The sequence below is a fragment of the Ursus arctos genome, unplaced genomic scaffold (genome assembly GCF_023065955.2).
Source record: "Ursus arctos isolate Adak ecotype North America unplaced genomic scaffold, UrsArc2.0 scaffold_8, whole genome shotgun sequence".
Lineage (NCBI taxonomy): Eukaryota > Metazoa > Chordata > Mammalia > Carnivora > Ursidae > Ursus > Ursus arctos.
In genome coordinates, this window is record NW_026623100.1 from 78,275,107 (window position 1) to 78,397,002 (window position 121,896).

The 121,896-nt window shown below is 52.2% G+C and overlaps 3 protein-coding genes and 1 long non-coding RNA gene across 4 annotated transcripts; 1 reads left to right on the plus strand and 3 right to left on the minus strand.

Moving 5' to 3' along the window:
• Nucleotides 1-41,284: 41,284 nt before the first annotated feature.
• Nucleotides 41,285-48,558, minus strand: RRM2 (ribonucleotide reductase regulatory subunit M2). Its single transcript, XM_026518773.4, has 10 exons — nucleotides 48,310-48,558; nucleotides 48,155-48,229; nucleotides 47,656-47,799; nucleotides 47,240-47,356; nucleotides 46,543-46,676; nucleotides 44,783-44,877; nucleotides 44,526-44,659; nucleotides 43,757-43,861; nucleotides 43,558-43,671; nucleotides 41,285-43,480 (listed from the first exon to the last, which is right to left on the minus strand). The coding sequence occupies exons 1-10, from the start codon at nucleotides 48,553-48,555 to the stop codon at nucleotides 43,319-43,321; spliced, it is 1,326 nt and encodes a 441-aa protein (XP_026374558.3). The 5' UTR covers nucleotides 48,556-48,558; the 3' UTR covers nucleotides 41,285-43,318.
• A 21,376-nt stretch (nucleotides 48,559-69,934) lies between these two features.
• On the minus strand, nucleotides 69,935-81,389 carry LOC130543152 (uncharacterized). The gene is made up of 2 exons (XR_008958256.1): nucleotides 78,869-81,389; nucleotides 69,935-77,410 (listed from the first exon to the last, which is right to left on the minus strand). It is a non-coding gene; the product is annotated as an uncharacterized LOC130543152 (long non-coding RNA).
• Nucleotides 78,369-99,002, plus strand: CYS1 (cystin 1). The gene is made up of 3 exons (XM_057309250.1): nucleotides 78,369-78,725; nucleotides 93,626-93,678; nucleotides 97,055-99,002. The coding sequence occupies exons 1-3, from the start codon at nucleotides 78,387-78,389 to the stop codon at nucleotides 97,167-97,169; spliced, it is 507 nt and encodes a 168-aa protein (XP_057165233.1). The 5' UTR covers nucleotides 78,369-78,386; the 3' UTR covers nucleotides 97,170-99,002.
• Nucleotides 99,003-106,266: 7,264 nt separating this feature from the next.
• On the minus strand, nucleotides 106,267-115,321 carry KLF11 (KLF transcription factor 11). Its single transcript, XM_026518713.4, has 4 exons — nucleotides 115,125-115,321; nucleotides 113,096-113,365; nucleotides 110,879-111,842; nucleotides 106,267-108,923 (listed from the first exon to the last, which is right to left on the minus strand). Exons 1-4 carry the CDS (start codon nucleotides 115,164-115,166, stop codon nucleotides 108,643-108,645), a joined length of 1,557 nt encoding a protein of 518 aa, XP_026374498.1. The 5' UTR covers nucleotides 115,167-115,321; the 3' UTR covers nucleotides 106,267-108,642.
• Between the last annotated feature and the right edge of the window lie 6,575 nt (nucleotides 115,322-121,896).

Here is a 121,896-nt window from a genome sequence, read left to right on the forward strand (position 1 = left end):
TTCTGCAGTCATACACACCCCTGTCCCTGCCAAGCTGACCTGATACTCAAGTCCTGGAACGCCATAAATCCAAAGCGTGCACCATCGTCCCCTGTTGCCCTGCGTGACACTGTCACCTTTAGCTTCCAAGCTCCAGTTCGCTCCCGCTTAATGGCGATGAGTCATTCCTCCCTCCTCCACCACGGCTCCTGGAGCCCCCTTCCCTCCCAGGCCGTGCTCCCCCCTGACCTTTCTGGCCTGCAGAATGGGTCAGGCTGGCCGCCCTCAAAAGCGGGGCTCCGGCCCACTCTGTGCCCACCTGGCAGACACCCCGAGAGTGGCCTGGCCTCCGGCAGCAGGGACCAGCCAGCGGGGTGTGGCCAGCGGGTTTTTTGGAGCCCACCAGGGCCTGGGGTGGACACTGCTGAACCCCCATCCTGTTTCCTCATCTGAGGGCAGGGGGTATCAATTGGGGGCCCTCCCTCATGGCAGTGAGGTGTGAAATGCGTTTAGCAAATCCTGGATAATAGATGGCCAACAAATACCAGGTATCCAGAGGGATTAGTGTTTCCACAGCAGGACAAAGCCTCCCACCGTGGCCAAACTGGGATCTCCTGAATTCTGACTTCTCGAACAGAAGTTTGTGGAGGACGCAGGAGGCACCTCCAAGGAGCCCCGCTGTTGGAACAAGAAACCCAGCTGCTGCCTTCCCACCTGAGCCCTGGCCCTGCTCTTCAAGGATTTGGCGTGTTTGCGTGCTGCTGGAGGACGCAAACACCAGCCCACGACACCTGCCCCAGCCCCACCCCGAGTCCAGCTGCCCCGGGGGGCCCCAGGCAGGAAGCTGCCCCGAGCTGAAGAGGCCTGGGGGAGGGCGTCAGACGTCGTGGGGTGTATGTTTGTGGCCCCCCATTCACACTTGGAAGCCCAAACCCCCAGTGTGACTGAACATGGAGACAGGCCTTTAAGGCGGTAATTAAGGTTAAATGAGGGCATATGGGTGGGCCCTGCTCTGATAGGACTAGTGTCCTTATAAGAATAGAAGGCTCCCTAAGGACACAGTGAGAAGGCCGTGTCTGCAAGCCAGGGAGAAAGGTCTCAGCAGAAACTGAATCCGCCGGCACATGACCTAGGACTTCAGCCTCCAGACCCGTGAGAGATGAATGTCTGCTGTGTATCTGGATGGCAGCCTGAGCGGAGATGCTGAGGGGGCGTCAGACTCCAAGCAGGACCGCCAGGTGGCCCTGGTCCAGCCCACTGCGCTGCTGACATCCCGGATCCAGCTCAGACTCAGCCCAGGTAGAAGGGGAACGGGCTGGGGGTGGCAGCTCAGGGGGAGAGTGGACACGGGGGGGGGAAAGAGGCACAGAGGGTATCATCCACAAATTGTCAGGGCAATGATTCGCACACTTGAGGGGACATCAGGAGCCCCTGGAGGGTATGTCAAAACACAGATGGCTGGGCCCCCAACTCTTGGAGTTTCTGACTCAGTAGGTCTCAGGTAGGTCCCAAGAATTCTCATTTCTAGCAAGTTCCCAGGTGTGGAGATGCTTCTGCTCTGGGAACCCCACTTGAAGAACCACTGAGGGAGTACTGAGTCAAATGTCCAAAGTCAGAGGCACAGAGCAGAGGGCCCCCCTTCCCTTCCTCCATCTGCAAGTGTCATCGTGGAACCAGGATAGCAATGAGGTAGGACATTTGTCAAGCCCCCTGATGTGGCAGGCCCATGCATCTGCCCACTTGATCTTCAGGACGAGCTGAGGGGTTGGGCATTACATCCCCATTTTACAGACAGACCCCAGCTCAGAGAGGTGACATGACTCACTTGGGGTCCCACAGATATGCATGGGGTCACAGCCCCCGCCCTTCCTGTTCTGGTGACCCTCCATCACAGTGACCTGGAACACAGGACAGCCCCAGGCCCTCAGATCATCCACGTCTCCCATTGTCACTGCCGAGAACGAGAGAGCAGACAGAAGCAGATACAGAGAAAGCCCTCCTCTCCGACCACTTGGGCTCCAGGATTCCTGCCTGTTCCAAATGGCTAGGATCAGAGAATCTACAGTCCCCTCCCAAACCCTCCCCGAGAACTGTCAAGGCCCAGACAAGGTAGGAAGGAAAGTGTGTGTCCCCTGCTGCAGCTGTCGGGTCGGGAAACTGGATCCCACAGACAGAGTTGAGTGCCGTGGGTTTCTATGACAACCCGGGCTGCAGTGGTCCATAATTATAATTAACTTCATAGTTGATCATTCTCCTGGACCCTTCTGGTGGGAAAGGCGGAGGCAGCGGAAGCAAGAGGGAATGATTATCTGAGCCTCTGGGTCACTCCTGCTCCGGTAGCCTTCAGGGAATGGGACTCGGGAAGAATGTGCCATGCAAGGCTGGGAGGCCCACAGGGCTGGCTGTAGGGGGACTCTGTCAGGGTCACCCAGCACTGCATTTACCTCCTCTAAGCTCCCCCTCTGATGGGGGAGGGGCCAGGGCACAGTCATGGGCACCAGAGTGCCTGTCTCCTTGTCCTGGCCCTGCCCGATCTGGGCGGTTCAGAGCACCACCTCTCTAGGACCTGAGAACACAGAGCGCAGAAGTCCGGCATCCCTGCACCCCTGTGGAGGGTGGCGGCTGGCGCAAGGTAAGGAGAGGAGTGGTGGCCGAGGCCCAGCCAGTCCCCTGACCCCATCCGGCCTCAGTCAGGGCACAGTAAGTCATAAGGAGGGCTGGTGCTCGCTGAGCACGACTGTGTGCCAGGCCCAGGCTGAGCCCCACGGACGTACCTGACCCCAGGAAAGCTCCCAACTGTCACACCCACTGGGCAGGTGAGCAACTGAGGCACAGAGGGGTAGGGGTAGGGTCCAGGATGCCCGATCTCAGCTCTGCTCCTGTGGACCCTGGTCCCGCTTTTGACTGTTGGGGTTCACTGAGGCTCTGGTTGGGGTAAAAAAGGACTCTGCTTCCAGAAATGGTTTCGAAACCACTATTATGTTCCAATCTCCCCACTTCACAGAAGAGGAAACTGATGCTCTGGGGGGTGAGATGACCCATCCTAGATCGCACAGCTCTGAGTCAATACATCAAAGGCAAGTCAATCAACATAGTCATTGATCCTAATAACTTACAGTTCTATAGTGATTCATAACAGGTGGAACTTTTTAAAGATTTTGAAGATTTCTGCCAAGTGTAGGCTAACTCTTCCGTACCTGACTGCGTAACCACATTGCAGGCATATTGAACTTGCCCTGTCCAGCTCCCCACTGCTTCAGCTGGAGGAAACTCGGAGAGAGGGGGTTCAGTGAGAGGGGAAAGTCAGCTCAGCACCGCCCGGACTGCCCACTCCCAGCAGGGGCGACCAACTGGTCAGGGTGGAGTCTACAGGTTAGAAGGGCTGCGGAGGACAGAGAGGGGAGGTGGAGGAGTGAGGGAGGCGACAAAGAAACAGAAAGGGGAGGCTGAAAAGCAGGGAAGGGGAGACATAGGGGCATGAAAATGTATATTTGCAGGAATTCTTCAACCCCAAGAATATATTCAAGGGATTCTCAAGAATGCAGTTAGGATACTTGAGAATACAGTCCTATTCACAGATGACACGAATGGCTGGACTTCCTTAACAATCCGTGTTTGGGAGAGGAGAGGAGGCACGGTGACAGAGATGAGACGGGACTGGTTATGCTTTGATCGCTGTTGAAAAGCATGTGGTGCGTTGGGCTCATCATGTTCTATTTGTGTATGTTTGAAATTTCCCATCATAAAAAAGCTTTTTAAAAGCATATGGTCAATACATTCCAGAATTCTGTAATGAATAGTTTTTTTAACACGGTTTTCTTTGTAAGAAGAGCGGATTAATGAATGAATGCCGTCAGCCTTCCTTCCACACCCCTGTCTCTCTCAACTCCCTCTGTTTCCCTCCCCACTCCTCTCTCTCTCTCTCTCTCCCTCCCTCGTCTGGAAGTCAGCACCAGCCAAGGCTAGCAGCTGCGTACTGATTCCATTCTGTCTTGCCTCCAAAACATTTGTTAAAATATTGGTACAAAGGAAAAATAATTATTAGTCAAATAAAGCATCGCAGGAACCTTCCAAATCCACCCCCCCCATCCTGCACAATTTGCTATCAATGTTAAAAGTCTGACAATTTGGCCATTTGTCCAGTGGGTTTTCTAGGCCACTCTGGGCACACTGGCCGTTCCCATGCTGTTTCTCACAGTGGAGATGGGGCTAACACCCAGCTCCCCTCTGGGGAGACCTGTGCTAGCTGGATACCCACAAAGGCTACAGAAGCAAAGTTGAGTTGGCGTTATTATTACCCAGCAAAGTCTCCTTTCCTGGCTCAGTTCCCCATCTAGAAATGAAGTGGGAGGACGAGATGATCACTAAGCCCTCCCGGCCTCAGGACGTGAAGCTGCTCAGTGCCAACCTTCTTGCAAGGGCAGTGGCATTACTGGACTGGGGTCCGTTCCGGGAGACAGACCGGGCTCGGGTCTGCTCCTCCAGCCACCCAGCTCACTGCACGAGGCCAGAGAGAGAACTGGGAGCTGGGGAAGAGGCTGCACGGACGCCTCAGCCCCGAGCCAGGCTGATGCCACAGGACCAGGTGAGCGGTGCTCACCTTCCCATATGGCCCTTCTGTCGGGGTCCCTCCTTCCCCTGTTTGATGCCAACCACAGAAGTAGCCCAACATCCCCAAGTGGGAGCCTCCCAGAGGAGATGAGCAGCTGTCCCAGTTTGCCCAGTCTGAGGGGTTCCCACAGCACTGGCCTTTCCATGCTAAAGCCAAGACAGTCCCCATCGACCTGGGCAGGCTGACCATCCTGCTCCCAGTCAAGCTGGCTGCACAAATCCTTAGCAGAGAGGAATACTGGAAGGGAAGCAAGCTGAAGTTTTGTCGTGATTACCCAGTTTGGGGACAGGAGGGGAGCAGAAGCTGTTTACAAACGGCTGGTCCCATGATGAAAACAGCAAAACGCCAGGCCTGTGCTGATCAGCGAGAACCGACTGCAAGAACATTTGCAATCCTGCTATCACTAAGCTTTGCCTCTCTTAGCCAGAAAAGGCAGCAGAGCCAACACGAAGAATCCGCTTCTGTGAGTCCATCAGCCACTGAGAAACAGAGCCCTGCTTCACGTGCGGACCAAGAAAAGTGACTAAACCGGGGAGGGCCGGGGGCCAGGCCCAGAGGGGTCTGCCTCGTTGGATGCTGCCTTCGCCCCACCAGCCTTCCAGAGGCCATGGTCTGAGGCCACGCCACCCCGCCGGCACCTGCCAGGACCTGCCAGCATTGTCGGCGTGAGAGGGTGGTGGGCACCGCCCCACTGTGGAAACAGCCTGCGTCTGAGCGGGTTATGTGGAAGCGTAGCCTTGCGTCGTGAACCAGGTAATTCGGACCACTCCCCTCACTTGTCCCTTATCACCCCTTCTTTTTCCCTAGAACACAGGAATGTGGGGGGGGTGCTCCAGTTAGGTGACGTCTGGTCAAAACGCAAGACCAAGAATGGCTAAAGCACCGACGCTCTGGATTGCTTATTTCTATGGCATCCCTGTGGTAACACTGCCCTCACCCCATCGTGGTCGTGACCTGGGGGTGGCCTCTCACTTGGCCAAGCCTACGGGGGTGGGAGGGTAGGCAACCAGGAGCCGCCCCACTGTGGGGCTGGGGGAGACCTGAACCATGATCCCGAGGGAGGGGCGGACGTGAAAATGGGTGGTTCGGTGCCCAAAAAAATCATCGAAAGCAAGCATGGGATCCAGCTTGAAATCACAATGAAAATGAGAAAACATTCTTTTTTTTTTTTAAAGATTTTATTTATTTATTCGACAGAGATAGAGACAGCCAGTGAGAGAGGGAACACAAGCAGGGGGAGTGGGAGAGGAAGAAGCAGGCTCATAGCAGAAGAGCCTGATGTGGGGCTCGATCCCAGATCGCCGGGATCACGCCCTGAGCCAAAGGCAGATGCTCAACCGCTGTGCCACCCAGGCGCCCCAGAAAATGAGAAAACATTCTGAGCAGAGTAACAAAGTCCTGCAGGGCACACGGCGTGGGGTGCAGCACAGCAGTGCTCACGGGAAAGCTGGTAGGACCCGGGGCGAGTCCCAGGCTCATGGGGGCAGAGGGCGGCCACACTTGCCTGGCCAGCGCCGAGAGATGGACACAATTCTCCCACGGCCGTGTCCCACACCGGAAACTGACACGTCGTATGTCCACTAGACTTTAATAAAACAATTAAAATTCTTAAAAAAGCAACAAACTCCGATCCATCAGGAGCAGTTACAAAAGAAACAGCAGGATAAATCTAAAGAAAGTAGAAGGAAGGACTAAAAATAGGAACACAAATAGATGAATGAAGAAATGAATGGAATCAGCAAAACCTAAAGTTGGTTTCTGGAAAAGACTGAACAAAAGGGTCAACTTCTGGAGAATGGGCAGAAGGAAAGTTCAGGAAAGCTCCTGCCGTCCTGCAGCCAGCTCGCAGCTCGGCCTCTCACCCGCGTGGTGTGTCCTTGGGGGACTTAAGCAACCTTTCTAGTCTGCTTCTCCTTCTCAAAATCAAGAAATACGATGTCCGCCCAAAGTGTACTAAGTGTCCGGCAGGGAATAGAAACCAAATGGCTCCGAGTAGTTATTGTCACCGTGCTGACGGCTGTAAATGTTCTCTCAGAGCCCCAGAGTGCTGCGGGGGCCCGGGGAGGGAGGGCCCAGGGAGGGAGGACCCATTCCCTCCTGGGAGGAATCAGGGAGGGGCGACTTCCAGGCTAAGCTTGGAGGATAAGAACCCCCAGGAAGAGTGGACAATCCAGGCTGGGAGCCTAAGGGAGCCTGGAAGCCTGAGGCCCATCCCTTCCCCATAAAACGGGGCTTGAGGGGAGAAGGGGCGAATCCTTTCTTGGCTGGCTGCCAAGCCGTGGGCTGACATTTGAGGCCAATGTGGAGAACACAAAGGGGCCTGGCTGTGGGCTTCTGCTTGGGGCTCCTGCATTATGCAGCAGGGGTAAATTATGGATAACTTGGCATTTTTTTTAACCATTTGGTTACCGATCTCTGTCCAGGATGTTGAAGACACAATGGCCTTACCCAGCCTGTCTCTCTAGCTAAGAGAATGATTTCATCACAATCCTCTCTCTAGGCTAACTGAGATGTTCTTCTCAGCTGGAAGCCAGCGAGCAAGTCTGCAACAGACCGAGTCAGCTTGTCCCAGAAGAGGGAGTCCGGTGGAGCTCTGGGCACTTTCCCAAAGGCCTCAGTCTACCCAACAGGTGATACACACCTTACATCTCCCCAGGTGAAGAGACCTTGCATCTGGGGCTGGATGCCTTAGGCTGTGAACTCATGGGGTCCTGCCTCTGGGGAGAAGGGGCTTCAACCCGGCATACCCTTTGCCCAAGCCAGCAGGCTCTGCCACCCCACAGGAGGGTCTCGGTGGGGACCCTCTCAGAGGGAGGCTGATTGGGGGTGAAGCACCTTCTTCCTCGGAGGAAATATGTCTCCAGACCCAGGTTAGACAGAGGAGGCTCTAATCCCACAAAATGAAGGATGAGAGCCCCCGAGAGGTCATGATGAAGACTTCAGGGTCATAGAAAGAGTTTGCACTGGAGCTGGTTACCAAAAGAAGAACCTATGAACTTGAGTTTCTCTAAAAATAGTCACGAAGCAATTGCCATGTGACCCAGCAAGTGAGCTCTTGTGTAAAGTTATTGCTCACACAAAAATCTATACACAGACGTTCATAGCAGCTTTACTTACTACAGGCAAAACCTACAAACACCCAGACGTCCCTGAAAGCGTGTGTGGGAAGTACACTGCGGTACGTCTGTGCCATGGGCCACCCGTCAGCAAAAAAGAAGCAAACTATCAATCCACCCCACAACCTGGGCTCCTAAAAGCTGTGCCGAATTCAAAGAGCCAATCCCGAATGATTCCATACCATTTGAGTCCATTTACGTAACACTTTTGCCATGACAAACGTATAAAGATGGAGGACAGGCTTCGCAGTGCGGGGAGGACCACCAGGGGGACCCTGTCCAGCGTTTCCTGTGGTGGGTCTCACACCTGCACAGGAGAGCAAAGTGCCCAGAACCAAGTAAACACACACACAAATGAGTTCAAATAAAACCAGGGACATCTGAGGGAGTTGGGGGGATGGCATGGGGGTCCACATACTAATGGTCCTATTAGACTAGCGTTTGCCATGATGTCTGGAGAAAACTGGGTAACGGGCACACTGGATGTCTCAGGCTTGCTTCTTACACCTGCATGTGACTCTACAATTATCTAGAAATAAAAGATTGAACTTAAAAAAATAGTTATGATATCGCTCAGTGCAGAGGGCAAACCACAAAGCCCAAAGCGCATCATTATCAGTAGTATTTTCAGACCTCAAAATGTACACCCGTGGACGAAAGCTAAACCACAGCCTACCCCACAGCCCTGCACTCCCACCCCTGAATATATTCCCAAGAGAACTGTGGGCGTGTGGCCACCAGAAAGCGTGTGGAAGGCTAATAGCAGCTTTATTCGTAATAGCCGACAGTCAGAAACAATGCAGACGTCCGTCCGTAGTAGAACTAACAGACTGTGTTATGTTCACTCAGTGGAGTCCTTAACGTGCCAATTACAAAAGCACAATCTAGGGCCCACACGCTGATGAGTCTCACGGATACGATGATGAGTGAACGAAGCCAGACAAAGACCACAGACTCTATGGTTCGTTGATACGAAGTTCAAGAACAGGCAAAACCCCTGCATAGCGACAGGTCAGAATAGCAGTGACTGATGGGGCGCCTGGGGGGCTCAGTCGTTAAGCGTCTGCCTTTGGCTCAGGTCATGATCCCAGGGTTCTGGGATCGAACCCCGCACCGGACTCCCTGCTCAGCGGGAAGCCTGCTTCTCCCTCTTCCACTCCTGCTTGTGTTCCCTCTCTCGCTGCCTCTCTCTCTGCCAAATATATAATATAAAATCTTCAAAAAAAAGAATAGCAGTGACTGAGGGAGTGGAAGGACTGCCTGCGAAGGGGGCCTCGGGGGTCCCTGAGCGCTGAATGTCCTACATCCGGATCAGGGTGGGGATACGACAGGTGTAGACAGGTGTGAAACATAATCAAACCACACACTTCAGATCTGGGCACTCTGCTGTGTGTGTTATACCTCGATATACTTTTTAAACAAGAGAAAAAGCGTGTTTGCCTAGATGAAAGACTAGAAGGCAATGCACCAGCACAGGGGGCACCTGGAGGGGCCTCCATCACCCCTCCCCTGGCTCTGGTCTCTATCTGCAGTGTGAGGGCCAGTGTGAGGGCCAGTGTGAGGGCCGATTCCGGGCAGGGCTCCCAAGGGCCCTGAGGGCCCAGGGCTGGTGGGAAGGGCTGCTCCCATCCAGCTGGGGGAGGCCTCTGCCCCAGGGCAGGGGGAGGGGGGCTTCAAAGTGGAGAGCTGCAGCTGGGCCCCTCCTGCATCAGACTGCGGGGGTGTCCAGCCTGCCCCTGGGAGGCCTGCTGACCCCAAGTGTGAGATTTTCGGCAGCATTAGCCATACCATGCACACTGGGGATGCGGTGGAGGAGAAAGGGGAGCTCAGGAAGAGGAAAGAAAGAAAAGAAGGAGCTCAAAGGAACAGGAGAAGAGAGAAGAGAAAGAAAGGGGACCACAGCCAGCACCTCCAGAGCGTGGCCCCAGCCCCACGCCTCCCAGGTAGCTGGAGGTGGATGGGCTGTTGCTACTGCTGTCCTCTTTTGCAAATGAGGAAACTGAGCACAGAGCTTGTCACTTGACTGGGGACTTAACACGAGGAAGTAACAGAGCTGCATTTGAACCCAGGCAGCCCGGCGCTGGCGAGCAGCAGGTGGAGGAAAGGGAGAGCAGAAACAGGGACTCGAGAGGGGAAAAGATGCTCAGTCTCCTGTCCGACAGGCATTTCCTGAACGGCTCCTACCTGAGGGCATGACTGTGGGCCCAGGAACAATCTGGGTGGCTCCATGGGCAGCAACCCCGGCTGTCGCCCAGGCCCAATGCTTGGTTTAAAGTGTTGCTATCGGGGCACCTGGGGGCTCAGATGGTTAAGCATCTGCCTTCAGCTCGGGTCATGATCTCAGAGTCCTGGGATCAAGCCCCACATCGGGGTCCCTGCTCGGTGGGGAGCCTGCTTCTCCCTCTCCCTCTACTGTTCCCCCTGCTTGTGCTCTCCTGCTCTGTCAAATAAATAAACATCTTTAAAATCAAATAAATAAATAAAGTGCTGCTATCACCATGTGGAAACTCTTCAGCTTTGAACGAGGGTCTCCACATTTTATTTCACAAATTATGTCTCTATTCCTGAGTGCAGAAATGAAGCAAACACCCCAAATCCCCCCCTTTGCAGGATCATGGTCTAGAGGCTGTGCCTGCAGGTCAGAAGACAGGGGGACAAGGGGCCTGACCAAAGCGGAGGAACCGAGCATCTGCTGGTATCGCAGGGAGGGTTGGGGAAAGGGCACGGATTGTCCTTTAAAGCTGGAGAAGCATAACTCAATTCTTTTTACAATTTCATTACTGGAAAAATCTATCGGCCCCAGGAGCATTCTGCTCACAAAATTGAACTAAAAACAAAAGGGCACTCACTGTGTCTTCCCTGAGCTCTGAGCTGAGCCGGATGCCCATAAATCACTGACAAGGAGAGAAAGGGGAGCCTCATTTTGCTTTGTCCTCAGCCGCCTGCCCTGGTTTCTCTAGGACTGGAGGCAGCGTAAGCGACAGGAAGACGGTGTGGGCCCAGAACCACGTGAGTGCGGGCCCTCCCCAGAGTGGTGTGAGGGAGGGATCAGCACCCCCCATTTAGAGCCGAGACACTGTAGCCTGTCCAGGCTCATGTGGTGACCAGGTCCCCCACTCCATGTATTCAGGCTACAGCCCATTTTAATCCCCGAAAGGGTATTTTTGGTCCTGGCCAATGGGGGCACCTGGGCCTGGAATGGCAGGCCCTGTTACTCCACCAGGATTTCTTCCCAAGCCATTAGACATCCCCGAAGCAGAACCCTCTCCCAGCTCCCAGTGCCCTCCTGCCCCTGACTCCATGAGGCCAGAGTTTCTGTCTGTTTTGTTTGCCACTAAGACCCTGTGTCCAGACAGCGCCTGACACACAGCGACACTCAATAATTTTTAATGAGAAAAACTATTCGAGTGATGTTGGCTCTGGGGAAGTGTCCGTGACTGGTCCGGTCTCTGCCCAGCTGACCGGCTGACCTGCCCTGTTCCACGTGCAATGACCATGTCATGCAGGGAGCTGGGACATCACTGACCCAACACCCAGGGTAGCTCCTCCGTGGCTCCTGAATCATGGCTTCTCTCAGACTCTTCCAAATTCACAGGTTATGCATAGAGCGCCTTGGAGCTGACCAGTGGCCCCCCCCCCCAGCCCCCGCTAACCCCTGCGTGTGTCCCTGATAGGCCCCTCTTCGGGGCAACTGCAAGAACACCGTGGGGGCAAGAGAGGCCTGGGGGCTGGACTGGGAGCCAGACTCAGAAGGCCTAACAGCCGTGGGGAAAGGCAGAAAAGCAGACACATCCCAGCTTCCCCACTCAGAGTTGCCTATGCCAGCAGTTCCTTTTTCTCCCTTTGGCGCATCTTCCCTATTATCCCATGAAGATCGATAGAGGGTCTTTTCTTTCTCTTTCCAAAGCTCTCTTCTGTATGATCTCATTTTATCCTTTCAAAAGCCCTGTGGGGAGACAGGACCAGGGTTACCCTTGAGGAAGCCGGGTCACGCCGCAAGTGGGCAGCGGAGGGGTTGGCCGTCAACGGCAGGTCGTGCCCCACTGCAGACTTGCCCCCTGGGGTCTGTGCAGACTCCCTGCCTGAGGTCTGTGCAGGCCCTGAACCTGTTAATGAGAGGCTCTGCATGCGTCTGCTTGGGGCAGAGGGTGCGCTGGATGACCTCCCTTCTGGTGAGGCCCAGGCCCCACCTCTCAAAGCAGCCTGCAGCCCTGAGATGCCAGCCAGCCCCAGCCTGCAGGGGCTCTACCTCTCCTGGCCTCTCACTTTGGGCTGGTTTTTCAAAACGGCCCTCCGTCTGGCATCTGATTTCTAATCAGGCGTTCATCTCCTGTGTTTTCAAGGGGCTATGGCTGGGAGGGAGCGGGGACCCAGGGCTCCTGCTCTCTCTGCTGCTACAAGGCCTATGGGAGCCTCACAGATCCTTCTAGCAGAAAGGCAGGTTGGAGGGAAGGAGCAAGAAGGGGAGAGAGAGAGACCCAGGCTTTAAGTGACCCACCTCACAGCCAGAGTCTGTGTCTGTCCCCATTATAGGCCCAAATTGACTGCAGCCACCAAGGGTAGCTGAGCTAGTCAGCTAGCCAGATGTCATCTACTTAGAATTGTTGTGCCTCTCTCTCTCATTCTGTCTCTCCCTTTGTCTGTCCGTCTGTCTCTCTCTCTCTCATGCAGACACACACCCCAGACAGGAAAACAAGACTGACAACATAGCCCGTCTAGCTCCCCACCTCCTACTCCAAGTCCCCCTCTGGTTCCCGTGCCCATGGGCTGCGCTGGGGGCTGCCAGCTCCCCCACCGGTGAGATCAAAGCCAGCGAAGGGATTATGCAGCAACCTGGCCAAGAGACCCCTTCTCAGGAGGGAGGACATCTGTTTCCATGATAACCACGCCAACTCCCAAAGCATGATATATTTATGTTCTATATCTCCAGCCACCTGCGCAGCCTCAAAAACAAATTCCCCGTTCCAGCCAAGGAGGAAATGCAACAGTTAATTGGGAAAATTGCAAATGGGTCATTCTAGGAGTTGGAAAATGTGGCAGGAGGTCCTATCAGGTGCAGGAGCTCACGGCTGGGGAGACTGGGGTGTTCCTGAGCACTCAGAGCGGGGAAGCCTGCGGAGAAAGGCAGTCCCACCCCTTCCCTCCGGAAAGTCTGAGCCTGGGCCTTAGGATGCTCCCCAGAGCTGGCCTCAAGGGCAGGAGGAGCCAGGGTAGAGCTCCCTGTGTTCCGGAGTAGAGCCGAGAGGAGGAGAGAGACAAGAGAACAGGGGCCCCTCTCTCGGGGACAGAATTTGGATTGGCATTCGGCAGGTGGGCCACCCCATCTCTATTAGCTGCATGTCAGCCAAGGCCTCGAGGACTCATGGGCAAGCCACCTTCATAGCTGTTTGAAAGGGGGGTGGCGAGGCAGGGGAGAGTGGTGTGGAGACCCACTTGGATCCCCGGAGTGGAGATGAAGATAATATTAAACTAAAGACATTTGAGAGTGAACAGGTCCAGAAAGAAGCCTTTTCTGAGCTTCCCTTCTCCGGGAGTGCAGCGGCCATAAATCCCCTCCCCGGGGAGGAAGAAGCCAGAGATCAGCCGCATACACAAACATCATCAGGACGTCTTATCTCCTATTTTGTTCCCCTAAAGGCCCATCGGTCTTTCCTTAACAAAATGGTTCTCTCTGTCCCTTCCCTCTCCCGGGTTAAGTATGTAACCCCTGCCCTGGGTATCAAGCGGCATCTTTTGTGCGCTCACGTGCACAGAATACACCTTATCTTTCCTGCTGTTACTCCATCTATTATCAGTTCCGTTCACAGGCCCCAGCCACTGGACCCAAATCCGTGGAGGAAGCGGTTTTCCTTCCAACAGTCTGATGTGTTGCTTTGAGACCCGTCTCCAAGAAAGCCCTGGAGATAATTCCTCTGGGCAAGCAGACAAGGGCTTATTAAATGCACAGAGGCAGTGGGCCACCGTGGCCTTTTCAGGGAAGAGAAATCAGAACAGCCACAATCATCCTCAATTTGGGAAACAGCAATAGGCAGGCCACAAACATTTGTCACGAGGAGCTGGTCGGGCAGGCACGGTCCGAGCACGCTGCCTATGGGGCTAGGGGGTGCTGGCCCAGATCCCACCGCTCCTGTCTCCTCTCCGCTTCACCTGAGAGCCAGCCAACCTGCCTTCTCTTGTCCTAGCCAGTGCGGCCATTCCCTGCCACCCCCCACCCCCCGCCATGAAACCCACAGCCTGGCCTGACCCACCGTGGTCTGGGGACCTGGGTTCTGAGCCCTGGGAGGACTCAGCCGCGGGCATTTCCCCCAGGAGGACCCGCCACACCCTATCACGCTCCCTGGGCCTCCTGTCCAGGCCCAGGGCAGAGAGCAGAGAGGGACAGAACCAGGAGGCAGGAAAGCCAAGGGGAAGAGGACCTTCACCATTGCTGTGTCCTTTGTCAGCAGCCAGGCGGCTTGGCACAGCCCGACGGTGTAGACGACCAGCAAGGCAGGCACTGCTCTCGTGTCCCGAGGCACCCCGTCCCCTAACAGGGACCCACCTGGACACACACCCACCGCGGGCCAGGAGGGAGCCCCGCCCTCTAGAGTGTTCCAGATCTTGCCACCAGCTGCGTAGGGTGTGGTCAAGGGCACAGAGGGCATTTACAGTTGTGGGACTGGGCCACGGGGAGGAAGTGTTTATTGGGCCCCTGCGGCCCAGGCTCACAGGGTCAGAGGTGGGCAGCTGAGCGGTGAGGTCCTGGATGGGGGGCGCAGCAGGAGCGCCCACCTGCCCCCATCATTCATTTCTCACTGGCTTGTTCCTTCGCGCCTCTATCTGTCTAACGATCATTACTGAGCGCTCACTATGGGGCAGGCAGAGCCAGACCCAAGGAAACCAAGGCAAGCAGGATGCAGGGGAGATGGAGCAGCACTGGGGCCCCTGCAACGGGGTTCAGAGCAGAGAGATGCTCCAGGGGAGGCCAGCGCGAGGCCAGAGCGCCCAGAGACGGCTCGGAGGAGGCGGCACCCGAGCCCCATCTTGAAACAGGCTGTGACTGACAGGTGTCAGTACACAGACACCAAACAGAGCTTCACATCCAGTCGCAAAGGCACGAGCGCCCATTGTTCTTGAGGGGTCTGTCACCATGCCAGCATCAGCCCCAGCAAAGCGAGGGGTATCCCAGTTCCCTCCTGGGTAAGACACTGTCCCTGCCCCAAGCCTCAGCCCTCACAGGTGGCAAAGGCCTCCCCTGGAGAGGCTGTGAGCAAACCGGCACCCTGATAACTGAGTTGACATTGTGAGATGCTGGGAGAACCACAGGGGCGCAGCATGCTCCCGTCACGGTTTGCAGACGACGACGTACAAAGCAGGGCACCCCTCCTTGCCCCCTGGGGGCCGGTGCAGGGCGGAACATGCAGGGGAAGCCCCAGGCCCCAGTGCCTCATCACGGGCCTCAGTCTCTTCAAGCTATAAAGTGGGATCACAATTACCCACCTCTGGGGGCAGTTCGGAGCATCAGACAAGACCTGGATGACGATCACCCCGCCCACTGCCACACACTGAGCAGTGAGCAGCTGCCAAGTCCCTGGCCGCCCAGACCCCAAGGGAGGCCCCAGCTGGTACGGCCGGGCGTTTGGGGAGGGCTGTTAGGATCCTGTCGGCTGACGGAGGTTTATAGGGTATCAGGAGGCTGGCATGGGGCAGTTGCGTCAGGGGCTGGGGGGCGGTGGGGAGAGCAAGGCCAAGGGGAAGGGTCGTCACCCCCACCGTAGGGCTCTGACCAGCCCCCGCTGCCCAGCTCCCGCAGCGTCTCTGCCCCCAGGCAAGCTGTCCTGTCTCTGGCTCTCACCCACCCCCCTCTGCTCTGCAAGGCCTGGTTAATTTAGAGGAGTAATTTTAATCAATTAGATGAAGTGTAAAATAACTGTTCTGCTCTGCTCAGGAAATGGGGCTTGTCGTCTTTAAGGCTTTATTGAAAAGGCATTAAGATGGAATTGTGTGTCCCCAGCAGGTGGGCAGCAGAGGCGAGCTGCTGGGGCTGGAGAGAGCTCCCAGAGCAGGGTTCCATCTGCTGCACGCCGGCCCCGCTACTCCGCGAACCCCGGGTGGAAGGACCTCCGGACCCCGTGACAACCCAGAGGACCGCTATCAGCTGCGGACCTGCGCTGCTCACTGCCCTCTCTACCTTCCAACACCGCCGACTGCCGGAAAGCGCTCCTCTACACGGACCCAGACTGCGCCTCTGCCACCCCCAGCTACGTGGGCGTGAGACGTGTGTGTGGCCCATGGTGAGCAGTCAACACGGCCTCCAACCACACACTTACTCCAATAAGTCAGATGCAGGTTTCCAGGTCTCTTCCGGGGAAGGATTCTCCTGGTATGGTCACCAGTCCTCAAAGGTCATGTTTTCAGCTCCTTCACCACCCTGATCGCCCAGGAGAGACACTGGTCCTAATAACCATGAGCCACGGGGCCACCCATTGGGAGGTCCCACATTTGGTCTCAGCCTGCTCCCACCCAGAAATTTCATCCCACAGGGTTCCGTGAGGGCCTTGCCAGGGAAGTTTCATGGTGAGCTCCAAAACGTTCTCCAAAGTGCTGAGATTAAGAGAGCTAAGAGGGTAAAGTGGACGGTCCTTTAAGTGGACAGAACACAAAGCCTTTTATTTGAAGAGCAGCCAAAGGATAAAGGAATAAAATGAAGATGCCTCCTCTTGTGGCCGTGGCAGCCCGTGGCAACCTGTCCCTGAGTGCCGGCATAGCAGCCTCATATCCCACGTGGGCCACCAGGACCAGGGGACCTAGGTCCATGCAGCAGAACTGGCTCATCTCCGGGCTGGGTTCTCTGGCCACTCCCACATCTGTCTCCTAAGTCCCCAAATCTGGAAATAGCCCTGAGGGCCGTCTCTTCTCCCTGGGGTGTGGGGGCTGGTTTCCAAAATATGTGACCATTAACGTCATCCAAGCATGGACCTGCCAGGACTGGCTGAACCCAAACTCTGATTGGCTCATTTCGGCCGCGTGGGAATAGAGTTATCACCGCAGCACATGTGGATTTTACAGGGCCTCCCTGAGCCATCAGAGTGACGATGGCGACGCTGAAGTTTACTGGGCACTTACTGAGTGCGAGCTCCTGTTCTAAGTGTCTTAACAAGCATCGTCCCCACCATGCACGGATGGAGGGAGAAAGGATCACTACTGAGAAATAAGGCAACTAGGGGTCCGCGTGTCTACCACACACACTCGGTGAGGGATGGAGCCAGGCCCAGACGTCGACGCTGCTTTAAGGGGAAAAAAACCACACTGGAATATGCTCCCCGGGCTCCATTCAGAACATGCAGGAAAAGAGCATACATACATACATACATACTCCATGTAGAAACACTGCTGTCCAAACAGTCACACACACACACACACACACACACACACACACACACACACACACTGGTCATGGGGAAAGGAACGCACAAGGACCCTTGTTTCTGATGCCGAGCAGTGATGCTGAGTGCTTGCTGCCCACTGGGCGTGACCACTGGATGCTATAACGTATCAGTTAGGAAACTGTGGCCCAGTCTAAGGAGCGTCCCTAATGTCACACAGCCAAGAAGGGGCAGAGCTGGGACTTGAACTTCCACCTGACCTGGAAGCCTGATGAGGCACCTGCATTATAATTAGAAATTCTCCTTTGGTCCCGGAGGCAAACAGGGAGGGTGGCGGGAAGTCGCCAGAGGACCAGGGTCTGTTCCGGCACCATCTGCCCTGGGCCCACAGCGCCCACCTGTCATTCCCATGATGAACGGGCTCCATCTGCTCATTTTGCACAGCATTCGTTTTGCAGACTTAGGGAAACTGAGACCCAGGGGCCAAGAGACTTGCCCAAGGTCACACAGCCGCGCCCCAGCAGCCTGAGGCGGGCACTCCCAGGCTCTCCCGGTCCTGGCCCAGCCTCTGCTCCCTCCTGGTGGAGGCTGACCCAGCCCCAGGAGGCGAGCCTGCCAGATGTGCCTCTTTCTGCTATTTCTTCTCCCAACTCTGTGCCCTTTGGTTCCCCCGGGAACAGGCTGACATTCACCACGATTAGCTCGCTTCCCCCTCTCCCCACAGCCAAGAGCTAATTGTCCTGATTTCCTTCCAAGAACGGTCTCTCTGAATAGCCTTCGCAGGCACAATTAGGCAGGTTCAGCCTGGCTTTCACACTCCAGCTCTGAAAAAATCAAATCAGCGAGGAAGCGGAGCCTCTCGGAAGTTCTCTGAGAGCTTCTTTGTGCGGGAACAAAGCACGCACATAATTACCTGCTTAGCTGATGAGCACTGGACCCCGGGGCCCTGCTTGCAGGAGAGCAGGTCCCGCTGGCCCACATCCACCAAAGCCCTACCCCTCGCCCCCGTTGGCGGCTGCTGTGGGGAGCAGCCAGCCGAGTGCACCTGTCTCCTGGGATGTGGTGTGGGGTGCCCATATCCGGAGGCCCCCTCCCTGGGCAGGCCTGGCCAGCTGCAACCACAGGACATTCGTCACTGCCTAGAGAGCCCAGTCGAGAATCAGTGAGGCGGTGGACCCCTGCAGACTAGCAAGTCCTATCCCCTCTTTCTAAAGCTGGAGCCCCACACAGCACATTCAGGCAGAACCCCAATTTGAACCTAGTCTCCCTGCAGGTGCCCTGGTCTCGGGCTGACCACTTGGCTAGCTTAAGATGCGCAGCCATTTTTGCCAGAAAAAAAGTCAGGGCTTCCAGCCAAACAAAGAAAATGGGTTTTCCCCGCTAAACTGGTACGTGCATTGAATTGTCGACACGCCAAGGAAGCTGTTGCCAGTAGCTTTCCTGGGGACAGACAGGAGCCCTTTATCTCCACATGGAGAAAGAACCGGTCCAACTCACACAGCCAGTAAACATCAGAGCTGAGACTCATCATACCCCCAGTTCCTGGGCCAGAGCTCATGAGTGGTATCAGTGGGCTCCTACCCCCCAAAACACTATCTGCAATCCTAACAAGACGGCATCCGAATTGACTCAAAGACCAGAATTTGGGAAGGGCAGCACCACATCATTCCACGGACCAACCACTTCGGGGGGGTCTAGGGCCCGAGAGAGATCACTCCAGGTGAGAGCACCCCACTGCGATCTGGCTCCTCCTCTTTGAGCTCTGTGTACCCAGACAAGTCCCTGCCCTTTTGGTGCCTCAGTCCTTCCTCTGTAAAATGGAAACGATGCTGCCCACCTCCCAGGGCCCAGAGAGTGCCTGGTCCAGGATGCCACATAGCACATGAGCACTGAAGGTCATGCTCACTGGTGTTTGGGAAATGCCTCCATTCTATACCAAGAAAGCAGCCAATAAAGGCTCTGAGCAGTCCTGCAGGAGGGAAGCCTGTTGAACTGTTTCAACCAGTGATTCCTAAACCTCCATCCTCTAGAGTTGGCTTTTTTGGTTGCATTATTAAAATCTTGCCTTGGGGGTGCCTGGGTGACTCAGTCGGTTAAGCGTCAGCCTTTGGCTCAGGTCATGATCTCGGGTCCTGGGATCGAGCCCTGGGTTGGGCTCCCTGCTCAGTGGGTGGTCTGTTTCTCCCTCTGCCTCTGCCCCCTCACCTCCAGCTTGTGCTTTCTCTCCCAAATAAAATCTTTAAAAAAGTAAAATAAAATAATAAAATAAAATCCTGCACAGCACTCGAGCCCTGCCTCTCTGTGGGGTCCTCACGGAAAGACCCTGAGTCTGACCACAGCACGACCAGCAGAGGGAGGCTGGGGCGGTGTGTGCTACTGAGTGGGGCAGGCGCCAGCTCCCGAGGGCCAGACCCAGACCCAGGAATAGACACTAGGCCAACAATGGAATTCAGGATGCAGCCCCAGTTCTGAAGGGCAGCAATCACTGCAGAGTGAAGTGTTCAAGTGGCCTCCTGGGATCCCCCGGGGGCCTGAGGAAGAGCCGCCCAGGGAACAAGTTCATTGTCTCAGCATCAGAGCAGGTGAGAAGCACTGTTCACAGCCCCTCAACCGCTTGGGCTGAACCGAGGACATCTCCACTCGCTAGGGATGTGGTTCTTGTCCTATTTGGGGCCATGGACCCCTTTGAGAATGTCACCCACCCCTACCTCACCTCTTAGGGCCAGAAGTAAATAAAAATTAGGGCCAGATTTGGCCCCCATTCGAAACTAACATCCATCCCTTGGCCCAGGAGTGTGACGTGAATGACAAATTCACAGAAGCCAAGAGACCATCCCATCCAAAGAGCTGATGCCCCAACCAGGCCCCCAGTGGCACAGCTCTTGACGGGTCACTGTTCTAACTACTAGCTGGTTCTCCAGAGGGGCTCTCCTGGGCTCCCCCAGCTTGGGCTGGCGTGGCTTCAGCATGGCCACAGCGGACTGACCCACTGACTGACCCCAGGCTCCTGGCGGAGGAGGCCTCTCCTCGGAAGCACCGAGCCCTTTCCTCCACCGGGAGCAGCCAGGCCTTGCTCAGAGCAGAGCCTCCGCCCTAACTCCAGAGTCAGACGCTAAGCTGCTTATTATTTGAATTTAAATTAGTATAATGAGTTCAAGAGGCCCTATTACTCCAGACACAGAAAATGAAATTAGTGAGCAGAGACCACTGCAATTGTATGCTAATCTCATCCTCTGGCTGAGGAAGGTCAGGGGAGGGAGGGCGCCAGATCCTGGGGCTGAGTCTAAGCCCCTGGCTCTCATCATGGTCTGGGTTACTGGCAGGAAGAGCACAGCGGTGGCCCTGGGGATGAGCCCCCACACAGCCCTCCAGCCAAGATGTGCTGGGGTTGGCAAGATACGGCTGGGACCCCTTCACTCCCACATCCCCCCAAAGACACGCAGTGTAGGTGGTGAGAACCGTGCAGTGCAATGATGTAAGTTTCACAGGTTCAAATCCTCGTTTGGCCACTTACAAGCTGTGTCATCTCATACCACAAAACGATGGGCAAAAGGGTGTGGACCCCTTTTCTCTGATGGACTCTGCTGGCTGCCTTTTTTTGCGTCACCCACTTATTCCCTCCATAAAATCAAGATAACCATCCCCATCTCAAAGGACTATGGCAAGGATTAACCATGCCAACATTTATGAAAATGACCAGCCCAGTATCTGACCCAAGGCGACAGGCAATAATGTTCTTTGCAGAAATGCATTCATTCATTCCTTTATTCTTTCACTAACTTCTGCGTTCTTTTATTTAAAATAAGAAGTCCACACACAAAAAAATAAAAAATAAAATGAAACAAAACAAAATAAAATAAAAGGGCCAGCTATAGTGCCTGAGAATTCAACAGTAAACACTGTCAGGCCGTGGCTTCGCAGTCCCTGTTAAACACAGTGTCACCGGCACGCGCCCCTCCCAGCGCCACGCCCAGTCCCACGCAGGGCAGGGTGGTCTGCAGAGTGAGGAAGAGAGCCTAGCGAGCCATCAGCCCCCTCTACCAGGATTATTCATAGTTCCCCAAATGGAAACAGCACGCATGGCAGGCAGGAGCCGAATGAATCCACCGCGGCGCATTCGTACAATAGAATACCTCTCCACCAAAAGAGAGGATGTGTCCACAGGCCTGGCGCTGAGCCCAGGGAGCTGGATTTCCCAGGATTCCCTTTGTCCCCAGTACCAACCCAGGCAAGACCACCTCGGCGACCAAGCCGGGACACAGTCAGCCCCTGGTGAGGTCTGGAGGGGCTGGGGGCTTCCTCCCTGATCTGGGAACCAAGGCCCCAAGTGCATTCCCTTTGTGGACGGGCATCGAGCTGGGCTGTATAGCACATGCATTTTTCTGTTTTATGAAATCTGGTTTTAAAAAACAATGTCTACTAGGCATCCCGGGGGGAGGGGGTCCTGTAGACAGTGGTCTGGATCACGGTGAGGGTGGGAAGAGAGGAGGCGGGGCTGAACCCTGGGGCCTGTTCCCAGGTCAGGAAGGGAAGAGCATCCAGCAGAGAAGACAGAGAAAGGGGCCTGGTGCTGCTGGTGGGAACTGCAGGCTGTGAAGGCTTCCAGGAGCATGTGCTGCGGGGACCAGAGAAGACGGAGGACCCAACACGAAGACGGAGGTCTGGCAACATGAAAGTCACTTGCTAAGAGCATTCTGGAGGTGAAGAGGAGGACAAAAGCAAACTCCTGAGAAAGGGGAGGTGAAAAAAGGCGACAAGCTCAGCTCATGCCGCCACCTCCAGGAAGCCTTCTCTATGGCCCTCTTCCTCTCAAGGCCACTTCACTTTACAGTCACTTAAAGCTGTCCCCACCATGTGAGCCTTGGGCACCTCCCCAAGGTGAGACTGACCTGTCATCCCTGCATCCTGGCCCCCTGTGGGCACTTCAGAAATCTGAGCTCCTCTCTTTCTTCTCAGATCACAGAAGAAAATTCTGAGACTTCCCCCAAACTTTGTTCTCCTGTGCAGCGAACCATTCCTCCCCAACCAATTGTTGTTTGTGTATTGCTGTGAGCAGATTATTAGTATAATGACGAGAGCTAATATTGCATTAACGCGCCTGTTAGATTATTTGTATTGTCATAGTCATTAACTTGGTGATTACAATTTTGTTTCAGTTTCAGCTAGCTCCTTATGCATTCTGTCAAAACTTCCAGAAACAACAGAGTCCAGAACCACATTTCCAAACAGACTGGATATCCCATTTACAGAATTTATGGAAATCCGGCCTGCAGTGACCACCCTCCACCCGGAGAAAAATCAAAGAGAGCCAAGTACGGACAGGTAAACACAGGGCAGGGCCAGCCTCCCCACCCTCCCACCTAGGGAGCCAGTTCTCCAGTCCCCCCAACCCCCTCTATACCCCCAGGGCCTCAGGGCAAGACCTGGGTGGGATTCATCTCTCTGCCCTCACAGGGCTCAGGGTGATGTCCTGTGCTCCGAATGGCAGACAAGCAGCGGAGATCTGCAGGAGGCAATCACCCAGCCCCTGGTAGCACAGGAGGGACGGCTTAGCTCAAGCCACACCATGACCTCGGCCCCAGCCCAGGCTGCAAGGCTGGTGAAAAGCCTGGGTTAATGGAATTCATTTGGCTTTTCATTGCTGGGCACCACAATCTTTGCACTTGAACTAAACGTGAACAGCTACATTGCTGATAGCTGAAACTGGCTTGTTGACTGCCAAAAGCCTCATGAGATAGCAATTGAGGCTTTTGGCAGTTGACCCAACTCAGAAACCTCGCTACGGTGCCAGAACCAGAGCACAGATTAGCTTACAGGGAAGACTCACATTAGCCAAGCTCACATGGCTGATGTATAAAACCAGAAGCCACATTTTTCATTGACAATGAGCAACGGAGCTGTGGCAAGGACTGGACTGTTTTCTCCCAGAGAGGGTGCCTTCATCCACCACCCTGAGCCTCTCTCTGGACAGCATCACAGGGTCTTCCTGTCCCGAGGCACCAGGCCTCTGTGTGACTCTCCTCTCCTGACTCTTGCAGTGCTGAGGCCGTCCCGGCCCCCTTGCTGCTACAGCTCAGGCTCCACCTCCCATCACTGCAGCCGAGTGCACTGCCCATTTCCTCTGGACTCCTACTGTAACCCTCACTGGGCTTTTGGGGAAATCCCAGTACAGACAATGGACTGACCTCATAAACTCGCCACATTTCAATTTTTGCTTTTTTTATTTTACTGAGTTCCAGAATTCAAACAGTCCCATTCCCATGGTCAAAGCTCAACGAATCATTACTGAGGGAATGGATGAATGAACTGGCCTGGCTTTTGCACCTCCATTCTCTCTTCCTGCAGGTAAGCACTTCCCAGGCGGCAAACAGCCCCTGGGGGGTTTACGACTCACGTATGCCTAACCCCAGAGGAAACAGTGCCCCCCCCCACCTGGGACCCCACAGCCAGCCTACCTTTTCTCGGCTCATAGCAGTTACTCCCCTCCCATTAGGTCTTATAGGCCTGGAAGCTGTTCTCTATCTAAGAAGTCTATGCATGTCTCTGTTCCATTATAAGCTGACTTGAAATTTAGCTTTGAGAGTGGTTATATTTCCAAAGTCTAGAGGGGCTCCTTGGGGTGACTTCAGGTTCTACTCACAGACCCAAGCAGACCCTGGCCAGAAATGCCCAGTCCTTAGAAGGCAGTCAGTGTGGGGTGGGAATTTTGGAATCAGACGGCCTGGTTTAGAAGATTGCCTATGTGGGGCGCCTGGGTGGCACAGCGGTTAAGCGTCTGCCTTCGGCTCAGGGCGTGATCCTGGCGTTGTGGGATCGAGCCCCACATGGGGCTCCTCCGCTGAGAGCCTGCTTCTTCCTCTCCCACTCCCCCTGCTTGTGTTCCCTCTCTCGCTGGCTGTCTCTATCTCTGTCGAATAAATAAATAAAATCTTTAAAAAAAAAAGAAGATTGCCTATGTGACTTTGGGCAAGTTGAACAACCTCTCTGAGCTCAGCCTCCTTATCCTTCAAGTGGAGTCTATGTTGTGAGAATCTGGTGGTGTAATTATACCTCTCTGGGGGCACGATGGGGGTCATATAATCCTGTATTGGCATCGCTCCCGCAGCTGGGGGGCTCTGGCTTGGGAGAGCTCTCTGCGATGTCCTTGGGGAAACCGCACACGCTGGAGAGGGCGGGAAGGAAGAGGCTGGGCCCAGTGTCTGACACACTGGTTTGGGCTGATTCCAGCCCGTGTCCTCGCCACTCCTCCAGGATGCCTTTTAGCTGACCGGCTGGATGGACGGAGGAACGGGTCCGTTCTATCTGTTGACCACAAACACAGACGCAAGAAAACCTGGCAGAAGGTCTCACGGAGCCAGAATGCAATTTAACACATGACACTCAAATAAGCAAAATATTTAGCGTATTTATTCCTCTCTAATTTATTTTACCATTTTCACAAGACTCCACCTGTTGGAGAACGTAAACTTGCGATTTAAAGAAACCCCATTGGATGGGGCCTTGTAGCCTGACCACAGTGGAGGAGCTGGAAACTCCTATTCTCCTTTCTGAAGCCAACGCAAAGACGGCCGCGTGCAAACAATGCACCATGACTCTTACCTCACGCCATATGTGAAAATTAACTAAAAAATGGATCATGAGCCTAAATGTAAGAGCTAAATCTACAAAGCTTCTAGAAGAAAACATAGGAGCAAACCCTCATGATCTTACAGTTGGGAAGGATCTCTTAGGGCACACAAAAACACTCATTATAGAAGGAAAAAGAACAGTACATTGGACTTCAGTGAAATTGAAAAACCTCTGTTTGCAAGATTTTCTGTGGAGAAAATGAAGAGGAAAGGCATAGACTGGAGAAAATATTTACAAATCATATTCATAATTCTAACAAAGGACTTGTATCCAGAATATACAAATAGTCCTTGCAACACAATCTGTTAAGACAAAGGATTTCCTGTGTGTTGTTGTGGGGGAGGAGTTCGTATTTTTTTTAAGTAGGTTCCTTGCCCAGTGTGGAGCCCAATGTGGGGCTTAAACTCCCAACCCCGAGATCAAGACCTGAGTTGAGATCAAAAGTGAGATGCTTAACCGACTGTGCCACCCAGGCGCCCCAAGACAAAGGATTTGAATACACAGTCAACCAAAGCAGATACACGCATGAAAAACAAGCATATGCAAAGATGCTCAATGTCATCAGTCATCAGTGAAATGTAAATTAAAACTCCAGGGCATACGCTGGACACCAGCTAGGATGGTTGCACATGAGGACGTGAAGCACCTAGAACTCTCCTGTGCTCTCACGTGCTCGTGGGCATGTAAAGGGACCGTTACTTGGAAAACAGTTTGGGAATTTCTTAAAAAGTTAAACATACCCCTACTCTCTCACCTGCCCTTCTGCTCATCGGTATTTACTGGAGAGGCATGAAAGCATATGTCCCTAAAAGACTTCTCCAGGAATGTTCGTAGTAACTTTACTCATAAGAACCAAAAAGGGGGAAAACTCAAGTGTCCATCAAGAGCTGAATGGGTAAGTAAACATGGCGCATCTACAATAGGGAATACGACAGGGTGATAAAAAGGGACGGACCTTGGTTTTACACGACTAGATGGATTTCAAAAGAATTCCAAGTGAAAGAAGCCAGACAAAAGAGAAAATATGCTCTAAGACTCTATTTTTTAAAAGACTTTGTATTTATTGGAGAGAGAACGAGAGAGAGCACAAGCAGGGGGGCGGAGCAGAGGGAGAGGGAGAAGCAGGCTCCCCACTGGGCAGGGAGCCCGATGAGGGGCTTGATCCCAGGACGCTGGGATCATGACCTGAGCCAAAGGCAGATGCTTAACCGACTGAGCCACCCAGGCGCCCCTATAAGACTCTATTTAGATAAAATTCTAGCAAATGCAAACTAACCTACAGCGCCAGAAAGCAGCTCGGAGGTGGCCCAGGGACAGGGTGAGGGTAAGGAGGAGCCCAAGGGAGAAACCACAAAGCGGGGAAAGCAAACCGGGAGTGACACAGACGGTCATTAGCTTGATTGTCGTGATGGTTTCGTGGGCGCGTACATATGTCAAAGCTTATGAAACAGAACGGGTTAAATATGAACCGCTTATTGTATGTCATTTATACTGTAATAAAGCTGGAAAAAAGGAAAAAGAAATCGCTCCAGAAAAACAAGGAGAAAATCCCAATAAATTACAAAAGGCAGCAACAAGGTAAAACATTCTATAATCACTGTGTAATTATATTAAGAATAAATGACCAAATCTGCAGGGGAAAGGCATCTTGAGGCAGAAGAAGCCTTTAGCTCACGAGTCAAAAAAGTGGTCCAAACCCAAGCTGCAGAAGGTCTAGAAATAATCATAATGAAAACACTGCATGTGAGATTCTAAAGGAGTCAGCTAAACAGGTCCTTAGAGGAAAATCCATACTCTTAAAAACTTACATTTAAATAAACAGACCCCCCAAAAAAGAGGAAATCAATTGGTGTCCAAAGTAGTAAGTCAGAAAAAGAACAAGATCAACCTAAGAAAAGTAGGACAGAACATGCCTAGGAGTCAAAAGTAATGGATTAGAAAGTCAGCCCCTGGGCGACTCCTCACTCTTCCCACTCAAAGTGGGTACCCTCCCCTCCTCCCCTCCACCCTCCCCTTCTGGGCTCACCAGGCACCTCTCAGGGCCTGCTCCACCCTACCGCACCCCAGCTCTCCTGCCCTCCAGCCTGGCCCACGGGGGGGGGGGCAGGTTAGGGTATGAGCACACACCTGGGGGCGGGGATGGAGGGGATGAGCACACACCTGGGGGCAGGGGTAGAGGGATGAGTGCACAAACGAGGGCAGGGGTGGGGGCAGGGATGAGCACGCACATGGGGTCGGGGGGAGGATGCACTCAGGGCTGCAAGGTGTGGGCTACCAGGCCTCCAGAAGAGGGTTCTTAGCAAGCACTGGCTGAATACAGAGGCTGGGATGGAAGGCAGACACAAAGGCCACTCACACCCCTTCCCATAGCAGTGGTCCCCACTTAGGGGCATATTAGGATTGCCCGGGAACCTAAAACATGCCCAAGGCCCAAGCCCTCCCCCAGCTACCCAGATCTCATCTGGGCATGTCTCTCAACTTTGGTCAGCTAGTTGCAAGAACCAGGAGCAACAGGGGAGAGGCACCCCAGGATGCAGGAGGGAAGGTGGTTGTGGGAGCTGGTCTGGAGTTCAAACCCCATCTCTGCCTCTTGCCGGCTATGAGGCCTCAGACCCATACCTTGACCTCCCTGAGCCTCCTCAGACACAGTCAGTGTACCTCCCAGAAGGAGATGGGGATCAGGGATAGCACACGTGACTATTCAGCTCAGCACAGGTACCTAGGAGTGTGACAAAGGAGGGCTATCATCACTGCCTACAACACCCCCACCCCACCGTCGCATTGATTCCTGCGAGCCCACTGGCCTTCCCGACCACCTGCCGCATCTGGGGATTCAAGTGTGAGCCAGGGGGAGAGGCTGGCCGTGTAGAGAGGGCTGTCTTGCTGTCTTCCCAGTCCCAGCTTCCATGAGACTATTCTGGGTCCAATTCAGAATGCCTGGCTCCTGGCTCAATGGGCTTTGTCCCAAAGATGTAATTTCTATTTTGATTCCATGTGACATTTAATGAAATGACTTTCAGACACCACGCAGCATTCCGAGTTATGAAAGCACAGCTTCTAGATCGCCAACACGACACCATCACGGGCCCCTCGGTTGCTTCAGGGGCTGCTCCACGTCTCCTGAAAGGGGTACACTGAGCCCGGGGATTCAAGGCGCTGCGCACAGCCTGGGGGGCCTAAGCGCACCCCGATGGAAGCCTCCCAGTCTGCCCCAGGCCGGGCACAGCCACCCTCGCAGCTTCCTGGCCGGACAGAGACAGCGGCAGTCTCTGCCCGGGCTTCCTCCCTCCAATCCAGTGCTGTTCAAATTGTTCAAAAACATTCAGAGAGATAGGAAATCAACGCAGAGGATTGCAAACAGCATTTTTAGAAAAACAAATGGAACAGAACAGAATAGAAAATGCTGGAATGCATTGCCCATGGCTGGAGTGACTGGTCCTGGCACCCTAGGAGGGTGCACACAGGTCTCTGTAAAATGAAAGACTTGACAGAACGCAGCTCTAATCCACTCCTTCCGACCTCTCGGAAACGCACATCTGATCTGCTTACTCCTCCCATAAAATGCACTGCGGGCTCAGGGACAGAGTTCAGATCCCTCAGTGTGACACTGAAAGCCCCCAAGACCTGGTCCCTGTCCACCCTCACTCCCCCCACACACACCCAGGAGACAGCAGGGCCAGCCGAGCCCCCTCAGTGCGCAGCTGACCAAGAGGACCGGACAGCCTGACTGAGTGAGCTGAGCATGATGTCACAGGGGCCGTCTCCTAGGTGATCCCACGCCACCTGCTGACCTCCTCTGGGCCAGGATGACTTCCTAGATTCTATAGAAGCAAAGGTATAAATATTTCTGGAAGCCTTCTGTTCAAGAGGAAGTAGAAGCCCTACAATTTCTCAACAACTTGGCTATTAAAAATAGGAATTCCACCTACGCGCTGGGACAGTTTGTCAGGGATCACTGAAGGGCCAGAGTCATGAGGTCACTCACATGTTTGGGGCCCAGGAAGCCACCCGGGCTCAAAAGCTAAACACCCCAAGAAGGCAGGCAGCTGCGCGCAGCTGTAGCCACAGCCCCAAGGCCCCCAAATCTCTAGAACCACAGGGGGGCCAAATGGTACACTGCCAGCAGCCCCATAAAACTCATTTCCCACCACACCACATAAACATCTGGACAAGCACCAGTCCCAGAGAAAATTGAAAAAGAAATAAATTGTGCATTAGCAAGAAGATGTGAGACCTCATCTCTGACCTTGGGAGCACCCAAGGAGATGCGTGGGGCGCTGGCTGCCTTCTCTGGCTTCTCTGAGTCCTCGGAAGAGAGCGCAGCACAGCCCAGAGCCAGGGACACGGGCGGAAGGAAGAGCCAGTGTGCCCTGAGGATTCCACCTTCGGTTCAGGTTCCGGGCCTGGAAGCTTTGAGGCTCAGGGTGACGGGACAGTCTCCAGAAGGTCCTTGGAAGGAGGGGCAGCGGCAGGATGGACAAAATGGTCAGTTAGCATCCGCAGCCACTCCCAGGATAGCCAGACGGGGAGAGGAGGAGCTGGGAGTGAGCCTCATGGACCAACCACCCCCTCAGGGGCCAGAGGTTCCCAAGCATCAACTCTTTTTTAAAAAATTTTATTTATTTGATACAGTGGAGGGGGGGAGCACAAGCAGGAGGAGGGGCAGAGGGAGAGGGAGGAGCAGACTTCCCGCTGAGCAGGGAGCCCAACGCAGGGCTTGATCCCAGAACCCTGGGGATCATGACCTGAGCCAAAGACAGACGCTTAACCGGCTGAGCCCCCCAGGTGCCCCAGGTATTATCCCCACTGTCCTGACCCTCCTGCTACAGATAACAGCTTCCCCTGGGGTTATTCACTTGTCCCACATTCACTCATTCATTCAGTAAACATTTATGAAGAGAATCCAGAGTGCTGTGCCCGTGTCAGGGGCTGGCTGTAGATCCTGTGGGGACAGTAGACCCCATCCCTGGCCTCAGGGGGCTCACAACCTGGGGGGTGGAGGTGGGTCAGCAAAGTGGCAGACCGGTCCAATTCTCAGAGCAGGTTCCGCTGCGGGCCACGGGAGCACGGAGAGCACCCCCAACCCAGCCCACTACGTGTGGCGGGGCAGGTAAAGTGGCCTCCAGGTTGTGCAAGTGCAGAAGGTGGACAGGCAGCAAGGTCCAGGCAAGGGCAGGGAGCCGCAGGAGCCGTGTGTCTATAGCCCCGAGGCTCAGGGAGGGTCCGGGCATGATCGGCAAGGCAAAGCCAGTGGGGCGCCTGGGCTGGGGCAGATGAGGGCTTCACCTTGAGGAGCAGGGGGGCCCCCCGAGGGCTGTAGCCACACAGGGGCACCACCTGATCTGCTTTCTGAAAGATCATTCTGGGCGCTGTGTGGATAAGGGACTAGAGGAAGACAGAGTGGGAGTGGGCAGTCTAACCAGGCGAGGTGGTCCTGGGGATCTGCAGTGGGCGGGGGCTGCCCTGGAGCGCCATCTGGGAGCGTCTCAGCAGGTGGCACTGGGGGTGAGGGGTGGGGGGGTGAGGGAGAAGGGACGGTGCGAGGCTCCCCCTCCTGACCACACGTGGAATAGCAGAGCCCACACCTGGATCTCTGACCTAGCTCCTAGAGGCCGGGGTGCCATTCGCCCAGCAGACGACCAGCATACTTGGGGTGCAGTTTGGGGCAGGGTCGGGGGGGTGCCCAAGTTGAGATGTCTAGCTGAATGTTTGCTCTGGAACTCAAAACGTAAATGGAGGAGAGTTGCAAATCCACAGACAGGTGTGAAGAGGCCCCAGGTGAAAACCCTGCAGGAGCAGAGGAGGGGGGAGCGGGGCACGGCAGAGGGCGAAGACTGGGAAGGAGCTGCTGGAGGGGTAGCTCCGGGGACCTCAGTGAGAACTGAAGGGGGGCCATGGCCACAAGAGTGCGGCACGACGGACATAAAGGTTCAGAATGACTCTGGAAGCAGCCTGCCCCCGCTGCCCAGCCTCATACCAGTTCCTCCCCTTAACTGGCTGTGTGACCTTGAACAAGCGCTCAACCTCTCTGTGCCTTTGGTCCCCCAACTGTAAAGGGATATTGTTAGGGGTGAATGAGTCAGTGTACAAAAAGGCCTTAGAAGAGCACATGGCGAGCACTACATAAATGCTGGGGGAAAGCAAAGGTCTCAGGCTCTCAGGGACGCAGGGTAGTGGTGAGACGGGGAGGAAGCCACATGGCGGGAACTAGGGACGGGGGGACATGGGTATGTGGTCATAGCTGCAGAGACGGAACAGGATGGGGAAAGGGTGTCACCTCCCAAGGATGCAACACAGGAAGGATAGAGAAGCCCAGATGTGGGGTCTGGGAAACCCTCCAAGGGGTCCCATCCCTGCCTGGTATGCTGGCAGTGCTGGCCGACTAATTATGAACGCCGACCATATCAACCCTTCTCCCTCGTCCTCTCCCCCAGAGAAAACCACTCAGGCCCAAACTGAGCTCATCCTTCCAGGACCCTTGGAGCCTCTGACTCTCTCCCACACAGGCAACCCCTGATCCGATCCTGCCAGCTGTCTTTCCAACCTAGGCAGAACTTGGCCTGCTTGCCACCTCCACTCCCGCCCCTCAACACCCCTGCAAGTCTCCATCACCTCTCACCTGGACAGCTGTGGCAGCCTCCGAGCAAGGCTCCTGCTTCCACTGGTACATGTCAACTGATACCTGACCTACACACACAAGCGTGTGCCTTTGAAAGGGTAAGGCTGATCCCAAATGTCCCATGCTTCTCATTCCACTTAGAATGAAATCCCTACCTGGGCCTACAAGGCCCCACAAGACCCACTATGCACACACAGCTCCCCCCCTTCACTCTGTTCTCACCACACAAAAACAAAAACATCCCTGCCGCAGGGCCTTTGCACTTGCAATGCCAATGCCTAAAACAAGCTTTCCTCTGCTAACCATGTGGTTTGTCCCCCACTTCCTCCTCCAGTTCCTCAGAGCTCTTCCTCGACTACCCACATGAAAGAGCATGAGCCCTTTGCCCGCCGCCTCCTCCCTACTTCCATTTCCTTCCCCTGACTTACCACACATCAGTTAGTTGGCTGGTTTCCTATGTCCCCCACCAGTGCACAATCTCCATGAGGGCCTGGGCTTCATCTGCTTTGTGCTTCATTGTCTCCCTGGCACCTGAGCAGAGCCGACACATAGTAGGGCTCTCAGTAAACACGTATAAATTAATGGCCTCTCAACCCCACGCCTCACCCCTCCTCCCAACTGTTTTCTGTTTTGTGTGTGCTACTGTTCCTGGCCCTGGAAGAACAGTACCCCCACCCACCTGTCCCCTCTTTCCTTCCCAACAAGAACAGGTAGGGGTTTCTTCCTCTGCTCTCTACGCCCTCCCCCCCGGACCTAATCACACCCTCCTCTATGTGATCTTGGGACACAGGACCCTTAATTGCATGCTGTCTTGACTCCAAGACCAGAGGGGCACTAGGCTCCCTCCGTTCAGACACAAGCACGTACCATCTATACTCCAAGAGCTGAGGTCTCTGTGGCATAACCAGGAATGCAAAAGGAGAAGATGGGTCCTGCCCACAGGGGTGGACAGCCTCCCTGGGGAGGCCACAGGAATAGAAGGGACGTCAGCCCAGCACAGCCTTACACCTGAGGTCCTGGCTCGGCCACCTGCGGACTTCACCCCTGGGCCCAGGAGACTGTCTCATAAGGAACGGAGCGGGACTTAGCTGGGTCCGCTGGGCTCCAAAGCCCGGGGTTTTCTGAACCGAAAGGGGCTTCAGAACTGGCCCCCTGGCCGGCCGTTTTGCACGTCTGGGGGGGGAACATCTGGCTCCCGGTGCCCGGTGAGCTCCCCAGCCTCCTAAGCGCCGTCCAGAGGCGACTGCAGAGGGCTGGGCGGGCGCAGGAATCACCAGCACAGCGCGGCGAGGCGCCGTGACGTCGGCGTGATTCCGCCTGCACGCCGCGGGGCACTTCCGGGGGGCACTTCCGGGGGCACCTCCAGGGCTGGCCCAATCCTCCAGACACCCGCCGTCTTCCCGGGGAGCCAGCCGCTGCCTGAGTTGCCACAACCGCTCTTCAATATTTATTACAGGAAAATTAAAACAGCAAAACAGAACAGAAAGAAAAACTGCTGTCACTTCCACCTCCCTGAGACAACTGTTTTCATTTCTGCATTTGCAATCCCGCCTGTCTTTATCCATATGTACACACATTTTTATGTCGTTGTAACCACGGTTCACGTAGAATTTATGTTCTGCTATTTTCATTTACGGGTATTCTGTGAGCGGCTCTCCATGTGGCGACATGACCTCCATTTATTTACCATTTATAACAGCGGGTGAGCACCCCGTTGTAGATATAGAGGACATAATTCGCACACCCATTCCCCTTCTGCTCAGTATTCAGATTATTTCCAGCCCTAACTCTAAGGGGAGACGGAAAGCTGAGGCCTGTCCTAAAGATTTCAAAATGAATGGGACGATGCAGCCATTCAGCGAGCACTGGTGGAGAACCTTCCACCTGCAGGGGACCCAGAGACAGCAAGTCACAGTGCCTCGCATGCACACTCCACACACGGGCACAAATACAAACCCACGGACAGCCAGTGGTCCACTCACCACCTGTCCGTGCCCCCGCACCCAGCTCCTAGCCCTTCCGTGGCTCCGCACGGCTGCCAGGTCAAGCAGAGGCTCTTCAGCATGGCGCCCTAGGTCCTGCCCAATCACCCTTCACAATCACCACCAGGTGACTCCTGCACCACTGGCCCCCATCCCCAGATACAGGGTGCCCTCTCTTGCCTCAGGGCTGTGCAAACCCAAGTCACCCTTCTTCCCCCATGTCTGACTCACCCTCCAAGGTGCCATTTGGCATCCCCTGGTCTGTGAACCTTTTCCTGCCTCCCCAGGGCCTGGTGTCCTCATCTGTACCCCACAGGACCCAGGCTGACCGTCTCAGCCCTTGGTGCCCTGCACCAGGGGTGTAAATGTGTAACAACCAGCTCTCCAGAAAGGGACCTGAATTGTAGCACTTACTAATTCCCATGGTGTAAATACTCCCACCAAAGCTGATTCCCAGCTACCAAATGCTCAGCAATACACCATTCTCTAGTTATGCCTACCATATGTTCCATAGTTATTTCTACCGTATAGACAGCCTCAGAGCACAGATGATAGTAACGTGTGGTGAGACAAGGTTTGAGTAGTTCCCATATTTCTCTTGAATATAATTTATTTAATTTTAGGCTTACATAATTTACTTTTTAATAATGGCTGTATTTAACAACCAGCTCAGTGTTATGAGCTGAACTGTGTCCCCCTAAAATTCATATGCTGAAGTCCCAACCCCCAATACCTCAGAATGTGACTGGTTTTGGAGGTAAGGTATTTAAGCAGGTAATTGAAGCGAAATAAAGTCATAAGGGTGGGCCCTGATCCTATCTGCCCAGTGGCCTTGCAAGAGATTAGGACAGAAAGACAGAGGGGCGACCCTGTGAGGACGCAGGAGGAGACCGCCATCTACAAGCCAAGGAGAGAGGCCTCAGGAGAAACCAACCCTGACCACACCTTGATCTCGGACTTCCAGCCTCCAGAGCCGTAAGGAAATAAATTTCTGTTGTTCAAGCCGCCCAGCCTGTGGTAGCAGTCCTAGCAAGCTCATATGCTCCCAAAATTCCTAAAAATTTAGTCATTTGCTCTCCTTGTGCTTCCTGGCTCCTGCCCATTATTGACCATCTACTACTTTCCCTTTTCCAGGCTTGACTGTGGACCCTCAACAGCAAGGTCACGTCTCGGGCGCCTGGGTGACTCGGTTGGTTAAGCGGCTGCCTGGCTCAGGTCATGATCTCAGGGTCCTGGGATAGAGTCTGGTGTCGGGCTCCCTGCTCAGCGGGGAGTCTGCTTCTCCCTCTGCCTCTGCCCCTCCCAACTGCTCTCATGCTCACTGGTGCGCTCTCTCTCTCAAAAAGAATAAAAATTAAAATCTTTAACAAAAAAAGAAAAAAAGAGGCAGGTCACATCTCACTCAGAAGTCACCAAACGCTTTCTGGAAAGGTCCAAATAGAAAATATTTCAGCTCTACCTAAATACGGCCAGTCACCACATTCCCACTCCGCCATGGCAGCATCAAAGCAGCCGGGACGGTACATACGCCAGTGTGCCCGTGTCCCTGGGGAAACCACCCATGAGTGCTGAAGTGTGGGTTCATGTCGTTTAAACTATTCTGCTGGTGTATCTTTAAAAATCCTTAGCTCAGAGTCCGTATGAAAACAGGCGGTGGACCAGATGTGGCTCCTGGGCCTAGTTCCGTAAGCCCCAGCCTTCCATCTGTGCCCTCCAGCCCTGGCCCCCCAGCAGAGGGCCAGGCACAGGAGGAAGAGAGAGGCTAAGTTCATGTTTGATGATCTGGGGATGAAGAAACGAAGGTCAGCTGGCCAGCTCACAGGCTCTCCAATTCAGCTGGCAAAGACCACTTCCAGGCAATCTCATGAATCTTTCTTTAATGCGGATTTTCTAATATGCAAGGGAAAAAAGAACTTTCTGAAACATAAATCAAATCTCTCCCTGCAAGATAGACCCATCACCTCTTTGTTGCCTCTAACATTCTAAATGATCTCTCAGAAATAAAAATCAAGTACTTCTTCCATTAATAACTTCTATTTATTGAGTATACGGAGACAGAACTTCTGACCAGTGGTTGCCAGGGGCTGGGAGGTGGATGAGGAATGGGGAGGGACTGCTGGTGGGTGCATGGTCTCTTTTTGAAGGTAGGAAAGTGTTCTAAAGTTATTATGGTGGTGGTCACACAACTCTGTGAGCATAGAAAAGCCAATGAAATGTGCACTCTGAATGGGTGAATTGGATGTTCTGTAATTCTATCTCAACAAAGCTGTTTAAAAAAATACCCCAGGCATTAGTCACCTGATTCTTGCAATGACAATTTTTTTAAAGATTTTATTTTTTTCAGTAATCTCTACACCCAACATGGGGCTTGAACCCACAAGCCCAAGATCACGTGTGGCAGACTCCACAGACTAAGCCAGCCAGTGCCCCTCACGGTGGCAATTTCTAAAGCCGGCCTTTTTGCCGCTGTACCCCCCGCACCAACAGAAACAGGCCCACTGCGGTGTGGAAATCCAGCTCAGCAACTGAAACTCAGATGAGCCCAAGCGAGGCCAGACCAGCCCCAGGCAGGCACCTGTTTGCACACCTTCCAAAGCAAACATATCCTGGGCCCCTGCAGGGGAGGCTGTCCCCCCAAGTGGAGGGGAGGCACCATGCAAGACCTCACACAGGCAGCTAGTCCCCAAGCTCTTTCTGGAAACAGCTGGAACCTTCCTGTTTCCCATCTTCAAGTTCAGTTATTGCTTCCCACCTCGTTGCTAAGCCTGAGAGTCCAATCAGCTGTGTGACGCATGACCCCTCCTCAGCCTTCGTAGGGCAGTGCTGGCTCCACAGCCCCACGACCTCATCTGGGTCTCAGGCAGAAGCGGGTTGGGAGTGGCTCCCTGGGTCCAAAGCCCAGGCCAGAGAGGACAGGGGAGACTCCTGCCCAGACAGGCCACCTGGCCACGGTGACAGTGGCGAGGCAGAGCAGCACAAGGGGGGCGAGGACACAATCCCCACTAAGCAGAAACAGTTTCCTCGGGACAGGGGCGGAGGCCTAGGGCGCCTGTTCTCTCATAAAGGTCTGTGGGTAATAACAAAAACGTGGCCACGCGGCCGGGACACCTGAGCTCCAGTCCCGGTTGGCCACTGTGTTTCTACCTGTGGTCCTCAGCAAGGCCCACGGCTCCCGGAGCCTCTTGGACACGTTTGTGAAATGGGGCTTGTCCGCCACGTGCCCCCACCCAGGGTGGTGGTGGGTCCAGTGAATTCAGAGCTGTGGGTTCTGTTCGGGTATGACTTGATTGCATGCGGCACACACACATCCTGACTATATTAGGACTTTATTGGCTTACTTAAGAGTGGAATTCAGGCATGGCTGGAATCAGAAAATGAACACGGTCACAAAGACCCCATCTTCTCTGAAGACCCGCAGATCAGCTCTCCTGTCCTGGGTGTGGGCTCCTCGCTCGACAGGCCTGCCTTTCTGGCTGCAAGGTAGCTGGAGCAGCCCATCCCCTCTGTACCCGAAACTCCAAAGCCAGGGGTAAAAACAGCCTCCCCCTCCCCTTCAGGCTGGGAGGAACAGAGCCCTCATTGCCTGGAGTTTGGAACAGCAGGGGCTGTGGCCAGGGGGCTTTTGACAGGGCAAAAGAGGTCAGGCGGTGGCCTCTGAAGGAAAAACAAGGCTTTCCAAGGCCCTATCAACTCCCGAAGCATCTAGTCAATGCCAGGAGAGACAACAGCTCCCCTCCCACCACCTCCACCCAATTCAGAGTGCAGAATAAAAGGCCTTCTCTGGGGCGCCTGGGGGGGCTCATCGGTTAAGCATCCAACTCTTGGTTTTGGCTCAGGTCATGATCTCAGGGTCGCGAGACTGAGCCCTATTTCAGGCTCCGTGCTCTGCTTGAAGATTCTCTCCTTCTGCCCCTCCTCTCACTCTCACACACCCTCTCTCTAATAAATAAATAAACCTTTAAAGAAAAAAAAAACCTTCTCTGGGTCACAGGCAGCCTTGGTCCTGGTCCTGTAAACTCAGGTCAGGCCGCACCCCGCAAGGCTCAGCCCGCCCCAAACTGGCCTGACATCCCCACTCAGCAAGTCTTGCCACCAGCCACCATCCAGGCCCCAACCCCTTGCCTTGTTCATCCCATTAGTGTGGCCAAATGGTGTCAGCCGCAACGTTCATGTTGCACCTGCCCAGCTCACGCTGGGCCCCAGAACCCCACGCCGGTGGTCCTGCCTGGACACAGGACCAGGCACCTTATGTCTGGTAGGAACACGAAGGAGGCAGTCGATGAATGCTGGGCTCCAGGTATGAGCTTCCAACCAACTGCATATAGATTCAGAGGACTCTCTGAATTTGGCATAAAAGCAAACACAGGGACAATGCAAAGCACTAGGGAGGATAAAAAACAGACAGTGACTTAAAGAGGATTAGATTAGAACCACAAGACATTCCCCCTTTGGCCACCATCAGACCCTGGGAGGCAAGATAAGGCAATGCCCAAAGACCCTGCAGACAGAGAAGCCATGTGGTCAAGTGCAAAGTTACACCTGCTTCTCCCCAGATCATCCCTCACATCTGAACTTCTATTTCCAGTAAGCCTTTTTGCCTTAAAGTCTTTTTTTCTTATAACACAGTGGAGCCCGGGGCTTTCCCCATCCTTCCCACCCCTTTCTATTATGTGTGTAACTTTCAGAAACAGCTTCTAGTTAGTTCTTTTCATCCAGTCTTGAGCTTATGTGATCTTAACTGGTTAGTCTACCTGCATTTATTGGGCTTATTGATCTTATCAGGCTTTCCATTTACCACTCTCTGCTTTTTCTCATCTTTTCTGCCTATTAGACCCATCACCCGTTCAATACCCTTTCTCTGCCACTGCTTTGAAAGTGACACCCTCTGGGGTGTTCTTGTCGGCAGGACTGCAGACGTCACATATTGGTGAACTCACTAGCCTGCTCTTTTTACAGCACAAGGACCTGCCCCTACGGTCTCCCTGGCTATGTTGTCCAATATTCTGGGTCTGCTTAATTTTATCAGTGCTTAGATTCACTACAGGCTGACCAATTTCTTTGCTCACTATCCTCCTTTCTTTTGGTTCCATTTTCTCCATAAAGTGTATTTTTTAGCCATTGTTTGGAAAAGGGGGTATGACTGAACCTTGTATGAAGTCTCTCTTGCTTCTGAATAAGTTTAATTATTCTCTCAGCATCTCAAGATTTGCTTCCATAACCTTTTGGCTTTGACTGTAATGCTGTTGAAAATTTCTGCCTAATAATTACGTCTTTATAGATCTACCATTCCTGTAAACTTGAATGACCTTTGTCCATATGCTCTGCTGATTCACTACAAATGAGTCTAGGTATGGATTTATTTTCATTTATCGGACTTGGGATTCCTTGCACTTTCTGATTGAGTCGCTCCTAGAACATCACCAGTCATTATCTCTTTAAACATTAGCTATATCCGGTCCCTCACGGGAAGACTTCCTCTAAAAATAACAATGCACCCCCTTCCATCCTCCGCGTCTCTCTCCCATCTACTTCGGGATAATTCCGTCAGGTCCCTTCCCATCACCAATTCACCCTCAGCTGTGTCTCCTCTTACTAAGCATCTTTTTTTTTTTTTTTAACTTCCAAAACCTCTAATTCCAGTTTCGTTATATTCCTAGATATTGTAGTTTTTTTAAAAATCTGCCCATTTCTTTAGAATACTCTGTTCTTAGGGTTTTCATTTTTTTTCCTTCTGATCCCATTATATCTATCATAACTGGAAGTTCTTGGATTTTTAAAAAAATCTTTAGAGAGTGTGTGAGGGGGAGGGGCAGAAGAAGAGAATCCCAAGCAGACTCCCCATGAAGCCGGATGAGAGGCTTGACCTCAGGACCCCAGGAGATCATGACCAGAGCTGAAATCAAGAGTCGGACGCTTAACCGACTGAGCCACCCAGGGGCCCCAGTTCTTGGACTTTCATACCCATTATTCCTACAATCACGTGGTTTCCTCTGGTGTTTCAAAATTTGCAAAGGTGAACACCATCTGTGAGAATCACATGCACCCAGATTGGGGTTACGTATGTTCCCAGACCACAAACTTGAGAAGCGCAGGCCTAGAGTTTTGATTTTTGGAGTCCAGAAAGATGAACAAGGTTACCCTCCCTGCCCTGCCAGTGGGATTATTTCCTAGCCCCATTTCACTGGGGGTCCTGGCTGGATAGCAGGTTCTGGTTCTAGCCCCTCCCCTAGTGCAGGCCAATCCCTCCCCTCCAGATCCAAGGGGTTATTTGGTCCCTCACCCCCCAGTTTCTCAAAGAGATGAGTAACAACCCCCAGGGCTGCAATGAGCCCAAGCTTTCTCAGTCCCTGTCTTTGTTCCCAGCATCTGAAAATTCCCCTTTCTTAGGAAATCAATACCCACTTAACTTTTGTGATCACTAGCAGGTGTTTGAAGCTGGGAGGGTGTTCAGGTCACCTCAGTCTGCTCCCTTGCTGGAACCACTCCTGTCCTTAGAGCCAGGCCAAGGGGACTGTGGTCCCCGAACCTTATATCCACAGTGGGTTCAGCCACTCCCATCAGAAAACATTCTGATGTGAGAATCCCCTCCCAGGAATGACAGGGGCCATCACTGATCACACGCTTTCTCAAGAACCCAGAGCACACCAGGAGGCTAGCCTCCTCTACAGAAGTGAGGGGTGTCGGGGGGTGGTGTGCTACCAGCCTTCTCTGGGTTGGAACAGCCCAAGCCATACAATCCCGTTCCCTCAAAGCCACAGCCACTCCCCGGGGAGCTGGAACCGTACTGCTATGCAGAGTTAAACCACCATCAGCATCTCCAGACCCACAATGGCAGAGCTCTTCATCCTCAGTAGCACACATCAACAGCCAGTCAGCTCCCCGGCACGATGGCCTTAACAAATACCCATCCAGTTCCAGCTGTGCAAGGAGCCCGCGCTCAGGTCAGATCACAGGCAAGCAGACAATTCTGACTCCGTGACCCAACCCCACTAAGCTGATGCACGTCCTCTAAGGGAAGTCTGGGAAGTGTGTTCTAGATCGGGCAGCTGGCATAGGTGGACGGCAGGTGAAACAGGACTGCAGGAAGCTGTTCGGAGTTGATCCTGAGAGCATGGCTGCCCGGAACACCCCCACTGGGTCTGCCACCAACCTCACGTTACAAATCAAATGACATTCAGAGTGCCCTTGGGGTATAAAGGCCAAGATCTCTGCCAGGTTCCTCTAAGACACAGAACACACCTGCTCCCAAGACATTACCCACCTCAAACTACTCAGCTCCAATCAATTTCCTCATTCACCAGGGCCTGATCCTTGGAGGCCTCATGCTGGCGGGCGATGCGGACGTGATGTGCCTTCCACGTGAGCCTTTACAGGAAGCGCAGGGAGGGAACCTGGATGAGACCCCCATCCCCCTCCAGGGAGAAACAAGTCACCCCCTGGAACACACACCTCTCCTACATGCTCCCGTCCACCTCAAGCTCTCTGCCGCTCCTTCCCTGCCCTGGCTCGCTAACAGATTGACTCACGCATCGGCTTCCTCCTTGAGGACAACGTAAGCTGCACAGGGAGGGCTAGGCCCCCAGCCTCACCTCCAACACCCCAGAACGGTGCCTGCGGGCAGCTGTTGTCACACAGATACCTGCACATGGAGAGTGGTGGGATATACGAGGTCAGGATTTCAAAAAGGCTTTAGGAAGGCGGGCCGGGAAAGGCCATTTACAGACAGAGGGGTCAATCCAAGCCCATAAAAGAAGTCCACGCAGCCCAATCTGAAGAGGAAGAACAAAGCTGGGAAGGCCTTTAGCCCCATCCGGTCCCACCCCATTGTTTAACAGCTGGGAAAACGGAGGCCGAGCAGTGGGTCACCCAGGGGTGTTGGGAAGTTAAACCCCCTCAATCCTGGCTTACAAACTCCAGGAGCAGCGTAGGGCACGCTTTTGACTGTCACCTCTCAGACACACCTGCCTCCTACAGACCTTGTGCCAGGACAGGCATTAGGGAAGGCCCCTCCCACAAACGGATGAAAAACAAATGAACACATAAGCCTTCATGAAAAATACTTCCATTTTTTCTTCCTAAACTGAAATGCAAGTTAATTTGTCAAGGAAGGGACAAGAGAACAGTTCATTTAACCCCGTGCAGCATTCAATTTTGAGACTTTGAAACGCTGGACTAAAATCTGCTTCCTTTTCAACAGATCAGGAAATGGAATCAGAGTTGGCAGAAAAGAATCCTTCCGTTACACACTAACGGGGAGGCCGAATCCTAAAATCGACTTCCAACTTCCACCTGCACCTGACACGCCAGGCAAAAACATTTATTCACTTTTGCATTGCACAAGTGTAAGAACCACATAATCTGGATTGACTTTAGGTAACAATAATTTAAAAGATCGAAAGCCCCTGTTACAGAAATTTTTAAATTGACTACTTGACAATTTATACAATAAATGAAAAAACTGACACTAGAACAGGCCAGTGATCAGCCAACACAATACAACAGGTTAACAAATGCGGCCAAAGGATCAGTGCATATCACCCACCACCTTCCACCTAACATCCTGGCTGGGTTTTTTTTTTGGGGGGGGGGGGGGAGAAGCAGGGGAAAACAAAGGCAGGTCGATTCATACTAGCCCTATGAAGTATATTATTTTATACTATCGACCTAAAATTATAATGTGAAGAGAGCATGTATTAAGATAGCTCATGCAACTCGAGTTTTCTCCTGAAGGTCAGGAATCCAACAAGGTAAATGGTCAGACTGAGGCAGATGCTGAAAGTAACTGCACCAAACACTAACTGCTTCAATCATGAACTGTGCTAACTGGACAATTATTTCAAAATATGAATCACAGATATAAAAGGACATACACAGTAAAACAAAAACAATTTCTAATTTAAAAAACATGTAGCAAATATAAATGCATTAGGTCAACAGTGCCAACTTACAAATTCAACCAAATCGGAATACATGCTCAACTTTTCAGGAGCGAACTTCAGTCTTGCTCGTGCCGCTTAACTGAAGCGAGATCCTCCATGGGGCATTTTGTGCAAGGATGATTGGAAAATCATTGTACAATATCATCTCAGATTCTATAGCTAAGAATCTAAGGATCTTCGGTGAGAGCTTGAGCTTGGGGAAAATTTTAGAAATAAGAGGACGCTGCCCCTCGCACGCCCCCAGGTGACCAGCAGACAGCCTGTGTCACACTTCAAGCGCCAATGATTTAAAGTCAGAAGCTCCTTTCCCCTCGCTCTCATTCCACGACACTCAACCTGGCCTCCAAAATACAAACCACAACCTGTCTTTGTGGCACCAACTGGCTGATACCTAGGTATGTGCAGGACTGACTTTGAATCAGAGCACATCTATTCATTCTAGAAGATAAAGAATAGAAATAACGTGCTTGATCTGCACAGGTTTGACAGACTTTGGTCACCTAGTAAATTCCAGACTGGCTCCCATTAGTGGTCAATAGAAGGCTTTGCATTTGGGTTAGAAACCAAACTAGGTTAAATCAGGCCTTTATTTCAACAGTACAAACTCTGTTTATTTGGGTGTAAAGTGCCAGTTTTATATACAAATCAGTAAGTAAACTTTAAAATCTGCTTTGAAGCACCAAGGCTGACACCTCCCAAGGGCCTTGGAGTCACTGATTAATCCTGCTGGTTCAGACTCACTCCAGGGTCCCCACACGTAGAGCCCTGACTGCCACTAAGAGCCATGGTGAACTCACGGACAGCCAGCCTACCTGCAAAAGCCAAACACGGCCAAGGGCTTGCCTAAGAATCCGAGTAGCTTTTGTCTACGCTTCTTTCTAAGTCAGAGACTAGCATCACTAATCAACAGGCTTGCTTATGAGGTAGCTACACAGTTTTAACAATACTATTAATGAACATTATGGGTAATTCATGGTGTAGCTGGTTTGATACACTTCAAGTAGCTGATTTTTTTTTTTTTTTTTGGATGAGAAAGGGGGGGGAAAACCAGCAAAATAAGAGCACATCTTCGTTCACTTAGAAGTCAGCATCCAAGGTAAAAGAATTCTCTGTTGGACTTGACATCACTCCCATCCTCTGCATCCTCTGATACTCGCCTACTCTCTTCTCAAAGAAGTTAGTCTTCCCTTCCAGTGAAATATTCTCCATAAAGTCAAATGGATTTTCTACTCTGAAAACCTGAAAAGGTTCACAGCAAAATTTAAATACGGAACACCAGTTTCGGAAGAACCAGAAGGCTGTAAACGATACTTTACCTTGTTAAAACCTAGCTCCAGCATAAGTCGGTCTGCCACGAACTCAATATATTGCTTCATTAACGTGCAATTCATCCCAATGAGCTTCACGGGCAAGGCCTCCGTGAGGAATTCCTAGGGACCGAAACAGAGCCTCTCAGTAAAACGAAGCATCAAGACCTCTTCTAGCCGGCACGGGAGACCCCGATGCACCACCCACCTGCTCGATCCGAACGGCATTGATAATGATTTCCCTCACTCTCTGCTCGGAAGGTTTATGGACCAGGTGTTTGAACATCAGGCAGGCAAAGTCACAGTGTAAGCCCTGGAAGAAAAGGTTTAAGATCACTATTAAAACCAGACTTCTATCGTTAATGGGAAACAGGAAATGGCTTTCCCCTTTTCTGCATTCTCCTCCTACATCTTGTGAGGCCGTAAGCACTTCAACTGCTGTCTGCTCTGCGAAGGTCACGGCCGGTTCAGCTGCGCCCAAGGCCCTCAACGCTGACCTTCCTGTATACCGGAGGGAAGAACTTCTTACAAAGACCAACAGATCTGCCCACTGGCCTCCACGTATGGCAGGGTTCATGGCCCTGGCCTCGCCAACTGGAACTAAATGAGAACATCTGGACATCTTCACCTCCCCCTCCAGGTTAATCCAAGTGCAAAGATGTACACTGGACCAGAATGGATTCTCACTTCACTGGGATGTGTATCAACCAACTTGGAAGTACAGTAGGATCATACGGAATACTGGGCAAAAAGAATAAAACACCCCATCACCTACGGTGCAGAAGACATATGAAGGTATTGAGAACACAAATACTTTCAGTAAATTAAAGTAGTTCATTTTCTGCCAAGTAGGGATATGGCTGAACTCCCATGTTCAATGTGGACATCAGGCAATCTTTTATCTTGAGCTCCCATCAGTGAACCCAAGAGCTGTAGGTGTTTGGGATGCACATTAACCTGTTATGTGAATTACTCACCTCATCTCTGCTAATAAGTTCATTGGAAAACGTGAGGCCAGGCATCAGGCCACGTTTCTTGAGCCAGAATATCGACGCAAAAGAACCAGAAAAGAAGATTCCTTCCACAGCGGCAAAGGCCACAACCCGTTCTCCTGTGAAAAGTTAACACCAACACGGTTCTAGTGAGCAACTGAGCACACGCAAAGGAGGGGCCACAAACCAGTGACGTCACTCAGATGAAGTTCAGGTGGACACGGCGCCAGAGGTGTCCTTACCATAGGTAGCCTCTTTGTCCCCAATCCAACGCAAGGCCCAATCTGCCTTCTTCTTTACACAAGGCATCGTCTCGATGGCGTTGAAGAGAAATTCCCTAGTAGACACCCAGAGCGTCAGCAATTACAGCAAAGACCTCCTATCACAAACGTCCAGAGCACAACACTGGGGCCGAGGGCAAATCAAGACTCACACTGAAATGTCTTCTCATTACTGTTTTTGCTTTTCCCCCAGTGTTCTTTTTAAAATTTCAACATTCATTTGGCTCCTGTTAATTTAGGTATTCTTTAGTTCATAGGGAGCCCCGAGACCTACTAACATTAAAAGTCTTAGTGCATTACACCAAAAGCATCTATCAGCTTAATTATATCAAGCCCAGGTTATGACAAAGTTTACAGGCCCTATCTTTAAACTTGAGAAGCCATAAAATCTTAACTGTTAAGACTACTTAAACTATGCTGACCATTATCTCCCTAGATAGCACCTTCCTCACCAGACTATATCATCAGGCCAATTATATGGGCCCCAAATACCATATGTATATAATAAAATAATTAAAGCCAATAAACAATAACATGAGCTTGCTTCCTACTATAATTCTATGCTGCACTGATGGTCCCAGATCAAGAAAGCAAATCAACTGGCCCCCCACTTACTGGGTCTTCCTTATTACCCTCTTCCGCCTCCAATGTATCGCCGTGCCCCACTTAAGAGTCTACATGTTCCCCAGCCTGTTCCTTATCAGGCGACCTTGTTCTCGAAAGCCAAGGTCCATCAGACCATATGGTTCCCTTCATTCTCTTTCCATGTCAATGTCCTGAGACCAGGGTCTGCCTCTCCCCAGCTTTTGAGGCTTAACCACCACAACTTCCTGATTCTGCCCCTTCTGGTTATTTATCCAGGTCATGCCTATCCGTATCTTTCCTCATTTCTGCCTACAAATGTCTTCAAATCTTCCTACCCCCCAAAGAGTCTCCCCAATCCTGCCAGCCCTTCCAAGCCACCACTCATTTTCCCTCTTCACATTCTTCCAGGTTACCCACAAGAGCCTACCTTTCAGCCCTACCACTTCTGTTCCATGCAAGACTCTCATCCTGAGCTGACCTTAGTATCTAGACCACTCAGACAGCCATTTCTAACTTTCTCCTCCTCTCCAATCCTGAAAATGTAAAACGGGCCTGAAGCTACCTTTATTTCTCCTCTGTGATCCCATAATGCAAACCATCTCTTCCCACAGTCCTGCGCCTAAACTCATCTAACAGCAAACTGCTGCCTCTGCTTTATTACGGAATTCCTCTCACTTCTAGGTCTGGTTTTCTGCGCTGTATTACAAGCTCTTTAAGAGGAGAGGCGCGTTCTGCTTGGGTGCACCCTCCAATCCCCTCCACTCTGCCCCAGTTACACACTGTAGGTTCACAGATTTGCTACACGAGTAGAACTGTCAGACCCTAGGATTTAGTTCATCGTACACAGCCTCTTCGGATGTGTTTTGTTTTGCTTTCAAAGAAAGGCATTAGATTGAATGACCAACAGTCTACTGCCACCTCTAATAATGGAGTAATCTCCTAACTTTGTTTTTAAGTGACTGGCTTAAGTGAGCTTAGGCCTGCTCCTCAGAGCAGACAGGACCATGGGCAGTAGAAACTGCTTTGTCTGCTTAGTCACTTAGTCACTCTTCTACCCCTATGTAAACTTGAAAACTTGAAATAACGAGAACAATCAGTGAGTCCTAAACACGTTGGTAGGCCACCCAAATACTCACCTTTCTTTGGAATCTTTAATGTATGTGTCAATGAGGAGACTGTACATCTCAGAATGGATGTTTTCCATGGCAATTTGGAAGCCATAGAAACACCGGGCTTCTGTAATCTGAACTTCTTGGCTAAACCGCTCCACCTAGTGGTAAAACACATCACAGGTCAGCTGGGCGCGCACTCAGAGGATCCTGGATACATCACACTCCTTTGTACCATTATAAGGTTTGTTTCTACTATTAGAAACAATACTTCTTTACTATTTTGTGGTAAAGCTGGGCATTTTATGCCATACACGCTCAATTTACAGATCAGGAAATAGATAACGTCTATTTTATAGGGATCCTGCGAACACTCATCAATTCATTTTTTCCTAATTCACTGCACGAAGGATCCACTCACAATAAGACATATATGGAATCAAATTATTAAAACAGCAAAACCACAAAAAGGAAAGCAATGTCATAGCCACAAGGAGTAAACCTCTTACTCCCACTTAACATTGTCTTTGAGCCTCTCAAGAGCCAGTGGGGGGAAAAAATTAAGCATAAGGAAGAAACAACTGCAAAGGCTATTATAAAACAGGAAACACCATATAACAGGACTACTAGCTTACAACTCTCTAACTTAAAAGATGAGGAGACAGAATTAATTTTCTCTTTAATCTTGAAGTGAATGAAAGCAGATGTTTTTGGGAAAACTCACCAAGTTTTCATTTACAATGCCATCGCTCGCCGCAAAGAAAGCCAGAACATGGGATATAAAGTATCTCTCCTCAGGCTTCAGGGATTCCCAGTGCTGAATGTCCTTGGAAAGATCCACCTAAGTTTAGAAGTTCACAAGGGACGTTAAGCACGCGGGGCCTCACACACATACAGAATTCTTAAACCTTCCTGTAACTCTACCGAGACTACTTGATCAAGAACATCCCTCCCACGCACAGCTCCCTTTGCCAGTTAGAAAAGCCCACATCCTCGGAGGGCAACCATCCCCAAGAGGAACAAGAGGAAGGGTCAAGTATATTTCAAGCAAGTTACAACCACTACTGCAGGGGGCTTCATCCAGAACTGGGGGCAATGCTTAAACTTCCTTTTAAGTCTCCAGCTCCTGACTCTGATTACCTCTTCAGCTGTCCAAAATGATGCCTCAGCTTTCTTATACATCTGCCAAATATCATGGTACTCGATAGGGAAGATGACAAAGCGACGAGGGTTTTCTCTCAGTAGTGGCTCGTCCTCCACGCTGGGGGCAAGTACCTTAGTTTTCTGTTGGGTGAGAAAGTAATGAAAATGCTAATTATAGGGCGAACCACATGAAATTGCCATTTTTTCGGCCTCGTGCGTTCAATTACCGGCCCTCCCAGGTGGTTCAGTGTGTCAGCTGTCACACATGTATCCTACAGAGAACATAACCGGGATGTAACAGAGGAATAGGAGGAAATCTGCGGAAGTGTAAAGGAGGAAAGGACAGGGAGGGAATGCCTTGGCGGGAAAGAAGCGCGGGCCGGGGAGTGGCTAGGGTTTGAAACCCTGGAGGAGACAATGAGGCTTTGGCGCCAAGAGGCGGCTGGCGCCCCCTACCCCCACAGGCCGCTTCTCCGCCGGCTGCCCCGGCACTCACCGGCTCGGCGGGCTCCTGGAAGATCCTCCTGGCGGTCTTGCTGGCCAGCACGCGGGTCCCGCTGAGGGCCGGGGGCTGCGGGGAGACGCGTGGTCAGAGGCAGGCTCCCGACCCACAGGCCCCCCGCCGCCCCGGCCCGGCGCGCGCGTGCTCACCGTGTTCTCCTTGTCCGCCAGGCTGAGCCCCTTGAGGGGCGAGAGCTGGAGCTGCTGTTGCTGCTGCTGGGGGTCCACGATGGTGGCGAGCGGGACGCGGACAGAGAGCATGGCGGCGGCGGCGCGGCGGCACAGCAGGGGAGGCGGCGCGAAGGTCCTGGGAGCCCCCGCGCCGCCGCGCCAGCCTTTAAAAGCCCACCGCGGAGGGGCGCGCACAGTGGGCGTGGCTAGACGCCGCCTTCCCATTGGATGCACCGGCCGGACGTCCGCGATCCGAGAGCCGCGCGGGACCGCAGACCCCCAGCCGCCCGGGACCTCCCGGGACTCCCCCGGGACCCCCCTGGGACCTCCGGGCCCGCGGACAGGGCTAGAGGCCCCTGCGGGCGCCCCCCCCCCGGGATAGGGCTGCAGCCCCCGCGCGACTCGGTGGCCGTGGCGCGCGCGGGACTCGCTTATCCGGGAACCGCTCGGGATTGAATAAAGCAACGCGATTGGAGGCCGCCCCGGAGCGGGAGAGGATTCCCCCACCCCTGAACCGTTTTCGCGGGTCGGGGCAAGTGGTTTTGCAAATGAGGTTGGTGCAAATGCCTGGGAACGCCCCTGGCTGCGAGAGAAGCGCGGGGTTGCGACCGTTTAGATACGTGTACCTGGGTGGGGGGTTACGGGTCCTCGAGTTCCGGCAGATTTGTGGGAGGGTCGGTAACAACAGAGCTGCCTAACGGTTAGGGTCACTGGCTACTGAGCCCCGCAGTGCAGTTGCTGTGTCACTTGGACATGTCACCCGGCTAAAAGATTCAGTGCCCTCCATGGTGAAATGGCACTTGTCGCCCGCCCTAACCTGTGGGATTATTGATAAAATGAGATCAATGCGATAATTCTTGTAAAATGTGCAGTCCGTAGTAAAGCTGAGTTAAGTAAATACCACAGAGGGCCTTTGGTGCAGTTTTCCACTGAACTTGTGTCTGCTGTCAGGCTCCTGTCCCCTATGTCAACACATTTTAAAATTAGACACTGAGCAAAAAAATCCTGAGAAAGATTGAAGAACTGGGAATCCATTTACTGCTTATTGGGCAACAAGTAGCCTGAAGAAATTGAAAACCTGCATTGTCATGAGGGAGACAAGACTATATTAGCAGTTTTCATTTTACTTTGTATTTGGTTTTTCAGATTTGCCACAGACATTTGCCCTGCAAGTGGCAAAATGCCAGGAATGAAGAGAAAGAAATGTTAGGATCCGAGAAATAAATGATTCACCTGGGAAGTTCCAACATCTGCAAACACTCTTAGGGCTGTCACTAAGAGAAACACTGGACTTTTTACGAAGTCTTTTCTATATATAATAAAGAGGTGGGAGGTAGGGACGATCCTCTCCTCATTTGGGTCTGTTTCTTCCATTTCTTAGTACCACATACCTACTGTGTTTAATGTATTCTCAAGCCTCAGAGAAAGTGACAATCATACCTCTTAGACAAAGCAATGGCTAAAACTTCGGTCTAGCATCCTTAGTTTTAAAGCAACTCCCAGACATGGTCAATTTCACCTTCCTTCGGCGTTCAGCTCCAGAAAATGGCTATTTTTAGTGATGATTTTATGGCCGATAAAGCCATTATCACGTCTAATACAATTATCGAGGATTCCTTGGTATCCTCTAATACCCAATTCGCATTCCAATTTCACATCATCAATAACCGAAGTGCTTTCGGTTGCTCTCAGGCACCACGTGCTTAAGCTCCTGTTATACTCCGTGTGTACGGGAACCATAAAGTATTACTCTGTGAGCTAGCCAGAATGTATGACTTCATGTTCAGATTAACTTTTTCCTGACCACCGAAATAACACACGTGCGTTGCAGAGAACTTGGGAAGACGGGTACCACGAAGCAGAAAGAAAGGTCGCCATTCTCCCCTTCACTGCCTCCCAACTCTGAGTCACTTGGGCATGTCCCGTCCTGCCTCCTACGGGTTTTTACTGCTCTCACTTCACAGGAGGAAGCAGGCACAGAAAGCTACGTGGCTCTGCTCAGAGGTCACGCCCAGAGGAGACCGCCTAGCGGGGCTTCTGGCCTGCAGTGCCTCCCCTCTATCCCTGGCGACCGCAGAGAGAAGGGCGGGCGACCAGACCAGGAGGCCCAGTCAGCTGGAGAGGATGCCGCTGGAGCGGCCAGGCGCCGGGTTAACTGAGGTCCTTTCTTATTTCCCTTCCGCGCCCGTTTTGACATCTGCTCCACGATTGGTCCGCCAGAGAGAGGCTCCGCCCCCGACTTCCAGTAAGGCTCGAGCTCACGTGCCCGCCCACCAGCAAGCCCCGCCCCCGCTTCCGTGGCCCGCGCTCCCGCAGCCGGGCCCCTAGCAGTTACGCCTTTACCGGTCCCCCGCGGGCAAAGTGACGTGGCCCCTAAGGGGCCGCTTCCCCATCCTCCTCCCAGGCAGAGAAACCGGCCCGGGAGCTCAAGTGGTTTTCTCAAAGCCACTGCTCACTCTACCAGATGCCCTGCTAGGGACTATTAACACTAATGACGACTGAGCCATGGCCCCTGGGCGCCCAAGCCAGGGGCTTCGGACGCGCTTTCAACCCAGACAACTGTGTGGGGTATTTTGGGCCCTGTTCTTCAGCTGAAGGCAGTAAGGCCAGGGAGGCAAGCAGACTGCCCAAGGTCGCACAGCTTAAACTGCACAGCTAGAACTTTTCTCCCCAAACTTTTTTTTTTGTCTTTATGAACTTGAGTAAGTACCCCAGATAAGTGGAATCTTACAATATTTGTCCCCTATTTCACTTTGCACATCATCTTCAAGGCTCCTCTATGTTGTGGCATGTGTCAGGATTTTTAAGGCTGGAGAATATTCCGTCCTATAGATATGCTGGAATCTGTTTATGAGATTTCCTTTCTACAACCCATCTGCCCCTTCTGTCCGTGGACACATTCTTTTGTTTCCCAGCCACTAGGCAGCAAGGTCAGCCCTTCTCGAAACCGCACCACTCCCTGTGTGGCTCCAGAGCATCTCCTTCCTCCCCCTGAACTTGACATTCCCCTTTCTCATCTTAAGGATGCTCAGAACCCTCTGTTGGGGAAAACTGAATCCTGGGTGTGACTTGTTAGCTGTGGAGCTTCTAGTGTGGGGCAGTGGGCTGATGGAGGGGTTGGGTCAGCCTCTTTCTGTCCTCCCATCCTCTGGCAACCACAGAAAACTGGACATGGGACCTCCCCGCCACACATCTCTTGTGAACCGCCCCCCCCCCCAACAGGCTTACCCCAGGGCCCTATCTTGCCCTCCCTCTTTTTCGGGGCCTCACCAACAGGGCCTTTCCCAGCTGTCCTCGAACGCCCTATCTGACCTTCCTGCTCCCACATCAAGCCCTCCCCCGAAGGCCGCATTTGTGCCCCACCAGGCTATGTGTGAAAGAGGATTTCCCAAGGGTTGACTTGAAAAAGAAAGAAAACTAAGATTGAAAGGGCCCAATTGTGCAGGCCCAGGATAAGTTTATTTCCTCACGACCAAGCTCAGCTTCCTGTTGGCTTATTACTGATCATTTCTTCTTAATAGCCTCCTACCCTGGGTAAGGGGGCCACATTATTGACTTCTTTCCAAGTACAGCGGTGCGCGTGCCTGTGTTTGGGGGGGAGGGGACAGCAGCTTTGATTGGTATTCTGAACTGGCAGGCTTAAAGCAAACTATGCAAATCGGTTTGCCAGTAGGAGCCAGCCCTGCCATCCTTGAGGAGGGTGGGCTGGGAGGGGAAGGACGGGGCCCTAGAGGCCACACTCACCACTCACGCATTTGAGCTAAATAATAACTTCATGAGTGGGAAAGGCAAAGCCTGGGTAAATCAGTCCTCTGTAACCCTGATGATTCACTTGCTCCAAGTCCAGCTGCTTTCAGACTAAGTCGGTGCGGTGGAGCGAAGGGACCAACCTTGGATTCAGGTCTGAATTCCAGCCTCGCTTCTTATTTATCAGATGACCCTGGACAAGCCACTGGATATTTCTGAGCCTGTTGCTTTACTGATAAAATGGGCACCATAATTCCTACCGCACGGGTTTCTTCTAAGGGTTAAAGGGAGTAGGATATTTAAACTTCCTGAAAGGTGCTTTATGGAAGTCCAGTCCTTTCCATTTACTAGCCTAGCTGACCTCTCTCAGTCTCCTGCAATACAAAACTGAAGCTATTCAATGTGCTTTTCCCCATTTCCTACTTCAGTTCATTTCCGGGTCGCTGGGTCATTACTCCCATTCCTCTGTCCCCAGCTCTCTTCTGTCTCCTCCCCACCACTGCCACAGTAGTCTTTGGGTGCCAGGTGAGCAAAGCTGAAGTGGGGCCTCACACCGAAACCAGAGGGCCCGACTGCGCCTCCAGCCATCACAAGTGGGGGCAAGGCTTCCTCCACGAAACTGAAGGAATGACTCATGAGGAAGAGGGCCCAGCCCTGAGTGTCTCCACTCCACGAAGCCCCCCGTGTTCCCCAGCCTAATTCCTACTCCCATGAAGCATCAGGTCCCCTGACAGCCCCGTGAGGCTGATCTGAGGCCTGCCAGGGTTGGTCACATCCATGATCGAGTGGCGTCTACCATCTGCGCCCATGTGGGCCCAGTCTGGGTTGGGACCTCGCCTGCTTTCTCCATGCCCCGTGCTGAGAATGTGTTGTGAAGCTGCCTCGTTATCCTCCCGGCATTGTGCGCCCTGTTTGGAGAGGCCTCCTAGGCAGTCAGGTAGGGCATGCGCATGGGGAGAAAGGAGGCAGCCCCCGGTGAGCAGACACTGGTTGAATTACATGAATGAGGAAGACAAGGCATCATGGCAGAGAGGTCATGACCCTGGATTGTGAATCCCAACTGTGCCAGGAAGCAGCTCCAGAGAACTGTCCCACACTGTCCTTGCCAGCTTGGGTTAAACATGGCGTCACGCCAGATTCAAGCACCGCCTTGGCCCAGAAGACCTCAGAGAGGCTAGAGCAGCTTGGGTCAAAAGCCCAGACTTTGTCTAATTTAGTGAGCAGGACAATGTCTTTGAAAGTCACTTTTTCATTGTTCTAAGGGTACTGGTATTTACTAGCAAAAGAGTGTCTCTTCCTAGGTTCAATTTTATCTCTTTAAAATGTGTTTTTGTATTGACAGCTGTGACCAAGAAAAACACAGGCCCCAGATGGAGTCACTCCTATTAAGATCCCCAGATCAGCACACCAAGACTTAATACCTAACCTACTGCAGTTTCAACATCCGCCCGAAAGTAACCTTTCACCAGTACACCTGGAAAATACTGGTCAGCGCTGGCAAAGTCACAGGAGGAGGAGACCTTGCCTAAAACATGGGATTTGTTGCTAAAATTTTCTTTTTCTCACTTCCTCCCTAGCTTTAAAAATCCTTCCTTCTCTGCAGCTCCATGGGGCTCCCCTCTACTTGCTAGAGGGGATGGTGCCTGATTCATGAATCAACTAATAAAGCCAGTTAGGGGCACCTGGGTGGTGCAGTCAGTGAAGTGTCTGCCTTCAGCTCAGGTCATGATCCTGCACTCCTGGGATCCAGCCCCAAGTCGGGCTCCCTGCTCAGGGTGGGGGTCTGCTTCTCCCTCTCCCTCTCCCTCTGCCCCTCCCCCTGCTCATGCTCTCTCTATTGCACTCTCTCTCTCTCAAATAAATAAAATCTTTTTAAAAAGTTAAAAATAAAGCCAATTAGGTCTTTGAAATGTCCTCAGCTGAATTTTACTCTTTAACGCAGCGAATGAACTATTACTGCACTCAGACATAAATCAGGGCCATGTACGTGGCTGCATCCCAAGCCCAGGGAGCAGCTCCCTGCTTTGCTCCAGCGCCCTTAAGTTAGAACTTTGTAATTAGTTTCTGCAAAGCTCACTCAGTCCTGGACAGGAAATGGTTAAGCAGGGAGCTCTTCCACCCCCCCCCTTACTCCCAAATAGATGGAGCTTTTTTTTTTTTTAAGATTTTATTTATTTATGTGACAGAGAGACAGCCAGCGAGAGAGGGAACACAGCAGGGGGAGTGGGAGAGGAAGAAGCAGGCTCCCAGCGGAGGAGCCTGATGTGGGACTCGATCCCATAACGCCAGGATCACGCCCTGAGCCGAAGGCAGACGCTTTAACGACTGCGCTACCCAGGCGCCCCCCAAATAGATGGAGCTTTATGATGTGGGAATTAACAACAAAGTGACCCTATTTCTGTTTCTCCCGAAGAGGGTGGATACATTTTAAGCTTGGATCCCAATCAAGAAATTGCTTTTGAGCCAGGATTTAGTTCTTATGTCACAGCCTGGCAGGGCCCTCCCTCCAGGGCGGCAGACTCAGAGCGTGGGCCATCAGGAGGCCAGGATCAGGCCGCCAGCACAGTGCCGGGCTGGGATGGCTGGTGTGCTTTCTGCTAGGTAGCCCCAAAAACGATGTTGAAAAATGGTGCGCCCCTTTGTACACACTAAATTGACTTTGGAACTTTTTCATCATAAGTTTAAATCGTTGCAGGGGATGCAATTTCCACCATGATGCCAATACTAGCATTTTTTAAAGCTTGCTGGGTGTGATTTTTAGACCCTCAAATCCACAGACTACTGTACGTTTGTTATGCTTATTTTATTTATTTGTTTGTTTATTTATAGGAAAGGGAAAAGCTTTATTTTTTTTTAATAGAAAGCACCGAATTTAATAGCACTGATCGATTTATACAGTTACTTTGTAAAGTCATCTATAAATCTGAGTTCAGGGGCGCCTGACTGGCTCAGCTGGTTAAGCGGCTCCCCTTGGCTCAGGTCATGATCCGGGGTAACTGGGATCAAGCCCCCCCCACCAGACCCGCATTTTCACATCTCAGCAGGGAGTCTGTTTCTCCCTCTCCTCCCCCCTCCCCCGCCTCACTTGCGCTTTCTCTTTCTCTCTCTCTCTCTCAAATAAAATTTTTTAAGAAAAAAATTTTTTAGATCAGAGTTCATATTTAAAACACATAAATAATTCCTTATCTAAAAAAGAAAAAAAATAAACCACAACTTGATTTATCTCAAAAGGTTTTAGGATAAAAGAATTTCTTATGAGATTCAATTTCTTTTTTTTTTAGAATTTTAAAAATTTATTTAAATTCCATTAATTAACATATAGTGTATTACTAGTTTCAGAGGAAGAGGTCAGTGGTTCATCAGTCTTATATAATACCCCGTGTTCATGACATCACGTGCCCTCCTTAATGCCCATCACCCAGTTACCCCATCCCCCCCTCCCACCTCCCCTCCAGCAACCCTCGGTTTTCTATGATTAAGAGTCACTTATGTTATGCTTAAAGTCTTGGGCTGTCCCTTCTAATCTCCAGGTTTTGATGGTATTTGGAATCCAGTTTGTTGTTTTTCTTTTGAAGTAGTTTTACTTTGGCCTGTGATCTCCTGTCCCCTGGGGCAGTATCAGCTGCTCAGAGAAGGGCCAGGTCCACCACCTACCGTGAGCTAGCACCTACCCCTGCCCCAGGAGATTCCACCTTCACCTGCGGGAGAAGGAGCCGAGCCCAAGGGGAGACCCTCCCACAGCACAGGGGACGGGACCGGAGCAAGAGCCTAAGGCTGTTAAATTCCTATCTGGTGTCTCTCTCTCTCTCTCCCCTCTCTCGCTCTGCTCTCTCTGCCTTTCTCCATTCTCCCCTCTCTCCCTCTCTCCTCTCTTCAAGAATTTTTGGTCTGGGGGCGCCTGGGTGGCTCAGTCTTTAGGCGTCTGCCTTCAGCTCGGGGCGTGATCCCGGAGTCCTGGGATCGAGCCCCATATCGGACTCTTCCGCTGGGAGCCTGCTTCTCCCTCTCCCACTCCCCCTGCTTGTGTTCCCTCTCTCGCTGGCTGTCTCTCTCTCTGTCAAATAAATAAATAAAATCTTAAAAAAAAAAAAGAATTTTTGGTCTGTCTCTAAATATCCTTAGAATCTCTCCAATTATAAAAATGATACATTTTGTATTGTAAGAAATGCACGGAATATGAAAATGTATAAACAAAAGAGTAAATGTTGCCCATAAGAGCTAGCCCCAAAGATAACATCAGAACTTTCTTTTTATATCTACACTGTTGTCTGGGATCCTCTTATACATACTGATTTTCTCACTTAATATGACTGCACATCCCTCCACGTTAGCACCGAAAATGTGCTATTTGGTTAAGGGAACAGGTTCTAGACCCAGGCTGCCTGGGTGTGAATCCCGGCTTCCCTACTTGCTAATAAGTGTGTTTCCCCCATTGTGAAATGAGCCTAACAGTACCTAGAACCTACTTCATAGGATTACTGTGAGGATTAAAGGAATCGATACATGTAAAGCACTTAAGAAAGTTCCTGGAACGTCAAAAGCACCAGATAAATATTCGTGGCCATTACTGTATTTTGTCTAACCAATCGCCTGTAACGAACATTTTGGTCATCTCCAATTTTTCACTATTATAGACAATGCTGCAATGTACAGCTTTGTATTTCCTAGAAGTAGAACTACTCGGTCAGATGGTGTAAACGTTTAACATTTGGGTCAGTGCCATCAAGCTGCCTGTTAGAATGTTGGTCAATTTACTTTGACAGTGAATGGGAGTGTCCCTCTGTCTGTACGCTGGCCATCAGTCTTGCATGGATGGAAACTAATATTTGCTTATTGTCTTCATCTGAATTTATTTAATTATTAGTGAGATTGAATATGAACACATGGATATTTTTTAAACTTTTTCAAGGTTTTATTTATTGAATGAGAGAGAGTGCGAACACAAGTTGGGGGACGGGCAGAGGGGGAGAGAGAGAGAATCTCAAGCATTCTCCACACTGAGTGTGGAGCCTTATGCAGGGCTCGATCTCATGGCTCCAAGATCATGACCTGAGGCAAAATCAAGAGTCGGTCGTGTAACTGACTGAGCCACCCAGGCACCACCAAACATATCTAATGTCCATTTATATTTCTTCTTTGAATTTCCTGATACTTGTCGCTACGTTGATTGGGTTACTCATCATTTTCTTACTGATTTGCAGGCGCTCTATTTGTTTTGGGTGGTACCTCCTTTTCTATTATATATACAGTAGTTATATTTTCCTGGCTTTTCACCTATGTCTTTTTTTTTTAAATGATACTTTTTTATTTTGAAATAGTTTAAGACATACACGAAGTTGCAAAATTCATACAGAGTTCTGGTGTACCCTTCACCCAAGTTCCCTCGATATGTTACATAACCATAGTGTATTGTCAAAATCAGGAAATTGTCATTGGTGCAATAGCATTAAGTAAATTTTGAAGCTTATCTGGATTTCACAAGTTTCTTTCTTTTTTTAAGATTTTATTTATTATCCATTTGAGAGAGAGACAGAGAAGGCACACCAGCGGGCAGGAGGGGTAGAGGGAGAAGCTGACTCCCCACCGAGCAGGAAGCCCAATGGGGAATCAATCCCAGGATGCTGAGATCACGACCTGAGCCAAAGGCAACCTCTTAACCAACGGAGCCACCCAGACGCCCCAGATTTCACCAGTTTCTACATGCACTTCTGGGAGTGTTTGTGTGTCCACGGTTCTTGGAACATGGTTACATGTGTAGGTTTAAGTAACCATCACCCAATCAGGACGCAGAACTGTTCCATCACCACAAAGAACGTCCCTGTGTTATTACTCCTTAATAGTCCAGACTACCTCCATCTCTAACTCCTGGCAATCACCAGTCTGCCTCCATCACCATCATCTGTCACTTAGAGAATATGATATAAATGGAATCACGCAGCGTGCGACCGTCGGTGATTGGCTTTTTGCCCTCAGCATAATGAGCCTGAGGTGGACCCATGTTGCTCAGCCTACGAGTCGCCTGTTCCTTTGTATTTCTGAGTGGTGTCCCCTGGTGTGGATGGGCCACCGTGCATTTAACCCTTCCCCTGGTGTAGGATGTCTGGGTGTTTTTTTTTCCCTAGGATTTGGCTATTACAAATAAAGCCATGAATACTCCTGTATAGATTTTTGTGTGAATATATGCTTTCATTTCTCTAGGATAAATACTCAAGAGTGTAATTGCTGGCTCATACGCTAAGTGTCTGCTTAACTTCATAAGAAACTGCCAAACTGTTTGGAGAGTGGTTGTGCCATTTCCATTTTCACTAGCAAGGAATGCGAGTTCCCATGGCTCCACGGCTTCACAAGCACTTGATATCATCGGAATCTTCCATGTTAGCATCCTAGCAGGTGCACAGTAAAGTCTTAATGGAGCTTCAGCTGGCATGTCCCTCCTGGCTCATGATACTGAACTTCTTTTCACACGCGCTTACGTTCAATTCACACATCCTCTCCATCGAAGCGTCTGTTCGGGTCTTTCGCTCATTTTCTAGTTCAGTGGTCCTCAACCAGGCGTGATTTTGAACCCCCAGGGACATTTGGCCACATCTGGTTGTTTTCTTACCGTTGAGTTTAGAGAGTTCTCTATCATATTTTGGATGCAAGTCCTTTGTCAGGGAGTTGGTTTGCAAATATTTTCTCCCCTTCTGTGGCTTGTTCATTTATCTTTTAATATCATTTATGGTGTCTTTTTTTTACCATTCAGAGGTTTGTAAGTCTTCATCTGGTGAGGCTGTTAAAAATTCCCTTTTCTGGTTTCTGGTTTTGCTGTCCTGCTAACACACCACACAAAGATACATATTCTTCCAGAACACTGACAACTTACTTTGTACACTTGAATCGCTGATCCGCTGAATAAGGCTGAGCTCTACTTTACGCTTTAGTAGCTGAACTCTCCTTTTTTTTTTTTTAAATAATTTATTTTTAAGTAAACTCAACACCCAGTGTGGGGCTTGAACATATGACCCTGGGATCTAGAGTCTTGTGCTCCACCGACAGAACCGGCCAGTCGCCCCTGAGCTCTACTTTTTTAAATTGATAGGTCATTGGTCCAATATCCTTACTGAATAACCCACTTATCTTTCTATAGTAATATTGGCTGATAGGGATGTTTTGGTTTGTTCTGTTTTTTAAGTAGCGATACTCAGCCCAAAGTAGGACCCAGCACCTGGGGATCGAGTGTTACATGCTCTACCGACTGAGCCAACCAGCTGCCCCTTTTTCTATTTTTTCTTTAAAGATTTTAATTATTTATTTGAGAGAAAGAGAGAGAGATGGAGACAGAGCATGAGCAAGTGGGAGGAGGCAGAGGGAGAGAGAGAAGCAGACTTACCACTGAGCAGGGAGCCCAATGCAGGGCCCAATCCCAGGACCCCAAGATCATGACCCCACAGCCGCCCCTTTTCCTATGCTAATTTTAAGTGTATCTTTATCCTATAAAGTATGGTACTAAATTTCCATATGTATGATTTCTGGATTCTCAGTTACGTGCCACCCATCAATTCCCATATTCTTTTAATTATTGCAGTTATGTAATTTATTTTTTATGTCTGCTCGGCCATGCCTCTCTCATTCTTCTTCTTCTCCTTCTTCTTCTTCTTCTTCTTCTTCTTCTTCTTCTTTTTTTTACGCTCCACACGCAATGCGGGGCTTGAACTCAAGACCCTGAGCTCAAGAGCCACATGCTCTATGGACTGAGCCAGCCAGATGCCCCTATTATTCTTATTCAAGTATTTCTGGGCTGTTCTTGTGCAGTTATTTGTCAGATGAATCTTAACAATTCATTTGTCAGGTTCCAAATTAAAACAAACTGGAAACAACTACTAGAATTTTTAAATTATAATTTCATTGAGTTTATAGATTATTTGGGGGAAAATATTATCTTAAGTCCACCCATCCATGAACACGATATACTTCTTCATGAAGGTTTTGTTCGATGACCACCAGTAAGTTTTATCATATTCTTCTTGTAGGTTTTGCACATTTCTCCTTGGATTTAATTCTCAGTATCTTTCCAGCTTAGTGCTTATTCCTTTGTTGTGTTCCATGGCCATTCCAAGCCGACCCCCACTTAGCGCCCTCGGGGTAGCTGTTCCCAGGGCCTGAGATGCCCTTTCTCCTGGTCTCTTTCACAGCTCACTCTTCTCACTCTGACCTCAGCAGAGTGTCACTGGCTTGGTCACTCTGACACACACCCCTATTGTCATGTTTTCCATAGCACTTGTCCAGCACTTGGATTTTTTTCTTATTTAGAATGTAAGCTTATGAGAGCAGGACCCAGCAAGCCAAGCTGTTTACTGCTGCATTCCCAGCACAGGATCCCAGTATGTTCTTGATAAATACTCAATGAATGATTGACGGGAAAGAGAATCTATGATCTGGCTTCACTTCACCCTCTTTCTCCTAAAGTATCTGTTTGTCAGTGTTTGATTCATATTCTTTATTATGTTCAATAGATGTCACGGTATTCCTAGATCACAGGGAGCTTTTATGAGAAGTGCTGAATTTAATCAAATACTCTCTTGCCATCTACCAAGAAAGCTGCGTGATTCTTCTCCTTGAATCTATTTACGTGTGATGTGCTACATTGCATCCTGGGACGACGTTCATGGTAACAGGCAACTAATACACAGCGTTTACTATATACTGGGATTGTCCTCGGCAATTTTTGTATTTGCTTATTTCAACTCCTGACAACTGCATGAAGTGGGTATGTCATCATCCCCACTGTACGTGTGAAGAAGGTGAGACACAGGAGTTGATTATCTTGCCCAAAATCAAACAGGTGAAACTAGGCTTTGAACCTTACAGTCTTGTTCCTGAATCCGTGTTATTAACCCCAACGTTAGTCTGTGGCCGCCATGGTCTTCTATTCCTTTACTACTCTTCTAGAACCAATAGGCTTGTCTAGATTTTGCATCAGTCACACACAAAAAGATTGCTAATATTTAAATTATGTTCTCTATTCTCACATAGTTTGGAATCCAAGTAGCTTCATTAGAATAAAATTAACAAACTTTACATATTTTCTTTGCTCTGATAGAGTTTAAATGATCTGTCTCTTGTAAGCTTGATAGAACTGGCCTGTAAAAACTATCAAGGATTAGCACCTTTTATGCAGAGGGAGGTAAACTTTTGATAACTGTTTCACTTCCCTCTGTGGGGTATATAGAGTCAGTACTCCTATCTGCATTTCAGTGAGGGGTGATTTGAGAATAGCAGAAACTACTGTAGCCAATTTAAGCAGAAAAGGGTTGACTGGGGCGCCTGGGTGGCACAGCGGTTAAGCGTCTGCCTTCGGCTCAGGGCGTGATCCTGGCGATCCGGGATCGAGCCCCACATCAGGCTCCTCAGCTATGAGCCTGCTTCTTCCTCTCCCACTTCCCCTGCTTGTGTTCCCTCTCTCGCTGGCTGTCTCTCTCTCTGTCGAATAAATAAATAAAATCTTTAAAAAAAAAAAAAGAAAAAGAAAAGGGTTGACTAGGGGGAGTCAGTGCTTACAAAATTATTGAAAGTGCTAGAGGGCTGGGCTCTGGGTGGAGCTTCCAGGAGCAACTTCCAGAACACTGCAGAGCTGGCCCCCCAGGGGAGTTGCCACCAGGGCCATGACCAGAGGACTGGGATCAAGAGGACTGGGATCAAGAGGCCAAGGTCCCCAAAGGAGTCAAGTCCTCCCTGCTTAGCCAGGATCCTTGCCACCAGGTGGATGCTCTGTGACTTTCCTCTCGATACCCGTGTAGCTATAAGCTGCTATCTTTTTCTTTGAATTTTTTATTTTGAAATAATTTTAGATATATAGAAAAATTGCAAAGATGTTATAGAAAGTTCCTGTGTACCCTTCCTTTAGCATCCCCTAATGATGACATCTTACATTTGTTAAAAGTGAAAAAATTAACACTGGTACCAAATTATTAACTACAGACTTTATTCTGATTCTACCAGATTTCTCACTAATGTCTTCTCTGTTCCAGGATCCAAACCAGGATCCCACACTGCGTTTAGTATGTTTTGTTTGTTTTTTGTTTTTTGTTTTTGTTTTTAAAGATTTTATTTATTTATTTCACAGAGAGAGACAGCCAGCGAGAGAGGGAACACAAGCAGGGGGAGTGGGAGAGGAAGAAGCAGGCTCCGAGCAGAGGAGCCCGATGTGGGGCTCGATCCCAGAACGCCGGGATCACGCCCTGAGCCGAAGGCAGACACTTAACAACTGAGTCACCCAGGCGCCCCAGCATGTTTTTTTTTTCTTTTTTAAATGAAATCATTAATGCCCTTGTATGTTCTTTTGAGTATATTTTGGCCAAATTCCACAGGTTTTAATGGGTGTGATCTCATCTTTGCATTCTTTCCGAATTTTTGGTTTTGATTTCCACCTTGATTTGAGTGATTTAGAAAGTCAAAGATGTTAATTATCCATACGGTTTGATTTCAATTTTAGATATTTCATTTCCACTCTGTTTTTATTGCATTGTGATCAGAAAATGTGGCATGTACTTTTTCCTTCCTTCCTCATTTTTTAAAAATTAAAAAAATGCAGAGAATAATGTGATTTTTAATTTTTTGAGGGACCGCCGTGTTGTTTTCCATAGTGAATGCACCCTCTTACCTCCCACCAAGAGGGCACAAGGGCTCCCTTTCCTCCACATCCTCACCAACACCTGTTATTTTATTGGTTTTTAATTTGTTTTATTTATTTTTTAATTTTTTGAAAGATTTTATTTATTTATTTATTTATTTGTCAGAGAGAGAAAGAGAGCACAAGCAGGGGAAGCGGCAGGCAGAGGGAGAAACAGAATCCCTGCTGAGCAAGGAGCCCGATGTGGGACTCGATCCCAGGACCCTGGAATCATGACCTGAGCTGAAGGCAGACACTTAACCGACTGAGTCACCAGGCTCCCCTATTTTATGAGTATTTAAAATGATGACCGTTATGGTCTGGGCTTGCATTTCCAGCATTTAGGAGTATTTTAATAGGCTGACAATGTAGCATTTGGAACAAAATTGATACTGTTATCTGCCGCCTATCATATAACCCCATTTGGGGAAAAAGGTTGAAAACATTTGACAAGAGACCAGAGATTCATTTGAGGTGGGGCATGGAAACAGAGGGGCTGTAACTTCAGCGCGTGGCCTTTGGAGTCGGACAGACCTGGGCTGCTGTCCTCCGCCACATTGTGGCTGTGTAACGGAGCAAGCCACCTCTTTCTTGAGCCTTACCTCCCTCATCTATAGAATGGGGCATTAATATTTCAGTAGGACGTGTGAGGCTTCAGTGAAAGACCTTATGGCATCTAGCACAGTACCTGGCACCTGGTAGTCCTCAACAATTGGTAGCTATTATGAGGATTAGGAGTTTGTTCCAGGGTTTTCCAAGGACCCCCCCGGGCCCACCATCCCCGAATCCCCACTGCATGGCCTGATGAGACCCAGGCAAGGTATCACTATTCCTTCTTTGCTGGGGCCTGATGGGCAGGCCCAGGGAGGCTTATCTAGACTTGGCCCACGGCTGAGGACAGGCGTATGGGGAGATTACAGAGGTCAGAGATGGGGCCTGCCAGATGGGCAGATTCGAAACCAGCAGAATCACACTTTGGGTGGGTTAATATAACCCAAAGTGTTAAGAAGGGGTTCCAGGAAGTAGAGGATGGGGATGCCTGGATGGCACACCCAGCGTGGCCCGATCGCTCTGACTTCACTCGTCTCATCTCGTGCAAGCAGATGTCCAAGTCCTTGCAAGGCCCTCAAGGAACATGGGTCAGCTCCCCACTTTCCTCCTGGCCCCCAAAGGTGTAGGGGAAGGACATGACCTCGGCAATTTCTTAGCTCTTAACCTGTTAGGAATGGGCAGCCCACTGAAGCCTTGGGCTAAAGAAGCCCGATTTCAGGCCATATGCTGGCCACAGGCGGAAAGAGATGCTCTGACTTCCTTCTGCATTTGAGGCTTAGAGAATTAGGCCTGAGACTCGGAAGCAGAGCAGAAGGTGGACTCAATGCAGAGCCAAGCAGAGCGAACGGAGAAGGGGACCCAGGACTCTACTGGTTGCAAGTGATAAGACACTTGAGCAAAAAGGGTGTTTATTGATTTAGGTGCCTGAAAAGCCCAGAGTCGCTGTCCCACCCTGCCTACCCTTCCCCTGCCCCCACCCTGCCAGCACCCAGCAGTGCCATCCGTTTGGCTGGCTCCCTCTACCTCCGCCCCAACTCTGGTACCTCTTTCGGCCCTGCTCACGTGCTCACCCCGTGCCTGTTCGTTCCCAGGTATCGTCTTGCACGTGGCCCACCTTTCTTGCCCTCTTGCCCCTTCTAAGACCGGGGGTGTGTGTGTCTGAGAGAGACCCCCCCAGTTCTGTGTTAACAGTTCAAGGAGAGCTAAAGAAACAGCGCAGAAAAGGTCTAAACATTACTTAGTGTTACTTTTTAAAAAAAATCCTACTGATAATTTGTTCTTTAAAATCTGAACTTTTTACTTAGTTTTTTACTTACCTCCTCATAGAGACTGGTAATTAATTTGGGGCCTGACCACAGAAAACATGTCTCTGGAATTTAGACAATATTCCCTTAAAAATATGTACACACACACACACACACATTCTCCCATCCCTTCGGAGCGGGCAGCTCAGGCACCATTTCTAGGAAACCCACCTCTTGTCTTCCACTTCCCCTGTAGCAGGCTCTGGCCAGCTTGGCTCTTTGAGGTGACTTCACTTGGCCCCAGGCTGATTTCAGAAGCACCAAGGTCAGCTGCCATCCCGGTGGGCTGTACGGGGTCCCCAAAAGCCATGGGACTCAATCTCCTCCTCTGAAAACTTATCCCTAAGAGATACTCCTTGACAAAGGCTTCTGGGAAGTGATGCCCCCTCATCTCCTTCCCAGAGGCCAGGTCAGCAGGTTGAAGACCCAGGACGGGCCGGCAGGGAAGACCCCGTAGGCCTCAGGGATCGGCACAGGCGGGCTGTGCCCTGGCTCCTGGACGCCGAGCCCGGCACCTGGCCTCCAGCCCCTGGATCTTCCTCAGCGTTAGCAGGAGGCGTGGGAAGTAAGACCCACTCCACTCTCGCTGGCCTTTCCGGGAAGAGAGAGAACCATTCCAGCCCAAGTTCTTCTTTCCAGCGCCATGGATGCACTAAGAGAGAAGTGGCATTTGAACAAAGCGGATGTATACCTACACCCTTAATTCCACCCGCTGTCTCCCACTCCCGGACCTTGAGTGAGTCCCTTTACCCTGAGCGCTGGTGAAGATGATGAGCCCTAACATTTGTCGAGCGCGCACGCTGTCCCCTGTTGGCGCCCCAGTCTCACGGGCGAGGCTGCTAACCTGACCGCCGCTGTTCAAGAGCCTCAGAGCACACTCCTCGGCGCATATTCGGGGCCGCGCGGAACAACGAGCTGCACTTTTGTCTTTGTGAGTAGACGTCGAGATTGTGCTAATCTCCGTATTCCCTACAGCTCTGAGCACAGTGCCTTGCACGTGGTCAGACATGTTAGAGGTTCAATTTAGTCAAGAGCCATGGAAGGAACAGAGTTGGCGATGGTGTGGAGTGTCGGGGGTGGGCGGATGGGGCGTGTCTCCTAAGTCCTCCTTAAAAGGACACCCCACCCAAATCAAATAGTGAGCGTTGCAAAGGCTATAGGTCAAGTCCCACAGCCACGGTCACACCCTCAATTTAAGGGCAGATGGCTGCCCCTCAGCCCTGCTCATAAAGAGAGGTTCTGCGAGACCCCCACTCAGCTGGAGTGGGAATTGGAGTCAGGGAAGAGCGGTACCACTCATGGTCGGCAGGGGGCGCGCTCGGCGCTACGTCAGTCACGGGCTCCTCACCTCCAGGCTGGAAGCAAAAAAAAAAAGAGAAAACCCAAAAACAAAAATAAAAACGGGAGACCTCTCTCCTGCTGCCTGGGATACAGGGAGCTCAGGCTTCACGTTCGCCTGAGAGCAGTGACACCGTTGTTCATTATATAGAAGACACCGGGACACATCTGTATTGCAAAGGAGACATTTTTATTCCATCTAATAGTTATTGATAAGTCATGTTGAACATCAAAAGGAACACGATTTTGGACAGGAGCAGCTGGGTGACCCTGGACAAGTTATTTACACCCTTTCCAGGCCTCAGCTTGCCCACCTGGAAAGATGGGCATTTAAGTGTGCTTTGAACGCTGACAACTGATTTCTACTCCACTTGTTGAGTCCAGAACCAGAAGGTAAACAGGGCTGTGCCCTGCTTAAGAAGTCAGTCCTACCTGTCACAGGTACAGTGGCTGGTACAGTGGCTGGCATGTGGCTGGTACAGTGGCTGGTACAGTGCCTGGCATGTGGTTGGTTCAGTGGCCGGCATGTGGCTGGTACAGTGGCTAGTACAGTGGCCGGCATGTGGCTGGTACAGTGGCTAGTACAGTGGACGGCATGTGGCTGGTACAGTGGCCGGCATGTGGCTGGTACAGTGGCTAGTACAGTGGCTGGCATGCGGCTGGTACAGTGGCCGGCATGTGGTTGGCCCTCAATAAATGTTCACTGAACTGGTACCAGCTTTGAGCCGACTATACATTCTCAGTTCTGTTATCCAATTTTCTCAGGAGCTCTAGGGAATTTTTCATTTTTTTTTCATTAATTCTCTGGGGAAAAATATATTTTGAATTTTAAACAGTCACCTTTTGCAAATGCACGTTCAGCTCACGTTCTCTGAGTGCTTCTTATATGCTCGACCTTCTTGCGTCTGATGCTTGACATGCATGCCCACACTCAACCGTATTCACTTCCCACAACAGCACGATGATGGGGAATTATTAATCCCCATTTGATGGATGAGGAGCCTGAGGCGCAGCGAGACTAAATAATCTATCGGGAGCTACACAGACGGCGGAGATGTGTAAACTCACATCTGAGTGTCTTCGGTTCCGAGTGCTACTGCCTGAGCACAGACCCCATTTCTGTTTTGGCATTGGCTGGACGGCGAGAGTGTAGCCAGACATATTTCTGCTCCAGAAGACAAAAACCTACAAAAGAATAGTTCTGTAGACAGTTTGCCCTTGCTTGTCCCTGGAGAGGAAAAGGCTGTCATACACCCTTCTATCGCACTGATCATTCGACTCAACAAATGGTTACTGAGGGCCAAGTACTATTGTAGGTGCTGGGAGCATAGCAGGGAGCAATACAGAAAAAATCCCTGCCCCCGAGAGTTTACATTCTAGCAGAAGGAGAACAGAAGCAACCAATAAACATAATCAGTAAGTCTGTTAAATTACATGTTAGAAGGAGAAAGAGCTATGGGAAGAAAATAGAGCAAAATAAAGAGGCTCTGAAGTGTAGGGTGGGGAGGCTTGATTTAAAATAGGCCTCCGTACAGTGATGGAATGGGACTGAGCAGGATCCTTCCATGTGGATAGACGTGAGCTGGGCAGGTTTCTGAAAGAGTGACACAGACGCAGTCAGTGCAAAGGCCCTGGGGTGTGCATGTGTCTGGCATGATTGGAGATGGGCATGGAGAGCAGGGAGGCTGGCAAGGAATGAGAGAGGGCCACGGAAATGGTCAGAAGTGGCCAGATTCTGGATATGTCATTGGAAAGCCAAACCAAAGGAACTGCTGATGTTTGAAGGTGTGATGTGAGAGAGAGGAGTCGAGGATGACCCCGAGGTTTTTGGCCCAAGTAACTGGAGCAATAAAGAATTTAGGAAAATGCTGTAGCGTTAAGAAGAGGCCAGCTGCTCCTTCCTCTGTTTCCCCACAGCCTCTTGGCCCTTTGCCCCATGGTCTGGGTGACACGCCTGTGTCCCAGGGGAGGGGCAAAAAATAAGGTAGCCTGGCAAAATGAGTTTATGAGGTCCCAAGATATGAAAGGCAGTAGCTCCTTTCATTCTCATGAGGAAAAACACACAATTTTTAAACATTTTATTTTGGAATAATAGGCCTATGGAAGAGTTGCCAGGATAGCACAGAGTGTTTCCATAGTGCACCAGCTTCCCTGGTGCTGACATGTGACATCACCATAGCAGGGTTCCAAAACCAGGACACTGACTGTGGTATGTACGATACTATGAACGTTCCTGCAGACTGGAGACCAGTTTCCTGGAGTTTCCCCTACTGTCTTTTTGGGGTGCAGGACCCCTCCTGTGTCGTGTTGCCGTGTCTCCTGACTCTCCAACCTGAGACCGTTTCTCCGTCTTCTTGTTCACTGCCTGGCACCTCTCTTCTTTCCCGCTGGGCCCCAGGTCTGGGCAACGGTCTTGGGGGAGGAGGGCACGTGGAGCTCCGGCCACAGGTCCAAGCGGCCAGCACGAAGAGACGAGCAGCCAAAGCCGGACCCTTTCCCTGGTCTGGCCCGCCGCCCTGGTCTCCTGCTCGCTGCAGCTCTTGGCCTCAGGGACGCCTATCCCTGGAACCAGGGCCACTTCTGATCCACACTGCCAGGGGCGGGGGGAGGGGGGGCGGTGCCTGGCTGGCCCAGTTGGTGGAAGTGTGACTCTTGATCTTGGAGTTGTGAGTTTGGCCCCCTGTGGGGTGTAGAGATTACTTTAAAAAATAAAATCTTAAAAACAAGAACAAAAACAAACAGAAGCTGGGTCTGGGAGGCAGCAAAACGCCCCCCTTGCGATGTCTGACCCCCCAACAAAATACAGATGGCTTAGGAAAGGCTCTCCTGAACCCCACCAGGACCGAAGTACTGACTGGGCAGTTTGCTCCTGAGAATGAAGAACGCTGCTGCCCCGGTAAGGAGAGCCTCACTGCCCCTCCTCGCCCCACCTCACCCCCTCGGGGCCCCCCACCCAGCCTGCACCCTGCAGCCAGAGGCGGTGAGTGACTCACGGAGGGCTGGGTTTTAGAGATAAGACCTGGGAGGTGTTGCTGGCTCTGTTCAAGCCGGGAAGAGGCTGAGGGCCCAGTTACCATGGCAACCAAAGTTTGCTTTACAAGCGGCTGGTGCTCACATCTTATCTGGAGGAGAGAGAGACTTAGAGATGCATGTTGTCAGGATGGTGTAGGCTCCGCACGCATTCAGGTAACTCTCCTCCGCCATCTGGCCAGGTTTTGCAAACTCAAGATGGACTGGGATCTTTCCAGGGGGTGGAAGATGCTGGTACAGCTTCAGTCTGGGAGAGAGGCTCCTCAGAGGACCGGCGCACGCGATGTGAATGCCACTAAAGCCGTTTGTGCTACCGTCTGCTGGTCTGCTGGTTGGGGTGGCTCCCTGGTGATGAGGGCACAGCCAGGGACCAGGACATGTGGCCTTAGCGTTAGGACAGGTGTTAGGGCAGCATGCGCTCTGTAGCAAGACCACCCGAGGCTCTCGTACTGATGAGCTGTGTGACTGTGGGCAAGTGTCTTGGGCTCTCTGAGCTTCAGTGCCTTGTCTGCCAAACGGGGAGACCACAGGATCTACCCCATAATGCTGCTACAGGTCAAACCATCAGAACCTCACAGAGTAGCAGGGCCCGGAGCCCTGAACGAATGGTGGCTCTGGTGTTTGCCCGTGACGCTTTCTTGCCTGCTCTCGGAGTTATTAATTCATGTTAATCCTCCTTCCTCTATACTTTGTATATGTTATTTCCCATTTCTCCCTATATTTTAATTATTTAACACAGCTATCTCTCCCACTGCTCCCCAAATTCCCTGAAGGGAGGCATTATGGATCATTTGTTTATCCCCCAGATTTATCATTATGTGCCTTACAAATGTTTGTAGACTTAACCAGATTGAATATATGCGGGGTGTATACTTGTTCAAATGGATTGAATTTCTTTTCGGATGATTTCATTTTGGTATAAGTTTGCTTTTAGTTTAAGGAATCAAAGCATAATATGTATTCTTAAAAGGCTTCAAATAACTTTTTTTAAAATAATTTTTTATTTTATTTATTTATTCGACAGAGATAGAGACAGCCAGCGAGAGAGGGAACACAAGCAGGGGGAGTGGGAGAGGAAGAAGCAGGCTCATAGAGGAAGAGCCTGATGTGGGGCTCGATCCCATAACGCCGGGATCACGCCCTGAGCCGAAGGCAGACGCTTAACCGCTGTGCCACCCAGGCGCCCCTCAAATAACTTTTAATACACCCCTAGTGTTGATGCTTACAAAACTAGAAATCAGAAAGATTTTTCCCTTTATTTGTGTGTGAATAAGAGAGAGAATGAGGGGACGGCAATGCTTTCAACATTTCATCTGTAAGTTAAAAAAAAACCCTGCAGAAGTAGAAACATAAGGATGACTTGCAGATCTAGTTTCTGGCTCATAGTTTCTGGCTCATAGAAAAGAAGGACTTTAGAAATTGAGAAGGTGGCTTTGTGTACAGGAACCTTTACTTTGAACTTCATAGCTCCACGAGCTCGCCCAAGGGCCCGGGTGAGAACGCTAAGTTAGGTGTGAGGGCAGGAATCAGTTACTAAAAATCGCAGGTGGTTAATATTAACTTCCTTCTCTTTCATGAATAAGCGACATCATCCGGAAGGACTGGGTGAAACACGCAGGCCTTTCAACTAACCCGGGAGTTGGCACACTTTCTGGGAAGGACCGGATGGTAAATATTTTAGGCTTTGCAGGACAAAGCTGCTCAACCCTTCAGAGCGCTGTAGACCAGCGCGAGACCGCACACGCCCAGACGCACCCACGGCTGTGTCCAATAAAACTTGATTTACGAAAGCAGGTAGGAGCTGGATTTGGCTTGCTGGCTGTCGGTGGCCGACCCCCGAAGGAAACAGCTCCTCTTCGGTCTACCTGTCTCTTCTCTTAAACGCAGTAGGTACACATATACAGAAGCCATGGCGACCAAGTTGTAAGGTTATTGTGGTGTTGCAATTTTAACAGAGTCAAATGAGTGAAAAAACCAAATCCTTTTGCGTCTGAACGGCGGTTTTTGAGCCAGAAGGATGGCTGGCCTCTTGCTGGGGCGAGCCCACCTCCTGCTGTCCCTGACCCCTTCCTTACCCACCCCCCACCCCACTGTCTTTGAGGTCTGAGGTCTCTTGTGCCCAGAAGGGAGCCTGCGGACTGTTTGGCTCTACTGCGGTGTGGGGAGAGCACAGAACTATGCAGAGAAAGCCCCACACTGGCCCCAACTGGAAGAGTTAACTTGTAATCAATGTAGGAAAATAAATTTGCTTTTTTTGATTGCTCCGAGATTCTACGTGGCTTACTGTAGGAGCCAGGGTTCTCCCGAGAAACAGAGCATTGGGAACTATGGACTGGGGAGGGTATAAGAGGAGGCTCGCTACAGGAACCAGCTCACGGGGACTCGGAGGCTGAGAAGTCCCACAATCTTCCATCTGCCAGCTGGAAACCCCGGGAAGCTGGTGGCGTAATTCAGTCTGAGCCCGAAGGCCTGAGAATGAGGAGCAGCGATGCCCGAGGGCCGGGCCGGAGAAGACGCGTGCCCCAGCTCCAGCAGAGAGCGAGAATTCGCCCTTCCTCCTTCTTGTTCTAATCAGGTCCTCAGCCTCATCAGGGAGGGCATCTCTGGACTCGGTCTGCTGATACAAACACTAATGTCTTCTGGACACACTGTCCCAGACACTCCCAGAAATAATGTGCTACCAGCGTTCCGGGCCTCCCTTGGCTCAGTGAGGTTGACACAGAAAATGAACCATCACAACTACTAGTGGAGTGACTTTTACCAAAAGAAAATCACAAAGTTTAAAAAAAAAATCCCAGTTTCTAAGGATATATTTAAGACAAATCCTATCCTTAAACTTATGTTTAACAACCCCAATGAGATAGAGTAGGGTGGTCTTTGGAAACTGCCAACCTGACTCCACTACTCCCCAGAGCCCTACGCATAGTTTCCAGAATCAAGTGTTCATTTCTTCACCATGGACTACGGTGGGTCTAGGTTATGCCACAGCAAGAAACAACCCCCGGGAGGACTGGCTTACAGCAGCAAATATTCAGTTCTTGCCTCGGCTCCATGCCCATCACAAGTTGGGGTTCTGTTCAGTGACCGCCCTCTCTAGGACCCTGCGTGACAGAGCTGCCACCATCACCATCGTTGCTGGTCACTGTAGCAGAAAAAGAGTTTCAGATCTTTCAGCAGACTTGATGGCTATAGTCCAGAAGCAACACGCTCAATTTTGCTTACGAATCACTGGCCGGAGAATGTCCCAGGACCACCCAATCCCAAGGTGGAGAGTGCATTCCTACCATTTTTCCAGGAGGAAATGTTTGCTATCAGTCAGACACAACATTCTAGATCTACCATATTCCATATTCCTCCAGCTTCATTTCCCATCAGTGACAGGACTAGTTTGTAAGAACATGATTGGGAACTTGTGCTTTGATCGTGTGTGTGTGTGTGTGTGTGTGTGTGTGTGTGTGTGTGTGTAGGGATTAGGAGAAATTCATTGGCCAGAGAGGGTAAAAAGGTTAGAGTAAAATGAGAACATTACCTTAATCACCCATCTACTCAAAACCTCTGGGTTAACAGTGTCAGAGGAATTGCTGAGGCCTTAGCGAGTGTCAGGAAGCAGGAACTCCTGTCCCCTTCTAGGGTCCTTCTAGCTGGACTACGAGCCAAATTAACACGAGGCAGGTTAGCAGGAGAAAATCAGATTTAATAGCGTACTACAGGGAATCCACACAGACATGGAAATTCCAAAGACAGGCAAAATCAAGTATTTATGCTCTTCCGAACTAAGGAGAAGGGGCAAGGTGGTCTTGGACTTCAAAGGGAAGGGATGTAATTCACAGGAAAATGAAAAAGAGTAAATGTTTGGTAAACAAATGCTTGCCCTGCCATATAGATGGGTCACTCCGATAAAATTTATCTGTGGAAATCACCCTTATTCTGGAAAGATCCTCTGATTTAGTCTCTTATGTAGTTAAGGGAGGGGCAAAAGTTTCTTTTGAGCCTGTAGGGTCTGGATTGCTCCTTAGCTCTAGGGAATCTGCATGCCAGCATGGCTCATCTCGGGGCAGCCTGTCCTCCGCACCACGCTAGCTCGTACTGCACTTTCCTGGGCTGGGCAGTGGAGCCCTGACGCACAGGGGCGAGCTGGGTGGATGGAGCATGGTTGAATCGCGGCCTCTACGTGCTCCGCCGTCAGGCAGTTTTGTTCAATAAATAATCTGTACAGCCTTACCCGTAGGGCGACGAACTCATTGGTTGAAAATCCCACAACCCAGGAATACCCTCAGTCCTGGCCAAACAGAAATGGTTGGTCCGCCTACCTGCATGGTAGCCCTGGGTACCGGGGTGGTAGCCCCTTCTACGGAGCTCAGTTTGTCTATTCTGCTAGGGTTTCAATATTTGGGTATAGCGAGCAAAACGAAAAGACCACGAGGACCAGACAGACTTGGGTTTGAGTCCCCCCTTTGCTACTCACTGGCTTCAAGACCTTCGGCTATGCCATCCAGAAAATGGAGGAAGGTGATATCTACCTCAGGAGGTTGCTGAGAGGCTCCTTTAAGGAGCCCGGGTCTGTAAAGGGACCAGGAAGTGGCAGCTATGCTCCCTGGGGGGTGGTTGATTGCATTCCACGGGACAGGTGGTCCTTCCCGGCAGGAGGCAGGAGGACCTGTACAAACAGTTCACAGGCATCCATCCGCATGAGCAGGCTGGGACTTCAGGGCCACTTAACAAATTAACACACTATGAATGGAAGGGCCAGCAGACTTAATATTTAACCTGAGCTTTAACAGTCCCTTTAGCTGGTCAGTTCACTGGGGAATTCTCAGGTCTCCCAGAAAGAGGAGGAATGTAAGCATCCCCCCAGCTCTCTGGGACCATGCGCTGGTTCTGTGCAGAAGCGACCAGAACAGGGCAGTTCCCACATTGCAGAGTTGCCGTTCATGGCGGGGCTGCTCGAGCTTAAAAGTTGGACGTTTCGTGTTGGATGCACGCGCTTTTCCTAGCGGTAGTGCAAAGGTTCGCTTCCATAATCCACATGTATTAAGGGCACATTCGCACTCACTTCATTGCCCCCTCCCCTGACCACTGCCCTCTCCCCTCTCCCCGCCTGCTCCACAGCTTCCTCGGGATGAAAAGTAACTCCAACAAAGCCTGGAGTCTAAGCATGCTTTGAGCGGCCTATGGCTGTCTGTGCACGGATCTGCGGGAAGGGATCAGATTCACCGAGGCCGGCACCTGCCGTTGCCGCCGTACTGGACGGTCGTGATGCCGCTGTCCACAGCCCCTGGGAGGGGACAGTCCCACCACCTGGCCCAGCACCGCAGCTCAGTGGGCCAGGTGTGGGCGCTTGAACCTAGAGTAGCCCAACTCCTGAGTGGGCTGCTTCCTGCCCATAGTAAACACCCCACCCCAACCCGAGCTCCCCACTCCAGGTAAAAGCTCATCAGGAGAAGACTCTACACAGCAGCAGAGTTCTGCAGCAGCGACCCGATCCTTCTTCCTGACGCATGAATGAGGGGAGGTGGAGGATGACGCATTGTCCATATGAAGACCTCCCACCAGTCTTCTGGCTTGTACGCCTACTTCTCGCTCCCACCTTCGTTCATACCTGCTGCCCGAGTCCCCGAGCCTCACTGTCAGAAGACTGACTCCCGTTTCCCCTTCAGCCCCTGACATCACATCGCAGGCTGTAATTTCTCTTCCTGTTTCATCTGGAAACCCTCTATGATCAGCTTTCCATCTTCCAGAAATGTGTTGAAATCTCTCATCTGTGATTTTTCTCTCCCGTTTACAACCCCTAGCCTGTCCCTCTTTTTTTTTTTTTTTAACTTCAGTATCTTGATTTCAGTGGGGGGCTCTCAAGTAACAAGAGAAGCAAACTGTGCCTGACCTGCCATTTTGGACCAGAAGCCCATAGATCTCTCTTCAGCAACGTGACCTGGTCACCTAATGGAAAGCCCACATTATAAACCCTGCTTTCTACCTTTTGGTTAAACAGGGTGTGAGTCATCCATGTTTTACTGCCAATGGTCAGAACTTTTCACAACGTTATGGAATGGGCCAGATCCATCATGATGGATACGTGTCAACACTGGGGACTGAAGATTTATTTCTGAGTAAATACTACAAAAGTTGTGTAACTCATTATCCTTAATGACTAGTATCGACTCTTCCTTACATTTCTCCCCACCCCTCTCAGGGGTGATGCCACGAAACCCAATGCAAACGCGTGGACACTTTGCAACGAGACGATAGCCATCATATGAGATTACTGCATCTGAATGTATCAGCAATAATTCATAGCCCCATGGCTTTCTCAAGTTACTGATTAAGCATTAAGAATACAAACATGGCTCGCCTGTGTTTCAAATGCTGTCTCATTTTTCCTCTGAATACAAATACTCTCTTTCTGTATATTCATCGCAACCATGACCTGCAGTTTCTCTCTCCTACATAACTGCTAGTGGTGTGTCGGGAATGGTGGACGATTACAGAGGTTCTGAGCAGCGAGAGTACATCTGCAGAGTTCCTGAAGTAGGGCACTTGACTGGGGCTTTTAAAAGAAGGGCGGTCCTTGGGCTGTGGCAAGAAGAGCACCTGCTTCATCTCCAGATGCCAGGCTAGTGCTGCGGCCAAGGAAAACATCCCTAGGACACATCTCCTGCTGAAAGTATTAGCAACTACAGTTCTCTCCCAAAGTTTAATTTGCTCACTGCAAGGAAGTTATTATTTTCCAGGAGTTAAGCGGACGGCTCTCGAGCGGGGTCTCATCTTCCACCTCCCTCCCCAGCCACCACCACAGTCACTGCATAAAGAAGTCCTTTAGCTGGAGAAGTACGGCTGCCAAGAGGCCTCCATAAGAGGGGTGAGATCCCATTTTCTTTCTTTCTTTTTTTTTTAAGATTTTATTTATTTATTTGACAGAGAGAGAGAGACAGCCAGTGAGAGAGGGAACACAAGCAGGGGGAGTGGGAGAGGAAGAAGCAGGCTCATAGCGGAGGAGCCTGATGCGGGGCTCGATCCCAGAACGCCGGGATCACCCCCTGAGCCGAAGGCAGACGCTTAACCACTATGCCACCCAGGCGCCCCAAGATCCCATTTTCAATGTCCCAATATTCCTGAGATTTTGCTAACCCCTTCGGACAGAGAGATTCTTGTTTATGTCTAGAGATGATCTTAGGAGGCGTTAGTCATGTGGAAAAACAGGTTGTTTGCTTATTATGGGAAACTTCTAATAAAATCAACATGGGTTTTTCGCATATTTGATGGAAACCAGGTTTCCAAATGCGGCTGATTTTAAATGGTTTCTCAAGAGTGGAAAGAGCACAGGCTGTGGCATTCCTGTCACTGAAGCCAAGCGAGTTAGACAAGTCTGGGGAAACAAGATTGGGATCTAGAGTGGTCACAAACATCAGCTGCCCTGAGAGGTGAACACAGGGAGCTCTGGATATATTTAAAGTATGAGTCACATGACTAGACTCTTCTTGGGCAGAAGTAAAACATGTTTTCCTTTAAATGATTAAACTTAGTTGAACTTAGCTCAAGAAAAATGTCTTTTCCCTCTGAATGTTTTTTTTCCAGGCTTAAAGTTTCAAGATGAGATTTGTTTTCTTAAAGAGAAAACTTATACCAAGAGCTTCCAAATTAGACACATCTGTAGACTTGGGACACCCAGATGACTTCAAATAATGTATTTGGCCCATCTCCTACATCTGGATGGTTAAGACTGCATGTCAAAAAAAAGAAAAAAAAAAAAAGGAAGTTAGAAAGACTTCCTTGGTCTGTTGATAATGAAATGAATGGAAATGGACTTGAATCCCATGTTTATTCCATTTTCTCAGGCATAAAGTTTTTAATCCCTACTCCCGGATGATAAAACAGTAACATTTCAAGTCCATGGTTGGAAAAGTTTAGCCAGCATTTCATCTGACCAACTGTTCTGCAGCTCAGTCAGGAATCTGGTTCGTGCCAAGTCGAGATGGGTGAGTGAGACTCAAGGTGTTGGCATTGTTTTACTTTGGAAAAGTTGGGTTTTTAAGTGGGGGAAAAGAGGAAGAAATCAAGTCTAAGCACAATACAGGCAAGACCAGCAATAACATCCCTGGGGTTGAAGGAGACAGCTTCGAGGAGCCTCCTGTCTTTATTTGGGGGTTAGTTCACTTAAAATAATAAACATTTATATTTTACTATCCAGTGAGCAAAAGCTAGAATTATTATTAATACCTATTGATATTTCCTTTGCTTTTTGGGGGGATGCTTTTCTCTGTTCCCTCTTTTTATAATTTTTTCTTTCCTAACAGTGATTAGTTTTTATGATGAGTGTTCTGGGTGAGGTGCAGCTTTGGGGTGCGTAGTCTCAGATGGGGTGGGCAGGGGGGAGATGAAAGGAGGGTCCACCCCTTTCTGCTGCGGCGCCCGCCCAAAGGCTGGAGGGTCTGTCCTCCTGGAGGTCGCCTCTTCCCTCCTTCTGTCGCGTTTAGGTCCGCCCGGGCGCGGGAGGGAGAGGGGAGACAATTTGAACCCCGCACATTATCTTACTCAACCCTCCGGGTGTTTGTACCCCATCCGAGGAATGGGTGGCTTGGAGAGGCGACATGACCCACCGCCCACCCAGCCCGATGGGGCAAGGCTGTGATATCACCTTCCTGCTCTCATCACGTTCTCACGCAGTGCTTTCCATAAATGAACAAAAAGCCCCGCCGAGTTCGCCCCAAGGACTGTCGGCGCCCGGGGCGGGGGGGGGGGGGTCAGTTCCAGGTGGCGGGGACCTGGCTAACCCGAGGGTCGCGGAGCCAAAGCCCGGCAGGCGGGTCCACGAGGGGGTCCCCACCCCAGGCGGGGAGGAGGAGACGGGGAAGAGACGCTCCGCCCGTGTCCCCGACCCCGCACCCGGCTCTCGCTCCCCGCACCACCTTCCACAGGCTGGGGCCGCGCCCCCGCCTCCCGGCCGCCCCTGGCCCTGGCCCTCACCCCCGGGTCTGGACCCCTCAGCCCCCCGCCCGGGTCCGCACCCCAAACCCGCCGCGCCCCCTCCCGCGTCCCCGCCCCCGGATCGCGTCCCCCACGCATCTCGACCCCTCACCCTTCAGGCCCTGATCTGCACCCCTGCATCTCATTAACGCCCCCCACCCCCACCGCCGGCCAAACTCAGGTCTGCATCACGGTCCCCCCGGCCGCCCCTCCCTCTAGTGCCCTCGCTCCCCTGCATCTCCCCCAGCCGCCCCGGCCCGGATCCGCATCCCAACCCCAGGCAGCGCCCGGCCCCGGGTCCCCGCCCCCGGATCGCGTCCCCCCCTCCCCACTTCGCACCCCCGCACCCCGGCCCGGGTCCGCACCCCCGCCCCTGCCGCGCCCCCTCCCGCGTCCCCGCCCCGGCCGCGCTCCCGCCCCGGGGCCGCGCTCGGGCGGTGAGACTGGCCTGCTGGGCGGGCGGCGGGGGCGCCATGGGCAGCGGCAGCAGCCGGAGCGGCCGGGCCCTGAGGCGGCTGCGTAGCCCCGACAGCCGGCCGGCGGGGTCGGGCGGGGCAGCCTCGGAGGGCGGGACGCGGCCTCTGGTCTCGGCGACGGCCGCGGCCCCCCGGGAGGAGGCCCAGGAGACGGAGGCGGCTGAGGGGGCAGCCGACTCCGACCCCGACCCCGGCCCCGCGGCGCCCCCCGACGGCGGGGACGAGACCCTGCGCCTGCTGGACCAGCTGCTGGCCGAGTCGGCGGCCTGGGGCCCGGGGGAGCTGGCCCCGCGGGGCCCGGCGCGGCCCCGACCCGCAGCCGGCGCCGGGAGCCGGGTGAGTGTGGGAGCCCGCGGAGCCGTTGGGGCCGCGCCCTGTCCCCCAGCACCCCGACCCCCAACCCCCCAGCCGCGTGCTTCCTCCCACCCGCCTCCGCGCCCCCCAGCGCCTGTTCCCCCTCCGCCCCGAGTGAAACCCACCGTCTCTGGGTCTCCGAATGCCTCCGAGGTCTCCTGCGGATCACGCGGCCTCTCCTTTCCCAACACCCCCTCTGATTTTCTCCCTGTCTGCCCCTTCTGGGTGCTGGTCTCACTGCTTCGAGTTTGGGGTGACAGTGCTGGGAGCAGCCTGGAAGAGAGGGGAGACACACATCCCTTGGCAGAAATGCATCCCCCCCCCGGCTGTCTTCTGGCCAAAGCTCGCCTTTCTTTCCTTTGAGAGCTGTGTGTCCACCCTCAAAGCACCGCATCCCAGACTCCTTCTAGCCTAGGTGGGAGCTGACCAGGGGTACTGGCTTTTCTCTCCGGAGGAGGCTGCGACATGGTCGGGCAGTAGCCAAACAGTGGTTCACAGATGTGTCAGACCCATCAAGAGCCTGGCCTTGCTAGTCGAGCAATTCACATGCTACTGGCTATTTTTAAGATGCTGTGGAATCTGTTTTTGGCTTCCCTGTCCTCTCTTCCAGAACACTTGTAATAACAGTCCTGTTGTTCTAGAAAAACAATAAAAACGAGTGCTCTGGTTTGGCAACAGTCTTCACTCCAGCAGAGCAGAATGAACAAGACCTTTGCTGTCAGCTCCTGGGCTTGAGGAGGATGCCAAAAGCAGCACCCCTTTCCCTGGAGCCCGACAAGCCTTGCTTAACTGCCAGGACCCAGGGAAGTGTCTTCTGGGGACAGCCACCAAGCGGTAGAATCCTGAAAATGCCACTGTGAGGGGTGGGGAGGAGAACTGGCTCAAATCAGACAGTGCAAAACCCCCCCCCCCCCCCCGTCCTCCTGCCTGTCCCCTGTCCCCTGCTACCCTCCCAAAATGAGCGGCAGTGAGTGGGACTGAATTCGTTCACAAGATTCCTTCAAGACTACGTCACCATTCAGTTACATAACACTAAAAATGGACAAACAGTTGAGAAATTTGGGGGAAATTCTCAGATAGCATGGAAGCAATCATCTAGTGTCCAAGTTTCAAGGGCCTTGGAAACTCTAGAAGTGAAAATGAGAGGAAAAGAAAAAGAATGGATTTCCCCCTTGATGCTGAATGTCAGTGACTCTCAGGGTACAGGGCTGCCTTACTCACTCCTCCAGTCATTTCTATGAGCCGGCACCCCTCTAGGTGCTAAAGTGAACACAGATGGCACATGGGCCTTGCCCAAAAGAAATCCACAGTCTATTGGGGGGAGAGGGGACCTGCAGACAAAAAGCTGAGACACAGACCTGCACAGAGTCCACAGGAGGAGTGACCGATGCCCTGGAGAAGTCAGGGTAGCACTCCAGAAGGACAGCACTTGACCTGACTCTGGACGGATCTGTGGCCTTAGCCGGGCAAACAAGCAGGGGAAGAGCATTTGTGCAGAGAGAACCACACACCCAAAGGCGATGGGGCGGGGTCTGCAGGGCCCAGGCTGTGGGTGGGGAGGGCCTGGGTTAAAGAGGCCGAGGGGTACGTGCCATCCTGTCCTAGGTCATGCTGGGAGTTTCCCATGTTGAGGAGTTTGGACTTGACTGTAAAAGCTGTGGCTATCGCGGAAGGGCTAGGGGCGTGGCATTTTGTGTTTTAGGAAGATGACACCGCCGGCTGTGGGAGGACAGACGGGACCAAGTAAGCCTGGGGCCAAGATGGCCAGTTTGGGGCAGCTTTGGTGGTCTGGGTGAGCAGGTCCCGAGTGAAGCAGGACAGTTAGAGGGCCGAAGGGGAGATGGAGGCCCCTAGGAGGGGAAATCGGCCAGCCGTGGTGGTGGTTCTGGACGGATTGTACGTATTCTCTGTGCCATCCATTTTCCTTGAGTGAATCCTAGAATCTTAGATTATTAGATCTGTAAGAAAGCTCCTCGAGTCCAATTATTTTCAGGTGTGGGGAGACAAAGCGAAAGGTCAGCTCTCCTAATTTCTCGACTGTGAAGGTCACAGTCAGCAGGTGAACTGCCTGTACGCTCAGGTGTGGGGTTTGTGCTTTTGGCTTTATAGATTAAGTCCTTTGACTGAGTCTCTCGGCCGCTGTACATCTTATAAGATTCTGAGTTGACAAGACATCACTGAGCTGGAAAAAATTGGTTTAGATGGATCTGATCCATACTCAGAAGTCAGCCCTTCTTCAAAATGTTAAAAATGATGTTCTCAAGGAGAGAGCAAATGTTTGAGCACATAAATAACACAATTTCCATTTCTCTAGGAGGAAAGGAGGAAAACCTTCCTTAGGTTCTAAACGATCTAGCATTTTGGAGGAGAGAGGTATTCTTCATAAGACAATGTCAAACTCAAGTGAAATTATCCCTTTAAGCTCCCACATTTAAAAATTTTAACCACTGTCGAGGGGCGCCTGGGTGGCATAGCGGTTAAGCATCTGCCTTCGGCTCAGGGCGTGATCCCAGCGTCATGGGATCGAGCCCCATATCAGGCTCCTCCACTGTGAGCCTGCTTCTTCCTCTCCCACTCCCCCTGCTTGTGTTCCCTCTCTTGCTGGCTGTCTCTATCTCTGTCAAATAAATAAATAAAATCTTTAAAAAAAAATTTTAACCACTGTCGATTAGAATTTCTTAGAGACTGATTATACGTTATCTCTGAACCATCATCCTGACTAGTATGGATTACACTCGACTATGTTCAAGAATAGTCAGAGCTGATATTTTAATGTGCACTTGGGTCTCAAACATGCATTAACTCTTTTAATCTTTAACATTATTATCCTCTATTTTTGCAGATGGGAAAGAGAAAACAGGCGCAGAGAGGTTAAGCAACTTAACCAGAGCCGCACCGTTAGAGCAGAGCAGAGATCAGACTCTCGACAGTCAGGCTCCTGTACCCTTATTAGCAAAATGGCCCTAACTGCTGTGATGCTTGTTACTGCCGCTCTGCCGTGGTCGGTCTTAGCACTGTCACATTTTAACCATTGTCAGTCTGTATGCAACCAAGCAAGCTTCTCTGCATCCCTCGCCCTAGGGGACACCTGTCTGAGCTGCCCTTGGAGGCTGGAATCATAACCATGCCTGCTAACTCTGTGTTTAAAGGAAGACCAGGACCATCCGAGGTCAGGCCTGGGATGGGTTCTTCCCGGCCTGAAGAATCATCTCTTCAGCCAATGGGCTTTGTGGCAATTATTTTAGTTAATCAAGTGCTCGTGTTTGTCTCATTTCTTAATTCTTGGTGGTTTTCCTGAGGCAGTTAAGAAACCCTGGGGTTGCTGGGTAAGAATGGAGTATTGCCATATTCTAAAATTTGAAATTTTAAAGTTAAGTTTTAAGAAGTATTTACTTTTATTTATTTATGAATTTAGAGAGGGAGAGAGATCGGGGGTGGGAGGGGGTGGAGAGAGAATCCTAAGCGGGCTCCACGCCCAGAGCCCGATGCAGGGCTCCATCTCACGACCCTGAGATCATGACCTGCAATCAAGAGTCGGACGCTTAACCAACTGAGCCACCCAGGTGCCCCTTTTAAGAGGTCCTGGATTAATTTCCAACTTTGTGCCTCTGCGGTATTTGGCGTGCAGGGCAGAATTCCTTCCCCAAAGTCAGTGGAACTTTAAAATCAACAGTACTTTAGTGGGATATTGAAACTGAAAACTACTTAGGATGGAAAAATCATGTGAGAAAAGCTAAAGGCTTGGGTTTGCGTTTTAGTAAGGTATTTAATCAAATTATTGTTTTTTAACGATGCAGCAGTGTCTGCCGCCCAGGGCTCTAGTAACTGGGAAAACGTACCATCTGTTGATTCATGCTCTTGGCATGTACGTGCCAGGTACTGTTCTAGGTGCTGGTTACGCATCAGTGAACCAAACACACAAAACCTCTGCTACAGTTCTCATCGTATTAAGTCCAACAGTGAAAAAAGTGAAGTATAAAGAACAATAAAGCAGGGGCGCCTGGGCAGCTCAGTCGGTTAAGCGTCTGACTCTTGATTTCAGCTCAGGTCATGACCTCAGACCTCAGGGTCGTGAGATAGAGCCCCACGTCGGGCTCTGTGCTGAGCGTGGAACCTGCCTGAGATTCTCTCTGTCCCACTCCCTCTGCCCCTCCCCCAGTCTCTCTCTCTCAAAAAAAAAAAAATCTTAAAAAAAAAGAACAACAAGGCAGCGGGGCTGGGGAGAGCAGGAGCGGGTCTGGGTTGTCATTTTTAATAGGCGGGCAGGGAAGGTGTCACTGAAGAGGCAGCACTCGGGCACAGCTAGGGAGGAGGCGAGGGCTGCCGTGCTTCTGTGGGAACCGGTGTTCCAAGCCGAGGGGTCAGCCAGTCAGAGGCCCTCGGGTGGAGCCTGGAGGGTCTGCTCAAAGAGCGGTGGGTCGGGCGGAGTGGCTGGAGTGGAGAGGGCAAGGTCAGCGTAGTGAGAGACAGAATGGTGGCCAGGATGGTGGCCCAGTGTCTGGGCAGAGCATCGTGGTCCTTTGGCCACTGTTAGGCAGTTGGCTTTTACTTTGAAGGAGGTGGGAAGCCCTGGAGGGTTTTGAACAGCAATGACCTAATTGTTTTAGGGCTCACCCACTCTCGCTGGCTGCCATGTTGGAGACAGAGTGGGAGGAGGGGCAGGGTCACAGCTGGGAGTGGAATTAGGAAGCTTTCACAGGGATCCTTGAGAACAGAGGGCGGCAGTGAGGGACGAGAGGAGTGGTTGGCCCATGGACACAGACTAAAGACAGAGGCAACCAGTCTACCAGTGGATTGGCTAGGGGTTGCGTGAGACAGAAAGGAGTCAAAGATGACCCCAAAGGTTTTGGTTTGAGCAGCTAGAAGGATGTAGTTGCTGTTAGCTGACATGGAAATGGGGAAGGGGCAGGTTTGGGGTGTTAATTATAAATTTGGTTTTGAATTTGTTAAGTTTGAGATGCCTATTAGACACCCAAACAGAGAGGCAAGTGAAGAGGTCTTTGTAAGAGCTTGGTGCTCAGGGGAGAGGTTGGGGTTGGAGCTATGAGAGTGGGAGCTGGCAGAGCAGAGGAGCGTGGAGGGTCGACCAGAACACCAACAACAACGATGCTGGCTAACACACGTCGGTGTACCAGGCACTGCTCTGGCTGTGGGTGTGTGTGAACTTGTATAAGAGGAGCTGAAGAGCCAGCCCTGCTGTGTTCAGACATGGAAAAGATGAGGGGACATGCCAAAGGGGACAACCAGTAATGGGGGGAAAAACCAAGAGGATGGCATGTCTGGAAGCCAAGGGAGGAAAGTGTTTCAAGAAGGGAGAGGTGACCAGCTCTTGTGAATGCTTCTTGATGGGATAAATAGGATGAAGCCAGGGGACTGGCCACTGAGCTCAGCAACTTGGAGGTCCCTAGTGCCCCCGGGAAGAGCGGTGGGGGAAGCCTGATGCTGGGGTTCATGGAGAATGAGAGGCATAGAACCAGAGTGTAGTCAATGTTTTCAGGAAGGTTCTTTTTAACAGTACAGTGGTAGTGGATAGTCAAGGATGGCTCTGTTAGGATACAGAATTAACCATAAAATGTCAGTCCCAGAATGGGCTGGATAAATGAGGCTTTTGAGATTAAATGCGCTAGTGAAATTCAAGGGCACCCTTAAAGAGGAAATTTTGATACAATCCAATGAACATAAATTCAGCACCTTTACTACCACATTATCGTTCAGATTTTGTCCCCCCTCCTGCCTAATAAATCTGGGCCGATCAAGATCAAGGGAAGTTCATTTTCTGGGAAGCTTTTTCTTTTTAAGATTTTATTTATTTTTATTTTTTAAAGATTTATTTTATTTATTTATGTTAGAGAGAGAGAGCGTGTGCGCACAAGCAAGGTGGGGGGCAGAGAGAGAGGATCTCAAGCAGACTCCCTGTTGAATGTGGAGCCCAAGGCAGCTGGGTCCCAGGACCCTGAGATCATGACCCGAGCCAAAATCAGGAGTCAGATGCTCGACCTACTGAGCCACACAGGTGCCCCTAAAGATTTCATTTTTAAGTAATCAGTGCACCCAACTCAGGACTTGACCTTACAACCCCGAGATCGAGAACCACACATACTGACTGAGCCAGCCCGACGCCCCTCATGTTCTGGGATTTTATCGTTGCTGCAAAGGTAGGACATTTTTTACAAGAGGGTCTAGGCCAACCATGTCTTCTAGTTACGTGGCATGAATCCATCTTTCACCATTTTTGCAAAGGTTCCCTTTTGCTCTGGCAAAGGAGGACCAGGATAGTCCGTGTCTGTTACCATCAGCCAGGACTTTGGCGTAACCCTGGTTCACAGCTGCTGTGGGATGTGGAGGTGAAAACAGCAGTCAAAATGATTACGTGGCTGGAAAGCAGGTAACCAGAGAGACTTAAACGTGATGGGTTATATGATGGACTTTTGGCAAAAAAGCCACTATTTTGAAGACAGTTACTGTCTGTGTGCATTCAGATGTGATCTATAGCGAAGCACACACGTTTAAGTGGTATTTGAGCAATCTAGGGTACATAGACGAGTAAAACATAGTGCTGACCCCAAAAAGCTCCTAACTGTGTTGTGGAGGGTTGTGTAAATGCATCGTCATTCACCACGGGAGCCCTGCAGTAGGAGGTATGTAGGAAGTATTATACACACAAGGAGTTGAACAATCCCATCAGAGGCAGGCGTCTTCCCAGTGGACTTGACGTCTGAGTTGGTTCTAAAGGGTCAGCTGAGTTGTCCAGCGGTGGGAAGAGGAGGAGCATTCCACACAGAGGGAACAGCGTGTAGAAACACCCAGACGGATGAAAGTGCTCTAGGAGAAGAGCGTGCAGCCCGTTGTGGCTGGACAGCGACGTGATGACAGAGCACAAAAGGCAACCGGATCGCTTTGAGTCAGGATTTCACAGCCCTCTAGGCTAAGGGGTGGAACTGCACCCTGTAAGCAGTGGGGAGCTAGCGGAAGTTTTCTGTGTTTATTATAATTAAATGTTGACTTTAAAATCAGAACAGGTAATAGACATGCACAGGAGAGAAGATGTGAAAGACACCCCAAAAAGAAAGTGTCCCTTCCACTGTCCCCACCTTTTCCCCAGTTCCCTGCCCCAGAGACACCACCTTATTTCTCGCGCCTCCTCTCCTGGCCAGCCTCCCTTTCGGAAGGTCAGAGGTGGCAGCGAGGAGGGAATGAGAGGAGACTGTGCAGGAGTGGGGCGCTCAGGGCAGAGAAGGTGGGAGAAGCCCAGGTGACATGTGGGTGTGACAAGCAAGGGAAGGCGAGTTTCCAGAATGGCGCCAAACTTTCTTGCCTGTGCTGTTGAGCCGATAATGATCCTCTGGGCGGTACAGGTTCGGGGTGGGGGGGACACAGACGAGTTCCTGGGGCTGTCCGACACTCACGTCCGCTGTGGAAAGTGGTTTGTGAACATCGGCAGGCAGACGGGCTGCCGGGTGGAGAGCACTTGGACTGGGGGAGAAGAATGCTAAGCGTGGAGAACATCAAACACTGAAGGAAGAATCCTCCCCTCAGGGGACCTATAAAAACAGTGAGACTTCAAACCGTAAGATGTACAGCGCCTGGAGATGCGGGTAGGGTGTGCGACCTCAGAGGGCTCCCTCCCTCCGGGGTCGCAGGACGATGGCTGCTGAGCCGCCGGAGCCCAGCTGTGCAGGGGTGGAGGGCACAGTCCCAGCGCCTGGCCCGATGCAGTGGCTACTGAGTGCTGGGTGGAGAGGGGAAGGAATGAAGTCGGGGGTGGGGGGGTGTCGCTGTCACACGCATGGCGTCCAGGGGTGCTGGTGAAGACTTTCTGTTCCCACGGGGAAGCTTTAGTTCCCACGGGGCTGGCACAAGCGGTCCCTGGACTCTGGTGAGGGGCCAGCAGGGGTCTGGGCAAACCGGAGGTTCTCCCCTCCCTCAGGCCAGGAGCCCGTTACCAGCAAGGAAGGTAGCTCCCAGCCCAAGGCCACCAGTTCAGGTGCCCACTGGGCTCTGCCTCCCGACAGCCAATGTCCGAGAACCCGGTGGTCTGTTTCCAGTTTGAGAATCAGATCGCTGGCCCGAAGGGACCTGAGACCATGAGGCCCCCATCTCATTTATATCAGAGGCCTTTGGGGCTCCGCAGGGGGAGCTGCCCCAGGGCCCGGGCAGGCTCAGGAGCCAGGCCAGGTCATCTCCCTCCCCGTCCACGAGCAGGCGCTGCCCGATGGGGGCCACCCCCAGGGTGGGCAACAGGCTGCCTGCAGCCCATCCATGAGTCCAGCTGAGTCCCCAGTGTTTATAATGATATGATAATGTATGAATGTGCTTTATAAGGTGAGAAAACACCATATAAATGCAATTGATTGTCCTTTTCCTCCAATCTCATCCCTTCCAGCTTCTCCAGGTCGGCCTGGCCTTCATTCTCTTCGGAAACGCTTTCCTGAAGGCATGGCCTCGTGAGGGGAGGTGGGGGCTCCACGACCGGTGGCCTCAGAGTCAGAGCCTCCTTTTGAAAAAGTCTGGTTGTCATTTTATTAACGCAGAACAGCTCTCCCGGCAGAACCCACCTGGCCCGCAGCGACTGCTGCCTGGGAGGCCATGGAGTGGGGCTGTGTGGGGACGGGAGCGCCCCCTGGCGGTGGGAGGGCTGAGCCGAGGGCACAACATGGGACCTCGCGGAGGCCGGGAGGCCAGGTACCAGGACTGCGCTCACGCCGTTCTCTCCGCCGCATGTGCTCAAGTGTCCATAATGAAACATAATGAAACGTAAAAACCCAACCAACCGAACAAACCTGGGCTTCGAAGAAGGATAATAAAGGGGGATGTCTTCCCAGGCTGTGGAATATTACCGGGCAATAAAAGGGAGTAAACTCCTGGGATACCTGGTGGGCTCCGTGGGTGCAGCACGCGACTCTTGATCCTGCGGTCGTGGGTTCGAGCCCCACATCGGCGCAGTGAACTGTTGATACACACAACGTGGATAGATCTCAGAATCCTTAATTACACTGAGGGAAAGAAGACAGGAAAAGGGTGCGCGCTGTATGATTCCAGGCGCCTTGGCTTCCAGAGAGAACCCACGAATCTGCAGTGACCGGAAGCAGACTAGCGGTTGCCTGGAGACGGGAGGGCCCCGAGGGAAGCAGGGAGGACCACAGAGGGTGCTGACCATGGGGATGGTTGAACAGGTCCATGCACCTGTCGAAGGCTACCAACCCGAATTCCTTAAACATCTGTGGCTTGCTCTATGGCAATTCTCCGAATCATTGATGCGTGTACATATATACATATAAAGCTGTTAAACACGACGAGTTAAAGGGGAGGACTCTCTAAGCAGAAGCAGCAGAACACAGACATTTTGGTAAATTAAAGGTGCAGTGGATTTCCTAAAAAGAGTTGATAGTTCACTTTTTCCAAAAACCCTAGTTGTGAGTCTGAGGAGACAGAGAAATCATCTGATTCACTTCCTCCTCCTCTTTTCTGCTGCTCCTTCGGCTCTGGTGTGTTCTTCAAAGCCTGCGTGGGATCTCGAGTGATGACACATCCCCCGCCCGCCCATACGCACTCACGCGCTCCCTGAGCTCAGCCCGGTTCCCACAGCTGGCCGGCCCCAGCCCAGGCGCCACAGCCCCCGGGGTCCCAGTGTCTGTCTGGCCCCGAGGTGGCAGGCCGCCAGCTGGCCGGTGTTGGGAACGTGCATCTGCACGAGGCCTGGAGCGGCCGGCAGGGGCTGCTGTGTCCTTGCTTTTCATCCAAGCTCCCTTTGCCGCTCTGGCGAGCTGTGTTTCTGGAAGGGCGTCTAACACATCCCACCTCTGACAAAGTCAAGCGAAAGGCTGGAACGCATTGACGAGGAAAGGACGGCATGTTCAAACCTCAGGCACGGAGAGAAACCTCAGCAAACGTGGAGCAGATATAACAAAGCTGAGCCATCGGGGAAATTACAAAAGCAAGAGCACAGCCTCCCTTCTGAACCCTGCTGTAGGGTGATGCTGAGCCCCGTCATTGCTGCCCCGCCAGGCCGGCAGTGAGTCCCTGCTAACCGTAGGGAGAGCAGCGGGCGAGTGGAGACGGGCTGATCCTGCGAAGGTCTGTCTCGGTTGCCCTCCCTCTGGGAGAAACTGTATTTGTAACGACCTTCACAGAGCCTGGTGACGAGGGACAAAGCCACAGTAGGTGACGCCAAAAGCTGGTTCCGGCAGAAGCTGACAAGCGGGCACAAGGGTGCAAGTAGGATGATATCCTAAAAAGCAGCTCGGGGATGGCTGGGTAAAGTACTACTTTTCTTCTCTGAGCCCCTGGGAATGTAGGCAGGCCCCATGACCGAAAGCCGCCAGGAGGCAGGTGGGTGGCAGTGTAAGCGAGGATTTTCGTGTGTACCCGAGAGTACTGAAACCAGGGTCCCAAAGAGATCTCTGTCCACCGATGTTCACAAGAGTGGTATTCGCAGCAGCCCAAAGGTGCAAGCAACCTGACGGACGGGGAAACCGACCGCGGTACGTGCACACAGCAGGATAGCAGCCTCAGGAGGGAAGCGTGTCCGGCACCTGCTCCAACAGGGATGAAGCCTAAGACGTGCGGCTGAAATCAGCCAGACGCAGAGGACAAATACTGCAGGATTCCCCCTAGACAAGGTGTCTGGTCAGAGTCATAGAGACAGTAGGAGGGCGGTGGCCGGGGGCTTGGGGTGGGGCGTGCACAGGGATGGGGAGTTGTGTAATAGGGACAGGTTTCTGTTTTGCAAGATGAAAAGAGCTCTTGAGATTGGTTGCCCAACACTATGAATGTACTTAATACTGAAATGTACACTTAAAAATGGTTAAGATGGTGAATTTTAGGCTATGTGTATTTTATCACAGAATTTTGTTTTTAATTAAAAAGAACATTCAGGGGCACCTGGGTGGCTCAGTCAGTTAAGTGCCCGACTCTTGATCTCAGCTCAGAGTCATGAGTTCAAGCCCTGCATCGGGCTTCACGCCCAGTGTGGAGCCTACTTAAAAAAAAAAAAAAAAAAAAGGAACATCCAGATAGTCTGAGCTGCTCTGAGATGGGCTGGGTGGCTTCAAGAGGCAGTGGAGGTAAGTGTGTGAGTGTGTGTGTTCCTTCCCGTCCTCTTTCTTCGCTCCATCCCCGCTCTTCTGTCCCTCTTCCTACGGTGAGCTCCTTGCTGACTTGGAAGTCATCTCCTCTTCATCTTTATACTCCCCAGAGGCACAAATGAGTGTTCAAAGAAACGCGCCACGACACGGAGTCCCCCACAGCAAGATCACCCACCACCAGCAGCCACAGTCGGCTCTTTGGGGTACTGCTGGTTCGAGGCTGTGCACCCTTGCCGTGTGGCCAGCCTCCACTTGCAGTGTTGGGCGCAAGACCAACCTCCACCGGACTGCGTGCTGAGGCCGGCTGGCCTTCCCCTGCGCACCCCCACAGGGCTTGCGTCGGCAGGACACACGCGGTGTGTGCTTGCTTCCACTTACTACCGCTAATGTTTCCCAAGATACACATCAGAGCTAATTTCTCAGCGGAGAATATGTTGTACAGCGACCTCTGCTTATGCCTCAAAGACCAAGACGCTCCCCAGACTAACCTCATCACGCGTTCTGGTTATCTTCCGGTGGGGCTTCGGCCGAGGCTACCCTGGATTGGACGTTGGTTCAGATACTTCGAATGGTGTTTACTGGTCGCCTGGAGGATGGCTGTTACACTAAGGAGGAGCTGGACGGATAATCTCTCATCTCACAGCAGGCCTGAGGGCTAAGTCCCCATTCTGCAGATGGGTAAACTGAGGCTCAGAGAGCCTCACAATCCACCCAAAGGCATGTCATTATTAAATGGCACAACTGGGATTTGCACCCTTTTCTGTATTGTGCTGTTTTTACTCTACTCTGCCAACGGCTATATAGACTTTAAACTCAAGATTATAACAACCTAGCAACCTGACATTCAACTTAATTCGGAAAATACTTTGTGTTTATCCTGTGCCCAGCTTGGAGAAGTGGTGCTCTTGCTGGGGAGGACTGAGCGCCGCGGATGGGTGAGTAACTAGAAGACAGCATGGTATACGGCATCGGTCCGACGACAGCAGAAACGATAACAGCTAATGTTTACTGAGAACTTACTCAGTGCCAGGCACTTTGGAATGACTTCAGAGTATCTCCCAGTAAACTTGCCTTATACACGAGGAGACCACTGCTTAGAAAGGTCAGGACAACCGCCCCAAACCGCATAGCTGGTGGGCGGGGTTTGGTCTGTGCGCCCGGCTACCGTACCGCCCACCCCTCCGACTGTACGTTTTATAGCAACACCCCCTCCTCCAGCTCCGTGCTCCCACATCTGGCTCTCTGTCTGACGTGCTTAAGACTCCCTTCTCCCGTGACATTGCCAGCACCTCGAGAGTGTAGAGCCCATGTCTGCACGGCAGCTGGTAGAGCCCTGGGCACGCTGGGGTGCTGGGTGAACGGCTGGGGAGTGACTGATCCATGTGATTGTATCTCTGAGTCAGAGGACGGAGGAGGGCTTTAGAAGAGAATCTGGAGAGGATGTAAGCAGCTTCCTGTGGGGGCCAAAGCCCGGTTCTCTCTATTGGCAGTGTAAGATCATGGAATGGGGGAACATAATTCTCCACTATTAAAAGGAAAAAACAAAACCTTTAAAACTCCCCCATGTCCACAGAATCATTAAGGTCCCTATACCAGGCCCAAATGCATAGCTTTAATTTCAAATGGTCCCAGACTGGAAATGCCCCTGAGGTGCCTGGAAAAAAGTCATGTTCCTCTTAGGCCTCAGAGAATACTCACGAAGAAGTTTCCGAGGACAATGAGCAGCAAACAACAAAAAATAACCAACTATGCAAGGAACCCAGTAAAAACCAGAAGAAAAAATAGTCAACAAAAATCGATCAGTGAAGGGGTCCCTGGGTGGCTCAGTTGGTTAAGCGTCCAACTCTTGATTTCTGCTCAGGTCATGATCTCAGTTTTGTGAGATCGAGCCCTGCACTGGGCTCCACGCTCAGTGGGGAGTCTGCTTGCGGTTCTCTCTCTCTCTCTCCTTCTGACCCCCCAGATCAGTGAAGGCTTCAGGTGTTTGGATTATCAGGCACAGATTATAATCAATTTGTGTCTATTATGTTTAAGGAAAATACCTGCAAAGGACAAGGGCCTAGAGAAAGTGACCTGGTGTATTTGAAAAAGAACCAAACAGAACTTGTAGAAATGAAAACTAGAATAAACAAAAGGAAAGATCCCGATGGTGTGGATTAGCAGATTAGACAGAGATGAAGAGAAGGTCCGCATCCTGGAAGATAGAGCTGGAGGAATGAGCCAGCAAATAGCACCGAGATGAGGCTCTGATCAAGGGTGCTCGAGAAAAACCCACAGCAAACATTAAGCTGTGAAATGATAGATACTTTCCCGTTCAATTAGGGAGCAAGACAAAGATGCCTGTTATCATCACTTCTTTTCATGTCGTACCAGAAGTGCAGAAAGGTTAGGGGGAAATCGAATGGCCGTTATTCCCAGAGAATGTGAATGAGAACAAAAATGATACAAACAGAATCTATAAATAAATTATTAGGGCTAATACGAGAGTGTTAAATTCACTAAACCCCCCCAAATATATATATTTCAGTCATATTTCTGCAACAAGAGGTATATAATAAAATTTTGTTTAAAAAAGATGACATTTTGAGGTGCCTGGGTGGCTCAGTCGATTAAGTGCCTGCCTTCAGCTCAGGTCATGATCCCAGGGTCCTGGGATCGAGCCCCGAGTTGAGCTCCCTGCTCAGCAGGGAGTCTCCTTCTCCCTTTCCCCCTGCCCTGTTTGCACTCTCTCTCTCAAATAAAGAAATAAATAAAATATTTCAAAAAATAAAATAAAATTTAAAAAAGATGACATTGATAATAGCATTGCAAATGCCAAGTATCTGGGAACCAGTCCAAAAAGAGACATCCATGGTCTCTACGGGGAAAATGAAAAAACTTCTTAAAAGACTTAAAGAAGGGGGCGCCTAGGTTCCTCGGTCGGTGAAGTGTCTGCCTTCGGCTCAGGTCATGATCTCAGGGTCCTGGGATTGAGTCCCACATCGGGCTCCTTGCTCAGCAGGGAGTCTGCTTCTCCCTCTGCCCTCCCCCTCCCGCCCCCCCGCCCCATTCACTCACACACACACTCTCTCTCAATAAAGTCTTAAAAAAAAAAAAGACATTAAAGAAGTCCTGAATGAATGGAGAAACAATCCCTGTTTATAAATCAAAAGGCTGATTATTATAAAGATATCAATTTCCCTCAAATGATCTGTGGTTTAATACCACCCCAACAAAATCCCCAAGATTTTTTTTCCCATGGAATAGGCCAAGCTGATTCCAGTACATATATGGGGAAATACAAAGAACCGAGAGTAGTCAAGACTCTTTAAAAAAAAAAAAAAAAAAAAAGGTGGGAGGATGTGGTTTAGCAGATGTCAAGGTTCATTCTAAAGCTGTGGTCATTGGGACAGGCTGGTGCGGGCACAGGGCTCAGCACCGACTAATGGAAAAGCCCGCAGACAGACTTGTGCTCCGTCTACACACCCTTGTCTGAGGGCAGAGAAAGCTTGGCAGAGCCGAGGGGAAGGCAGACCGTGACCCCTGGAGGTGAGCGATGGGGGTACAGCCTGGTCGCTGGCCACCAGGCAGGGAGTTGCTTGTCCGAGCTTTGTGACGTCACCCCCTGCCCCAGCCTCAGCCTTCCCACCTGTGCAGTAAGCAGATGGAACTAGAAAGCCAGAGGGACCCTTTCCAGCTGCGGTTTACCTGATCCTGAGTGGAACGAGGTGGCCATCGTCTGCCGGCAGAAAGCCAGTGCATTAGGCAGGCGGCACCACTGACAACCTCTTGATGCTTCTTCCTTTTGTCCTTCTCAAGGTGTCCTCTAAACCGAGCGCTGACGAGCACCCCGAGAGCGGCAGAGTCTCCAGGTGAGTGCCAGGCTGGGGTGAGCACACTTCCTCTCTGCCGGTTCTCCCCCACCGTGCTCTCCTGGCTTCCTTGCCTCTAATGGGACGACAGTGATCTGCCCTGTCCCTGGGATGTGGTGACTCCGGTAGTCAAGACCATGCATGTGAACAGCTGTAACACTTGCAGCGTAACCGCCGTTTTTATGACCAGTTCCACATGGCTTCAGGGCAAGAACCCTGCTGCTTTCCCTTATTGAACATGCATTTGTGGCGGTCCTTCCCTGAGCAGCGTGGTCTCTTCACAAGGGCAGGCAGTGGGCTCAGGGGAGGTCAGAGAGGGGACAGGAGCGGCCTGAGGGCTCACAGAAGGGCTGGTAACTATTTAACTGGTTTGAAGGCTGTGTAGGTGGTCACCGAGGAGACAGGAGGAAGGAGCATCCCAGGCCCATCTCCCCTGAGGACGCTGTGTGCAGGCAGGTGGCGGTCACGGAGAGAGGGAAGCTCCCCGAGGTAGAGAGGGTGCTGAGTGCCAAGCTGCGGCCACTGGCCACGGCTCTCGAGTGGGAGCAGGCTGGGACCCCTCGGTGGAGCGCTTACAGCCCTGGCACCAGCGGTCCAGGCCCAGAGCCCTCTTCAGCATCCTGGAGAGCCCTGGTCCTCCCTCAGCCCCTCCTCCTCTCCTTGTATGGACTGGGGGTGGGCTTGGGTGCCAGGGAGGACACGGGGTCCCACTGCAGTGACCGCCCCAGGGGCCCAGGCCGGCTCTGCCCGGCTGACCCAAACGCCCGCACCTGCGGCTCTGTCCTGGGGACCCGGGGACACACCTGCCCGGGGACACGTCTGCCTGCGGGTCCCATGGAAAGAAGGCACACAGCTCAGCTCTGGCTGATTGTGTCCACTGATTTTAAAGAGAATTAGCCTGACTTTTCCCTCTTTCATCAACCTGATGAATTTAGACGGTTAAATTCTACCTGGAATCAATTAGCTATTTCTTCTGCTTTTTAACCTAAGGGGCGCCTTCCGCTCCCTGCTCGCTCCAGGAGGCTCCTCGGGCCTCCTCACCACCCTCACAAGGAGTCCACTCCCTCCCTCGCTCACTCACTCGCTCGCTCACCGACTTTCATGGGAGGCTCTGTCGCTCCGTCCGCTGCCCCAGAAAGGAGGAGAGGGCCTCGGAGGCAAGCTCGGAGGGCGCGCTGGCCCTCCCCAGGGTCAAGCCTGGAACGGCCTTCCTCTGGTCCCCAGACTTGGGCTCTTCGGCCTCTAAGGAGATTCCCTGCAGGGGGGGAGCAGCAGGTCTCCTGCCCCACATCTGCCATGGCTCTCCCAGGCCTCCGGCCCACCGCTGCCCTTGTCCCTCTACCCCCATGCAGATCTCAGAGGCAGGGGAGGGGCCCTTCCTCGCCGGCCTCCTCCCCAACCCCGGGCTCTGCTGTCAGAACCTGGCAGAGCGGCATTTCTGGGAGAAATGTCCTGAGATCTGCGGTTTCCTTTGAAATACCTCCAGAAATCAGATGAAGTAGATGTGTGATAAAGTCAATACAGCCCCAAAAAAAAGAAAGAAAGTGTATTTACTTAATCGTGGAATCTACCATTTCAACCTTTCGGTATGCTTGGAAGTCTTTGTAAGAAAATGCTGAAGAGAAAAATCCTTCAAAGCCCAGTTAAAATATCTCCCCCCAAACGCTTGCCCTCCCCTTCGTCTTCCTCAGGCTGGGGTCCCTCCCGCCTTGGTCGGCCCCCAGCCTCCTCACTTGTGACCTGTGAGGCAGCAGGTCCGCAAGGCAATCTGGCTCCCATCCTCACTCAGCCCCGCGAAGACAGCCCCGGCCTCTGGCTCACGTCTGGTCCCTCGCAGGGCCTGGCACGTAGTAGGTGTCCCAGAGCCGCTCGTTGAAAGGCACGTTTGATGTGAACCTGGGCCATGTGGGCCTTGACCCCCGAGTCCTAATCATCCTTTTTTTTTTTTTTTTTAAGATTTTATGTATTTGAGAGACAGGGAGAGACAGAGAGAGAGAGAGAGAGAGGGAAAGAGCACAAGCAGGGGGAGGGGCAGAGGCAGAGGGAGAAGCAGACGCCCTGCTGAGCAGGGAGCCTGACTTGGAACTCCATCCCAGGACCCTGAGATCATGACCTGAGCCGAAGGCAAATGCTTCACCGACTGAGCCCCCCAGGTGCCCCCAAGTCCTGAATATCCTTGATGACATCTGTGTCTTTCTCCTGAGGGGCAAGGGCCGAGAGACAGGGAAGCAGCAGGGCTGAGCCGGTCAGGCTGTCTTTGAGGACAGGGCTGACCTGACCTGCGGTCCCAGGATCGGGTCACAGAAGCTGAGGGCGCATGCGGGGGAAGCCCGGCGACTGTGCTGGCTCCTGTCTGCCCCTGCCGCTGAGGGTCTGCCGGCCTGGCTCCCTGAGTTCACAGGTGGGGGAACAGGCCAGCGAGGGGGAAGTCGCCCAGCCCTCTGGCCGGCAGAGCAGCTCGGGCTCCTTGTCTAGCACAGGAGAGTAGGCAGGGGGATGTCACCGTCCCCCAGCTGGCGGCGGGCAGCTCCAGGCCTCGGACCTCGCAGCCCCTCCAGACGCAGCCCCAGTAGCGGCAGCACGAAGCTGACCCACGCCCACACCCTCCCGCCTGTCAAAGGTTCTGGGGAGGCCAAGGCCGGTGCCAGGCAACACTAAGAGGGAGCAGCCTGAAAGAAAGGGAAATTTGGGGTACAGTGAACACCACCCCAAATCCCTGTGATGTCCAGAAAGTCGGAGAGGGGTGGGCCACCAGGGGCAGGCTGGTGGGAACCACTTTCTGGAGCCCGGGCAGCAGGAACAGGGGTCTGACTCTGGTCACTTCTCCCACGCCCAGTCCCATCCTGCAGCAGCTCTGTTCGACCTCGCCAGGGGTGCAGGCCCTGTGAGTACATCAGGCAAATGGATATCTCGCAGTGCCGCTCGCATTTGCTCAGGGCCGTGCAGTGTGCGGGACCTGGTGTCACGTGCTCCCCGTGCCTTATCTCACTTAGGCCCCGGAATGAACTTACGAAGAGGGCTCCGCTGTAGAGGGAAAAAATGGACGCTCAGAGATGCAAATGCCTTCCAAGTTCGCAGGGCTGGTAAGAGGCAGAGCTGGGACTCGAACTCGGGCCTTCCCACCCTGAAACGCCCTAGGGGCTGGCTTCCTCTCAGGGTGCATAAGGTCTTGGTGGACAAGGTCAAAGGCAATGAAGCCAGGGAAATGGGCAGAGATCCGTTCCTGTAAAAGATTAAGAAGGTAACCCTACGGCAAAGGTTTTTGGTTTTGGTTTTAGGACAGATCAGAAGTTCCTGAAGGGGCCATCGTAGAGATGACGAGTTTGAAGGTGACATCTTGTCTCCTGACACCCCTGTCCGTGTTTCTCGCCCACAGAGCCCCAGGCAGCAGCCACAGGAGGCCAGAGAGACAGTCGGGCATCTCGGCCATCTCATACGACTACTCGGAAGAGGAGCTGATGGCCAGCATCGAGCAGGAGTATTGTCGCTGAGGCCACTGGAGCAGCCCTGCAGGCCCCCGCCCCAGCCAGCCGAGGCTGCTCCTCTGCCCCCCACCCCGCCTGACCAGACTGGGGTTGCAGCCCCGCCCCTGCCCAGGCTCTGGCTGGAGCTGAGCCCCCTCCAACATGCAGTTACTCCTGGTTCTTTCAAAAGATCCGGCTTCAAGCTTGCTGGCAAAGGGTGGTCAGCCAGCAGACTCCCAGCTACTCCTCTCTCAGTCTCTGGGGAGGGCTTGTCTCCGGGGTTCTCCTGGAGCCTGAAATGCTTTCCTGGCCGGATGGCCCTCTCTGCACCAGGACTGGGGACAGCTCACCAGTGAGTGTGGCCCAGACTGGCTCCCTTGGGGCCTCTAAGGCGTCCCCCAGCACCTGACGGCACCCAGGCAGTGTGCTTTCCTGAGCTGGGGGGAGTCACCCTGGTTTTGCCCCGCAGCTGCCTGGAGATGTTGGTTCTGTGGGTCTGGGGCGGGGCCGGAGAGTCTGAATTTCTAACCAGCCCCCAGGTGAGACCCGAGCTCCTGGACCCCAGCCTGGCACCGGGTAGGAAGGCCTGAGTCTAAGCTTTAGACCTTAACTGACTCTTCCTTCCTGGCACTGGGGCTGCTCAGAGCCACAGCCCCCCTGCCCCCCTGGAGAGAGGCCTGCTCCCCTCCTCGGCAGGTGTGATGGACGGAGAGCACAGGGCTGGGAGCTGGAGCCTCAGTTCTGATCCTCGCCCTTGCACTAACGTGCCTGTGCGCCTCAGTTTCCCTCTCTAGAAATGGAGTCCTGGAGGCTCTTCCAGGCATTCCAGCCCCGACTGTCTGGGATCAGGCAATTCCAGGCTTCCTTGATCTGTGCTGTTCTGCCAGCCCCCTGGGGCACAGAGCTGCCCCTGCAGCTTTGGGGGAGCACCCCGGCCCCAACTGGAGGAGGTCCTGAGGAACACCTGCTCTCACCAGCCCGAGGGGACCGGTTTACTCTCTTCCCACCTGGGAGAAGGCGCGACATCACTGCAGTGAGGTCAGAAGAGCCCGAGAACTTTCCTATCTGACAGATGGGAAAGCCAATTTGCCAGAGATGTCTGTGAATCCAAGGCAGGGCCAGGGGAGCTACAGCCTGACCTGAAGGAGGGATTCCTGCGGGGGTGCAGGCATGGCCAGCCTTGGAAGAAGGTTCTGGCTGGCGTGCAGTTTGGGGGCCAGGCGGCGGCCCCTCTGGAGCAGCTGGGAGGGCGTGAGAACAAAGGGGCATGTGGGCGTGATGTCAGCTTTTGCCAAAGCCAGAATAGGTCTCAGCTTGTCACATTAACCACCAACACAGCAGCCTTCCTGGCGTGGCCTGCAAGATGCAAGAGCTTCTCGGACACAGACGCGGGGCCCCTTGGCACTGTCCCCAGACCCACAGGCCTGTTGCCGTCACAGGCAAACGGGTGTTTCCATGAACTTTTATTACTTGGCAAGACAGCCTTTGATCAGATGTTCTATCGCTGGGAGAGTCTTACCGCCGAGCCAGAGGATGGCGCGTGGAGCCTTCCAGCATCTGCCCCCGAGGGAGTGGCTCTGAACACCCCCAAAGGGAGAGCTACTCCCCATCCAAGCCCAAATCATTTCTTTTGATCAAAGATGAAAGCCATTACTATTTTAATAATACAAATATTTCTCTTAAATGTGGTTAATATTTTCTTTCTCACCACCAGACAGATCAGGCCTTGAATTTAATGATGTAAAATGTTTACAGTTTTAACATCGTTATTTTGTTAAAATGGAACATATTCTGCCACTTTGCTGCATTTTCCAGTGGAAACCTCCTACAACCCTTCGTGAGATAAAAACGGTCGGAAAACAGAGGGACCCCCCCTGTGCTTGGTCCAGTCTGCGCCGATGTCACGGGGGGTACACATCACCAGAGCAAAGCCGTTGTTCTCGGCTCTTGTCTTTTTTTTTTTTTATTCCCTGAATCCGGGAAAGTGTCCTCTGAATAGTGGCCAGCCAAACAGAGCCGTGTGTCCCAGCGGTGAGGTGGCGGGGGCCAAGTAGGCCTGGCAGGGGGCTGGCCCAAGGGGTTGCGGGGAAGGCCTGGGGGCGCTAGACGGGTGCCCATGGCCTGCGGCGGCCACGCACTCCTCCAGCCCTTCCCTCCAGCCTCTGTGCCTCCGGAGCCCCAGCCCTCTGCTCTCAGACCGGGAGGAAGGCGGCTCAACGAGAGGCAGGAAGAAAAAGGCCTCCGAGTCAAAAGTGACCATGACACCTGTCGATGCGTGGACGGTCTGAGCACCGCAAGTGTGTCTCCTGGTTTCTGTGGTGGGCGCGCTCCTCTGAGGCTGCAGAGTGCCAGGAACTCAGGAAACACACTCCATTCCCGGCTCCCCATTTCCCTGGGGAAGGAACAGAGCCAGGCCCTCACCTTCTCCTGTCACCGGGGTTCCCAAGCCACTCCTCTCCAGCCGCTGGTGTCCCGGCCTCGTCCAGGCAGCCTCCTCCTCATGGTGTGATGAGCTTTCCTGAGACTGTGCCCTTCCACGGGACAAAGTCTTTATTTATTTATTTATTTATTTATTTATTTATTTATTTATTTGAGAGAGAGGGAGAGAGGAAGGGCAGAGGGAGAGAATCTCAAGCAGACTCCCCAATGAGTGCAGAGCCCCACGCAGGGCTTGACCTCACGACCCTGAGATCACGACCTGAGCGAAATCAAGAGCCAGACGCTTCACCGACTGAGCCACCCCTGATGGTCCGACAGGCGCCCCTGATGGTCGAAAGTCTTAGAGCCACATCCCACTGGGCTGTGCTGCCCCCCAGTGAGCCCCCCAGAGGCTCTGTTCAATGCCACATGCGTCCCCATCTCCTGAGCCCCTGTTGTTGTGAGCCTGACCCTGGGCTAGATGCCCAGTTCATGCCTAAGATCTGGTCTCCGCCATGGAGGCCGTGCCGTCTCCAGTGGCCAGCACATCTGTAGATGCGTATTCACTCGAGAGGGGACAGGCTGTCAGAGAAGAGTAGCCAGTGCTGCTACAGGGGTGGGTGGAGGTCCTTCTGTTCTGGCGGTAATTTTTTTTTTTAAGATTTTATTTTATTTGACAGAAAGAGAGAGACAGCCAGCGAGAGAGGGAACACAGGCAGGGGGAGTGGGAGAGGGAGAAGCAGGCTCCCAGTGGGGCATGGACCCTGATGTGGGGCTCGACCCCAGGACCCTGGGATCACGTCCTGAGCCGAAGGCAGATGCTTAACGACTGAGCCACCCAGGCGCCCCATGTTCTGGTGATAATTAGGCAGGAGGAAAGCCTTCGTGGGGGCCCTGGAGAGGATAAACCACATCTGAGGCTCTGAAGGCCAGTGCCCTCCTCCAGGAAGGAGGCAACATGAAATCAGCCCTTCGGTGTGGTGGCATCTGGACCCCCTTGGGACGAATCCAACCTTAACAGGTGCACAGGGCTCTATTTTCTGTGATGAATTCGTCAGTTTCCAAAGTCGGAAAGGAAAAGCTGCCGCTTCTGTGGGGTGTGGGGCCTGGGAAGGAAAGGCGACGCTTATTTTAAGGAGGCGAACATCTGACGGACACCCCATGGAGCCAGTGTCTGGCGTGTGGCCACACAGGAGGCTGAAAGTGCATGTGGTTTCTTGTGGCTCCAAAGGCACAGGGCTGCCCTCCCAAGACCCGGGCTTCTGCCGGCATCGGGGGCCTGTGGCCAGGACTCAACGGTGACACCACTTGGCAGTGAGCGTTCCCAGCAGCGCGTCAGTTAGGACCTCCTGGCTCAGCCCCTGGGGAGCTGCGGTTGGAAAGATCCCCATTTGGACTCGCTAAGCCCCAAGAGGTTTAGGACAACTCGTAGGGAAGAGGAGGAACCGCAGAGGGAAGGGCTGAGTTTCCTACAAATCGGACAGGAGAGAACCTGAGTGGAAAATAAAAGTAACACGACCTTCTGTGCTGGGCCGGGGGGGTGGCCCTGGAGGCATAAAGATGTGACAGCAATAAGCCAAGTCCCGTGCCGGCACAGAGGAGGGGCAGGGAGCCACTGGGGCCTGGGGCCTGGGGCCTGCAGACCACACTGCTTCCTCCTTCGCCCTTGGAAAATGTGGGGTAGGAAGTAGCCAGGCTCCCTGAGGAGGCCGAGCAGCTTCTCTCTGCAGCAAGAGCTGGAAACCGGTGTACTGGGGGAGCCCCGCACGGAGCGTGGAGGCCCAGACCCCAGCCCTGGCCTCACTTTCCAGCAAGAGATCTGGGGATCTTAGCTTCCTCAGCTTTTCAGTGGGCAGAGGGCATCTGTCCTTCCTACTGCCCATGGTCCCTCGGAGGCCTGCATGGCAAACGGCTGGCGGGGGGGCTCTGTCATTGTGCAGCCCATAGGTAACAGGTGGGGACCTGGTGGTGAGGAAGAGGGACCCTGTCGGGCCCCTCAGGAGCTGGTCTGTGCTCCACAGGCCGGCTGGGTCTGGGCTTGGGGGTTTGGTCTACCAAGAGGCACAAATCTTCCTCAGGGATGCCCCCGAGGTCACAAGTGAGGACCCACAGCTTCGAGCCTCACTCCGCTTACCAGCAAGAACTCCACATTTTCCCGGCGTCCCCCATATTCCTGTTTCAGAGCTTCCCCTGGCCGTGTCATCCCTGGCCTGGGGAGCCCGTGCTCAGCTGTGCCCCTTGAGGCCCACTGCAGGCCTGGGCACCTGCATCATGGCTCCTGGGCTCACCTGGCCCAGCCAAGGCCCTGCCCCCTCTGTGCACCCCTTGCGCTCTCTTCAAGAAGCCTGATCCTCCAGAGCCCGGCTCTAACCGTGCAGTCACCCTTTGAAGAGCTGGTAAAAGTGGCGGCTCCAAGCCTGTAGAATGGACGCGTGCCAGCGTGTACACAGCTGTCTTCATATTCGGGGTGCTGCCACGCTCAGGCCGGTGCGCGTGGGTCACTCAGGGGCGCCCTTGGCAGATCTCCAGCATTCTCTCACTGTCCTCTCTTCCTCGGCACTCTGTCCTTTGATCCCTCACCTCCTTAGTGTCCCTGGACCCTCAGTGCCATCGCCTCAACTCAGGGACTCCTCTGGGTCCTGCCTGGTTTCGCCTCCCTCCACGGCAGCCTGGAAACTTCCTCCCGGCAGCCAGCGGGGGCAATCGCAGGGTTCACCCCACTCATTTCCTGTCTCTCAGGGGTCGCTCTAGGGCCCAGTTCCTTGAAAACGCTAGGATGGCGATTTTATCTGGATGGGTTTTCCCTTGCTATTTTAAGATTTATTTATTTACTTGAGAGCGAGAGAGCAGGAGTGGGAGGGGCAGAGGAAGAGAATCCCAAGCAGACTCCACGCCGAGCGCAGAGCCCGACACGGGGCTCGATCTCACCACCCCGAGATCACGCCGAGTGGAAACCAAGAGTCGGACGCTCAGCCGACTAAGCTCCCCAGGTGGCCCTGGTATTTTGCTTGCTATTTTGGACATGAGGGTGTATTCGGGTCTTGTTAGCGCCTCTTGGGTGGAAGTGGAATTCGTAGTCTATGATTTTAATGTGCACACTGTCACAAGTCGGTCTGTGGCCGTCCCTTTGGATGACTCCTTTGCTGTTTAGCACAGTCCCTGACACTCTCGAAGGCAGCTGGCAACACAAGGATACTCTTAAGCGTGTCTGGATGTTTCTGTGCCCCCAAGCAGCTACGCTGCGAGGAGCCCTGGCTCCTTTGGATGGGAAACAACTAAGGTTTGTTTGTTTTAAGTCAGCTCCACGCCTGGTGTAGAGCCCAACACGGGACTTGAACTCATGACCCCGAGATCAAGACCTGAGCTGAGATCAAGAGTCAGATGCTTCACCGACTGAGCCACCCAGGCGCCCCTGCTAAGGTTTTCTTCTACGTGCAAAATAAAAGCGCCAGACCCCGAGATAGGCGTGTTGCCTCTTACTCGGGCCTCATTTCATAAATAAGGAAATTAAAGCTCAGAAGGGTAGAGTATCTCTTAGCAGCACGCAGCTAGAGGGAGTCAGCCCACCTGAGGCCACATCAGCACTACCCACCAAAGCAGCCCACAGGGACTCCAGGGCCTATCAGCCCCTTCGTGGAAAAGAAGGCTGCTCGGGCGCCTGGGGTGCTCAGTCGGATCAGCATCTGACTCTTGATTTCGGCTCAGGTCATGATCTCAGGGTCCTGGGATCGAGCCTCCTGTTGGGCTCTGTGCTCAGCGGAGTCTGCCTCAGGATTCATTCTCTCCCTCTGCCTCACCCCCCCCCCATAAATAAATCAATCTTTAAAAACAAACAAGAAAAGGAGGCCGCCCTCTTCCGTGCTGCCTCTGCCCTAGGCCACCACTGGCCTGCATGCGTGCCCTCAGACTGGACACTGGAGAGACGGGACTGCCGCCTCGCTTTTCCCATCAAGACCTCACGGTCTTTGCTGCTCAAAGCCCATCTACTTCTTAGCCTTCTTCCTCGGTCTGCGAGTCAGTAGTCTCCTGACTGAGCTCCAGCCCCGGGCTCACCCCTCCAGCTCCTCGGCCAGACCAGTCTGACCTGAGCACGGAGCGTGAACTTCCCCCCAATTTAACAAACACTGAGGGAGTCCCCTGGGCCTCCAGGATGCTAGGCCTTAGGGGCACTGACCAGCCACAAGGAAGGGCGGCCATCCCTGTCAGGGAACCCACAGTCTAGGAAGGGGACAAAAGGTAAACACAGAGGTGGGATTAGAGTGACAGGTGCCATGGAAGAAGGCTGGGCAGTTAGTTCAGTCGGGAGAGGCGGTAGGGTGTCAGCATGAAAGGGAGGTTCAGGAAAGGGGGAGCAGAGGCACAGACCCCCATCTTCCCCACATCCCTCACCAGAATCCAGGTGAGTCCGCAGCGGGTGAGGGCTGCTTCCCTACTCCCGCCCTGGGAAACCCTTGGCGATGCTTGCCCGGCCCGTAGGGAAGACACGAGGCCGCCTCCCCAGCATTGCCCCCTCCGCTCCCACCGGGGCCCTCACAACCCACCCTCTGGCACCGGGGCGGGGGGCGGGGGGGCGTCGGCATCTTTGTCCTGCATCTGCTGCTGTTCTGGTCCGGGGCCTGGAAAACCTTCCCTTCCCCTTTAGTTCAGATGTTCCCCCGGAAGACTTTCCAGCGGCACAGGCAGGCAGCCACTCACTGCATGGTCTCCCTGCCCTTCTATCCTTTTATCTGTTTTCAGTTCAAACTGTTCCTTCATGTGTTTTCACGTCTTACCCACAGGACTGTGAGCTCCTTGGGGGCAGAAACTAGAATGACTCATCTCTGGGTTTCTGCTGCAACATGACAGGAGTTCCTTACATGCTGTTGGGTGGTGGGTAAATGGACGGAGGGGGTTTGGATGGATGGATGGGGAGGGGATGGATGGCTGAGGGGGTGGATGGGAGGGTGGATGGGGGTAGGTGGGTATATGATCTCTGGCATATGGGACCTTACATTTTAGCGGGTAGATTAGACTTGCAATAAAATTCAATAAAATATGACAAGTTTTAGTATTAAAGCACAAACCTCTAGTCTTAAAGGAGTCCAGGAAAGGGGTGCCCCGGGAAGGCTCCCCGGAGGCTGCCGTCAGAACTGCCTACTGAGCGCTGAGGAGGAAGTGCGAGTGCCGTCCCGGTATGACCGTCATCTCGCTGTACACGTGCACCTCCCAGCACTGGGCTTGTGGCATCTTGCTGCTTCTTTATCATCTCGGTTGTTGGCCAGTTTGTCCTCTGAGCTCAGCAAGACATGCTGGGGAGAAGCAGCCTGTCTGCAGAGCCAGCTCGGGACCATCGTGGAACGTGGGAAGAGGCCTTTGGGAACGAACCCTCCTAACTTAGAGGGACTGTGTCTCACCCCTCTAGTGGGGCGTCCCAGTGCCTGGGCTTTCTCCTGGGAGGGGGCCCAGCCATCAGGAAAATGTCCCAAGTTCCTCATGGTAGAAGTCCCTCAACAAAGAGGCAGGGGGAAAGCACAGGGGCAGTGGAGGTTATAGCCAGGAAGCAGTCAGAGCCCTGAGGACAACAGGGGAAGGACAGCGAGTTCACAAAGCTGAAGGTACCAAGCTTGTGGCTGTTTCCCCGGAAACAAAGGCGTTCGGAGCTGGAGAGACTTTCCTAGGTGGACGGCTGAATGCAAAGCCCATTATGAACATTTACCGACCCCCTCCCCACCGCCCGCACGTGCGCACGCACACACACACACACACACACACACACATGACCAGGAACAGTGTGGCCTATGGAATCACATTCCAGCTTTGGAAGGCAGGGAGTCAACAGGACTGTGACAGATTGCGTGTGAAGTGAGAAAGGGGTCCAGGTGACTCCAAGGTTTTACACCTGAACGCTCGAAGGATGGACTCGCTGTTCTTTCTAAAGACAGTGAGCTTAACTGTGAGAAAAGTGAGCATGGGAGAGATGAGGAGCCTGGTTAAGCTTGAGATGCTGACTGGACACACATCCAGTGGACAGCTGGATGTGGGACTCCGGTGCTCAGGTGAGAGGTGCAAAGGACAGATACACACACGGGGGTCTCCGCAGTAGAGAGGTTATTTCTATCTAAGGCACGAGATTGGAAAAGATCACCATGGTTGTGAGGTGAGTAGGAAAAGGGTCAGGGAGAGGAGGGGGCCCAGCAAAGGAGCAGACGGTGCAGCAAGAGGAAAGCAGGAGAGTATGGCCTGTGGGGCGGGGGCTGGTGATCAGCTCTGTCCAAGGCTGCCGGCATGACGACTGAGGCCTGAACTCATGGAAATCTCCGCTCCTTCCGTGAGGTGTGGACGCAGAGCCCCAGCCGCAGTGGGTTCGAGAGAGAGCACACCCAAGAGCAGGAGTGAAGACCCTGGCTCCGTGACACGCTTGTAAAGCCTGGGCTGGAGGGGGAAGGAGGGAGGGAAGAGACTCTCCCATTCTGCCTCTTGTCACTCGAGGTCCCAGCCTGTCAGAACGAGATGAGCGTCAGTGGTCACACAGAGGCAGCCTCTTCACACGCTTCTTTCACGTAAAGAACCCTCCAAGGAATCTAAAGGGCGCCCTGGGAGCTGAACAGAAGAGAACACAGAGAGGAGCGTTAGGCAGGGCCAATACACAATGAATTTTGTAGACTCTTTGCTGAAAAGATACCGGGTACACTCAGACGCGGCTACACGACACAGGACACAAGTCCAGTTTGCAAATCAAAAAAGTTTTATAGGATTCAAAGAAAAAAGTTACATCACACATATTCATTTAAATAATAAGTCAAAGTCTGTTACATAAAACGTAATTCTGAAACATTTTAAATTTTATTACTGAAACCACTTAAAAAAGGCTCAAAGTCAAAAAAAAGATCAAGCAAAACTGCTCAGGCGATAAAGTGCACTGGGGGAGGCTGCCGCGCTCCGCTCCCGACCCGGAGCCTACGGCCGCCGGCCTCCACGCTGAGATAACACCAGGGCTCTGGTTCTCAGCACAGTATTTTTCAGGCGGAAACTCTCCCAATTTATAGTCTTTCAGTCAATGAACGGGGTGGGGGGGGGAGTCGTTTACAGAAGGTATTTCTAAATCTAATCAGGAAATGGACGTATAAATCAAAACCATTTTAAACACATCTATTCTTTAGAAACGACGCTGCTCAGAGAGTGAACTTTAGTGTGACAAGTAATCCAATACGCAAAGACCTTGCACTATCCACCAGGACATTAGTCGGACTTCCGTTATTTTGCATAATTAAAAAAATATCCAAATTTAATGCCATTTAACGGCATACACATAGTTTATGTTGATTTACGGTAGAGGTGGGAGAAGAGACTGGGTGGTGGGGAGACGTGAGCTATATACATTTAATTACGGTTCTCTTGCAACGGTGCTGTCTCATGAGCTGCAGGAATACTCAACTACGAAGTGTCCAAGAAGAAGAAAGCCACCTCAACACACAGCCAGCACTCCGACGTCTATGTCAATGAGCAGCTGATGGTAAAGGGCAACTTACTGGCTATCAAGTAACATACAGTGACTGACCAGGCGACGATTACCAGACCAAAGGAACCTGAACATAAAACCTCATCATATGTATTCACTATTTCACCTTACCATTATTTTAATAAAAGTGAATGCCAGTAACTAAAAGGCAAACACAAAATCTAAATACATACGGCACGATAAAAACCCATTCCCAGGCTCACAAAGCAGTGCAACATCCCTGTTCCTCGCACGCACCGCGTTGCCTGGACTCCCAGCGCCGCCCAACACAAGCAAGCTCGGTGGCTCCCCAGAGCCCAGAGCCGCGCGGTCTCTGCAGAATTAGGACCTGGGATCACATGGGTTCAGTGGCGCCACGGGTCTATTTTCTAAGCAGACTGCAAAACACCCCATTCCAAGTAATTCTGTTTGATCAACTTCCTTCAGATAAAATGAATGAAAGGAAAGCAGAGTAGTATTACTGCCTTGAGCGTAACTTGCATTTCCCATAGTTCTTAATATTTAAGAAGGAGGGGAATCAGAATGTTGGAGCTGGACTGTTTGCATGTACACTTCACCTCAGATAAACTGTACTTTGGTGGGAAGTTCCTCCAACCAATAAGGACCTTTTCTTCTTCTCTAAGAAGTTACTCTACCCACAAAATACTATAAGGCCACAGCAAAAGAAGTCAGCAATTAACAAAGTGGCTGGCTTTGAGGGCTTACGTTATCTTTTTTTGGTGTTTGAGGTAAACAGGGAACTGAGTAGGTTGCTCTCAGCAGAGCAATGGCCCCCAAAGACACAGACACTCAAATCCTACAGCTCATTGTTCAGCGGGTATCTATCAGGTATTTTAAATGATCCTGGGGGTACATTCTTCAGAAGTCACACCGTGGACACAGATAAATGACTCGTTCTACTTAACCAAAATTATAATTCCTTGGGCTACAGCCTTAAAGGAATCACTGCCTGGAATTTCTCTTGAAAATGCTATGAAAAAGCTAAATGCAAGTTCTCTCCCCCACCCCCAATTTAAGAAGCCCCTATTCAACCAGTTCTGGTTCTAAAAAATTCTTAGATCTAAAAGGCCTGATTATAGACTTGTGGGTTTTTTTGTTTTGTTTTGTGACTGAATAACATGCCAAATTTACTAAATGTAGAGTTATTATGGAAACCACTGCTGAACACTGAAAAGAAGACTGTGAAATCACCTATCTAGAAATTGGTGATTTGAACACCAACAATATAAATACTTTAATAAAAAAACAGTATAAAAATTAGTACCCTGTCTCAGTTCTACAAAACATGAATAGAAAGACTGTAAAAATCCAGATTTTGTAAACTTTATTGCCGAAATGTCGGTTTGAATGCTGGTGATTCAGATGATCAAATTTTCTTCCGTTCCCTCAAAAAAACCTCTGTTAACTACAAAAGATACTGAACAGGGTCCCAACCAAAAAGGAAAAGTTAACATACTTTCATCAGAACCAGCTCCCCACTTTTTCCTATCCACCAAGACTTTTTTTTTTTGGAGAGAAAACCATCAGTTCCATTCCTGAAAAATGCTTTTTAAAATTCCCACAGGCAACTCCCTGGCTGACCTCTCACGCAGAGGCCGGCATGCTCGCTAGCGGGCTCCCAGGTTTCTCTGCTGCGGCGATCCGGTTCAGTTTGCCGACCTCTGCCTGCCAGCCGGGGATCTTCTTGGTAGTCATGTGGCGCCGGGCGTGCTTCGTCAGGTGGTCACTGCGCATGAAACGCCGATCACACACCGGGCACACGAACTTCTTCTCCCCAGTGTGAGTTCTGCGGTGGCGAGAGAGTTCATCGGAACGAGCAAATTTTTTATCGCAGCCATCCCAGTTACAGTTAAAGGGCTTCTCTCCTAAGAGACGAGAAAACACGCATTAAGGAAAACGTAAGCACTCGGCACCCTACCAGACTGGTTACTTCACGTCGTTTGTAAGTTTTGCTCATCAGAATCTAAGAAAGGGGTAGCCTATTATTCCGGCAATTGAGTCATTCACAAGTCAAGAAATCCTCCATTTCTTTTTGCCACACCTAAGATGTATTTCAGGGCCCAAAGATGTCAAACTAATCTCACACTTCAAAAGATTTCCTTTTCTTAAAGATTTATCCATTTGAGAGAGAGAGCGTGCACGAGCGTGCAGCAGGGAGCGGGAGAGTCAAGGAGACTCTGCTGAGCGTGGAGCCCAACTCGGGGCTTGATCCCCCAACCCCAAGATCATGACCCAAGCCAAAACCAAGAGTTCGATGCCCAACAGAACGCGCCACCCAGGTGCCCCTTAAAAGATATTTTTAAATAAAAATAAATCTCTCATTGTTGTAGCTTGGGATAAGGGGGAAGATTCTTAAAAGGAATAATTCCTCCCTCAAAAGCAGAGCCCCTTACAGGCACCCACTAGCTTCGACACCCCCGTGACTATCACAACCAAATAGTAGACTCCATTTCATTCGTTGAGTGGGAGCCGCCAAGGTTAGAGCTATGAAGAGCTACAACCACCAACCTGAAATGCATTTTGGAGGACAATACAACAGTAACTCCTTCCAGGTCAGCCCTTCCTACACTGTATTCCACAACTCACTGCTGTCCTACAGGCCGTGAGCAGACATTCTGGGGGAAGGGGGCTCCGCAACCAGGAGTTTATGAAACGCAGCTTTACTGCAGACTCCGTGTGACCTGTTACTGTCCTTGCACTTACGTATGTGTGGGAACCTCTGAAAGGCGAGTTTAACAAACAGACGATTTAACCATAGGAGCCTTAAAAACAGAACAGCAGAACGGTAACTCAAAGAGCAAGAGTACCACAGAACATCTGCAATATTCTAACCTAATCTACTAAAATCAAAGCTCTACCAGACCTCCATTAAACATGGTAGCCACAGCCCCACGTAGCCATGTAAAGGAAACTTATTGAAAACGAAAAATTTACTTCCTTAGTCACACTGTCCCCATTTTAAGCACATATAACTAATGGCTACCTTAACTGGACCGAGCATATTTCTATCACTGCCAAAAATTCTCTTGGAGCAGGCTGACGAGATAATAAAGGTATCAGTAAATCATTATAGTTTCCTGTATTACTTCTCCTTCTGAATTAAAAACTATATATTCCCAGCATAAGAAAACTACATTCCTGGGGCGCCTGGGTGGCACAGCGGTTAAGCGTCTGCCTTCGGCTCAGGGCGTGATTCCCGCATTGCAGGATCGAGCCCCACATCAGGCTCCTCCGCTATGAGCCTGCTTCTTCCTCTCCCACTCCTCCTGCTTGTGTTCCCTCTCTCGCTGGCTGTTTCTATCTCTGTCAAATAAATAAATAAAATCTTTAAAAAAAAAAAAAAAAAAAAAAAGAAAACTACATTCCTTTAAAGTTCACACATTTTCGAATTCAAACTCTTCCACACTTTAAAGACCTTTCCCCATAGTGAACTAAAATAAGTTACACTGATGGTTATAGAATGTGAAATGCACATTTTCTCAAATGCAAAAAGACTAAGGAGTCTACTGCAATGTAAAGACAAAGGGGAACATGAGTGTCACCCTAAAACCCTATTAAAGGAGTACAATCCTAGAACTGTGCTACATTTTATCTACTGGGATCAGCAGATGGTGTGTTCTAGAAAAACCAGTGATGGTTGTACTAATGTTAATCCCAATCCCTACAAGACTACAAAGGCTTTTCAGAACCAAAGAAAAACAGCCAGCTTTCCACCTTTTCCAGTGGTTCTCACGTTTCCCTCCCACTCAAGGAAGGCTGAAGGTGTGTTTCTTCAACACAGGATCTGGAGTTCTAATGCCCTACCTGCCTTAGTACTCACCTGTGTGGGTGCGAAGATGAGCCTTGAGGTGGGAACTTTTAAAGTAGGTTTTCCGGCAGCCTGGGAAGTTGCAAACATAATTTCTCCTTCGGGAAAAGTCTACCTGAGGGGCACAGTTTTGACCGGAGGCAATGAGCACTGGAGCAGGGGCAAGGGGCAAGAACCTGGTATTCCCCAGAGCCATGACACTGGGTGAAGAGGGGGCAGGCTGGGGGAGGGCTGCCTGGGGCAGAACCAGCATCACAGCTCCCTGAGGCACAGGTGGTCCCACGAACACAGGCTGGGGCACTGGAGCAGCATGGGGTAGGATGGGTTTGACAGTCCCTGCAGACGCTTGGGGAGGAGGCTTCAAAAAAGCTGATAACATGCCACTCTGTCCAGTCACAGGGATCATTTGGCAAAAGACAGGGGAGCTGGGGACAGGGACAGAAATGAGAGGGGTGGCTTTCCTTGGCAAGTCACTTTCATAATTCTTTGGTGAGCAGGTCTGAATTGAGACAGGCCACCCTGCCTGCTGGCCTTTGTCAACGGGGATCAGGCCACCAGACTTGTGCAAGCAAGGCTGACATGACACTGAGCTAGTGTTCAGTAGATTGTCTGTGAGTTGTGTGTCCAGCAAAGCTGCAGTATGTCCCAAAAGCTGTGCTTCTCCTTCTCTGTTGACGGAAAGTTGGCATTCTTGAACCTGGGCAGTAGGAACGTGGCCAGGAGCAGGATTCCCCCCAGTGTGGCGGATGACACTTGTCGCCATGGGCCTGCAGGAGGGGTTGGGGGCTAGCTCCAGTGGCTCTGGCTTCAAACCAGGAAGGCCCTTCTCGGCCTTCCGGCTCAGCACTTTGGCTGCCCCAGCAGAGGCTGGAGGGACGGCCATGACCACGCATGCTTTGGACTCAGTTACTTGGGAAGAAACAAGTGTCCCTGTTGATGGCTCCACAAGATCAGGGCTCTGAGGAGGAGTCATGCACTTAAAAAAAAAAAAAAAAAAGAAAGAAAGAGAGAAAATCCTGTGTGAAAGGTTGTTGTGGTTAAATTTTAAAAGGGACTTACTTTGATCACCATGCCCCCAGTGCCTTTTAGGAAGTATCCAGAAAAGACTCATCTAAGCCTGCTCACAACAGCACCCCGGGGATTTCAAGACTGCATGAAGTATTTTACTTTCTAGGCTTCCCCCCATTTCCTGATCTCTCCCAAACCAATCCACTTGCTTAGTTTTAAGAATGTCAGTGCCACCCCAGGGCTTGCACAGCTACTGAAATAAGCAATTTAAGTATCAGGACCACAAGCGAGAAAGCAAATTTATATTCAAAATAAGAGCTTCTCACAATAGTTTCTGATTCTCAAATCTTTTTTTTTTTTTTTTTTTTAATCCCAGTGCTAATCATTTAACATCCACTTACCCAGTGCCTACCGGATGCCAGGTAAAAACCTGTCGGACTGATCCCCCAAAGGCCATGCCCTAACCAGTGGCTCTAACTGAACCGGGCCTCTCCTGCAGCACCCAACAACCCCACCTACTGCCTGCCTCCCTGAGGGACAGCTCAATGCCCAGTAACTCTGGCCCACTATGTATACAATTCTCTCCACTGCCCACGAGTCCCTTCTCACTCCTCTTCCCAAGTCTGCTTTCCACACTTTCCTTCCAGTGCAAGCTTCCAGCCCAAGACAATCAGATGCTAATTTTCACATCCGTTAGCTGGTTCTCAGTTTCTCCGAGCTGAGAAGCGATCTCCCCCAGCACTTCTGTAGCTCCAGCCAGTGAAGGAAACAAAAACCAAAACTGTGCTTGACTGCACTCAATTCACACAAGTAAGAAGTGGGTTGCTCCCGGGAGGCAGAGGCCAGTGTGTCAACCCAGCTCATTAAGGCTGCTGCCAAAACACAGGCTGCTTCTAGCTGTCACCCGTGTATCCTGCTCCCAGACTGGGTCATCTGGGGGAAGCGAAGCTCCCACCCTGCAATTCCCAGGGAAGCGAGTACACTTTACTTTCTTACATCCACCTGTAGGTTTCCTCCTATGAACATTTTAACCTTGTGGTTGCAAGGTTAATGGAAAGAGCATGTTTTCGAGAAGAGAAGTTTTCACGCTTAGAACCCACCCAAGAGGAGGTTACGCACGTGGCCTACCAGCAGCCCTGTGAATCCACCCACAAGTTCTTCAGCACATTTATTTAACATACTCTAGTCACTACATAAAATGCTCTGCTCCCCACTTCTTACCAGAGTCGATAAAGAGTCGAAGTCCTTTGGTAGCTCAGGTGCGGCTGCGTCCACGTGCACAGTGCTGGTGACATCCCCAGGGTCAGAGACAGGTGTGAGGGGTCTTATCTTTAATAGGTCACCTTTCTGGGATCTTTGACCCCAGGAGCTCATGCAAACAAGAGCCTCAACTGCTTCGATGTCATTCTGCTCCAAGATGCTGCATGTAGACCTTTCGCTATCATGCCTCTTCCTCTCCAGAATTGACTCACAGATGTCCATGATGTCAACCTATAGGCGACACAACACAATAGCTTCTCAGTCCAGGGGAAACAGAGAGGGTAACCCTGATGGGCATGTGGGTACATACATCAGGCGCCTGCACGATGCACATAACACACGATACTCACGCACAACACGCTCTGTATTCTAGGAAAATATGCCAAGAGAACACTGCTGACAATTTCACTTTTAAGCCAATATTCTGAAGAGTGAAGATGACTGGACTTGGATGGCAAGCAGTTTCCACGGAAAACCCTGATTCTTAAGAAAGTTAAGTTCGTGTTTTCCTTCGGCAATGATCAGTAAGACTTTAATCCTGGAGGTGTGAGCCAAAGTGGCCAGTGTGACACGGTCCAGCCAGGAGGTCCTGCCGGGAGGAGAAACAGACACCGACTCCAAGCCTTCAGTTGGCTGAGAGGACACATGGCTCTTCAGAGTTGGCAAAGCCAGCAGAAGAGTATCCCTACAGATGCATTTTTGGCAACTCTCTGAAGCATTCAGCACAGCCTTCTCAAGTCAGGGCATCACCATGGGCAGAACCTTCCAGTGGCTCAACTCCATGGGCACCAGGAAGGGGAAGGCCATGCTGGCTGCACCTTGTTCCTTAGACTCAGGAATACTCAGTCACTCCCTACTGCCACAAGATTAGTCAGGAGATAAGAAGAAGAATTTTAAAAATCTCGCAGAGCCCAAAAGACAGACGCCCTTCCTGTGTGTCACACCGGTCTTTTTCAGAGGGGGTGGGGGAGGTGGGAGGCGGGAAGAGAAGTGGCTGAAATCAACCGATCTCTTCCCAAAGACCCTTTGCATCTATAAAGATACACGTCTACACTTGGCTTGCCCAAGCGTCAAATCCCTCTGTCCGGCCACGTCCCCCCGCAGGGCACGCTGGCAACGTGGGGCCTAGCTTCGACCGCAGCCCGGGCCTCGGAACCCTGAGGTCACAGACGTGGGGATGCTGCCCGCTCGCCCAGCAGCCACGGGGGGGGGGGGGGTCTGAAGGGGCGCAGGGCTCCGACACCTCTCTCTCAGGCCCTCAGGGTCGTCCAGTCTCGACGACCAAGGGCCTAGGTCTAGCCAGCCGACTAACTCCCCATAGTCCTCAGGGCCCAACACCAGGCGGCCATGGCTAAGGACAGCGCCGTACCTCGCCCCCCCACCCCCACCCCCACCCCCACCCCCGCGTGCGCCTTCCCGCCAACTTTGCCCCGCCCCACCCCTTTGCCCCGCCCCTGCCCCAACACACCACGTTTCCAGCTTTGCCCCGCCCCCTGCCTCCACCCATCGCGTGTGGCCTCCCCCCTTTCTCCCGCCCCCTCCGCTGCGCCTTCCCGCCAGCTTTTGCCCCATCCCTACCCCGCCCCCCCCGCGTGCCACCTTCCCGCCAGCTTTTGCCCCGCCCCCTCTCCCTTTCCACCGCCCGCTTCTCGCACCCCCGCCACCCGCGTGTCGCGTTCCCGCCAGCCGCGCCCCGCCCAACGGCCGCCTCCTCACAGGGCCTGGTGACGTCATGGCTGGAAATAGCCCCGCGCCGGGAGCCGGCGGCCGCTGCGGAAACGCTAGACAAAGCTACGCATAGGGCGGCGCGGGGCACACGCCCCCGAGCGGCCCGGCGCGTCCCCTGCCCCGCCCAGCTCCGGGGCCCGCTCGGGCCCCTAACCGCGCGGCCGCGGCAAAGCCCCGTGCATTTCTGCCCTCCTCCGCGCCCAGGCCCCGCAGAGGTGGCACATCCCCGCCTCGCCCCTCGCTCAGATGGGCGTCCACTCACCGCACGCGCGTCGCCCGGGCCCACGGACCCCGGAGTGTGCATGGTGCCGGCGGCCCGAAGGCAACAAAGCAGCTGCGGGGCGGGAGCTCGGCGCACGGCTGCAGCCGCACGTGCGCCGCGGGAGGCGGCGACCCGGAGCTCCTGCAGCCGGCGGGAGCCTCCACCCGCCCGCGCCGCTCTGCCCCGGCGCGGCCCTCGCGGTGCGGGAGGGGCGGGGCGGCCGCGGAGGGAGCGGCCGTGGGGGCGTGGCGCGAAGGCAAACCAAAATACACCGCGCCCCGCCGGGGCGGGGCCGGACGCCCGCCAGCCAATCCGCGCCCGGTCTTTGCGTCGCTGGCCAATGGGCGCCGCGGGGAGCCGCGTGATCGGAGCCTGGCCGCGGCGTGATCTGGCGGGGCGGGATGCGGCACGTGTTTTGGTCGGAGTGAGGGGCGGGGCCTGAGGCCCTGGAAAGTAGGGGAAAGGTCCCGGCGGCAGCGGCGGCCGCTGCTGGAGGGAAGGGCGGTGCGGCTGGGGCCGGGGAAGTCCCTGGGCAGGGCTGGCTGTGGAGGGGGGCGTACTTAAAGGGGTCCTGCCCTCAACCAGCCCAAGTGCCGGCCCCCATGGAGTGAATTCGTCACGTAGAGGAAACCCACCAGGTTTTGCTTGCTTGTATTTTGTTTTTGTTTTTGTTTTTAATTTACCTCCGGTTGGCTCCTAGGAGTGCATCACTGCTGGGGAGGAGTTTTGAAAGCTGGCTGGCTCCAGTGACATTTCTGCATCCATGGCTCCTTTCTGCAGGCACCCAGAGCCCAAGCTTCTAGACGTGGGTCTGCCTTTGACGCCCCTTCCCAGGCAGCTTTGGGCCCCAGTTTCCACTCTTTTAAGTCGGGGGTAGGGTGAACCAAGATCTGAAAGTTGCCTGGTGACACTTTCCCTTTCTTCCCAGCCCTGTGTAGGCGTCACCACATGTAGGAAGTCCTCAGGCTTGAATGAGAGAGATACCCGCTGGCATCTTTCTTCCACCTCTGTACTTGGGTTGCCCCTGCCTCTGGGTGTGATTTACCCCTTCTGCAGCTGTAAGTTCTTGAAGATCAGGGACAGGCTGTGTTTATGTGTACCCCTGCAGCAAGCAGCTCACGTGGATAACCCTGCATCCACCCACAGGGCCCACAGGTGCCGAGATGTGATGTGGGTGGGTACAGCCCAGGTGCAGAGGCCACCGTGAGTCATCCTCAGCCCTAACAGCAAACTGCAGGAGAAAGTAGAGGACCCATCCCTGCACTGTGGGGGCTGTGTTCTGAGCTAGAGAAGCCCTGGGCACAAGGGACAAGCCACAAGAGCCTGAACGGTCTCCTGGTAAGGCAGCAGAGGAGGCCTAGGGGTCTGGCCACTGCTCCTCCTTGCAGTCCTGCTCTGGTTGGATAGAGGGGGGTAAGCTGACCAACTACTCTCCATTTCTTCTTCAGTTCCACCCTGGCACCTTTCAGGACCTGTCACTTTTCTGTTTCTTTAGTTTTTTGCTAATTGTCTCCCCTCCCTAGGTTAGGGAGCTTGTCTGAGTCCCTAGGAACCCCCGGTGCCTGGCTCACCGCAGGCACACAGGAACCATTGGTTGAATGAATGAATAAAGGCAAACACCTACTGTCCTTCCCCCCCAACTTGAACATCATGCAGAACACCTCTAATTCTGCGTCTTTGAGACTGAACTCACAGTCTACCCAAATCTGGATTTCTCATCTCTGGGAAGGGCCATCACCAGATACCCTGATACTTCACCCAGGGAGCAGAGTCACCTCGGACCCTTACCTTTCCTGCATTTGCTTCCTTTTGCTAATTACTTCTTGCCCTTCGTCTTCCTAAAGCTCTCTCAGATTGCTAGCTTCTTCTCAACACCCACTCGTGCCCGGCCCAGGCCACCGTCGTCTGTCACCTGAGTTGTTGCCACTGCCTCCAGCCTCATTGCCTACCATCATCCACCCTTCATCTCACTGCTAGAACGACCTTCTGGAAGGAGAGACGGTACCAAACCAGTATGCAAACTCACAGCTGGAAGCCAAGTAGCTACAGGACTGAACCTCGCTCCTTCCGCCAGAGTCTGTGACTCTGCAGAACCAGCCTGCGCCAGAGCCTTCTGCGTCATGCCGGCCAGTTCCGCAGACCCCTTCTCCTCTTACTATCCCGCCTCCACGGCACCAATACAGAGCCCTGTGCACGCAACCCCCCCCCCCCCGCCCCCCAGCAACATCAGGTCAGGTCACTCTCTTCTGCTTTGCACATGGCGTCCGTTCTGCGTGCAACACGGCAACCCTTCTCCACTTTGGCTCTGTAGGACTGGGTGACCCCTCAGTGAAGCCCTCCCTGATTCCCATACAGCCGGACAACTCAGCAGAATGCTAAGCACAGGGTGAGAGAGTCAGACTTGGATCCAAACCCCAGCGGCGCCAGTGTGGCTAAGTCACGTGGCTGGCCACGTCTCTGTTGAGTAAGAATGGCAGCTCCTGACCACAAGTGTGGCGTGTGGGCTTCTCCCGCATCAGGCTCTGTGCCTGCTCCCTGGACAGCAGCCAGACCTGGAAGCTTGGACAGCAGGCTGGCTCAGGGCTCCTCAGATCTAAGGCCCTATCCTTCCCTTCTCTAGCCCATGTTACAGACAGACAGACAGACACGGGTCTTTGCTCCTGCTGGTCCCTCCTTATTTCTCCCTCACTTCTACCCAGATCCTGCTTCTCCGTGAAGCCTTTCTTCACACGCACACGAGCCTGTGGTTGCCGCCACACCCTGGATGCTAGTCCCGCATGAAGTCAGAGAACTAGTGACACGTTTGTAAACTAAAGACCATTACCAGTCATTCACTCAGAGACATCACTGAGGCCCCAGAGTGTGAACAGACTGGATGTGGACACGGACAACCGCCACTAAGCGGACAGCCACCACGTTCCCATGTGACCTTCCAGACGGAGTCCGTGTATGTGCAGACGTGCTCTTACCCAGCGGATAGTGTTCTGTGCACCTTCTGCACCTCGCTTGCTGATTTCGCAGCATGTCTTAGAGGGTGTTAGCTCTCCGTTCACAGAGGTCAATCTCATGCTTCATCAGGGTTAAATAATGTTCCATTGTACAAATGCGTCATAACTTACTTAAGTACTCCTGGTTAAATCAGCGGGGTGTTCGGGTTATTTCCAGCTTGCTAGGACGTGAGGTCCGAGCATCGTTTGCCCACGTGCGAGGTCACCTACAGGATCGCCTCCTGCGACTGGAGTTGCTGGGCCAACTGCCCTTGCATTTCTTTTCTGTCCTTTCCTTTTTGGTGAACGTCAGTGAAGTACAGTACAGATCCAGGAGAACGTGGAAACGTAAGGGTACCACTCACTGAATTTGCACAAGGCACACACTTGATGTCACGGGCACCCAGATCAAGAAACAGAATAGTAGAAGGATCCTAGGAGCCCCACCCTGAGCCCAGCCAGGATAACCCGGATCACGGCTTCCAACTCCAGAGGAGACTTTGCGTGTATTGAAACTTGTACCGAGAGAATCCTGCAGTTCTCTGGGTCTGGCGTGTAGTCACATGTAGTCGGAATTAATTTATTCTCGCGGCAGAACACGCCATGATGCATTGGCCCATTCTTCTGCGGATGGACATCAGGATTGTTTCCAACCTGGGGCCATCACGAATGCAGCTGCCGGGACACTTCTCATACGTGAGTACGTGCATTTTAAATTTAGAAAGATTGTCACGTTTTCCTCCAAACATGAACTTGTGCCAATTTAGCCCAACAAGGGACTGCAAAGCCAGTCCCCTATTTTCTTCACTGATGCCAGGCCTTCTTGATTTTTCTGATCTTTACCAGGCTAAGTGGAAAAAAATGAGAACTCATAATATTATATTGCATTTCTCTGATGCAGCTTCTTCAGACTTTTTCATGTGTATAAAAGCCACCTTGACCTCTTTTTCTGTGAATTTTGGAAGGAATTTTTTTTCAAAGATTTTATTAATTTAAGAGAGAGGGAGAGCGAGCACAAGCAGGGGAAACGGCAGACAGAGGAAGACGCAGACTCGCCGCTGAGCAAGGAGCCTGACGTGGGATTCGATTCCAGGACCCTGGGATCGTGACCTGAGCCGAAGGCAGCCGCTTAACCGACTGAGCCACCCAGGCACCCTGGAAGGAATTTTAAACGACAGTACAGAAACTTGAGCCTGTTTATATGCTGGAGACAAGGGGCCGGTGCAGAAAAGTGAATGATGCAAGACAGAGAGGAAAGGGTTTGATGGTAGGGGGGAAGGAGACGGGGGAAGTGTGTGTTGGGGAGGATGGGGGGCACACGACAGGGAAGTTGGCCCTGTGCAGAAGGAAGGGTTTATCTTGTGGGAGGACACAGGAAGGGAGAGAAAATGCCTGGAGATCCCGGAAGATTCTGGGTTGGAGAGGAGAGAAGGCCAAAGTGTTTATGTATGCTCTGCCTTCTTGGTGGTGCGAGAGCCATCTACTGGGGAGCGGGCCCTCATGGATGAGAAGGGTTTGGAACAGACTGGGCCAGGGACGGCGACAGTGATTGCCTGCCACCCTGAGGGCCCCGTCATAATGTTGGAGTGACCCTAGACCAAGAATTACTTTCGCTCTTGTCCTAGCTCTGGGGATTAAAGTGCTGGGTCACCTGGGGTGGACCTCTTTCTCATCTTTGAGCTCATTTTTCTGACTCAGCTCTGTGGTTCTAATCAGTCCCGAACTATGATCAAGTTCCTTGTCATGGTTTTGTTGCATTTTTTCTTCCATGTCGTTCAGTACAATTTAAGGACTATCATTTATTACAGAGCTTGGATCCTCTCGATTTTTTCTCGTTAGAATGTCCTGTGTTTTAGGAAGAGGTAGTGATGGCAGATGGTACAGAATGCCCTAACCTGGGCAAACAAAACATTGGCAGCCCCCCAAATTCGTTCTGAAATTTTGTGGTCAGTGAAATGCCCAAATCTGGAATCTCTGGACTAGATGTTTCCAGAGGCCCATTCCATCTCTGAGAGCCATGATTCTACAAGGACTGGCTGGACTCCTTTCCATGCTGAACTGGGAGGAGCTGATCTCAAAGTCGGAAGCAGATGGCTGGAGCCGACCCCTCCACACCCTGGCCCGGGCCTGGCAGCGGCCGAGAGGCGAGGACCCACGGCTGGCAGACTTTGTCCTCCTCCTGACCCTCAGCACCCCTGCCCCGGCTCACTGACTGGCAGTCCCAGGCCTTGTCAGCTCTGGACTGTTTCAGCCTTGGCCAGAGCCCAGCTGTGGAACCAAGAGCTACAGAGCAAAGCCGGCTGGGGGAAGGGCGGCAGAGCTGACCAGGTCTGGGGGAGGTGGGAGGGGGGTGGGTAGAGCTGGCTTCCCGTGGGGCCCGGGTCCCATCCTTCCCTCTTCACTCCTGCTTTGAGCTCACTGTTGACTGGAAGCCATACAAGGACCAGAAGGTGCTGTAAACAGACCAGATGGCTGGCTGTGGTCTGGCGGACTAAACCATCTCCCTGATCCCCGGCTGACTAGGGGGTGGATTAATGAATCACCAACTCAGCGATCTCCCACCTGTTGGGTGATCAATCCACCGAGCTGGCAGTGGGCATCTGCCACTGCTAACACCTTAGGGCCCCTGTTCCCCCAACCCTGCCGGGGCACTGAGGTTGGGGGAGCAGAGGGCCTTGTAGGGGTAACCGAGTCACACGCCATCCAGAGCAACCCGCTCATTTTACAGATGGGGAAATTGAGGCCTAGTGAGTCCACATGGAGCCACTTTGCTCAGGAGAGAAATAATAATGATGTCTTGTCTGACATGCTTGAGTCATAAAGGAGATTCAGATCCACAGACATTAACTAGGTACCAAACGTGGGTCAAGAATTCGGCAGGGGGCCAGCTCTTCCTCCCTTTCAATCCTCTGGTTGAGCCCCATTTTACGATGAAGAAACCAAGAGCTGGAGAGGTGGAGATACCTGCCCACCGGGCACTGCGGGCGCCGTGGCCCATCTCCTGGACTCCAGGCCCGAGCTGTTTCCTCACTGTCTGGAAAACAGGGCCAAGAGCACATGTCAGTCCCTGTAAGTGGGCCTGGGGTCGCAGGGGGGTGCTGCTGTGGCTCCCACCGGACACAAGGGGATGGTGAGATCCGGCCCCTCCAGGGGAGTGGTGAGGAAGGAGGCGCTGCTGGTCACTCCCCCCCATGACTGCGTGTTTCCAGGCCAGAGCGCAGCCTGTATGTTGTGTCTACAGACCTTCCAAGGGGGAGAAACAGTTTGCGTCTGCGGGTCAGGCCCCCAGGCTCCAGGAGAAAGGTCATGTGGGCTTTAAGCTGTAACTTTTGCCAAAGGAAAGCCTCAGGATGGGCCTCTGGAGGCTTCTCTGAGGGGGTAGGTACTTGGGGGGGGCGCTTGAGAGCCCAGGCAGGACTGCCTGTTGTGTTGGGCCTGCTGTGGGCTGCGTGCTCCGGGACCACGGAGGAAGAAGACCAACCCCTGGCCTTCTGGTCCCAGTTGGCAGGAGAAACTGGTCCACAGACGGGGGAATGTACCATACACAGGTGTGGAGGGAGAGAGGACCCCCGACTACCGCTGTCTTCAGAGCTGGTGGAGAGTGGTCTGCGACCATTTCCGGCAGGAGCTGGCGCTGAAACTGGCACTAAGGGACAAGCTGGTGGTAGCCATCCAGGGAACGGAAGAGACGTGTGAGGGCTGACAACACACTGTGTCCACATTGCATTCACGACGGCTGCCCGATAGAGTGAAAGAGCCTCGGGAAGAGACTCACGAGAGGGTCC

Bases quoted from the DNA above. Each gene is read 5' to 3' on its own strand.
- KLF11 (XM_026518713.4), bottom strand. From the start codon at position 115,166: ATGCACACTCCGGGGTCCGTGGGCCCGGGCGACGCGCGTGCG. The intron at 113,366-115,124 runs GTGAGTGGACGC...TGTCGCCTATAG, and splicing joins GCCCGGGCGACGCGCGTGCG to GTTGACATCATGGACATCTG. The intron at 111,843-113,095 runs GTAAGAAGTGGG...TTTTTTTTTAAG, and splicing joins TCGACTCTTTATCGACTCTG to TGCATGACTCCTCCTCAGAG.
- CYS1 (XM_057309250.1), top strand. From the start codon at position 78,387: ATGGGCAGCGGCAGCAGCCGGAGCGGCCGGGCCCTGAGGCGGCTGCGT. The intron at 78,726-93,625 runs GTGAGTGTGGGA...GTCCTTCTCAAG, and splicing joins CAGCCGGCGCCGGGAGCCGG to GTGTCCTCTAAACCGAGCGC. The intron at 93,679-97,054 runs GTGAGTGCCAGG...TCTCGCCCACAG, and splicing joins GAGAGCGGCAGAGTCTCCAG to AGCCCCAGGCAGCAGCCACA.
- RRM2 (XM_026518773.4), bottom strand. From the start codon at position 48,555: ATGGGAAGGCGGCGTCTAGCCACGCCCACTGTGCGCGCCCCTCCGCGG. The intron at 44,878-46,542 runs GTGAGTATTTGG...GGTGTCTACTAG, and splicing joins ATTAAAGATTCCAAAGAAAG to GGAATTTCTCTTCAACGCCA. The intron at 44,660-44,782 runs GTAAGGACACCT...AACTTTTCACAG, and splicing joins GGACAAAGAGGCTACCTATG to GAGAACGGGTTGTGGCCTTT.